This window comes from Rhineura floridana, chromosome 14, assembly GCF_030035675.1.
Source record: "Rhineura floridana isolate rRhiFlo1 chromosome 14, rRhiFlo1.hap2, whole genome shotgun sequence".
NCBI lineage: Eukaryota > Metazoa > Chordata > Lepidosauria > Squamata > Rhineuridae > Rhineura > Rhineura floridana.
This window is the reverse complement of record NC_084493.1, coordinates 12,380,489-12,515,913: the sequence shown is the minus strand read 5'-3', so window position 1 is coordinate 12,515,913 and position 135,425 is coordinate 12,380,489. Positions and strand designations below refer to the sequence as shown.

The 135,425-nt window shown below is 41.8% G+C and overlaps 1 protein-coding gene and 2 pseudogenes across 2 annotated transcripts; all 3 read left to right on the top strand.

The window, feature by feature from the left end:
* Nucleotides 1-26,426: 26,426 nt before the first annotated feature.
* LOC133370072 (5S ribosomal RNA) lies at nucleotides 26,427-26,546 on the top strand (annotated as a pseudogene).
* A 2,111-nt stretch (nucleotides 26,547-28,657) lies between these two features.
* LOC133370141 (5S ribosomal RNA) lies at nucleotides 28,658-28,776 on the top strand (annotated as a pseudogene).
* An 8,232-nt stretch (nucleotides 28,777-37,008) lies between these two features.
* ATP8B4 (ATPase phospholipid transporting 8B4 (putative)) lies at nucleotides 37,009-122,937 on the top strand. 2 transcript variants are annotated; one of them, XM_061595024.1, is made up of 22 exons: nucleotides 37,009-37,064; nucleotides 43,962-44,034; nucleotides 46,312-46,382; nucleotides 48,425-48,507; nucleotides 63,876-64,034; nucleotides 64,797-64,885; nucleotides 67,972-68,168; nucleotides 69,820-70,028; nucleotides 71,815-71,858; nucleotides 73,991-74,156; nucleotides 83,706-83,894; nucleotides 86,904-87,019; nucleotides 89,947-90,111; nucleotides 92,800-92,911; nucleotides 97,191-97,296; nucleotides 98,807-98,913; nucleotides 106,514-106,737; nucleotides 110,638-110,721; nucleotides 113,086-113,331; nucleotides 116,630-116,768; nucleotides 121,286-121,416; nucleotides 122,653-122,937. In XM_061595024.1, the coding sequence occupies exons 1-22, from the start codon at nucleotides 37,054-37,056 to the stop codon at nucleotides 122,932-122,934; spliced, it is 3,003 nt and encodes a 1,000-aa protein (XP_061451008.1). In that variant the 5' UTR covers nucleotides 37,009-37,053; the 3' UTR covers nucleotides 122,935-122,937. The 2 variants fall into 2 exon arrangements, with proteins under 2 accessions (XP_061451008.1, XP_061451009.1); XM_061595025.1 differs by lacking the exons at nucleotides 37,009-37,064; nucleotides 43,962-44,034; nucleotides 46,312-46,382; nucleotides 48,425-48,507 and adding exons at nucleotides 56,897-57,027; nucleotides 102,314-102,497 and having other exon boundaries at nucleotides 98,807-98,948.
* The last annotated feature ends 12,488 nt before the right edge of the window (nucleotides 122,938-135,425 follow it).

Sequence of the window (135,425 nt, the reverse complement as noted above, 5' to 3'; positions counted from 1 at the left end):
GGGATGATGGGAGTTGCAGTCCAAAACATCTTGGAGGTGCCACATTGTCTACCCCTGCTTTAGCACTATGTAAGAAAATTGCATGACTGGATATCTCCCGCATGTGTGGAACGCTAGCATGAAAGTTTCCTTTAGGGAAGGGCTGTGGCTCAGTAGCAGAGCCCCTGCTTTGCATGCAGGAGCTCCCAGATTCAATTCCTGGCATCTCCAGGAAGGGCTGGGAGAGATGTCCGCCTGAAACTCTGGAGAGGCGCTGCCAGTGAGTGTACACAATACTGAGCTAGATGGACCAATGGTCTGACTCAGGCAGCTTCCTAGGTTCCTACTATAGACTTGAATCTCTACTGCAAAACACTGACATTCTGGAGACATCTTTCCAGACCAATCCTATACTTGCATTTTAAAGACAACAGAGATATACCATTGCTGTGCCAGCAGAATGTACCCAATGGATGCATAGCCTGGAAGGGGAAGGGAAAAACTCACAAGCAGAAAATACCAAAGCAATATAAAAATGGCAGATGTGCCTATAGCATCCCTGGGAAGTCTGGCACATGCTGTCCACACAGAGATGATGGGAGCATGCCCTCAGCACAACGTCCTGCTTCTCAGTACATGCAGTGATACCATACCACTGTGCGCCCATAGAATCACAGAATCGTAGAGTCGGAAGGGGCCTATAAGGCCATCGAGTCCAACCCCCTGCTCAATGCAGGAGTCCAACTTAAAGCATACCTGAGAGGTGGCTGTCCAGCTGCCTCTAGAAGGCCTCCAGTGCTGGACAGCCCAACACCTCCTAGGTAACTGGTATCATTGTTGTACTGCTCTTAACAGTTAGGAAGTTTTTTCTGATGTTCCCTCGAAATCTGGCTTCTTACAACCTGAGCCCGTTATTCTGTGTCCTGCACTGTGGGACGATCGAGAAGAGATCCTGGCCCTCCTCTGTGTGACAAACTTTCATGTACTTGGAGAGTGCTATCATATCTCCTCTCACTCTTCTCAAGACTGAACATATCCAGTTCTTTCAGTCTCTCCTCACAGGGCTTTGTTTCCAGTCCCCTGATCATCCATGTTGCCCTCCTCTGAACCTGTTCCAGTTTGTCTGCATCCTTCTTAAAGTGCGGTGTCCAGAACTGGACGCAGTACTCAAGATGTGACCTAACCATTGCTGAAAGAGGGGAACTAATACTTCATGCGATTTGGAAACTATACGTTTCTTAATGCAGCCTAAAACAGCATTTGTCTTTTTTGCAGCCACATCGCATTGATGGCTCATATTCAGCTTGTGATCAACAACAATCCCAAGATCCTTCTTGCATATAGTATTGCTGAGTCAAACATCCCCCATCTTATAACTGTGCATTTTTCCTAAGTGTAGAACTTTGCACTTATCCCTAAAATAAATTTCATTCTGTTGTTTTCAGTGCAGTGCTCCAGCCTATCAAGATCCCTTTGAATGTTGTTTCTGTCTTCCAAGGTATTGCTGAATGGGTGGTGGTGCTTTTGAATGGGAGCTTAGCTCACCTCACATTCATGATGGCCACCTGTGATCTTAAGTTACCCAAAATACAATTATTTGGTGCATAGAGCTATAAAATAAAGACATTTCATAGATCTATGGACTGGGTATTGCATTTTGAATAATTTACAATCGTGGCAGCCATCACAGATAGGTGCTCACATTGAGTGCCACCATCTGTTGCTAAATAGTATCTGGGGGCAGGGGAGGGTGCTGAGTGGTTGTATGGCTAAACCTGGTTGGCTGCTGGCACCAGGCCTGGCAAATTATATGACACACACCGCGTGGCTCTTTCCCACCGGCTACAGACTTCATTTTTCACTTGTTGACTGCCATGCAGTTTTGCCAGGAAAAGGGGTGGCAGTCTTAGCAATCACTGCTTTTTTTGCAATTTATTACACTGAGTGCCAGACACATGGTTCCCATAAGCACTACTGTGAAAACAGAGGGGGTGGTCCTATTTACTTAAACTCCAAGCCTGAGCATGCATGGTTAGCTTCATAATAATCACGACAATGTGAAAAAAAATCCAGACTGGATGATCTTCTTGTTTGAACTGAGGTATTGTGCTTGTGTGAGTAGGGCTGTGTGCGTGCGTATTGGGGGGAAGTGTGCTTTCCTTGGTCTGTAGAAATTGTCCTCTTATGGACAGAAACGAATACCCCGATTTCGGGAATTGGGAGGCATTTACAGGTGGGATCCTCTCACTATGCAGAATTAAGCAAAGAAGGAAATCAAGAAATGATATTGTGGAAGCAAGGAAAACGGGCTTAGTCTGCAATCTAGTACACACTTACCTCCATTGAACCCAACGGGCCTTACTTCTGAGTAGGCATGCATTGGATTGCAGCCTTAGTGTGTTTCCTCCTGAATTATTGGGATGCTAGCAAAAATGTTGATCCTTGCAATGGGTGGAGTGTGATATGAGAGAGAGTGAATAATGCAGATAATCTCCACCTGGATCAACATTTTCACCAAACTATCCATCCCAACCTCAAGATCCTGTTTCATTACAGTAAGTGGGGCACCAACCTCAGCCTGCCCTCACCCAGCTGCCATCTGTCTGCCTTCTTACTTACAGCCAGTCCAGGGAGCGGCACCACTAACGGAGAGCTTATTCTTCCTTAGTCTCATGGTTGCCCCTTGTAGAACTCAGCAGGGAAGAGGGCGGGGACAAAAGTACAATGACTTGGCTCTGTCTCTGATTGGCTTGGGCTCTGCCTACTGTTTGGGCTCCCTGCATTCCGCCCCACCAGTCTCAGTGGGTACCACTCACCACTGCTTGCTTTCCTGTTTGGTCACCACCAATTCAGACCGGACTGAACTGCATTTGCCATTTTAAAGCCCATTGGAGAGATCCTTTTGGAACTCCTTGCTTTTCCTTTTCCTTTTCACCATCTGGAACAACTGGCACAGTCAGCACACTTGGGGACCTCACTGCTCACCCCAGCTAGAGGTAATTTACGAACAAGTTAAAAAGCACCAATCACAATACAGATCCTTGGGAAACTGCACTTCTTCTATCCCTGCATCGTGAGAACTGTCCATGCATTCCTACTCTCTGCCTCCTGATTGTTAAACAGTCTATAAAGATCTATACCAGATCTATAAAGTGACCTCTCCTCTTATTCCATGACTGCTAAGCTTACTCAGGAGCCTTTAGTTGAGAGCCTTTATCAAAAGCTTTTTGAAAGCCTAAATACACCATTTCTACCAGATCACCCTTATCCACATGCTTATTAACACTCTCAAAGAAGTCTAGTTAGATGCCATCCCTAGCCCTTCCTGTAGAGTTTGTACACAGAGATAACGTGTCCCACTGTTACTCTGTATTTCACCAGGATTCTGTTATGCCCACTATCTATGCTCCCCTTTAAAACCAACAACTGTCCAGCACCAGAACGTTTTTTCAGCAGGCAGACAGTTGTACATGTGACGTGTGCTATACAGTGGACAGCCCCCCCACACGTGCCGACATCCACCTGCATACATATTATTTATTATTTATTTACTATTAGCTTCTCTTTTAGTACAAAACAGCTGGTATAGCACAGTGGGGAGGACAGCCTGGCTGGGAGGCAAGAGTCTGTGAGTTCAAATCCCTGCTTGTGTCTCCTGGGTGTGAAGGGCCAGCTAAAGGTCACCCCCACAGTGAGTGGCTTAGGGGTTACGTGCCCTGTCACCTGGGCAGCCGTGGGCAAGCTGTATAGTCCCAAGGAGCCCAGTTGCCCCCCAGCTGGCAGTTGCGGACAAGGAAGGGGCTGGCTTGTGCAGCTGTGGCAAGCTGAGCAGGCCCTAGCCAGCTGGGGAGGACTAGCCTCAGAGGGAGGCAATGGTAAACCCCCTCTGAACACCGCTTACCATAAACACCCTATTCATAGGGTCGCCATAAGTTGGGATCGACTTGAAGGCAATCCATTTTCATTTTTAGTATAAAACATGAGAAAGGAAAAACGCCTGAAGATGTAGGTTGGTTATCATGCAATACCCTCAACTGAACTGAACTATTATCTGTTGAGTTTGTTTCCAAGGGAACTTCGGATTTTAGGTCAAAAAAGTGAGAAGAAGAGTAGTCTGCCCTGATCTCCTCATCCTGCTGCTGAACTTGCGCAGCTGCCGAACTCACTTGTTGTCTTGATGCTTTGTCACTGCTCTTGCTTGTAGGTCTGGCTCCCTTGTTAGCCTTGGCTAGCTCCTTGCAGCTACTGCAGCCAATGAAATAAGCAACCTTCCATTTAGAACAGGGCAATCTTGGTATGTAAAAGGGAGTGGTGCATCCAGTTTTGATGTAGCTGTGCTTTTACTGAAATTTGGGGAAAGGTATCCCAGATTCAGAGAGCTTCTGCTGGGGTTTCTTCGTCTTTGCTGCTCTGTCTCAGTGGTGCCTTTGTAATATACATGTTTGGAACACAGAAACAAGAGGGAAATATTTATTCATCTATACAGCTCAGCTTCTTTCCAAAAGTGCGAGAAGCAGAACTTCTTCCAGTTTACTTTTGATTTGCACCAAATTCCATAAACGTTATTCAAAAGCAGAAGAGTTTTGAAGCCAACATTCTTTTCTTTTTCGTCTTTTAATTGTCTCCCCTCTTAAAAACAATAACAGCCCTCTGCTCTTAGCTGTATCACTTCTCCCTTCAACACTTCTTGCGTCTCCACCCTGATCGATGCTCAGCCAAAATACACATTTTAGCAGATTGGATTCCCTTTGGCTAATAGATCATTTCTTTTCACCACAAAAGCCGTAGCTCTTTTCTGAACGGGCTCCAGTTTTTCCATCCCTGATACTGAACGCAATGCAGGATTCTGAGCATAAAACTCTTGCCAAAAACTAATTTCTTACAGCAAAAGCAGCCACCTCCCAGATTTGCGCCGTGATTTGTTTGCGTGCACAAAGACCCAGACTACATTAACCTGTACTGCTCTAAATAAATATAATTTTGGGAATGGCTTGCTAATTTGCAGTCTACTATTAACCTCAAGCAATTCTGGGCACTGTATTTTTATTTTTATTTTTATTATCATCATCATCATCATCATCAACATCATCAACAACAACAATAATAATTTTCCAGGTAACAATGACAAAAACTATAACAACAGTGAATAACCTTGCTTCCTATTCTCCCATCTTAGATCAGATTTAATATTTATAGGCAAAGCAGCTTACAATGTGAAACAAAAATACAATACAGGTTACTGAATACAACATAAAACACTATATAAAATAATAACATTACATATAGAATACAATAATATCAAGTATATTCTAGCTGCTGTTCCACTTGCTATCCTCAACGGAACAAAGACTCTAGGACTTCTTTCCCCCAAGATCACCCCAAAATGCTGTCTCCCCCTCGGTGTTCTCCCAAAGGCGCCCCCCAATGCACTAGCCATTCATATCCATTATCTCCCATGGACAGCTTTGGCTGTCAATCTGTGTCCCCCTCCAGAGGCACAGGGGCACTCCTCATGCAGGAACGGTTGCAGCATTTGGGGCTTTTTAGTTTAGAGAAAAGGTGAGTAAGTGGTGACATGATAGAAGTCTATAAAATTATGCATGGCAGAAAGTGGACGGGGAAAAGTTTTTCTTCCTCATAACATTAGAACTCGTGGACATTCAGTGAAGCAGAATGTTTGGAGATTCAGGACAGACAAAAGAAAGGACTTCTTAACTCAGTGCATAGTTAAACTATGGAATTCCCTCCCACAAGAGGCAGTGATGGCCACCAACTTGGATGGCTTTAAAAGAGGATTGGGCAAAATAATGGAGGATAAGGCTAATGGAGGATAAGGCTACTAGCCATGATGGCTATGCTCTGCCTCCATAGTCGGAGGAGGTATGCTTCTGAACACCAGTTGCCGGAATCCGCAAAAGGGGAGAAAGCTCTTGCCCCCAGGGCCTGCTTGCGGGCTTCCCATGGCCACCTGGTTGGCCACTGTGAGGACAGGATGTTGGACTAGATAGGCCACTGGCCGGATCCAGCAGGTTCTTCTTAATATTGTCATGGCATACTGCTGCCGACAGTGGCGGTTGGGTCAGCCTATTTCTGATCTAAGTCAACTTTGCACGTGCTCATTCAACAGCCCCTTCTGTTCCGTTTCTGCATCAATATGCGATTAAACAAACATAGCCGCCCTACAAGACAATTCACTTGCAAAGCATACCGTACGAAATCCTTGAACATCCCTTGTGTTCGTGTGTGCTTTCTCGTGTCACATCTTGGATTCCGTCCTTTTTAAAAACAAACCAACGTATACTTCTGGTTCACATTAGACAGTTCACATTCACCCATTTCGTACATATAGCGATATTGCTCTTCGGTAGGGCCTTTGTTCTACAGAAACCGGGACCTTACATGCAATTGCTGCCAGATGTAAATACTCAGATTATTAAGTCATCCTACTGGCGTAGGCAAAACCTCATTCCTTGTGCGGTCAATAAAAGTTGCGTTGGAATATTACCGTTATGAAATCTTCATAATAGGAATTGTCAGAAAGTATTTACAAAAGCTGTTCAGATTGTCTCTGTCTTTTTCATTCAGTTTTTGATGAAAGGGGAAGGACAGTGGCTCAGTCAGTGGTAGAGCAACTGATTTGCATGCAATAGGTCCCCGGTTCAATCCCCAGCATCTCCAGCTAGGGCTGGCAGAGGCTCCCTGCCTGAAATCCTGGAGAGCTGCTGCCAGTCAGTGTAGACAACAGTGAGCTCGTTGGACCAACAATCTGACTCCACATAAGGCAGCTTCCTATGCTACTTACATGGGTCACATCTGCACCATACATTTAAAGCACTGTGATACCACTTTGGACAGCTGGTATAGCACAGTGGGCAGGAGAGCCTGGCTGGGAGTCCACAGTCTGTGAGTTCAAATCCCTGCTTGTGTCTCCTGGGTGTCAAGGGTCAGCTAAATATCACCCCCACAGGGAGTGGCTCAGGGGTTACGTGCCCTGCCACCTGTGCAGCTGTGGGCAAGCTGCATAGTCCCAAGGAGCCCGGTTGCCCCCCAGCTGGCAGTTGCGGACAAGGAAGGGGCTGGCTTGTGCAGCTGTGGCAAGCTGAGCAGGCCCTAGCCAGCTGGGGAGGACTAGCCTCAGAGGGAGGCAATGGGAAACCCCCTCTGAATACCGCTTACCATGAACCCTTATTCATAGGGTTGCCATAAGTCGGGATCGACTTGAAGGCAGTCCATTTCCATTTTCATATACCACTTTAAATGGTCATGGCTTCCCCCAAAGAATCCTGGGAACTGTAGTTTGTTAAGGGTGATGAGAGTTGTTGGGAGACCTCTATTCCCCTCACAGAGTGACAGTTCCCAGAGTTCCCTGGGAAGAGGGATTGATTGTTAAGCCACTCTGGGAATTGTAGCTCTGTGAGGAGAATAGGGGTCTCCTAACAATTCTTAGCACCTTTTACAAACTTCAGTTCCTAGGATTCTTTGGGGGAAGCCACGGCTGTTTAAAGTGATCTAATAGTGCTTTAAGTGTCTGGTAGTGCTGATGGGTGAAGAAATGCAGTCCCATTTAGTTCATTGAGACTTACTCCCAAGTAAGTGTTCCTTAGGTTGCAATACTATACAAGTGCCATTCAGCTCATTGGGACTTACTTCTGAGAAGAAATGCATAAGATTGCACACTTTTAAACGAAATCCTGGGAAACAAATATGAAAACCTGCTTCTTTGTTGGTTTCAGTTGCTGAGGAAAGTGCTCAGTGCGAAGGGAGGGTCAGCATTGGATATGGATTGTTTTGCTGATCTTGATGCAACTGAAGTCTGTGGTTTTATGTTCATCCAGAAATATCATTAACAAGCATGTTGTGACATTGGAAAAGTTACTTTTTTGAACTACAACTCCCATCAGCCCAATCCAGTGGCCATGCTGGTTTTAAAAAGTAACGTTTCCAAGCTCTGGGCATTCTGCATGGAATTCCATGAATTCATAGAATCATAGTATAGTAGAGTTTGCTATAAGGCCATCAAGTCCAACTCCCTGCTCAATGCAAGAATCCTAGTTAATGCATACCCAACAGGTGGCTGTTAGCTCCCTCTTGAATGCCTCCAGTGCTGCAGTGCCCACCACCTCCCTGGATCATTGGTTCCATTGTCATTCTGCTCCAACAGAGGACGTTTTTCCTGATGTTCAGCTGAAATCTGGCTCCCTGTAACTTGAGCCCATTATTCCATGTCCTGCGCTCTGGGATGATCAGGAAGAGATCCTGGCCCTCCTCTGTGTGACTACTGTTGAAGGACTTTTACTTCATGCAGTCCCTGGTCGCCTGTGACTACCAGGTGAGTGGTTAAGTCCATGGCTCGTTTATCTCACCATGTGGAAGATGTGTGAGCTTCTGATTTGCATATTGCGCAGGAAATGTAGAAAAAGGAATCCCAAGTGATTTATGTTTCCTCTGTCGCTGCCAGCCTCACTTTGTGGATACTTACTGAGCTTTTTAGGAAACAGAAGGATAGACCATTTTAAAGGATGACAGCAAGGAAGTTCAGTTTCCATCGTACGGTCATAAGAACTCCTTTACTGTCCGTGGTGTATAAATCCTTATCACAAGCTGTCAGATTTTGAAAAGTAGAAAATTATTTTACATACGGTACTTAACTACTTTCAGCCTTGATGGAATTAGGTCACGTCCAGACTGTCAATATTTTGCAGGAGGGATTCAAAGGCATCCCTGGAAATTTAGGTCTGTGCAATTAAAGTGATTAAAGTGCTGTCACCCTGGCACAATAAACCCACTTTAAAAAAGAAATGGGTTCTTTGCAGTTAGGAAAGTGGCAGGGAAATGCACTGAACAGTGTGGGATGAACAAATGATTGATGGGGAGATGCATAACCACCGTGCGAGTAAATCAGGATGAGTTCAGGATGAATGCTCATTGATGTAGAACCTCCCTGCAAACAAACCAGAATGAACGCTTACTAAAGACTGAACACAGTCTAACGTCTGGATAAGCTTTGTGAAAGCAAATAAGGAAAAACAGGTCATCTGGAAGCAGTACTGTAGTAGCAAATTCAGAAGTGCAGGGTCTCTTCATGATAGTCACAGCCATGTCCCTTCCGCACTTTTTGCTGCTAGGCTGACAATGAGATCCTTGTTAATGCCTTCTCCCACAACAACAGATGTCCCTAGGAGCCAATCAGCATGAAAGGGGAGAGTGTTCGCTACTGAAAAGAGTCTTCTCAGCAGCTGACTCCTTTCACTCTGATTGGCTCCAATCAGCAGGAAAGGACAAGGAAGCATGTTAAATTACTCGTCTCAGTGGCCAACCCACTCCCCTTTCATGCAGATTGGCTGATAGGATGCTGGAGACATAGGGACCCTGATGGGATCCTACTCCTTAAAATGCAAAGGGTCTAAGATCCCCCCAAGACCCTGGATAACTGCACCCCTGTCTGGAAGAGCCGACTGGAAATCAGAAGAAGCTGGAAATCAGAAGTCAGACCATTGGTCCATCTAGCTCAATATTGTTTACACTGACTGGTAGCGGCTCTCCAGGGTTTCACACAGGAGTCTTTCCCAGTCTTGCCTGGAGATGCCAAGGACTGGACCTGGGACCTTCTACATGCAAAGCAGATAGTCTATCACTGAGCCACACCCTTTCATCTAAGTCTAGGACTTTTAGCAGTTAATAAGCCAGGCAGGGGTTTGTGGTGGGCACAGCTGGGTAGCTCTTCAGCACTTACAAAGCAGGCAGCAATTTCTTAATGCTTCCTTGAACAATCTCTTATTGACTGGCTTTCAACAGAATAAACAGGACTGATAACTCCAGGTCAGAGAAAAGGGCTGACAACAGTCCCTTCCAGTGCCAGAAAAAAGGATGAATGCTTCTTTCTGTGAGAGCTGGCATAATTCAATTAATTTGTTGCACATCATTATTGTAATTGCTCCTGCTTGTAATTTTTCCAGGCCCATTTTCTCTGGTAAACATTGTTTGGGGGCAGGAAGTGGCATGCTCTTCAGCAAATGTTAGAAGCAGGTTGTCACACAAACGTCCGACTGCAGAGTAGGCCTCCTTCTCCAACCGCAGAAAGGGAGTTCTGCGGCATCCTCATACTTAGCCATCCTCTTAGACAGTATAGGATTGCTTCCTAATTTTTGAAAAGGAAAAAAAAGAGAGGTAAATTTGGAACGACCTTACACACCTTACGCATTTGCACTTGGGCCTTATTTTCTTTTGAGTGTTTAGAACCCTTGCATCTTTCTTTCATTTCTCTGCGGTCTGTGCAAGCTGTGTTGAAGATGATACACTGAGTGCTTGGAGCGGGAACAAAAGGAACTCCCCGGGCAGACTTCCTGAAACACTCTGTGGGCTGTTCGCAGCAGGTGTGGCAGCGAAAGCGAGAGCCAAGTGCCAACCGCAGCTGTATCACAAACGGCAGCCGTTCCAGGCTCCGGCACATCTGCCTTTCTTACCTCACATCCAGCCTTGCACTTTGCTGTTGTGTGCCCTCGTGCAATTGAATCCATTTGTCTGTTGATAAGTGATGATGATTCTCTCAGTTACCTTTCCAGTGGTAAGTGGCAAAAATGTATGTATGATGACCTGGATCTTCTTATAACAATTATTTTAAAGTTTATGCCTTCCAGACCTAGGCTTTGTGTGTATGTGTCTGTTTTTTTGTGTGCCTTTTTTTTTACTTTGAGCAACTTTGATGTGCCTTTTATATGCTTTAGAAATGACTCACGTCCCTCTTGACAGCAGCACCCCCACATTAAGGCTGCATACACACCATACATTTAAAACACCCCCCTAACAATCCTGGGAACTGTAGTTTACTCCTCACAGAGTTGTGATTCCCCACACCCTGAACAAACTACAGTTCCCAGGATTCTGTAGGAGAGGGGAAATGTGTTCTAAATGTGCTTTAAATGTATGGTGTGTACACAGCCAAGCTGTGTAGGAAGCTATTTCAGATTAGATTTGCCCTTCTAGCCTAGCCTACTGTTCTCTGATTGGCAGCAGCTCTCCAAGAGTGTCTGGCAGAGGGTCTTTCTCACAACTTGCAATGTGATCATTGAACTGGAGATGCCAAGGATTTTCCTGGATGCCAGGGACCAGGAGAAGCCAGGGATGTGGGATCTTCTGCGTGCCCTGTGGTTATACATACACCACTGAGCACAGCTTGGAAAAGTTACTTTTTTGAATGACAACTCCCATCAGCCTCAGCTAGCATGGCCACTGGATTGGGCTGATGGGAGTTGTAGTTCAAAAAAGTAACTTTTCCAAGCTCTGCCACTGAGCAACGATTCCCCCAATTTCCTCTTATCTAGTTTAGGATATTAAGTTTGGGGATGAATAGCTACACACTTGCCCCCCAACTCCCTCTTGGGTTTGATTAGAACTTAAGGGGAATGTCTGTAGCTCTGTGACAGAGCAACTGCTTGGCATGGAGAAGGTCCAGGTTCAATCCTTGGTATCCCCAGGTAGGGCTGGGAGATAGCCCTGTCTAAAAAACCCAGAGAGCCGCTGCCAGCCAGTGTAGACAACATTGAGCTAGATGGGCTGAAGGTCTGACTCAGTGTGTGAGGCAGTTTCCTATGTGTTCCCAAGCCATTATCAGTCCTGGTTTTCATGACAATGATGACTGAGGGACAGGGGAAACGCATGTGTATGCTACAGTCAACGATGCCTCTGTTTCCTTCTTTCAACTCTTCTAGAAATGATGTTCTGTAGGTATATCCACCTCACAGGCACAAATTGTTTAATAGTCATCCCCTCAGGGAATCCTGTGACCTGTAGTGGTTGGAAGGTCTACTCATGGAAAACTCTTGGTGCGCTTGCTCAACCACAGTTCCTAAGATTCTTTGAGGAAGGAAGTTAAAGCGGTTTAAAGGAGAAAATTTTCTAAGTGTAGATGGTCACATCCACACCATACATTTAAAGAACAGCAGTTAGAGTGTTAGACTAGGATCTGAGAGACCAGGGTTGAAATCCCTACTCAGCCATGAAATTCACTAGGTGACTTTGGGCCAGTCACTGTCTGTTTGCCTAGCCTACCGCACAGGGTTGTTGTGAGGACAAAATGGGGGAAGGGGAAGAACCATACATGCCACCTAGAGCTTCTTGGAGGATAGGTGAGATTATTATTACTTATTTCATTTATGAACTGCTTCCCATTGAGGCGATTTACAGTATAATAAAAACATACACAAAAGATTTGCAGATATTAAAAACATTACACACACACACAATTTAAAAACAACACATATAGAATAAATTCAAATCCAATGCAGATACCAACTGGGATAAGTGATAATATGATATCATCATTATTCCTCATTAGGAAAGCCTGCTACTGATGTTCAGGGTTTTATCTGGCAAAAGCAGCATGAAGCTCCGAAAAGTAGCAAAAAGTCACAATGGGCCTCTCTGATAACTAGCAGCAGGCAGGCTTCAGACTTGGCACGTCTGAGAGAAAAATAAAAGCAAACTGAAATTATCGTATACCATCATGCAGAGCTTGGAAAAGTTACTTTTTTGAACTACAACTCCCATGCTGGCTGGGGCTGATGGGAGCTGTAGTTCAAAAAAGTAACTTTTCCAAGCTCTGCCATCATGTATGACGACGTTATTCTAGAAGGTAATTTAGGAAGATTTCTGGGTTTGGTAGGCCCCCCAGATCATGTGGGACCATGAGCTCTGCGCACTCTATATGGCCGCCTATTGAGTGGTATATTCATGCTTTTAATAAAGCAGGCAAACAAACATTATTCAGGAGCAGCTGTAGGCCTGGCTATTACGAGGTGTGAAGAAAAGTAATCACAATACAGGCTCTGAAAATACTCTGATTTTGGGGGGAGGGAGGTGGATGTAATTTAATCTCAGCTATGTACAGGAGCAGGACTTGATCCTTGCTGTGGATTTTCTCCCCCCCTTCCTGAAATCTCTTTGCTACCCCCTCCCGAAACCCCAAACCCTGAAATGAAACCTCTGTGTCTAACACACCTGCGGCCTTGTATCAATTCAAGTTAATTGCTCTGCTTCCAATCCCCATAGCTGCTCCTTCTCATCTGTAATTACTTGGGAGGGGTGGTTGTATTTACCCAGGACTGAGTCCTCTGGCTTGGTTTGATGAGTTTTCTGTGAGTTTTAATTCTAATGGGTTGTGTTTGCTGGCTCAGGCTACAATCCTAACCCTACTTGCTCGGGAGTGGGGACAGGGGAGAAATCTGATTCAGTTCACATTTAAAGGTGAACCTACCAAATCCGCACGTTCCAAAACAATACACGACCTGAAAACTCCGTGATCTTTTAAAATCCACACTTCTCTAAATTTTGCAGTGCAGTTCTCCAGCCAGGTAATGTGTACAAAACTGTATATACTTGGATAAAGTGTGAATAAAAATGCGTACAGTAGAACAGTGAAAATGGCATAAAAATGAGTTACGTTACAGAAAGCTGGTTTGCAAAAAAGTGCATATTAGGCAAAAAAAATTCATACAAAAATGGGCATGTTAGGAGAACTTTGGAGTAAGTTGCTGATGATTTTTAATAAATGAAAACTGATGTGGAAATGTGCAGAACTGAATTTAAGAATGGGAAAATGAGAAATGGAAATTGACAGATTTACATATCCCTGCCTGGGAGTAAGCCCTAATGTATGCAGTAGGATTTCTGAGCAGACAGTAGGATTACGCTCTTAGTCATCAGCTGAAAACCTAAAAAAGAAACCATTTAAAATACATATATGACAAAAACTGCAGAAAACTGTATTCCCCTCCTTCAGTAAATCAGAGAAACTGCCAATTCCTCCCAACTCTTGCTGGTCAGAAGTAGCTTGTTGCTTTCTCTTGCCACAATGGATGGGTGTCTTCCAATTTCCCTTGCATTGATTGCAGTGTGTGTCTGTGTGAAATTCACTACGGCAGCTCCAGGGCTGGTATAGTTGTTCAGTCATTGGAGGGTGGGTGCTGGGCGGATGGGGAAGGGCTTTGGATTCTACACACCCAGGCCCTTCTCTGATCCACCTCAACATGCCCCTTTGCAGCACTTCATGGTGGAGCACCAAGGACGGAGTAGTAATTGTGACTTGCTGCCGCAGCAAGGAAACATCTGACTGCAGAGTAGGCCTCCTTCTCCAACCGCAGAAAGGGAGTTCTGCGGCATCCTCATACTTAGCCATCCTCTTAGACAGTATAGGATTGCTTCCTAATTTTTGAAAAGGAAAAAAAAGAGAGGTAAATTTGGAACGACACCTACAAACTTTGGCACGCCCAGGGGTCAAAGTAAAATTAACAAAGATATTTCGGTTCCATCCAAGATGGTATTGTCACTGGAAGCGATACGGTCAATCTTCTTTACACTAGTGGCCAGGGCTATTCCTTGGCCTTGACCAAGGGGCACCCTGGGCAAAGAGCATCCTTAGTGCCACCTCCATTTGTTTAGCTTCAGAGTATCTTATGTGGACTATAATCCTGGTCTGCCTTGAAGGATTGTAGTGGGGATTATTGAGCTAATGTATGTGATGAAGTCTCTTAAACACCAAAAAGGTGTTATATACATGATAAGGTGTGTCTGTTGTGCGAGGCCTACATTTTTGTGCCCGTTGTAGAATGACAAATGAGAAATGCGTTCTCTATCTTGGGACAGGATACAGTATATGGAATCACCTGTAGTAGCACTTTTCAGTTCTAATATTGCAAAATTGTAAGAACTGGAAGGATGGCTTTCTCCTAACAGATACTATTTTTCTTTTCCTCTCCTTGCTAAGGGTAGACCTGGAAACTAGATGATCTCTGAAAAATAAACGATGTTGTCTTCACGGCATGGTATCGGGCAGCTGTCTCTGTGGAGCCATCTAGATTGCTTTGGTAAGCTGTTTACTGGAATCGAAGAGTTGTGCTTAAATCCAGAGAGTGCATGTTGCAAATGAGTTTTCTCATATGGATTATAAGAATGTAAGTAAAGCCCTGCTTGATCAGACCAGTAGCAGCCAGATGCCTATCTAGTTAGATAATAATTGGAGTGATCTATATGTATTCATTTATATTTAATTTTCTTTGCCATCCTGAAGGAGTAATAGTATGCCTCACTCCCCAGAATCCTTGGAATTGTAATTTACCCTCCCCCGAACTATCATTCCCAGCACCCGGAAAAACTGCAGTTCCCAGGATTCTTTGTGGGAGGAAATATGCTTTAAATGTATGGTGGATTAACTTGGCCTGGTTTGTTTCTAATGCTAAGCACTTTGCAGTGAGTGAACTTATTATCTGAGAAGAGGTTTGAGTACAGAAGAGGCTAACTTTGATCTCTCAGCCAGAGAACTATATTAAAGATTTCTCCTAAGAAGTCAACTTATTACATACTAGCTATCCATTATTACACTCCTGAAGGTCAAAGGTAAAAAACAACAACCCTCTATCTCAACAAGAACTGTTTAAAAATGTTTCAAAGAGAAGGCAAGCTTAATTGTAAAGACCTGAAGAGATTCCCCTAAAAGCCTGTGTTGAAGAGACATTACAGTTTCTTCACCACACTTCTTCATATCCTCTGATGGAATGGTCTATCTTGAAAACACATCAAGACTTGGCTTTCTCTATTAAAAGGATCTTGATACGCATGTACCAAACTGTTTTTGTCATATCTGATTCTTTCCCCCCCCTTTTTTAAAGCACATCGGGGTGGGGAACTGTTTTCAGCCTGAGGGCCATATTCCCTTCTGGGCGAGCTTCTTGGGGGCCACATGGCAGTGATGGGTGGGGCCAGACAAAAAAGTGGGTGGAGCAATTAATGCAGATTTTACCTTTGTAGAGTAGGCTAGTTTCTACACACACACTCACATAACCCTCTCTGTCCTCAATCCTAACATGCAAGAGGCATTAGTAGAGTTCAAGGGTGCATTTTAGGAAGGCCAAAACACTCAAAAAGGCTGCAAAACAAGGCTAGTAGGGGGTATGGCCTGGGAAGAGTCCCAAGGGCGAGATAGAGAAATGTGGAGGGCCACATTCCAACCGCTGCAGCACATGAATGTTTTAATGTTATTTATAATTAACTGATGTCCAAATACTAAAATGTTTCTGTAAGTTAAACATCTCTGGGCATTAATAAAAAACACACCCCAAGTTGCAATTAAAAGGAGTTAGCTCCATATATTTTATAACTACACTCTATGAGTTTGGCACCCTGAGTGGTACCCCCTAGCCAAAGAGGGTATATGGATTTGTGCCAATAAGATTTAACCACTGGCCAATTTGCATAGTGGAGCACGGGGCTTCTCCTCACCCCCTATTAGAATGGCTAGTTGCTGCTGCTGAGGGCTCCGTATGAAAGCCTTTTAAAACTGTATTTTTACTGAGTGTATTTCATAAGTAGAAAGTGTGAATAAAGGGAAATGATGAACAATTGTGTGTAATAATTGCAATCCATTTATATATGTAAAACACAAGGAGAAGCCAGAACATTCCACTTATATCTTACTCTTCCTCCAAAGCGCTGTACAAGGAAACGTACAAAGTTCTCCCTATCTCCTTTTTATATTTACAACAACCCTGTGAAGCAGGTTAGGTTGACAGAGAGGGACAGAGAGACCTGTCGAAGGTCAACCAACCTTTTACAGATGGGCAAATATGTCCATTTCGGCTCCTCACCGTTTCTTATTTTTCAGCCTTAAGTTCAGTTCCCCACATTTCCGCAGCAGTTTGTATTAATTTATTAAATGTATATCCCACCTTTCCTCCCAGAAGGAGCCCAGGTCACCAAGCAAAACAAAACACTCTAAAACATATTAAAAGCAGACTTTAAAATATATTAACACAAAACATCTTCAAAAACATATCAAAACAAAACATGTTTAAAAACAACTTTTTAAAAAACCTTTTAATGTAAAGTTTTGCATTTTAGTGTAAATTTCTCCCAATGGTCACATTTTTGTATGCAATTTTGCCTACTCTACACATTTTTGCAAAGCAATGTCCCCTGATACAATGCATTTTTGTACCATATCTTACTTTCACAAATATATGCATTTTTATGCGTACTTTACCCTAGTACATGCATTTTCGTATACCTTACTTGGCTGGACAATTGCTTTGCAAAATTTGAAGAAACGCACATTTTGAAAGATGGTTGTATCTCGGTTCACATGTTGATTTCAGAAAAGTGTGAATTTGATAAGTTCACCTTTAAATGTGAACTGAATTTAATTTCTCCCCCATCTCTCTAACCACTGTACCACACTGGCATTCAGGCAGGTTGTCCCTTGCTACCTATTCATTGCTTGTAGGATTTGCCCATCTCAAGCTATATATTGATGCCAAGAAACCTCTGAAAGGTCCAGCAGTTATTTGAAGTCTGTCATGATAACAGTTCTGAACGGGTAAAAGCTGATGATGGCTTTGAAATCCAAGTTAAGCATGCACATTTCAGAAAGAAGGCAAAATTCAGAGTTACTTAGCTGCTATTTTTCTGTTTTCTCCAGGGCAGGTACTGGGATCCTGTGAAAAATAAGCTGGTGTTATAATGCTCTGTAGAAAGAGGAAATCAGTAGGTATGTAATCTGTCCATTGTGTGCATATAGTATATGATGCTGCATAGTTATAAGCAGAAGAAACAGGAGTCTTAAACGTGATGTTTAAAGTGGTGACTTTGTGGGGAGTGGTCAACATCAAGCAGTCTTTATCGCATAGAGGAGGGATGGGGACCCTGTGTTATTATCTCTCTTCTTAGTTGAAGTTTTGCCCTAACTATAAATGCTGCTGGATTTATTGTTTTAATTCAGGGGTAGCCAAAGTGGTGCCTTCCAGATACTGTGGGCTACAACTCCCACTGTGCCCAGCCAGCATGACCAACAGCCAGGGGTTATGGGAGTGGTAGAGCATCTACTTTGTATGCCGAAGCCCACAAGAACAGTCCCTGGCATCTCCAGGTAGGGCTGGGAGAGACCCCTGCCGAAACCCTGGAGAGCTGCTGCCAGTCGGTGTAGACAATACTGAGCTAGATGGACAAATGGTCTGACTCGCTATATGTTTCTACCCCTGTTTTAATGCACTTGGAATTATTTGATTGTTGTGAACTGTCTTGAGATGGCTTAATGAAAGGCGGTATAAAAATATTCTCGCCAATTTCTCTTGTATGATGCCGCAGGGGCTGTGAGTTTCCTTTTACCTTTTCCCATGTTCAAGATGCTGTGGCCTCAACACACTTTGGGGGCCTGGAGCCCAGCATTAGCTTTGGGCTCTGCTAGGACTCTATGGTTCTGGAAGCTGCTCAAGGATGCAATGTGGGCGGCACCAAACCTGGGCGGTGTTTCTCCATTTGTGGCTTCGCTCGCCACTCCTGCCTCCCAACGTTGCAAAGAGTGCAAAGTCACAGGGATGGACCCATGGCCCTCCAGATGTTGTTGGACTCCGATTGCCATCAGCCCCAGTCAGCAATGGCCAATGGTCAGGGCTGGTGGGAACTCTAGTCCAACAACATCTGAAGGGCTGCAGATTCCTCACCCAGGGTTAAAAGCATTTATTTTGTTTATAGAATTAAATATTTATTTAAATAGCTAGTACAGTGAAACCCTTTCTAAAGGATACGGCTACCGCTCTTTATAGTTTGCCTGCTCCGAAAATTATCCCCTGTCTCTTTCAGACCTCTCAGCGCAAAGTTTCTCATTGCAAGTTTGGCGGAAGGTGTGCTTTTTCTTTTCATAGACCCAGGTTTCATTTCTTTACATTTCCCTTTGTAGTTTCTGCTCCAGATCTATCTATCTATCTATCTATCTATCTATCTATCTATCTATCTATCTATCTATCTATCTATCTATCTATCTATCTATCTATCTATCTATCTATCTATCTATCTATCTATCTATCTATCTATCTATCTATCTATCTATCTATCTATCTATCTATTTTTATTTTATTTATTATTTGATTTATATCCCGCCCTTCCTCCCAGCAGGAGCCCAGGGTGGCAAACAAAAGCACTAAAAACACTTTAAAACATCATAAAAGCAGGCCTTAAAATACATTAAAACAAAACAACTTTAAAAACATTTTTTAAAGCTTTAAAAACATGTTTTAAAAAAGGGTTAAAAACATTTTGTTATGGAATGAAAACTGAAATTCTATTTTTGGGGGGCCAGTCTTCAGCTTTTAAATCAGCCTTCACCAGATTGGTGTCCTTTGGTCATATTGGACTACAACTCCCATCAGCCCCAGCCAGCATGCTGAGCAAAGCTGCAGGCGGGGAGAGTGTTAAAAAACCCTCCTGTATGCCCCTTTGGCTCTACAAATAGGGAACTCATCCTATTCACTGTGATTAATACATTATTGGGGGCAAATCTGGATTTCGACAAATGGGTTTGTTGCTGTTTGTAGCTTAGTCTTTAATATTGGCTTGGTTTGGTTTGGACATTACACCAAACTGTATATGAACAAGCCTAGAATGAGGTCCTGTACCCTCATGCAACTTTATAGCTGAACTAGCAAGCTATGGTTTGCACCTGCCTGCCAACTGTGATTGCATACCAGGGTTTCCTTTCATGGTTTGGCTTTATATCTGAACATCCATTGGCTATCCATCATAGCCTATGCTTTAAAATAAGAGACATCTGACAGATTAGACACCTTCACCCCCTTTCAGACTGGATCTTTTTTTTTAAAAAAACCCTTTCTTTAAAATAGACCAAGAAACAGCAATCAAGACTGGTCTTTACATATATCGATGTTTGCTTCTGTAGCCTGATTTGCTTTCTTATGCCTTCCTATATTTTAATTTTTCAGAGGAGAAGCGGACGGTGAAAGCCAATAATTGTGAATATAACGAAAAATTTCAATATGCGGTGAGTACAATTTTTTTTGACAGTGGAAACCTCCGTAGCAGTGGCTGCATTTTTGCTGGGTTCTGTGGCTGTGTTGGTCAGACATTTTAAGAGTGAAGACATTTTTGACACGCCTTCTAATGCAGTGGTTCCCAAATAAATTTCTTCACGGACCACCTGAAAATTGCTGAGGGCTTTGGCAGACCACATAATGATTTTTCTGCCTGTTGTAGCAGTTGTAATGTACTGTGCTAAATGCTGCATGGATTTTTAATAGTAGTTTTATTGCTTCTCTTATCTCTTATATTGTATTTTATTGCATTTACAATTTGAATTCCATGTGTTTTCCCTTGTTTGCTGCCCTGGGCTCCTTCTGGGAGGAAGGGCGAAATAGAAATTTGATTAATCATCATCATCATCATTGTAGAAGCAATACAAATACAATTATGAATCAATGTGAATATTTAATGTGATGAATGTGCTGTTTCAACCAGAAATCCACAGATACTCTGTGGGCTATTGGACCAAAATTTGTTTGCCTCACACAGTGTTGAGACAAGACTGGAAAAGAACAAAACCTAACGATACAGAAAAAAATGACAGAATTACTCAAAACTAGGCTATGAGGCTTTTAGGGGAAGAAAAAACACAGTTTATTCTTAGGAAACCATACATCAACCAAACCAGAGTGGAAATTTAGTAAAGTGTTCCCAATACTTCAAGGAAAAACCACAATCTCTAACTGTCCCTCAGAGGTTATTTAATCTAGACATTCATGTTCAAGTTCTGAAATACGGGTCAATGAAAGAGAACATGTCAGGACATTTATGTTCACAAAGTGTTTATTTGAGAATTCTTAAAAAATAATGTATTTACAGTCAGGATTTTTTCCTTAAATTTTCTCTTTCAAAATCATGTTTATAAGAATATTCACTTCCTGTATAATGCAGATTTTGCCCTGTGTGCCATATTAACAGTAGTGCACAGTCCTAAGTCAGTTAAGCACCCATTTGTTCCATTAAAATCAATGAGATAATTTTCCTTCACTTTTTCTGAATGGTACTTAGCAGGGTTAAATGATAAAAAGTCTTTTAGAGTATCAAGAACAGGAAGTAGACCTGGCAGAAAAGAAGTCCTCCAAGCAGTAATAGAAGTGTCGGAAAATCAGGACGATCATACTGATCAAACTAATCCATTACAGGAGGGCTAGCAATGGACAATCAAACAAATGTTTGGAAAGTTGGCTAGCATTTATTTTGTTTTGGAATGATGAATGTCAGGCTAACATACAGCCATACAATATACAGCATTTATACTATTATAATTAAGTATTCTTTTTATTTTAGATTATTTACCTTTGTTTTCTTTTTCTTGTCTTTGATGTTTTTGTTTATTGTCTTTATTTTGTACAAATCATCAAGATTTCCTTCTTTTTGTTTGCATCAATTGTGTGTGTTATGTGCCTTCAAGTCAATTACAACTTACGGTGACCCTATGAATCGGTGACCTCCAATTGCATCTGTTATAAACCACCCTGTTCAGATCTTGTAAGTTCAGGTCTATGGCTTCCTTTATGGAATCAATCCAACTCTTATTCGGTCTTCCTCATTTTCTACTCCCTTCTATTTTCCCCAGCATTATTGTCTTTTCTAGTGAATCCTGTCTTTTCATTATGTGTCCAAAGTATGATAACCTCAGTTTCATCATTTTAACTTCTAGTGATAGTTCTGGTTTAGTTCTAACACCCGATTATGCTTTTTCGCAGCCCATGGTATCTGCAAAGCTCTCCTCCAGCGACATCACATGATTGACAGGCAGGCAGGACCATCCACATGTCAAAGTCCCTTGTGCTTTGCTTTTAAGTCTCTGAGATCGGCGACTTTAAGACAGTTATGGATGTGATGCTCTTATTCATTGCATTTGCATCTTCCGCTTCCTTCAAGGAGCTTTCAGTAATCCAATATCCAGTGCCCCCCCCTTTATGAGATAGTTTTGGGCTGAGTAGGAATTAAAGATCTATTAATTTTGATTCTCTCAGTGTCTCATTTTGCCAATCTCAAATTCAGTTCACCTCATTTCTATAGGAATTTGTGGTTTCTTTTAAAAATCCTCATGAGAATTCTTCAGCACGTTTGTGTGAATTTATCCTAATAAACACATTTTTGTTTGCAGTTTTGACAAATATACACATTTTTACAGACAATTTCTCCTAATATAATGCGTTTTGCATGTTATTGTCACTAATATATTTAATTTTATGCACATTTCCCCTAATATATGCATTTTGTAAACATTGGCTGGTTGGAGAACTGTCCTGCAAAATTCAGATGTGTGACTTTTGTGTTTGGGTTCTCCTATTGATTCAGGTTTAAATGTGAACTGAATTAAATTTCTCCCCCCATACCTAAGGCTGAGGGACAGTAATGTGCCCAGTAAGCCTTGTTGCTGAGCAGAAACCTGAACTCGGGTCTCTTGTTCTAAGTCCAGAAGTCTACTATGCCATGCTGGAGATGGTAAAACTGTTCAAGCAACATCGCTTTATTCCCATTAGAAGACCAGATGTCCTCAAGGAAATTAAATTACTGTGCTCATCCTGAGCACGTATAACATGTACAGATTTCTTTCTACTACTGCTTGAGCCAACATGAGATCTTAGTGTTTGTTCCTGACAAATCCCAAAGTAAGTCTGTAACACCAATTATCTGTGTGCTTTGCTGGGTCTAGACATTTACTTTAGCTGCAGAAGCTTTGTGCTACCATAGGTCTGACCGTTTATCATTTATGTGGTCTTTTTAATTTGCGAAGAGTGCTTTTGATGTGAAACAGCATCAAGATAGTCATGTCTGAAACTAGGGGATTTATTGTGAGCTACAGTGGGAGGGGAATGGTGGATGACATAGATGTGGTTTTGCAACGTATTTTCCAGGTAAAATCTGTTATTGATTACATTTATATCCCACTCACTGTTGAACATAAACAGTCTCGGGCTGCTTTTGTATGCTGGTGCAGACCAGGTGGAGTTCTGTTTAGGTTCAAACTACATTTTATTAAAGACCTACACCAGTGATAGGGACTTGTTTTCGGTTCGAGGGCCATATTCCTTTTGGACAACTATCTTGGGGGCCACATCCCAGTGGTGGGCGGGCCAGAGGCAAAAGTGGGCAGGGCAATGAATGTAAATACCTTTGAACAGTCGGCTTGCTTCTAAAAACGCACACGTCCATCTCTATCCTCCATCCAGGCAACCTAGAAGCATTATCAGAATTCAAGGCCACCTCCCAGCCAGGCAGCAACACCCAAGGAAAATGCAAAGCAGAGCTGATAGGGATGTGGCATGGTGATAGTGTATGGCCTAGGGAGAGTCCCAAGGGCCAGATAGAAAGGCTTGGAGGGCCACATTTGCCCCTGGCCCTGAGTTTCCCCACCCCTACCTACACCAAGGCTGGCGTCCTGGTGCTGCATGTTACTCCTAGCAATGAATGCTCCCTTTATTTAAGTAAATGAACTGTGCCAAAGTATAGGAGAGCATTTTTCCTGGCTAGGATCAATGTCATGCCTTCTATGATGACAGAAGGGCGCTTTCATGGTTTACCCTGCCACCAGATGTTTTGTCCATGTGGCTCAAGTGCTGTTGAGGCTATAGCACATATGCTTTTATACTGTCATTTTTATAAGGGTGCGAGGGCTAGATGGTTGCACCCCATTCTGGAATGGTTTTCCTGGGAGATCTGATGCAGCTCTTTTGGGAGTGCTGTACGTTTAAATGGTAATAGGCCTTCTGTTATTTTAAATGTTGCCAAATTTTTAAATATTGTTATTGACACGGAAATGTTCAAAGATCAACAAATTATGGAGCATTTGGTTTTATAATGCTTGTTTGATTATTTGGGATGGTCGCTGGATCAATAAACATTTCAAACAGAACAGCATTCTTTCCTTGTTCTCTTGAAGTGTCTATTTTTCTTGGCTGTGATGCAGTGGCGGTCTTGCGTTTCTCTGCCTCTTGCCAGGGGCAGCCAATGTGGAGTGAGGGTGATGTATGATTTATGATGCATAAAATGTATGATGTTACAGGACACGTGAAGCCACTTACTATGGAGGGAGAGTAAAGCATGGAATAGGTCAACTAGGTCATTTTAGTCCGGGAATCAATAGTATTCAGTGGTGGCTGGCGCCCATTGGGACTGTTGGGGCGGAAGGCAGGGAGGTGAACAGCAGATGGAGCCAGAGCAAATGATAAACAGAGCCAGAGCCAATGACAGGAGGAGCCAGCTAGTTCCAGTTTTATCCCCATCCTCCTGCAAAGTTCTTCAAGGGCAAAACTGAAACTAAGGAAGAGGAAGCTGACGGTCAGGGCCACCCCCTGGTCTGGCTGGATGTAAGGAAGTAGGCAGGTAAGAGTTGGCTGAGGGCAGATTGAGGTTGGTGGGGCATTGCCCCTTTGGCCCTTGTGCACTGGTCTTCAACCTTGTGTCTCCAGATGTTGATGGACTACAAGTAAATCATCCCTGACCATGCTGTCTGGGGATGATGGGAGTTATAGTTCTATAACATCTGGGGACCAAAGTTTGAAGAACAGCGCCCTAATAGACCAGACTCCACTGATGGTCTTATTTCCCAACCCCTTAGATGACCATGTGTGTTATTTTAGTTATGAAGCATAAGCAACATTTGTCTCTTTTCCCCACTATTGCCATTCCATGCTTTACAGGTACTTCCACATTCTTGGTATGTTAGAGCAAAAAACCAAGCAAGCAAAAAACAAACAGTTTGCCAAAAAAAGAAATACTCTGAGCATGGACAGATTCACATTGTAAAGTCATTTAAGATCATAGCACCACAATGACCACAGGAAGCCAATAATTTGCTTCTACTGTCCTGATGTTAAACCGGTTTTTAAAGGGAAAACAATAGCATGAGCATCTGTAACCAGGTCTGTGCCTAGCTTCTCACCCTGACAATATTGAGAAGGTGGGCCCTGGCATGGCTGTGCCAGGCCTATTTGCTGCTTTAATGGGATATAGGGATGCCATTCTGTGTAGTTTGGTACTCAGCTTCAGCAATGACTAGATTTATGTGACCTCATCCAATCCTCTGGGATTCCCAATATTCCCACATGCAAGAGGCAGTGTGGGACAACTGTAAGAGTTTTGGGCTACAACGGAAGAGGCCTGGGTACAAATCATCCCTCAAGTGGGTGACCTTGGCCCACTTGTGATCTCTCAGCAGAACATACCTCAAAAGGTTCTTGTGAAGATAAAATGGGGTTGGGGTGGAGTAAGTGAATCATGTATGGTGCCCTTGAGTTCCTTGGTGGAAACGGGGGATATAAATGGAATAAAAGAATTAATCAAGGACTCCCATCCTTGGTGTTGAGGTGAGCAATATGTTTAGGGGGTGTATGTTTATTGGTGCTTGCTTGTGTGCCAGTATTTATCTAGATTTGGAGATGTGAGTGGGTTGTTGACTGAGGATGCAAAATTATGTCCGTGCTTACAGAGTGTGGAGAGGATGATTTGAAGGTGTCAAAGAATAGTAAGTTTGAGTATATTGATTTAGAGTATTGATGTGTTTGATGTGAGTATGTTGATCATGTAAAGGTGCGCTGGAGTGAAGTGAATGATATGCATTTTCAGTTGTAGTTATGTTAAGTTGTGTTTATTGTTATAAAGGGGGCTGGGAATTTAATTGTATTAGTTATTTAATGGTATGATTGACTGATGGGGCTTTGGTAGTGAGTTGATTTTCTTTGCCTAATTGCCTATCATGTTATTGGAAAGGGCTGAATTTATACTTTTTACTGGATTGTTATTCGACATTTTACTTCCTGATGTCTAGGGGATAGTTTGCTTAGTTGCTTACTATGTTTATCATGAATTCTTCTTGTATTTTTGCAGCTGATTTTTATGTGTAATGTAACGTTAATTTTGATACTAAAGAGGACGCTGTATTTAGTTGTTAATTGTGTTTTATAGACTGTAGAAATTCCCTGGGTTTGTTTGCTTGTTTTTTTATTTGCTTTTATTTAAGATGTTTTAATATAAGTGGTAGATAAATTGTCAAGCTAAATAAATAACTAAAGGCATATGAGATAGAGAAAGTATCAGGTTATGCTGTCTTATTTCCTGCTTATTCTAAACAGCAACACCAGATGCTGTCTAATATTAATAAGACTACATCAGTTCTAAAAAATAAATAAATTAAGAAATACGCTTCTAGCATGTCACTGGCTTTATTTACACTGAGATCTCTGAAATCTGTGGATTGTATCCAACTAAGAGTACTCAGACCCATTGAAATTAATAGACCTAAGATACTCATGTCAGTTCAATTTAATGGGCCTGCTCAGAATAAGACTCATGTTGTATACAACCCTATATTTAAAATGTACAGAGAGACAGACCATTTCCCACTCATTTTCTAATTATTTGTGAAGAACAAAGGTGTCTTCCAAGGACAGCCTGGAAATTCCTTTGTACATAGCATGCTGTTTGAAAGGGAAAAAACGTAATAAATTAGTCTCAGAGGGATCATAATGATTGCCCCTTAACAGAGCTTTGTTAAATTCATTTTCTAGAAAGCAGGAACAATGATGGAAGGTAGAATAGATTAGAATGGTTTTATTAAAGAAGAGTAATTTTTGGAGGCCTACGGCCATACTACTGTGGATATGCCCGATCTCGTCTGATCTTGGAAGCTAAGCAGGGTTCAGACCTGGTTAGTACTTGGATGGGAGACTGACTGGGAATACCGGGTGCCATAGGCTTAGAGGAAGGCAATGGCAAACCTCCTCTGAATACCTCTTACCATGAATATATCAAAAAAAAATTCATAGAGTTGCCATAAGTCATAATCGACTTGAAGGCATGTAACAACAAATTTTTGGAGAAACTGATTTTTAAAATATTCATACATTCTGTTTCATGTGGGCTATTACGGGTTGTGATGAAAAGTCCCATGGTTCTGTTCAGATAATAGGGTCACCATGAGTCATAATTGACTTGAAGGCATATAACAACAACAAATATTTGGAGAAACTGATTTTAAAAATATTCTGTTTCATGTGGGCTATTACGGGTTGTGATGAAAAGACTCCCATGGTTCTGTTTAGAAGTGACTCACTGTGGGTTAGGGATGGAGGAGAGGCTTGATTTTGTTTGCATTTTAATGAGAAACTACCTAATTTGCACTTCTTAAACCGATACATGAACCGACACAACTATCCTTCAAGATTTGCACTTCTCTAACAAAACAATATGTATAAAAATGCATTTATTAAGGCAGAATGTGCATAAAGATGCATATTGTAGTGAAAATAACATACAAAAATGCATTATACTAGGGAACATGCTTGCAAAATGTATATATTAGTCGAAACATGTTTATTAGGAGAAATTTGCACTAAAATGCCCTGAAAACAGGACAAATACATCTGTGAAAAAAAAGATGTTTAAATCTGATTCGGAACAATAAAACTAGCATAAACGTTTGCAAAAGGGGGCACCTCCAGACTATTGTTGGAGGGATTCAAATGCATACCAACTAGAGTGGATTAAAGCATTCTGTCGCACTAGCGCAACAAATCCACTTAAAAAAAGAAATTGACATTTCGTGGTTAGGAACTTGGCAGGGAAATTAATCTGAATGTGTGGAATGAATGAAAGATTAACAGGAAGATGTATAAACTACCCACAAGCAAATCAGGATGAAAGCTCATTGTCTCCTAATCTCCCCCAAAACAAATCATAATGAATGCTCAATAAAGACCAGATGCAATTTAACCTCTGTATAAGCTTTGTGCAAGCAAATCAGGATGAATACTCAATAAATAGCTCATCTGGAGGGCCTCCAAGAGAATTGACTCCAATAGAGAAGATATTTACTAACTAAACAAGAGGCTACTTGGTCAGGGTCTCGAAGTAATGTAATTCATTGCAACTAGTTAAGAGTTTCATGAGAGTTACTGAGTTAACAATAAGAGAGAACAATAAGAGAGTTAAAGAACTTGTGCACGTGTACACATGACTACAAAACAACTGAGTTTGGACACAAGGTCTGTGGGAATGTTGACTTTGCATGCACAGAATCACATTTCACTTTCCAAGGTTGGGAAAAAATTCTGGGGGAAATAGTGCAGGATTTATAATACAGCTAGATGTTACAAACAGGGCAAATTTAATGTTTGAATGTTCATGTTTGTTTTTTAAATTCTGTCAAGATAACGTAAGAGCAGCCCTGCTGGATCACACCAAAAGCCTATGTAGTTCAGCATCCTGTTTGTCACAGGGGCTAACCGGGTATCTTTGGGAAGGAAAAAGGGAAGCAAGAGATCTTTCCTGCTGTTCTTCCCCAATGGGTGGTGCTCAGAGTCTTGCTGCTTCTGATCCTGGAGGTGCCATATAGCCACTACGGCTCATAGCCATCGATAGCCTTATATTTCATATAAATCTGCCTAATACCCTTTTAAAGCCGTCCAAGTTAGCGATGAGTGCTGTCGCCACATTTTGTGGAAGCAAATTCCATAGTTTATCTATGGCTGTGTACACATTTAAAACACATTTCCCCCACCCAAAGATTCCTGGGAACTGTAGTTCACCCATCGCAGAGCTACAATTCCCAGCACCCTTAACAAATTACAGTGGCTAGGATTCTTTGGGAGAGGGGAAATGTGCTTTAAATTTGGCATGCAGGCAGCCAATCTCCTACCAGTCAACATCATTAGATGATCCCAGGTTTGTGTTATGAGGGTGGGGGGGAATCCTTTCTGTCAACTTTCTCTCCTCCATGCATAATATGCTAAATCTCTGATGTCAGCCGGTTTGGGGATCTCAAACTATACAAGAGACAAAAAGGCTATATATGCATATAAATACATTAAACTATGGCTGTACTACCCTGAACACACCCAATCTTGTCTGATCTTGGAAGCTAAGCAGGGTCAGGCCTGGTTAGTACTTGAATGGGAGACCGCCTGGGAATTCCGGGTGCTATAGGCTTAGAGGAAGGCAATGGTAAACCACCTCTGAATACCTCTTACCATGAATATATATATATAAAAAATCATAGGGTCGCCGTAAGTCGTAATCGACTTGAACGCATATAACAACAACATACATTAAACTATATATAGCGTATAGAGTAATTATGAACTTCGGTGCCATTGGCAGTGATGCAGTGGATTGAAATTAGACTCCTGAGACAGGAACAGCAATGCTCTCCGTAGATTTAAACAACTGGAAATGACTCTCCTGGCTGATTTAATTGATGTATATTAATACAGAGAGTTTATTTTCAATATTAATAACCTTAGTAGAGCTGATCACAATCTATAAATGAGAAACAATGACTTTAGTACTTAAAGCAGCCTTTCCCAACTAGTGGGCCACCTGATGTTGTTGGACCACAACTCCCATCAGCCTCAGCCAGCATTGCCAATGGTCAGGAAATATGGGAATTGTGGTCCAACATCTGGTGGCCCACTAGTTGGGAAAGGCTGACTTAAAGGAAATGTGGGAACACTTGATGCCCCCTTGTTTCTTTGATCATGTGATTCAGTTAATCTCTTTCACATTGTCAGGGTTTATTCTAACGTGCAGCTGGACAAATTTGCTGTGTCAAAAAATTGTGCAGTGTGAAATAAGTTTTTGTGCAGTTGAGCATATGGGATTTAAGAAGGAGCTTGGTCATTTCTAAAAAAGAAATAGATAAGAAAAGATGAAGTAGAAAATGAAGATAAATACTGGTTCCTTTGAATCTTCATAACCTTATACTAATAGCACTTTTTTGGTTAAAAAAAAGAGAGAGGTGCCAGTACTCATAGCTTGATAAAAGTACTGTGGCTGTCAGGGAGGGATGGAAAGTTCTGTCAATTTCGCTTCTCTCAGATTCTCATTTTTCCAATCTTAAGTTTAGTTCTCTACATTTCTGCAACAATTCACATTTTTTTAAAATAAATTCTCATGAAAATTCTCCAGCATTTTAGTGCGAATTTATCCTAATAAACACACTTTTGTAGGCAGTTTTGACAAACATACACATTTTTGCAAGCCATTACTTGTAATCTAATGCATTTTGCGTGTTATTTTTATTCATATATTCACCTTCACGCACCCTTTCACCTAATATATGCATATTTGTAAATATTGTTTAGTTGGCGAACTGCATCTAATAAATTCGAATTTCTAGGGATGGCTGTATTTCGGTTTGCATATTGATTCAGAAGGTGCAGATTTGATAAATTCTGCTTGAAATGTGAACTGAATAGAAATTGTTGCCTATCTCTAGTGCCAGCACAAAATGGCTGGCATGGGCAGCAAAAAAAGGGAGGTCCCAGTCCTCTGTGCTGGTGACTACTGTCAAAAAAAGCCCTGCTAATAGATCCACAAGAGCTAGGAGCAGGGCCGGCCCCAGGCATGCCGGGGCCCTTGGGCATCAGCTTTCCCTGGGCCCTTGTGTGTGTGTGTGTGTGTGCGCACGTGTGTGGCCCCCCACGCCCCCCACCTACCTGTCGCCTGTCTTTTAGCATTGCCATTAACCAAGATGGCGGCCACGGTTTCCCTAAGGGGATGAAGCTTCTGCCGCCATCTTGGTTGATGGCACGCATGTGTGCTATGCATGTGCATCTCTGCCATCAACCAAGATGGCGGCAGGGGCTTCAGCGCCTTAGGGAAACCTCAGCCGCCATCTTCATTAAGGGCAGTGCTAAAAGGCAGGAGACAGGTAGGTGGGGCGAGGGAATGGCGGGCAGGTGGAAGCTCCTGTCCTGTGATCTGCAGCTGCTGCTGTAGATCACGGAAGGTGAGCGGAGGGGCCCCTCAGGGGTCCCGGTAGCTCCAGGGGCCCTCAGGCCAGTGCCCCACCTGGCCGCCCTTTAGAACCGGTCCTGGCTAGGAGGGCCAAGGGAAACATTCCCAGATCCCCAGCTTTCCTTCTTTCTTTTTTTTTAAACAGTAAGTTTCTAGCATTTGTAGAACCTGAGATATGAGGCAAAATGTACAGGTGTTATTCACCTCAGTTTTTGGTGAGAAATTAGCCTCCTCATCTCTTTCTGTGTTATACTCCCCCCCCAAAAAATTCCTGTAGTCGCCCATGATCATTGATTCCAGCTTTGCTAGTTACACAGGCGGGGCAAGGACACCAAAGCTCCGCCCTAACTTAAAATCTGACTCAGTCACCTCTCTAGCTGAAATAGTTCATCAAGCATTGCTTGCTCCCTTTCAAGTACATCTTCTAAATCAGTGGTTCTCAAACTTTTTTGGTTCACGGCGCACTGTAAAACATATAAAGAAATTTCTGGTGCACTTTGTATACAAAATTAAAAATATATTAATATATTTTAAACTATGACTAGAAATAAACTATAGAAAACTATTACTTACCCTATACAAATGGGTTTCTTCTCATTTTTAAAATATACTTTCATAATATTTGAGGCACACCTAGCCACCTTTTAGGGCGCACCAGTGTGCCTGGGTGCACCGTTTGAGAATCACTGCTCTAAATGAAGGACAAGGAATCTGTGTCCCTCTAGGTGTCGGGCTACAACTCCCATCATCTTTGATGCTGACTGTGCTGGCTGGGGCTGATGGGACTTGTAATATCTGGAAGGCCTCTGGTTCTGCACCTTTGTTCTAATAGAAGGTTGTTTTTAAAAAAAGGTCCTAGCTACACTTAACACTAATTAAATGACTTGCAACCACATCATCATTTTCTCTTTGTTTAATTACAGTTGCAGGGGACTATTTTTATCAGAATCACAGAGCATAGAGGGAGGGGAGATTTAACCCTTCCCTACCTCGTTGCACTCTTGACACCACCACCCCACGCTGCATTTAGGAAAAAACTCTTGACCTTTGATTATGATTTCTGCTTAGCTGTTAAGGTATCTTATAGATTTGTTGTTGTTATTGTTGTTATTAAACAATAATAATTTTTAATTTTTATATTGTGCAGTGCGTTCGCTTTTTATACATAAAATACTATATAAATTAAACAAGAATTGCATTATTTCTGTTGTTATGTTAATCAGTAAGATATAGCAGTTGGTCAATTGTCACATTTTGGCATGCAGGTCTATTTTCTGGCTTTTCTATTTAATATAGACATTTTTATTCCCTCATGCTAACTTGTTCTAAATCTCCCCCACCCCTGCTTATTTTTCAGAACAATCGCATCCGAACATCCAAGTACAACGTTATGACCTTTTTGCCTATTAACTTGTTTGAGCAATTTAAGCGGGTTGCAAATGCCTACTTCGTGTTCCTCCTAATTTTACAGGTTATCTTCCATATTTTTTAAAAAAAGTTTAAACACACATTAAATTAGAATTGTTACAAAAGAGACAACAGTGCATATGATTCAATGCATCTCTGTTAGGGTCGGAAGAAATTTAATTCAGTTTGCATTTAAAGGCAGACTTCCCTAATCCACACTGTTTGAAACAGTACACAAATCGAAATACACCCATCTTTGGGATGATGGGAGTTGGTTACCTCTACAGTAGGGGACTGCAAAAAATCATGGCTAGGCTGGCCAGATGCAAAAAAAGGACAGGCCTCTTGCACCTTTAAAAGTTGTGTAAAAGAGGGACTTTCAGCATGTAGTTGCCATACAAGCCAGACCTACTGCTGCAATTCTCCCTATAGGCAAAGTCCTCCATTTGCTGTGGGTGATACTCAATGCTATTCCTACTTAGAATAGACTCATTGAAGCTAGTGGACATGACAAACTTAAGTTCTTTAATTTCAAGTAGTCTGCTCTGAGTAGGATTTAGTTGAATACAACCCCATGAAACTGTAGGAGGCTTTCTTAATGGTACTTCTCCACAAAACTTGCCCTTTGATCTTTCTCTTCCAGTTGATTCCAGATGTGTCCTCATTATCGTGGTTTACTACAATTGTGCCTTTAGTGCTGGTTTTAAGCATTACGGCTGCCAAGGATGCCAGAGATGACTATGTAAGTCTTTGCTATAATTGATGCACAATATTTATTGCACAGCATGCAGTGTCGCAAGATGGCTGTCTTAATACATATAGCACCTCCATATTGGTATGCTAACCGCTGCATATCTGTTTGGGAAGGAGGATTCACAGGGCAATTTTAGATTGCAATATTATGCAGTATTATGCCGGAGAGATGATTCTTTTTAAAAAAGAGTAAAATCTCAAAGGGTGGTATCTTGGTATCAGGGATAAACTGAATTCAGTTAGCATGTAAAGCGAAATTTATTAGATTCACACTTTCCAAAACAAGATGAGAACTGAAAACCAGCCATCCTTCAAAATTCACACTTATCCGAATTTCCAACCAACCAAAAGTGTGCACAAAAATGAATATATGAGTGAAAATAACATACAAAAATGCATTATTACCCATCTTGGGACCTCTGGGTGAAGGGCAGGTAATAAATTGTAACAACAACAATAATATGAGAAATTGCTTGCAGAAATGTGTATATTAGTCAAAACTGCCTACAAAAATGTGTTTATTAGGAGAAATTTGCATTAAAATGCTGAAAAAGTTTGATGAGGATTTTAAAAAAACAACACACAAATTGCTGCTAGCAGTATCCAGTGAAGTTGTTAGTGCAAGGATTTATGCGTGCACACACAACTTTCCTCCCTCCTGTCCCCTCCATGTCCTCCGTGCCATCCTCAAATGGGAGAATGTTCCATTGTGCACGGGTAAATCTTTGTCCTAACGGAATGTGTTAGTGCTACATTGCATAGAAGCTAAAAGCTTTCTGCTTTCTCACACAAAAAAGACGCTGATGAAAAAACAGTTATGATGTGGCACAGAGCAAGGGCCTCTCCAGACATCCTTTTTACTGAGCATTCATGTTGATTTGTGCTCATGATGGTATCGGGGTGGTCATATGCAATCCTGCTTTCAATCCTGCTTGCGCCTGAAAAAGTTTTGGAGCTGTCATACTGCTTCATTTCCAGTCAGTGCATATCCTGTAACTTTCTGCTGAAATACTGAAACTTTTTATGGCACAAATGTTGTTCCGTTTTTGTTGCACTATAGTCCCTCTGGACAGCAATAAAGTGCCAGCACTGGGGGAAGCACCGCAGGACAACTAAATCCGAATACAGTCACCCCCTAATGTGCCTCTCCAGACTCAAGTTTTAATGTGGATATATTTTGCATATATTTGTAGGATCATAGAACAGTCGAGTTGGAGGGGGCCTATAAGGCCATTGAGTCCAACTCCCTGATCAATGCAGGAATCCAAGTTAAAGCACAGGAGAGCCAAAGGTCCCCTGCACCTCATATAGAGGGTGTTTAAGCGGAGGTGAAACATGGAGAACAGCACAAACCAAAAAGTGGAAGAAAGTGGACTAAAGTAAAAAAAGAAGAGGTTTTTAAAACACACACAGCAAATGGATGCAGCTGCACAAGTGGCTGACAGTATAAGACCATGGGTTGTATCCAACATAGCAATGAGTCATGGACTCGTCAGCGTACGGATTTCCTCTTGACATAATATTAGTGCATTAGTGGTCTTAAAGACTAACACATTTATTCTGACATGAGTTGAATCCGTTATTTGTGGATTCAAGTCCCCTCTGTCAGACGCAAGAGGAATCTTAGGCAGTATTCAATGAAATAATTGCACAAGCGGAATGACTTCCACTTGTGCGGTGGCACTTTACCCCCTCTCCTGCCCCTGTGCTCCTCAGTCTGTTTTGGGTTCCCCCCAACCCTTCAGAGCAGATTTGGGTACATCGCAGGACATGCAGAGAGGAGACGGGGGAAAGTCCCATTGCACAAGTGGAAGTTGTGTGGCTGCTCAATTATTTTGTTGAATACCACCTTTAGTTGGCAAGTAAGAAAATTATAAAGTGGGAGCAGAATGGCAATGAGAAGCAAAATTAGAGCCAGTGAAAATTTGAGCTTACATTTGTTAAATAGGCACACCTTAAACCTTTTACGGTAGCAGATTGGTGATAATTGCAGAGATTATATACCAGCTGATTATGTACCAAATAAACTATCTCCCCCCTGCGCTTCCTCCACCTACTGCAATAGCTGGGAACAACTCACAGGGAATCAGCTCCCTGTATACTGAAGGGCCATGGCTCAGCAGCGGTAGCACAGATGCTCTGCGTGCCAGAAGAGGTCCCAAGTTCAGTTGCTGGCATCCCAAGGCAGGGCTGGAAAAAACTCGTGTCTGAAACCCTGGAGAGCCATGGTCCATACAGATTAGAGATGTGCTAGAATTCCACCCAATTTGGATTTGGTACCCAGTTTTCCATGAATTTGCTTATTCTCTACCATTGTAGATTGGATTTTTATGTGATGATTTCCTAGTACTAATTTTGAAAATGGATTTTGGAGACATAAAATCTACCACTAAAATCAATCAATATTAAGAAGGATAATTTTATCAATGTTTCTGTCCCTCTTTGGAGGGATACATAAGCCGGCTGGCTGGGGTGGCCTGGGTGTTTGTTTGTTTTTTGTTTGTTTTTTGTGTGCTGCTTTTTTGTGTGTGTGTGGGATTAAGGAGGATTAATTTTATGATGTTTTAATTGGAAATTGGTTTTAAATTGTTTAGGACTGTGGTTTGTTTTTGTATATGTATATTATGTATAGCTTTTTGTTATTGTAAGTCGCCTAGAGTGTCCGCTAACCTGGACAGATAGGCGACCAATAAATAAAATATTATTATTCTTTCATTTATCTATATTTCCTTTCAAAATATCAATATTAATATCAATATTTTTTGTGAGGGGGAAAAAACTGATAGGTAAAAGCGGTGCCTAGTGGACAAAGAACAAACTTTATATCGGCCTCTTGGGCCAATAGAATGCTTTTGAACGGTCACCGGCCAACGGATCCCATCCCTAATATAGACCATATTAAGCTTAAATGGACCAGTGGTCTGAATCAGTATAAGGTACCTTACTATGTTCCCCAACCTATCAATCACAGCTTCTAGTTTACACTTGGGGAGGGGGCTTGCGCTACTTTTTATACAACTTGAGTGCAGTTCAGCTTAAACCATGGAAGCACAAACTCTGGTTTGTTGTGTTTTTTTTCTTTTTTGGACTGGGGTGGGAGTTCTGCAAAAATAAGCATTTCTCTGTGAGTTCTCAGAACTTGTGCACTGGTTCACTGGGAGATGCAGCAACTTGAATTCCTTAGTGAATCCTCCCATGGGCTTCGAGGATCTCATCATAAACATACAGGAAATTGAAATGAGTTAGAGGAAACAATTAAAAGTAAAAATAAATTTGTGGGATGGGACCACCCTCTGGCCTTATCCTCTGCCAGGGCATTTCCAGACAAGAGTGGGTGGGGAAGAAATCCAGGTTTGGGTTGGGTTTTATGGAAATACTTACAGATCTTGCTTTTAAGAAGAATTTGCAACATACTCTGTTCGTATTTAGGAAGGTTGTAGGGCAGATGAGCAGTGTGGAGCAGAACACACTAAAAACAGCTCAGTAATATCTGAGCATGCTCAGTAGCCATGAAATCCTGAAATCTTCCAACACTGGAAATCCTTGCTCTGTGCCACATCATAACTGTTTTTTCTTCAGTATCTTTTTTATGTGTGAAGCAACACTGGAGGCATTCAAGAGGCAGCTGGACAGCCGCCTGTTGGATATGCTTTAATTTGGATTCCTCCATTGAGGATGGGGTTGGACTGGATGGCCTAATAGGCCCCAACTCTACAATTCTATGCTTCTATGAAATGCTGAGTGTCGGTTAGACAATGAAATCAGAATACGTACCTTGGAGAATGGCAATGGCATGGCTGACTCACGTGCTGAGCAGCAGGGCTGGGAAACAGGTAGCCTCCAGATATAGTTGAACTGCAACTCCCATCATCCTTGACTATTGGTCATGCTGATTGGAATTGATGGGAGTTGGAGTCTGGCAACATCTGTAGAGCTGCCTTTTCTTCCAGCCCTGTTGAACAGGAACACCCTTGTTAGGACATGAGGATACATACAAGGCTACATGACTTAGGCCCCAAATATCGGAAAGTCTGTCTCCATCCTTACTAAACTTCTCAGCCATTAAGATCTGCAGAGGAGGCTCTCTAGGTAGTTCTGCCACCCTCAGATGTACGGGGAATGGTGCCTCACTCCACGTTGCTACACTCCACTTTGAGTCAACTTTATTTTAAAAATTCTTGTTTGGTTGGGATGTCATTGCAGAATATTGTGCATCGAACATACCTCTTTGTATATGTTTTTTTTTACTACTTGCAGTTTCGTCATAAGAGTGACAACCAGGTGAACAACCGGCAGGCTGAAGTACTCATGGATGGCAAGTAAGAAGCATATCTTTATCATTTCTCCATGCAATGCTTCTAGCCAAAATCCAGTTACAGTAAATACTATACATTTTTCAAACTGAAGAATCTGTGTACCAACTGCTGGGCTTCCTGCCTTCTGCTCTACCAGTGCCAGTGGGCAGCAGCAACTATCACTGGGTTTAACCCTTTGTCCCCACCCCCTCTGTGGTCTCAGTCTAGATCAGGGTCCCCACACTGTGTGGGGAAATCCTGCACTTAAGGGCAAACCACGTGATTAATTTAATGTGTACTTTGTCCCTGATATATGGCTCTTTACATTGTAGCAATAATCTATAACAGAAAATGTGTTAACTGACCCCGTACTATGTTTGCTCAACAATTTCATGTAGATTGAATTACCATGGGACAGCATACTTAGTGGATGGCTGCATGTCGGCACCAGGGCAAGTTCACACATGCTCAGTTGTCATTTGGTGCAATCATCCAACATCAAAGAGAGGCTTGCATGTACGAAGCAGATTAAACACGATGTCAAAACATGCAAATTGCCTGACATCACCTTCAGCCAGTAGCGTCATTGTCAGTGGGACAGTGGAATCCGCTTGGGTTTTAGTCTGAACTTTCAAGGAACTGTCCAAGGTGCTATTGATTTCTGCCTGTATCTGCTGACGGAGCAGGGAACAGGCAGGGTCGTGCAGCCCATAGACTTCAAATAGTGGAGACTGGTGCCTTCAGTGTCAGTGGGGTAGTGGAATCCACTCCAGGCTTTAGTCAGAACACCCAAGGAGCTGTCCAAGGTGCAAGGATGGATCCTTGAAAGTTCAGACTAAAACTTGGAGCGGGTCCAACCGCCCCACTAACGTGGAGCCACTAACTGCCACTGCCTTCATCTCTGTATCTTTCAGTGGTGGCATATTCTCACATTCAGATGAATGTAGCAATATAGCACTGAGTATTGAAAGCATGAGTGATATACAGTAGGACCCTGCTCATACGGCAGGTTCTGTTCTGGACCGCCGCTGTAAAGCAAAATCTGCCATAAAGCAGTACGCATTGACTAACCTTGTCTAAAATGGTGCCCGACACCCGAAAAACACCGTAAAAGTGGAACAAGCGCCGTAGGAGCGGGGCCTTTCTGCAGTTGACAACCGCTGTATCGGTGGAACACTGCAAAGCGGAGCACTGCAAAGCAGGGCCCTACTGTACATAAAATGTTAATCAGCCTAAAGAATATCAACACCAAACTTGTAGGTAAATGACAAACAGAATTGCAGCCAAAGATTCCCTTTCAGAACTCAGCTCAAGAACGCCTTGGCATCACAGCAAACATCATGATGTTTTTATTAGTGACACATGTAAGTCACACATGGAGCAATAATGAAAAGCAGTCCATTTGTAACTGTTTCATGTTTTTTCATAATTGCAATTATATCTTATGTCTAATACAAGTGAAATTTGAATAAATAGGATCCATGCTGGGAAGATCATTATGAACAATCTTCATTCTTGTACTTTTCCTTTCTTCTTTGGGAGCAGATGGTTGTTCTACAAACATCTGTCCCAGTAAGCTTGACGAACTAGCTCAATGTGCAACTTTTTCATGAGCAACAGGCGATGTTAAACAGTCTGAAAAACCAGAGAACACTAAGTGACTGGCCGCACTGCCCTTACGTAGTAAACTGTGCAGATTATTTCCTAATCAGTCTAGTCATTTTGTCTCCTTGTTGCTTCTGCACAACTACAGCAGGGGTGAGGAACCTTTGGCCTTCCAGACGTTGCTCAGCTATACCTCCTGTCATCCCTGGCTATTGGCCATGCTTGCTGGGGCTGAGTAGCAGTTCAGCAACATCCGGGGGGCCAACGTTTCCCCACACCTTACCTACAGGCATATAAGAACATAAGAAGAACCTGCTGGATCAGGTCATTTGCCCATCCAGTCTAGCCTCCTGTTCTCACAGTGGCTAACCAGACATCTATGGGAAGTCCACAAGCAGGATCTGAGTACAAGAGCAAGGTTATTCATTGTTACAGTCTTTGTCGTCGTTGCCTCACAAAGCAACTGATATTCAGAAGCATGCTGTCTTCACGGGGACAGAGTGTAGCCATCCTGGCTAGTAGCTACTGATAGCCTTATTCTCCATGGATTTGTCTAATCCTCTTTTAAAACCATCCATGTTACTGTCCATTACTACATTTTGTGGAAGAGAATCCCACAGTTTTAACTATGTGCTGTGTGAAGAAGTGCTTTCTTTTGTCTGTGCTGAATTTTCCAACATTCAGCTTCATATATGGTTGGGTGGGTTCATATATGCAAAGGAGCCTCCTTTGCAGTGTGCCTGCTTGTAGATGATGACACCGCAACTTCTACAGATGATTTCTGCTCCTTTGTGCTTTGAGAAGATGACATGGAAGTGAGGACTGATGTTCCCAGCTTTGAATATGGGGAGGATGATCTTTCTTTAAACTGAACACTAAGCTTCTATTTTAGGTTGTTTTGAGTAGAATGTTTAGCAGTAAAAGGACCCATCCTTTTCCGAGATTTCATTTGTTTGAGATAGGATTTAAGATTGTAAATACAGCATTAACACACTGCAGCTGTAACCAACACGGACTTTAAAAAAAATCTATAAATGGCTGTGGTGTCCCACTGTCCATCATTGCATAATATCTAATATGCTTTCTGGCACAGAGTTTTTTTCAAACAGAGTGTGTGCAAATTCATACATGATTTTTTTGAAGGCGTGCAACTAATTTTATGTTGAGTGTACATTTAAAGATGTCATGTGTGAATAGCCCTGTTTTCTTGATCGTTTTTGACACAGCAAGGTAAATGAGAGAACGATTGACTCATTGGCTTGGTTCAGACATTTATTTTGTTTTACTTATTTATTATGATACCAACCTTCAGCGATATTCCCAAGGTGGTTTACAAAAAGAATGATTAAAACAAAAAATAATGAAACAAAATCTTTAGTAAAAATAAGTGCAAAGCCACAGAATTGTGAAAGAAGCATAAAACCAACATAACAATCTTGCTCTTTTAAATTATGAATTATTAGACCAAGAAGGAGCATTGTAACAGTGTGCTCCTTCTGTATCTGTTGCCATTATGCTAAACCACAGCTCCCTGCTATATCAGGACTGGGAAACCATGGTTTAATCTCTGACTACAAACCATCTGATCTTGGTTTCATATTCTCGGTTGTAGTTAGGAGTTTATTAGACAGAGATCATTATGTCTGTACTGGACTATTGTAGTGGGATGAAGTCTTTTGTGATGAAAATAGCAGCATGCCATAATAAAAATAATAATAAACAACATCTAAGTAATAATGGCACAGGAATCATTAGAAAACAAGATTCCTGTTTCACCAGTTTATCGAGATGTGTCTACAAGAATTCAGTACTTCAAAAACAGCAGTACAGAACAATATTTCTCCCTACGGAAGGGAATACTCTGACTAGCCCTAGTACCAAAGCACCAAGGCTACATCAGATTAGCCTTCAGAAGCCCCAAGTGAGCCTTTTATGCAATCAGCCTGGGCTATAGAAGGTCAAGAGAGAGCAGCATGTTTGCTGAATCTTTTTTTTAAAAAAAAACACGACTGCAGCACACAACATCATGTTGCATGTGACTATGAAACACACCCAGAGAGGAACGGTAGTGTTCCTCAAGAGGGATGGTTTGGTGTAGTGGAGAGTGCTAAACTTCATTAGAACTTTTCTTTTTCAAAGTACTTACAATTTGTTATTAAATTTATGTCCTTCCTCATAAAAGGAGCAAGCAACAAATAAAACATTAAAAACGTCTTAAAAACCATTCCTGTACAGGTGCAGACTGGGATAAAAATACATAGTATTCATCCAAAGTTTCTGGGAGTTCGTTTTTGATGTTTGGAGTCGATTGCTGTCCTCTAGCTCTGTGCCTTGAATATTTCCCAACCCCCCCCATTCATTCCCCCAGACAATTTTCAACCCTCCGCTCACCCCCAGGCACTTTCCACCCCATTTGTCACCTTCTTTCATTGGAGCCCTGCATTGGGCGCTAACAGGCCTCCCTCCTGCTTGACCTTGGGGGAGATCTGGGCTCACTTGCCTGGCTCCATCATCTCGCTGCCCCTGCCTCTTGCCAGGCCCAGCGCCAGCCCCTGGGGCTGGGAGGGTGGAGCTCCACTCCGCAATCCTCACCAGCATCGCATCCGGATGGTGGTGGGGATTACAGTTTGAGAGCTTCACTGTCCCAGGAAACATCGGATAGCTGGCACAGCCTACCTACATTTGGTCGCACCTCACAGTTGTGTCAGAGTGTGATGCCTTTCATCACCCAAGATGGCGGCTGAGGATTCAACACGTGCTGCCGCAAGAGATGGTGTGACCGGATGTAGGTATGCTGGAGTGACGGGGTACAGAGCTTGGAAAAGTTACTTTTTTGAACTACAACTCCCATCAGCCCAATCCAGTGGCCATGCTGGCTGGAGCTGATGGGAGTTGTTCAAAAAAGTAACTTTTCCAAGCTCTGACTGGGTGTAGCATTGCCAGGTCTCTGGGCCGCCAAGCAAGTCATCCCATACAACTGGAGATTGGGGGGTATTGGGGTGACTCAGTTGGAGACCCAGAGAAGACCACCCAAAAATGGAGTCTCTGGGTAAAAACTGGAGACCTGACAATGCTAGTCTCCCCAATTCTGCCTTATGAACTACTAGCAGCCTCATACCATGTGTTGGTCAGGAATTCTAAGAAATAATAATAATAAAAATAGTGCAGTTTTGAAAGGTTTGCTTTGCCATCTTGATTCATAATGGCATCCAATTGCATCTAAACCAGATGAAAACCTGCTCCTTGATCTCAGGAACCATCAAGCAAAATGGTATCTAAATGCATTGCACACACACAGCTTTCCAAAATATATAGTAGATACAGTCAAACTATACTGGAGACTTGTTTCCTTAAAACAGTTTCCTTCAGATTAAACAGGAACTAGGCTTTGCGTTTGCTGCAGCTAATACAGTTTTCTCCTCCAAGCAAGATAAAATGCAGAAAGAATAGGCATGGAAGTCGAGGGGTATTCTGGCTCTGGATGAAAATGCTGCTTCTGAAACCTGTCCAGGACAACATGTACTTGGATTGATATTAAAGAGAAAGTGCTCAAATGTGTAAGCCAAGTGACCTGGCCAGATGATGGCATTTCTCATGGTTTTTTAAATATGTAAGCTGGTTTGCCAGCCTGTAAAACAAGTAGATTAAAAAGATTAAGCTGAAAATAAATCAGTTTGCCTAGCTTTTTATAGAATGACAACTCCTTGACATTTATTGTAGTTACTTCACAATGCACAATTCACTATATTACCAGGAAACGTGCTATTTGATGCTTCATCTTTGTAATTAGAAACAAAATTTTATAGGATGATGATGCAGGTAGTTAATTTTTTTAAAATATCTGAGACACCAATTATTTCTTTAGTACTTTTATAGTCTGTCTTTCTTCCATCACAGGAATGTAGGAAGCTGCCTTCTACTGAGTCAGACCATTGGCCTACCTCGTTCAGTATTTTCTGCTCAGCACTGACTGGCAGCTCTCCAGGATTTCAGACTGGGGACTTTTCCAGTCCTACCTAGAGATGCCGCGGATTGAGCCTGGGACCTTCTGCATGCAAAGCAGGTGTTCTGGCATTATGCTTCTGCACTCAAGGCAATGTACATTGGGTCCCAGGTTGTCTCTCATCCAGGAATTGACCAGACTCAACTTTGTTTGGCTTAGCAAAGTAATTTCATCATTTGCCCTCAGACCATGCTGTTCAGTCTGTCTTTCTATGCCAGTCTACAGCTTTTGAGACATCTCTCAAAAATGTCGATAGGATCCTGCTATAGTTTCAGATCCACTTATGGCTGTGTCTTTTGGTTTCTTGAAGGTCGTGATGGCATGGGCTATAGCCACGAGAAGGAAGGGAGGCAAGCAAACAAAAAAGCTAAACCAGCACATCCTCCTTGTTAACCTCACTGTTGTCACCAGATTTATATCTTCTCTGGCTCTCTCCACTAAACAACCCTTTAACCTTCTGGATTTTAACTGGCCTAACCTATTCCCAATACTAGGTAGAGTAATATGGCTCATAGAAGTGGAGTAAACAATAAGGCCTCAGAGCAAGTACCTTCCAAACAAAATATGATTTTACTTAAGGTTTTAGTAAGGCAACAAGTTAAGACGTTTGAGAAAATTAGGGGAAAAACCCACACTGATTTTACAGTTTGAGCGGTTTACCCATAGGAACAAATAAAAACACCAGCAATAAGCATATCTAACTATTCTGGATGTTTTCCTTTAATTATTTATTCATGATTAATCAATTAATAAAAAGCATGTATAAACCAGTTAATATTTAAAACATCTCCAACCATTTCACAACATAAAAACAACAGACGATATCATTAAAAGAAAAATACAACGTAAAATCAGCAACACAGTAAAAGCATATAAAAACCAGTCCAGGGAATTCAGACAAATGAAGACAGGATCCAATCTAGTGGGTCAAGGAAACGTAACAAAAAGAGATGTACTTATGAGACAGCTGCAGAAACAGATGGTGCCCATTGTGATTGGTAGGGTAGAAGGCAGACTTGTCATGTCCCAAATATTTATTCTTTGGTTTAAGTCTCTATTTCTCAGCAGATTTAATTGTTTCCCACCAAATCTGAAGTTACAAACTACTACTCATGCTATAAAACAATTCGATGGGTTTTTTCTTTTCCTATTTCTATTTTCCCTTAATTTCTCTGTTAATTAGTCTACGTCACCACTACTTATAGATAAGACATTATGTTTCACCAAGGAATTATGAGAGTCCAATTTTTGCTAATGTCAACATCAGTGGCATCAATATTAAAATGTATAATGTGTATTCTCCTCCGCTATAGACTGCAGAATGAGAAATGGATGAATGTGAGAGCTGGAGACATCATTAAATTGGAAAATAACCAGTTTGTGGTTGTAAGTAATCCTAATTTTACTTCTTTTAAATGTACATCACAGAGAAAAATACCTTTGGTTTTCAATGCAAACTGAATTGAATTTCTCTCCCATTCCCAGTGTGATGGGAAATATAGCTCCGTGAGAGGTCTCCCAACAGCTCTCAGCACTGTTAACAAACTGCAGTTCCCAGGATTCTTTGGGGAAGCCATGACTGTTAAAGTGGTATGACAGTGTTATAAATGTGTGATGTAGGTGTGACCACAGTGATGGTCACCAACTTAGATAGTTTTAAAAGGGGATTGGATACATTCATAGACAATAAGGCTGCTAGTCATGATTGCTATATGCTGTCTCCAGGATCAGAGGCAGCATATCTTTCTGAATACCAGTTACTGGGGAACAACGGTGAAAGAGGGCTGTTGCCTTCCTTATGTTCTGTTTGGCAGTTTTCCATAAGCATCAGGCTGGCCACTGCAGGAAACCGGATGCTGATCTAGCTAGGCCTTTGGTCTGACACAGCGGGGCTGTTCTTGATGCTAACAAGGGAGGGAAGGGGGACAAATTAATTCAGGAGAAGGAATGGGGAGGGGGCATGCAATCCTGCAGCTGGGGAGAGAGGAATCTGTCTGTTTCAGTTTGTTCCAGTTTCTCATTTTTCCATTTCTTAAATTCGGTTCTCCACGTTTCTGCAGCCATTTGCAAAGACTAAAAAAAAGAAAAATCCTCCTGAAACTTCATCAGCATTTTAGTGTGAATTTCTCCTAATAAATGGATTTTGCATGCAGTGCAATATACTCATTCTTGTAAGCTGTTGTCCCTAACAGAATGCATTTTTGAATGTTATGTTCACGAACATACACGTTTTCATTTCGTTATTTATTTTATTTCATCTAATTAAATTTATATCGCGCCCTTCCTCCCAAGGGAGCCCAGGGCGGCAAACACATCTGTGGTAAAAATACAAACATAAAAACACATTTAAAATATCTAAAAATGGTTAAAAACATTTAAAAATAATGTAATACAATAAAACACATCTCCCTAATGTGCACAGTTTTGTACCCATGGTTTGGTTGCAGAACTCCAGTGCAACATTTGGAGAAGTATGAATTTCAAACAGTAGCTGTGTTTCGGTTCGCAAATTGGTCTAAGAACAAACAATATTGTGAATTTCTCTCTCCCATCCCTACCTACACGCTGGGCCACCCCTTATCTCATAATCCTCAGTGTATGCTAGCATTTGGTCTGCACTGGGCCAAGGTGCACACATATTTTAAAGGTGATAAAAGGTAAAGCTGTCCCCGCACTTGTAGTGTGAGTCATTTCCGACTCTTAGGGTGACGTCTTGCGACGTTTACTAGGCAGACCGTATATATGGGGTGGGATTGCCAGTTCCTTCCCCGGCCTTTCTTTACCCCCCAGCGTATGCCGGGTACTCATTTTACCGACCACGGATGGATGGAAGGCTGAGTGGACCTCGACCCCTTTTACCGGAGATTCGACTTCCTCCTTCCGTTGGAATCGAACTCCGGCCGTGAGCAGAGCTTTGGCTGCATTACCGCCGCTTGCCACTCTGCGCCACGGAGGATCTTTTTAAAGGTGATAGGAATATTCAAATCAGAAACAGAGTTAGGTTCAGGGCATTTTTAAAGGAATTGTTACATGGTGTCCATTTTATCCTTCAGATGGCTTGCACGTGGAAGCCTCCCTACCGTGTAGAAACCCTAACGTTTGGATTGAGGCAGAAGTGGTTCAAACTAAAAACAAACAACAAAGAAAACAGAGTGAATACAGCCTTGCAAATGCATTTGCACGAGTTACTAACCTAGCAAAATTCGTACTAGCCTGCCCACCCACCTGTAAATACATGAATTAAAAGTAAAATTAAAATCTGCTGCTTATGATCCACACCCTACAGTGGCCCAGTTCTTATGAGAAAAAGAACAAAGGTTCTGAGGACCAGACATCACAGTGTACCGGGAGAGTTTTTTTGTTAGGACCTTTTTCAGAAAGACCTGGTAGCTTGTAAGAATTACTGTGTAATGTGCCCCTACGTTCTACTCTTTCTACTCAATTTCCTTACAATTTCGTAACTCCAGTAGGTGTTTTAGTGGCTTCCAATCTGAATTTTGTGTTCTTGGATCATTGATTAAATTTTATGTGTCCATTTGTGACCACTGGGTGCCCAAAAGCTAGGACTGTGTGTTCATTTGGACACACAACTATTACCTAAAAATGATTTGATTAGGTTGTGCAGTCATTGTAACTGTGCTGCTCGCTTTTCTTCCTTTGTAGGCTGACCTCTTACTGCTTTCTAGCAGTGAGCCACATGGGCTATGTTACATTGAAACTGCAGAGCTTGATGGGTATGTAAGTTTTCAACGTATCTTGCCTTTAGCATAGCAAGGGCTGCTAAATGATGGGGATGGGGATCCTTCTGGCAGCAATAACATATGTGGCTCCTCTTGTAGTCCTGGTTCAAATATCTTCTATAGCAGAGACAGATAGGAACATAGGAAGCTGCATTACACTGAGTTACACCATTAGGTCACCTAACTCAGTATTGTCTGCACCAGAGCTTGGAAAAGTTACTTTTTTTAAACTACAACTCCCATCAGCCCTAGCCAGCATGGCCACTGGAGTGGACTGATGGGAGTTGTAGTCCAAAAAAGTAACTTTTCCACGCTCTGCGACTGGCAACAGCTGGCCAGGGTTTCAGGGAAGGATCTTTCCTAGCCTTATATGGAGATGCCAGGGATTGAACCTGGGACCTTCTGCATGCAAGGCAGATGCTCTGCCAGTGAGCTAGTCTCTTCCCCTAAGATTGTATCTCTACCCTTCTTTGTGTGCATCATGCCAAGCAACGTGTGACATGGGCATTCCATGCAGAGACTCGTGTAAGTGGTGGCCCTTGCTGTGGGATGCTTTAAAGTACTTGTAGTAAATGATAATTGTTAATTAATAACTATAATAGCAATAACAATAAAGCATGTTGAATCTAAAATTGCTACATAAATGACCTATTGGTAAAAACCCAGTTCACAATAGTCCAGCTCCCTTTACATGTCACCTCCAGCCATTACGTGGAGCCCCCTTCATGTGGATAAATACAGAAATCAGAACAAAGCAACATAGACAAAGGGGAAAAGCTTTGCAAATAGTAACAGGCTAGAATCTTAGTGGATGGGGGTTACACCAAGAGCGAAAGGACAGGTTTAGACCTTGCCCCAACCCATAGGATGGCACAAAATGTCTCTGTGTGCAGTACCTGTGTGCTTCTCCTTGCCACCCTGGGCTCCTGCTGGGAGGAAGGGCGGGATATAAATCTATTATTATTATTATGTTCCTAAAATGAACACTCTGGGATTAACCCTGGGTAACTGACAGGGAAACTCATGCTTAAAGAACACCTTCCCCCTTATACCTTACACAGTGCTGTTAGCAGAGTAAGATGGGGCAATCTAATAAGAAGTGCTTGATGTGATATCATTGCACTGCACGTCTATCAAGTGTAAGTTGCAAGTGGAAAACATGCAATGAAATGACATCACATCTTGTTTTTCCTGAATGCTGTCTGGGAGAGAGAAAGAGATGAAGCTACACTAAGGATGGAAATTCTCTCGGTTTCTCATTTTTCCACTCTTAAATTTGGTACTCCATATTTCTGCAGCAATTTGTGATTTAAAAAAAATCTCATGAAAATTGTATGCAGTTTTGACTAATGTACACAATGTATGTTATTTTCATCAATATATTCATGGTTATGCACACTTTCCCCTCATATATGTATTTTTCTAAACAATGCTTGGTTGGAGAACTGCATCACAAAATTCAGACGTGCGAATTTCAAAGGATGGCTGTGTTTCACTTCTCATATTGTTAGGAATGTACACATTTGATGAATTCAGCTTTAAATGCAAACTGGTCAAATTTCTCTCCCATTCCCTAAGCTACATGTGGCCATTATGTGTCTACCTCAGGGATAGTCAACTTAGTCTCCTCCAGATGTTATAGACTACAACTCCCATCAGTTCCAGCCAGCATGGCCAATAGTAGAGGATGATGGGACTTATAGTCCAAAACATCTGAAAAGCACCACATTGGCTAACCCTGGCCTAGTTCAAACCTGAGCCATAGAAACTTGGTAAAGCCCATAATTTTTAAGGGAAGTAAAGATGGTAAGATGGAGCCATAATGTGCACACTAATTTCTTTTGCTCTACTATTGCTTTTTCTCTACCATTGCAAAAAACTTTTTACCAGGGGTTAAAATGGGGTAGGGGGGGAAATGAATGTGGGCCTCTTTCATCTGTCTGAGGGAGGGCCTATTGGCTATTGTCAACCAATATGCAAGATCATAGGATTAAGTTCCAGAGATTTATGTAAACAGAATATTATGAATTTTACAGTGAAACCAACCTAAAGGTACAGCAGGCTTTACCCACCACCTCGGAACTTGGAGCTGATATTAGCAGGCTTGCAGAATTTGATGGTAAGTAACTGGAACAAGAGCAAAAGTTAATTTTTGGAAACAGATCAGTTTTCTGTTTGTTTTTACTGTGTAAAAAAATTCCTGGTGGACATTCCTGTGAATGAAAACAGGAACAACCTTGCGGCCAAGCTGTGTGATCCATGTTTTCATTCATTACTAGACAGGTGTGCTGGGCTAGAACACAGAACAGCTGCTCCCATGCTGCAAGGATGACATATACACTAGACCTTTATTAAATGCCTCATAAGGATGTCATTTGATGAATAGGATCCAGACAAAGTTAGTTGTGCTTTAATCCCATTGAAATGAAGGCTTTGACATTCAGAAAGGCCTTTTTTGATTAGTTTGAAAAAATCTGTGTAATCCTGCTTCTATAAATCTTTTTAGCTGAGCAGTTTTTATTATTCAGTAAGGCCCCACTTTACGGCGCTTCGCTTCTTTGAATTGTGTCCATGTCCCATATGTTTGGTGCTTGTTCCATTTTTGCGGCGATTTTGCGGCATGGTGTGAATTGATGGTGCCTGATGCCCTGAGCGCATCATCGGAGCTTGGAAACATTCTTTTTTTAAACTACAGTTGGGCTGATGGGAGTTGTAGTTGAAACAAGGAACGTTTCCAAGCTCTGACAATGCAGCTGCGTCTCAGAAGGGCGTCTGGCACCATTTTATTGTCAAGGGAGGTGGCGGAGGACGAGCGAGCGTGCGAGTGAACAGGCAGGGGGGAGAGCGAGCGGGCAAGGGTGGAAAAGCGAGGGAGGCAGCAGAGAGTGTGCGAGCGAACAGGCAGGCGGGAGGGCAAGTGGGCAAGGGGGGATGAGCGAGGGAGGTGGCGGAGGGTGAGCGAGCAGGTGCAGGTGGGCAGCTCCCTCCCTGTGATCTACTCCCCCACCATAATGAGGGCGAGTGAGCGGGGTGGGGAGAGGGCGATGCACGAAAAATTGGAACTCGACCAGCTGTTGCAGGGGGAGTTTCAGAAGCCAAACGCTGTCAGCTGGAGCTCCCCGCACTACAGCTGATAGATGTTCTGCTTTTCGGCGATTTTTGCTTTACGGCGGGGGTCTGGTCCTTACCTGCCATATAAGTGGGGCCCTACTGTATGTATTGTACAATTGTTTTTGTTGTTATATTGACAACATATTGATAACGTAACATATATTGGTAAGCCTTGTAAGAAGACTTTCTAAATGGCAAGGTGTTTTCTAAAAGATAAAGTAAACTGTCCCCAGAGTTTCCTGGGAAGAGGGATTGACTGTTAAACCACTCTGACAATTGTAACTCTGAGAGGCGAATAGGGGTCTGCTAACAACTTTCAGCACCTTTAACAAACTACAATTCCCAGGATTCTTTGGGGAAAAACAATGGGTGCTTAAAGTGATATAATGCTGCTTTAAATATATAGTGCAGATGGGGCTTATGTTTATGCTTAGATTCTGGAATATTCCATACAAGCCAATTTGCAATTTTTTGTTGTTCATCAGTTTATGTGTTCTAGATCTAGTTTCCTTTATCTTTGTATTAATACTTTTGGTAACTTTTTGTTATGGAAATACTTAATACAGATAGCGTTCATGTTCAGAAATCAAATTCTTCCAGATTGAGAAGGATTTAGATTGTTTAGGCCAGAGAAATAGCCAGGAAACTTTAAATGGTTGGGCCAAGTGATATTTTGGTTTGGCTGCAACAAATGACATTTTTTCCACACAATTTAGTTTTTTTTATATATATATATAAAGCACATAAATTATCGTTTGTAAGTAAATAGTATATGAAGCCAGCAAATGTTTGTTTAAAATAAAGACTGGAATATTTATAGAGCCAATGTTCCACATGGAATGGAACGGAATGATGAGTACGCATCAAAGGATTTTGATGTTATTTGCAGTTCACTCTGGCATTTGGAAATACTCTGCACATCTTTCTGCACCAGCATATCCTTTGTTTTAAAAATCAGAAGACAATATTTTGAGGTGATAACATAACTTTAGCTAGTTAACTGTTCAATGCAATGGCAAAGGGCATGGTCTTCTGATGCGGCACCCTTGCTGAAAGTAAGCAGGGCTGGGTCTGGTCAGTGTCTGAACAGGAAACTGTATTGGAATCCTATGTATGCAGCCTTGGGCCTTATGATGAAATGAAAGAGAGAGATAAATGCTTTAAGACCAGCAGACGAGGCCCTCTTGGGAATGTAGGATGAGGTACATGGTGTGAGGCTAAGGAAGGGCCTTTTCAGTGGTGGCTCCTCCCATGAGGAACTTCCTCTCAATTGAGGTGTGTCTGGCCCCTTCTCTTTAGGTCAAGGGGTGAGGAAGGGGTGAGGAACCATGGGGGCACTCACGGCCCATCTGGGGACTCAGTTTGGCCCATGGGGCCATTTTCTCAAAGCAGTGCCCACCTGTCAATCAGTTGACATCACTGGGTGATGTCAGCTGATAGGCGGGGTGGCAGGGTTCATTTCTGCTGGGCACTGCTTCATCAGTGTGTTCCCTGCTGGGGAATGAATGGCAAAGCAGACATCTACTGAGAACAGGATTGAAGCCTCTGCTCATCAGTTGTTGAGTGAAGAGTTCAATCCGTCACCCCACCCCATATCAGAAGATTGTCAGACAGTTGCCCTGCCCACCTGTCAAAATTGGTTTGGGGGATGTGGGGAGATTAAGATCTGGCCTGCTGGGCCAAAAAGGTTCTCCACCACTGTTTTAGGTGGTTGGCTAAGACATACTTTCTTTGGCAGCCATTTGAAGGGAAGATCTGATCAGACAAATGGATTAGCTGCTTCTGCTAGTAACTGCTATGCAGTGAGTGATTTGTTATGAGCTGTTGTGTTCTTATGTTAAGGACTGTGCTATTTTATGGAGTTCTTTTATCTTATTTGATGTTTCTTAAAACTGCCCTGTGGCTTGTGCAAAGGGCAGTTTATAAATCACTTAAATAAATAAATAAACAAACAAACATTCAGGGCTTTCTTTTTGTGACAGGTACAGAGTACTGGAGCCTGTTTTTTTTTGCTGTCCATAGCAACCGTTTTTTGCGGACAACCACGGCACTTTTATCAAGGCATGAGTACCGGCACTGTAACAAGCACTGTAAATAATACTCTACAAAGACAGAATGTCCTGGAAAAAGCCATGAAACAGTTCTCTTAATTTCAAGGGCTGTTTCATCCCAGTCTGGTGTAAAGATAAAAAACCCTAAGAAGGCAATGTAGGGGCCTTGAAGTTGCCCATCAATAGGTGGCAGCACTTGGACAACAGACTGAGTAGGCCCACAGGTCACAGTCTTGTCCATTGTGGTGAGATGGATTGCATTTCCATATACTTTATAGTAATTATTGCAAACTGTGGTTAAATATACAAGTTAGCATATGCAGTTGTTATGCAAATCTGTGTCCTTTATTTGTGTGATCTGTAAGTGGTCACCCTAGGCCTGTACATTCTTTCTGATAATAGCTCCAAACAGGAAGAAATGCAATATAGTGGATAGAACTTTCTTCTTTGATCCGGTCACTACCTTTCAGCTGAACCTACTACAAAGGATTGTTTCTAAGAAAGGGTAATATTTATTATAATATTTATTAGTCACTTGATACCCGAAGGTCCCCAAGCAACTTACACAATGTTAAAGGAAAAAAGAAATAAAACACACTATAAAAACATAACAATAGCAATGGCACCCCCATGCAGCCACAGGAAGGTTTGGAAGCATATTAAAACAAAACATCATCTCAGTCTATCAAATGCCTGGGAGAAAAGGTATATTTTTACCTGGCTCTGAAAAGATGACAGTGAGGGGCACAGGCAGACCTCACTGGGGAGCATATTCCACAGATGGGGAGCCACAACTGAAAAGTCCCTCTCCCTTGTCACCACCCTCCAAGCCTCCCTTAACTTGTTAGCTGCCTTGAGTGCTATGTTTTTATTGGAAAGTCAGGATAAAAATTATCTTAATAAATAAATAAGTAAATAAATATATAATGTGAAGAAATATCTAGCATTAGCTACGCTAAAAATAAAAATTCCTGTTAGGCAAGGGATTTAGTTTTTAGTATGTTTGGATTTGGACACAACAATAGAATCCAGTCTTTTCTATTATTACTAAGGAGTGCACCTATTTTGTAGGTTCCTCTATAATTATTTTTCAAGGACACCACATGGGACACTTCCTCCACTAATCTTGGTTTTGTAAGATTAAGTGGACTTTTCTGAGGGCATGTTCCATTTACGTATCTGCAGAAGCAGCCTTTGGTAGGTGAGTTCTCCAGCAGGTGCTGGAGAACCACTAAGGGGTACCATCCTGGGATGCAAAGACAATAAAGATCATAGGAAAATAGGCAGAGTTTAATGAACAGACCTAGTAGGTTTCATGTTAGTTGCAGTTGATTCAATGTTGTCAGTTTTCTCTATTTGTGTTATGAGATTATATTTTTAAGCTTGGCCAGATGGCGAACTAGCACTCTGTGGGAGAGGTTGTGATGACAGTCCATTGGAGTCTTAACTCTTTCTTGCCTCAAGCACTAGCAGAGGAAGACAGTACCCACTTGGCAGTGTCCTGGTGCCCCCAGAAAATCACCTTTCTGGTGAGCAAAATGGTTCATTTCCTATTGATTTGCTTTTTTTTTGTCCTTGTGAATCAGGTTTTTTTCTAGCGGTTTTCTGTGGCTGAAGTGGATTTTTTTTACAAAATTGCCTCAAAAATATTGATATTGATATCAATATTTTCTTCAAAATATTGATAGTTATATAAAATATCAATATTAATATTGATATTTTGAGGAAAATATCAATATTTTAAAAAAACTATGAGAAATGATATTTTAAAAAATATCAAGATTAATATCAATATTTTTGCAGAAAAAAACTCAAATCGGTATTTACTGCAAATAGTGAACATTGATCCATTATGAAGTGGTACTGGAAGGAAGTTCGACTGAGCGAAAATCAAACCGGCACCAAGAACTGGATCCCAACCCTAGTTCATACTCTCCTTCTTAGCTCGTGCAATGCAGTGGCAGCTGGCGCTCACTGAGACTGGTGGGGCAAAATGCAGATAGCCCAAACGGTAAGCAGAGCCCAAGCCAATCAGAGGCAGAGCCAACTTATTCCAGTTTTGTCCCCACCCTCTTCCCTGTTGAGTTCTACAAGGGGCAACACTGAGATTAAGGAAGAGTAAGCTCTCAGTTAGTGCTGTCGCTGCTGGACTGGTTGTAAGTAAGAAGGCAGACAGATGGGGGCCGGGTGAGCGCAGACTGAGGTTGGTAGGGTAGTGCCCCACTTGTTGTAAAGGACCAGCCTCCACTGATGCAATGACTTGCTCAAGGTAATGAAGGTGACCTTGTTACACATCTGGTTGTATCTGATTTGTCTCAAAACAAAGTCACTATTGGTCTCTCCTCTGTGTTTAAGTGAAATATCTTGGAATCAGATGCCTGCTGGCGGTGTATAATTAAGGGAGCGGCTTTAACACAGATGTTTGATGTTACCTTGGGGTAGTGCCATTTTGGATTAACGTTTCTCAGTATAACAACCTAAGTTCTTAATATACCTTTTAGGTTTCCTCCTGCTATTTTGGGTAATACACCAGGTCTCTGTACAGTATTAACATAAAGCAGTCCTTCAAGGTATAGCTTATTTTCCCAGTAGATTCTCTGCTCAGTCCAGAAGGTTTTTGGTTTGAATCTTGCAGATCCTGACACCTTGTGGACCAGGCCCATCAGTCCCTCTCTCCTTTAGCTGTGTGCAGCAGCAGTGGAAGAGATGGGAAGTGGAGCCCATTCAAGCAGCTCTGCTGAAAAAAATAACACCAGTTCCATAGGCCTCTTCCCGTCCTTAAACTGTTTCTTTTCTGGCCTGTCATTATGAGAACTACTATTTAACTTTTAAGAATTGGTGCCTGAGGTTGCTTGCCTCCCCTTTCTCCTCCTCCTCCTCTCTTTTTCCTTTTGTGCCATGCTTTGAATATTATAAGCCTGAGGGCAGAGATTGTCTTGTTTTATTTAATGGATTTTATGTGAGCAGCTCCAGGAACCTTTTGGACCAAAGCGTGGAGTCAAAAATGTTCTAAATAACTAAACAGATAAACCTTCCCTTTCTCCTTTGTTGCTTAGTGCTGAATCAAGCATTGGGAAAGCTGTTATGTGACCTTTTAGTGCAGCCTTTCCCAACCAGTGTGCCTCCAGCTGTTGTTGGACCACAACTCCCATCAGCCTCAGCCAGCATTGCCAATGGTCAGGAAAGATGGGAATTGTGGTCCAACAATATCTGGAGGCACACTGGTTGGGAAAGGCTGTGTGTAGTGCAAATATTCATATGATTACCCTGAATGTTGTTATTGTTGTCATGGACGTGAAAAAAGAGTATAAGGTTTTGTGTTATGTCAGGGTGTATGTGAGAAACTAATCTGCTGCTTGGTGGTATTGGTGGGAATAATATACTATTATTATAATGTTCCTGTCCCATAGTTTGACACAATCTGGGAGGCTTTTTAGGAAAATATTACATTTTTTCCTGAAGGCTTGAAAATGATTTCTTTGGACTTTATTTAGAAACGGAGAAAACGGTTCAATTGTCAAAATGTTCTGTTAATCTCTCAGTGTTCTTAAACCATTTTAGTCTTATTAAATATATTTTTTGCAACTCATAAAATCATAAAAACATAAAAAATGGTGGGAGTTTTGCCATGGACTTCAATGGGTTATGGAATGTATCCACAAACTATAATAGGCTATGTAGAAAAACTTAATATGGCAGTGATGCACTTAATAGTTTTCAGCAACAATCAAAATGTCAATTGATTTAAAGATCTCAGTCTTCGGTCTTCAAGAAACTGCTGATCTTCTTGCAGAGGTTGAAATTTTCTGTAAGAATTGCTAGCATTCCTGAACTCTTGTAAATCTAAAATTACAATCTATGTTTAGATTTAGTTTGCCGTAATTTTAAATTTGTTATTTAACATTTTATAGACATTAATTTTTTTTCCAGAGGGGATCAAAAATATAAATCAGCCAGGCAACTCAATCAGCTGCAATTCCAATTATAGTTGATGAAAAAAATTACAGTGTATTTTTCATATTTAATACTAGGCTGTTTTTTTTGTTTGTTCTATCTTCAGATTTTGACTGTTGTGGTGGTCTGGTTTTTGCTACTTCTGACAAGTTTACATATTTTGCATGACTGTTAAGCCTCAGGGTGGCACAGCGTTTAGTAAAAGGAGTCCTTATAGGAAACATCCAGTATCTTGTGGTCATCCTGACAGCACATCATGCAACCGAAAAGCAGAAATAGAAGACATGATTGGTTAGCAAATGGTGGGGCAAAGGGCTACTTCACTGTGTATTTATTTTATGCCTTCCAATAACAGTGCTGTGTTACATTTTGTAACCCCAAATATATATTTAATTTCTTCATGTCAAATGTTTTGCAGAAGTTAAAAAACTAAACATAAATCTTATGGGGCTTTTTTGAGTAAAGGCTGAAAATATCAAATAGGTAAAGGTCCTAAGTTAGTATTTTTAACTCTACAGAAATGAAAGGAAGAGCGTAATATACATTCAGCAGTAGTTAACTACAAGCAGGCACTGTAAGACCTAGGGATGGCTAAAGAGTCAGTAAGCTGGGAATCCACTGGAGCAAAAACCTCAACATGCCAGGGTAAAACAAAAAGAACACAGTCAGTAAGTTGGCCAGTCCAATAAATTGTTTATGGACCTTGGCTTGGCTATAGACTTGATGGATGGACTTGGTTAAGTCATGACCAGTCTGGTGGTGTGGAGGTGAGCAGGTGGAGGCCATCTTGGTTTGTGTCTGAGAGTTAAGATGCTCAGATGGAAGAGCCAGGCCAGAGTTAGCAAGTATATAGGATGAGATGGATCCCTGTTGGCTCATTGTGTCCCTGCTGAGTTGATAGCTGTAATATCATTTTAGGGCTTTTTGTGGTGGTGGAGCTGCAGAGCAGCTCTGTCTCTTGGTACGCCACCCATGATCCTGGAGTCCAGCAGTGACCAGGCCATTGTGTGAGAGGGTACAGTATCACCAGCTAAGGAGCTAGACCAGGTTCCTTGCTCAGAGCCTGATGCTGGTGATCAGGAGACCCCTGAACCAAAGGCTAGCAAGCAGGAGTCCACTGAACCAGAGCACCAGGGACTCTAGAACTAGAGACAGGGCCCTCATGGGCACCTTCTCCTAGGCTTGGGGAACCATGTTACTTTCACACTACTTCACCAGGCCTGAGGTGCAGGGAGTGTACTAGGCCATGGAAGTAATTGCCCATCTTCAGGCCAGAAAGTTGGCCCTTTAAGAGATTCTAGTTCTCCAAAACTGGGTGGAGCCTAGGAGAGGTAGACTGTAGGCAGCATCTCAAAAGGCCTCAATTAACTTCCAACTCCTGTTTGGAGCATGTCACTCACCAGGAGCTCTGGACGCTGCTACAACAGCCAACCTGCCTTACTGTTTTCCTTGCTTTTTGTGGGACCAGAGCCATGACATCAGGTGGCACAGAGAACTAAGTAGCTTAGGTTTTGAGAACCTATGTATGTATTTACAATATTTGTAGCTGCTCTTCACTTTTATGACACCCTTTTACATGTTATTTTTACTGATACATACATTTTGTACTGCAGTGTATGCATTTTTGTACATATTACTTGGGTGGAGAATTGCATTGCAAAAATGCAGAAAAGTTTGAATTTCCAAGATGGCTGTGTTTTGGTTCTTGTTTTGGAAAGTGCGAATTAGGGATGTTCACCTTGAGCTCCTTGAAGAAAAGGTGAGATCCAAATATAGTTCAGTAGTAGCAATCCAGAAGAAATTCAATTCATTTGGCATTTAAAGTGCTCTCCAGGTGTTTTGGACTACAACCCCCATCATCCCCTACCATTGGCCATGCTGGCTGGGGCGGATGGGAATTGTAGTCCAAAACAGCTGGGGAGCATCACATTGGCTACCCCTGAACTAGACACATAACAGCCTATGTGGATGGGGAGAAATTAGTTCAGTTTGGATTTAAAGTTGAATTTATCAAATTTGAACTTTTCAAAACAAAATCTGTACTTACCAAATTTTGCAGTACAGTTCCCCAGCCAAACAGTGTTTACAAAATTGCATAGATTAGGGGAAAGTATGCATAAAATGAACATATTAGTGAAAATGTGTTTATTAGGAGAAATTTGCACTAAAATGTTGAGGAATTTCCATGAGAATTTTTAAAAAAAAGAAAATCTACACATTGCTGCAGAAATGCAGAGAACTGAATTTAAGATTGGAAAAGTGAGAAACTGAGACCACTGAAATTAACAGATCCATCCATCCCTAATGAGTAGTGCCATGACTCCTACTGCTAACAAGACTTTAGGCTGAGTACACACCATAATTTAAACCACATGGCTTTTCCTAAAGAATTCTGGGAACTGTAGTTTACCCCTCACAGAGTTACAATTTCCAGCATCCTTAAAAAAATGACAGTTCCCATGTGCTTTGAATGTATGGTGTGTACGCAGCCTTACTTTCTTCTTCCAGATGCTGATTCCTTGCTATGATGTCAGGCATTGTTTTATTGCCAAATTCTAAAGCTTAGAAAATGGGGGGAAATTAGGTAACGTTGACACAGTTATTGGACCAAGAAAGATTTTTTAAAAATCACAGAGCAAAAGATGAGTGCTGACAAGGTTGGAGGAAAAACAGGGCCATGGAGAAATGAGGGGGAGGTAGCGGCATGTTTGGGGAAAGCCCAAAGCTTGTAGGAGCACGCTTGTGTGTGTGCACGCACATGCACACACACACAACTTTTAAAAAAATCCTAAGGTGGCAACGAAACAAAGCTAACATCCCGAAAGGGCTGAGAATGCTCAATAGCTGTGGAATGTTGAGCGTCGGTTGGAAAAGGAAGATGAACAGTGGGTCGGGGGGTGAGTGTCTTGTAGAAAGGCAGAACTGGCCGGCTGGGCCCTGCACAGGAGCAGTGCTACTAGGCAATGAGGATATGCTGCAACATTTTTTTGCAGGTCCCAGTCGTAATGCCCGTTTTTCAGTGCGTAAATAAGGTGGCGAAAAAGACACACTTCTGTTCGTTGAGAAGGGTTTTTAAAATTTTGTTTTAAGTAATACAAGCAATTGTGAAGGAAAAACATGGGAATGAAATGGTTGTGCACTCTATAACTGTGTTTTTTAGAAAGCTAAATGCACGTAATTTAAATATGTGTACACACACGCGTGCGCGCACACACAAACATTTCAGGAAGTTAGTACTGCTTTATGTGTTAGCCTATCTAAATTTTAGCCATCTTAACATTGTCCTGTGCAGTTCAGCTTCTGCAGCTCCTGCTTAGCCAAGCCTTCAGCCCTGAGGGCACTCAGATTAAGGACAGATGGACTACAAATTTAAAAGACATGACCAAAACCAGGGGCGCGTGCACAACTTTCAAATATATGTGGCCTCTTCTGCATCCCTTTGGTGTCTGCGGCTGTGGGATGCTGTTCCTGTTTTCAATCCAAACACACTGATCTCAGTTGGCTGCAGTGTTGACTTGTTTTCCTTTATCCTGATGTATGAGATGCCATTAATAGAGATCACATGTCCAGTGTTGCGCACCATGTATTCAATGCTGTTGTTAGGCACACACATGCATCCTTTAGACTGATGTGTTTTCTAAGCAGGGCCTTGGTACTGATCTAAACTAAACAGAAATGAATAAAGCACGGGGAAGCTGAAGATGGCCTGAAGATCTGTTGGACTTGACGTTGGGAGACGTTGAATAGGACAGACAATTGTACCTTAAGCCAGGGATGGGGAACTTGGGACCCTCTAGATGTTGTTGGACTCTTGGCTCTCATCAGCTCCAGCCAGCATGGTCAGTGGCCAGGGATAATGGGAGTTGTAGTCCCACAAAATGTGGAGGCCCACAGGTTCCCCGGGCCTGCCTTAAAACCTAATATATTTCAGCTGAGGAAGGAGGAGGGCAGAAGAAAAAGAAAAAGGAACAGTTGTTGGCTAAAGCTCTGTGTTGACTTGTGAGCATAGACTTAACGCCAATCTTCGAAGCCAATCACAGCCCACCAGCCATATTAAGCAGGCCACCAAAGAAAAACTTCCATTTTTTTCCTTGCCTGCCTGACAGCTCAAAAACATGTGGGTTGTCAAACCTCCATAAGACCATAAAACGTGGCTGGTGGACTTCATTTGGCTCGGTTAGCTAACCAGTCAAGTTCCATTTTCACTTGTTGGAAGTATATCGTATCTGTGATGGCACTGAACCAATTCACACTTAATATGTAGCAACATCAGAGCTAACTTTGCTGTGGTGCACCTCACACCACTCAGGTCCTGCTTGCGGGCATCCTACGAGCATCTGGTTGGCCACTGTGTGAACAGGATGTTGGAGAAGATGGGCCTCTGGCTTGATCCAGCAGCCTCCTCTTATGTTCTTAACATGTGTGTGAAAGAACGATTTGATCAGGGCCATCAACATGGCTCTCTTCCACAACAAAGATCACCTGGCTTGGACAGAGTACATTTTTGCGAGTTCCTTCATATACACACACACATTCCCAAAATGGCGTGGGACTGCACCGTGTTACTGTGGATAAATGTCATCCCCCGAAAGGAGAATTATTTTTTTACTGATTGACAAGATTTGAGTTAAGAAAGCCCCAGAAACAAATTACTAAACACACTTCTACTTACTGAAATACATCCAGTACTGGATCCAACATCCCCGCGCACCTTAAAATCTACTCCAAAGGATTGGGGGCAAGGGAGGAGAGGAAGAAGAAGTCCAATTGTGCAAGTGGAACCATGTCCGCAGCTTTGGATACACTCTATTTGGTTGAGAATAACCAATTTCAATTGATGTTTGTATGCCTCTGAAGTCCCAAACCACCCTTTTTTGGGTGGGGGAGAAAGACGGATAAAACTGTCAGTGCCAATTTGGTGCATTTAAGTGAAATAGGTCTCATGTGGAAAACACGGATGTCATCCTGTCAGGAAAAAAAAGTCAGCTGTCCATGGTTTTCTCTGACATGGGAACTTTGAGTTTTTCAGATTGAATCAATTTCATGTCACCACCACTCCTGAAAGTGACACCAGCCTGGTTTACATATCATGTTAAACCATAGTTTAAAACAAATTATGGTTTAATGTGAACAAATGGTATACTAGTGCATGTTGCTCAAAAGTTCCCACAGAACTTCTCCCTCTAGTCCTGCTGCTGCTGCACCAGACTTCAGAGTCTGTCTGATTGTGCCATCTGATCTGTCTCATGGCTTGTTTCCTCCAAACAAGCCACAAATAGGTAACCAAGGTTTGTTTTTGGCTTACAGCTCCAGGTTTGTTTGGAGGAAACATGACAATCCATGTGTTGTGTTCCTGGTATGGCAGGTGCAGGGGAGAGGTTCTGCCAGAATTTTTGAGCAGTATGCACCAGCAGCCTGCTCATTCATATTAAACCACAATTTAACATTTAAACCACATTTTAATGGGATGGGTCCTGGGAGTGGTCAATGCCTCACTATGGGAGGAAGTTATGCATACCACCTTGAAAGAGGTGATGATGCAACCTCTCTTGAAGAGGTCCTCCCTGGAACCAGAAGTTTTAGAAAATGACTTTCCAGTCTCTAATATGCCTTTCCTGGTTATTGAGAGGGTGGTGGCTGGCCAGCTGCAGGCATATCTGGAGGAAGCAGATTATCTAGATCCACCCAGGGCTCTTACTGGGAGGAAGGGTGGAATATAAATCTAATAAATAAATAAAAATAAAATAAATAGATCCATTCCAGTCTGGCTTCCGGACCAGTTTTGGCACAGAGATGGCCTTGGTGGTCCTGATTTATGACCTTTATTGGGAGAGAGACGGGGGCAATGCAATTGTGTTGGTTCTCCTTGATCTCTCAGTGGCCTTTAACACCACTGGTGTCCTCCTGGAGTGACTGAAGTAGATGGGAGTTGGAGGTATTGTGTTGCAGTGGTTCCATTCCTACCTGCAGGACAGCTACCAGAAAGTAGTACTAGGAGATTGTTGTTGGCTCCGTGGCTTTTGGGCTGTGGGATCCCACAAGGGACTATTCTGACTCTTATGCTATTTAACATATATATTAAACTGTTGGGAGCTGTCATCCGGGGATTTGGAGTACGGTGCCATCAGTATGCTGATGACACACAGCTCTGTATCTCCATTCTATCTGAATCAGGAGAGGCTTTGAAGGTGTTGGATAGGTGTCTAGAGGTAGTAATGGGCTAGATGGGGGCCAACCAACCGAGGCTGAATAAGACAGAAGTACGGTGGGTGGGCGGTTTCCATGTCTAGGAATTATGTGTATGATCTGTTCTGGAAGGAATTGTACTTCCCCTGAAGGAACAGGCTTGTAGTTTGGGAGTACTCCTGGATTCCAACTTGTTACTAGAGTCCCCGGTGGCTTCTATGGCTAAGACTGCTTATGCCCAGCTGAGGCTGATTTGCCAACTGTAGCCATTCCTGAGCCAGGATAGCATGACCTCAGTTGTCTGTGCTCTGGTGACTTTCCATCTGAACTACTGTAATGTCCTTTATGTGGGGCTGCCATTGAAGATAGTACGGAGGGTGCAGGTAGTGTAGAATGCAGCTACCAGGCTGGCAATTGGCTAGCTCAATGAAACCATGTACCACCAGTCCTGAAAGCACTGCACTGGCTGCCAGTGAGGTACCAGGGCCAATTCAAGGTGTTAGTACTAGCATATAAAGCCCTGAATGGCTTGGGACCCAAGTATCTGAAAGAGTGCCTTCCCCAGTATCAAGCATCTCAAACCCTACAATTGACAGGTGGGGCCTTGCTGGTGGTGCCACCACTGAGTGTGGCCTGATTGGCACTGGCACATGACAGGGTCTTTTCAGTGGCTCCTCATTTGTGGAATGCCCTTCCCAGTGAGGTGCATCTATCTCCATCATTATTAACTTTCAGGACGAATTTGAAAACATTCCTGCTTAGCCATGCATTTCATGAATGAAGATGACTGTTCCCAGCAACCTGAAGATCACTGATGAAATACTGTTTTCATGCTGTGCTTTAGAATATTTTAAATTGTGTTTTACTATATTTTAACTGTATTTTAGAATATTTTTAATTGTAAATTATGTTTTTGGAATGTTTTAACTGTTTTTAGTATGTTTTTTCTTCTTCTTTTGGTTAAATTGTTTTCTGTTTGCTGTCCTGGCCACTTTTGGAAGGAAGAGTGGGATATTAAATCAATCAGTAAAAAACCCAAACAAACTATGAGCTTATTCACATGGGAGCATACCTTCGTACTAAAGACACTGCTTTTACCGTTGTGATAGATTTATTTATTTATTTATTATTTGATTTATATCCCTCCCTTCCTCCCAGTAGGAGCCCAGTGTGGCAAGGTCTGCAATTCATTCCATTCACATTAGTAGGCATTCCTCTGGGGAGGATTAGTGATGCTGTTTCCTTGTAGCCCCACCCTCTAATTTTTCATGTTTACTCTCTCCGGTTCAAGGCTGAAGCCAGGAGAGTGCCTTGGTGTGAAATTGACAAGAAAAAATGAAACTGACTAGACCCCCCCTTTCTCCATTGTCCCAGCCTGAGTGAAAGGTGGACTGGGGGGAAGGTGGATGAAAAGACAAAGTAGACAGCGGCAGCCTTTGTGAGCGGCAGACAGAGAGGGAGCTAGTGATGCAGCACTAAAAGAGAGCCCACCCACTAAAAAAAATCAAAGCTAAGTGCCCACAAAGAGGAGTGCAGCGCAGCTGAGTCTGTTTTTCCTTTCCTTTTAGCATTATCAGAGGATTGGGTTATTATTGATTTAAAGGAGAAAACTGTGTGATAGCTTCTGCTTGCCTGCAATGTCATGTGAACCATGCAAATTACCAGGGGATGCAAGTAGCACCAGATACACCCAAAGTCACCATGTGGATGAGCCTTATGTTTTAATTTGAATGAGAGACTGTTGGTAATTCTGGTCAGATTAAACCATAGTTTGTTTTATACTATGGTTTATCGTTACATGAGAACTGGGCTGAGCACCACAGTAATATTTTATCACATCAGATTAAAACAGCAACCCATACCCATGTGAATTCAGCCTTCAAATAGGATCTATAGTGGCTCTAATGCGGTAAGCAATCTTCAGGCTTACACTGTTGTCTGTGTTAAAAATATGGTGGTTGTAATGACACAGTTCCACATTAAACTGAATTGCTTGCTATATCATTAATGTATGCAGACGCTAAATGTTGTTTGTTCATGTGTACCGTGATGCATTCATCCATCACGGCCACATTTTTTCTAACATAAGGAAGAAATTCCATCTTGTTAAAATGTGGATCATATGAAATGATTCCATGTAAAATCTAAAATGCAGTAAGCAACCTGTTTGATTTTCATTTTATAGGAGAAGTTGAGTGTGAAGCTCCTAATGGCAAGCTGAATAGATTTGCTGGAGTTCTTTCCTGGAATGATAACAAACACTGCCTTAATAATGAAAAGATGCTGCTACGAGGTTGTGTACTGAGAAACACTGAGTGGTGCTTTGGAATGGTTATTTTTGCAGGTAAAGATGAACGTAACTCAGGGACATAGCTCAGTGGTAGAGCCCCTGGCTTGCATGCAGAAGGTCCCAGGTTCAATCTCCAGCATCTCCAGGCAGGGATGGGAGAGACTCCTGTCTGAAATCCTGGAGCCAGTCTTTGTAGACAATACTGACCAGTGGTCTGACTCAGTAGAAGATAGTTTCCTATGTTCCCTGTTTATAAGCCTGCCAACAAAAACAGTTGCCCAAAGCCTTATATGCAATATTGAATATTGATAGTACATAAAACCAACTAATAATAGAGGATACTAATAACCAAAACATCTAATCTACTGTATATTTTGAAAGTTGCTTATTTGCTATGCATTTGGACACCTATTAAAATATCATAACCAAATTTTGCATGATGGATTCCAAGATCAAGGAACAGGTTTTCATCTTTGTTTGGATACAGTTGGACACCAGTTTGAATCAAGATGGTGGACTGAACCTTTCAAAACTGCACTGATCTTAATGACTGATTTCAAAACTGCGCTGGTTTTTTAAATTAGAATTCCCGAGCAAAGCCAGACACAAGGCTGCAAGTAATAAATATACTGCCTAAAAGATGATAATAACAGAAGAACTGAGTTAGAAAAAAAACAGTTAAAGATCTTTAATGAAAAACCTTTGATGAGTGAAATATATGGCATTCTCTGCATGAGCTACTTCTACTAATGATAAAGTAATCCACTTTGTTAATGTGCTAGAAGTTTAAAAAGAAAATTGTTACTGTTGTTATAGGCCCTGACACCAAACTGATGCAGAACAGTGGCAAAACAGAATTTAAACGAACAAGCATTGATCGGCTAATGAATACTTTAGTATTGTGGGTAAGTGTCTACAATGGAATCTTCAACTAGTGTTGAACTGACCTCTTAAAAACAATGGATGGTATTCAATTAACTTTTTGTGCTAGCGGAATGGGGTTTCCCTCCCTCTCCTGTCCCTGCATGTGCCTTCCCTAGATCTGATTGGGAGGGAGTAGGGAAAAAGCAAATTCAGGGACAACTTCTAATGGCCAGCTGGAGTGGAAACGTTCAAGAAAAGAAAGTACCCCAAGCTGCTGGTCTTTCAGCCTTGCTGATGGATGGAGCGACTCTGCATCCCTTCTCTTCCCTCCTCAACTACAGCCTGATGTATGAATGGGGGAAAAATTTGATTCAGTTTACATTTAAAGGTAAACCTACCTAATTCACACTCTCCAAAACAATGTGTAGACATAAACATAGACACTCTTCAGAACCCGCACATCTCTGAATTTTGCAGTGGTGTTCTCCAGCCACATGACTCATATGCAGATGCATGTACTAGGACACAGTGTGCATAAAAATGTCTCTATTAGTAAAAAATAATAATGACGTACCAGTGCATTATACCAGGGGAAACCGCTTTACCAAAATGATTATCTTAGGCAAAATTGCAAACAAAAATGTATATATTAGGAGAAAGTCACACTAAAATGCTGAAACATTTTCATGAAGACTTTCATTGCAAACTGAAGGCTGAACTCAAAGGGGGGGAAATGAGAAAGTGAAAGAAACTGAAATTGACAGGCTTGCCCCTCCTTAATCTGATGTAACGGTTGTTGCCAGGTGATAGTTGAGGGAGGGAGAGAGGGAGGAGCCTGATAGCTGTACTGGGAATGAGAAATCTGCTTCCCTGTCCTCACTTATTGATGATGTGGCTGTTATGAAGGCATGTTCAAAGCACTGTACATTTGATCATTGAAGAAGCTGTGGAATGTTGCAAGCTATCACGTGAATTGAGAAATAAGACTTAGAATGAAACGAGAAGTCTGAATGAGAGAAAAAGCAAACTATGTCCTGGTTGGGGAAAAAATCCCACTTGCATTTTCAGAACTATTTGCAAACTTTCCAAACGCATCATTAATTTATTCAGCAAAGTTAGAAAAATACAACTTGAACCAAGCTTTTATAAGAATCTTTGTAATAAGTACTCTTGGTGGTTTTTTGTTAGCTACTAAAACAATAGAAAGTTGGGTGGTGGTTTTTTTTGGTCAGCTTTTCACATGTTTGCTTAATATAGGATTACACTGATGTTGGGCCAAATTCTGAAATCCGTGCCGTGAACTAGGATCTGCAGCAGGGCCGCTGCCTGTAGTAGATGGCTATAGGGAGTTGCGTCACCCCAGAGGGAATTTAAGGAGACAGTTTGTCTTAGGAATGTTCCCCAGAACATTCTGGCAAGCACAGAGAACGTGTAGTGCCAATCCCAATTAAGGGACCAGTACAGAAAGATGGGGAAGCTTCTCTTCTGAACAAAGAGCTCAGCGACTTGAACTCTCCTGCTTTGCCTTTAAACACTATAAAAATGGTACAGGGAGCCTCCTTGTTTATTCCCCAGAGCATTTTGGGATTGTTTAATATGTGCATGCAGTTGCACCGGACCTATTCTGTCTAGAGCAGAGGTGGTTGTTAGATTTATTGGTTGCTTGATACTCAAAGGTCTCCAAGTGACTTACAGCAATGTTAAAAACAAAAACAAAAATGTACTATAAAAACAAAACAATAAAACAACAACATCCCCATGCAGCCACAGGGAGCTTTCGCAGCACACAAATAACTGGCAATATAATCTTATCTCAGTCTACCAAGTGCCTGGGGGAAAAGGTAAGTCTTTACCTGGTGCCAAAAAGATGTCAATGAAGGTGCCAGGCAGACCTCACTGGGGAGCATATTCCACAGATGGGGAGCCACAACTGAAAAGGCCCTCTCCCTTGTCACCACCCTCCAAGCCTCCCTTAGAGGGGGGGGGACCTGGAGAAGGACCTCAGAAGAAGATCTGAGAGTCTGGGTAGGTTCATATTGGGAAAGGCGTTCCAGAAGATTCCCAAACTGGTCCACAGACCACTGGTGGTGTGCAGCATGTCTGTAAAAATACAATTAAAAATCATACAGCATCTAGCACAGCACAGTACCATTAGGCAGAAAAATCATTAAGAACCTCAGAACTTTACAAGCAGTCTGTGAGGGACGACTGCTCAGGAGGGAAGTACGTATACCACAAAATCCTTTAACAGTCATTTCCTCACCTCAGGGTATGATTAAGGCTGAACTACAGGTTCTGTGAGGCGTCTTGAGACTGCTAACAGAATTCTCAGCACCCTCACAAAACTATGGTCGCTTGCAAACAACCTGTTTAATGAGCATTCAGTCTAATTTGTTTGGGAAGAGATTAGATGATGTCTGCTATTCAGTGAACATTCATCCTGATCTGTTTATAGGGAGATTAGATGACATTGCCCCAAGCATTATCCCACAGTTTCCAGTGCATTTCCCCATTACTTTACGTATCGCAAAAAGTCTGGTCTTTTAGGGAAGTGGGTTTGTTGCACAAGAGCTTTAAATCTACTCTAATTGTGCAGCTGGGATGTCATTGAATCTCACTCTAAAATAGTAACAGTCTGAAAGTGTCCTATGGCTCCCAGGATCCTTTGGGGGAAGGGAAACCATGACAATTAAACTGGCAAAAAACTGATTTTAGTTTGTAAAGTTTGTATATGTCCTTTCCGTGACAATACTTAAGAGAGAATTTAGCCTTACTGAGGTTTTGTTTAAACACAGTGAATAAGAAATGAGTATGTAGCCTTGTATGGCCCCATCTGCCCTATGCATTTAAAGCAGACTTGTACCACTTTAAAAAGTCATGGCTTCTCTCCAAAGAATCCTGGAAACTGTGGTTTAAGGGTGCTGAGAGTTGTTGAGACCCCTATAGCCTTCACAGAGCTACAATTCCCAGAGTTCCCTGGGAAGAGGGATTGATTGTTAAACCACTCTGGGAACTGTAACTCTGTGAGGGGAATAGGGGTCTCTTAACAACTCTCAGCACCCTTAATAAAATTGTAATTTTAAGTGGTAGGTGGGAAATCGTCTAACTACTTTTACTCTAATTTCAGATCTTTGGACTTTTAGTATTCATGGGAATCATTCTGGCAATAGGAAATTCCATTTGGGAGCATCAGACTGGAATCCAATTCAGAATTTACTTGTCTTGGAGTGAAGTGGTGAACAGTTCTATATTTTCAGGATTTCTAACATTTTGGTCATACATTATCATACTCAATTCAGTTGTGCCCATTTCTTTATACGTAAGGTAAGTTGCTAGATTGTGTTGTACAGTGTACATCAATTGCTAAGTGAGTGGGAGAAGTTTCATAGAGTGTGATTGCATACCCTCCAACATTTCACAGATGATAATAAGAATGTGGTTGAAATATTATGATTCTCATACCAAGAATCACTTTTTGAATTCCTCTTGCTCTGCTGTTATGCACTGACTGCATTTGGACCATGGTTTAATGTTACAAGAATGAGCCACAGTGAACCCCGGACTCATATGCTTCCTCATCCCATCTGTTCCTCTGGCATGGCTGCAAGGAGGAGATCAGAAGCTTCCATCTTAGATTACTCAAAGTTTAGTGTGTCATCCAAAACCTAAACCATGATTAATCTTAACTATGGTTAGGCGAAACAAGCAAGTTTTATAAAGCAGGGCTTGAAGTTCACTTGTTTCAGCTAACGAGAGTTAAGATGAACCACAGTTTGTTCGGGTTTGGACTATACAACAAGCTATGATTCATCTAAAACAAATGGGAAGGCTTCTAAACTCCTCCATGCAGCTGTACAGGAGAGTGTGTGAGCCCAAGGCTTGCAGTGGCTCATTCTTGCAACACTAAACTCTGATATAGTGTTATGTCTGAACCAGACCAATGTTGAACTCTTCACTGCACACAATTTGCTGTATTCACTTACTCTACAATAGTAGTCCTCCACTGATCTATAGGCCAAAAGGACATTTGTTCTTTTCATTAAAGTTACACTTGAAAAACATAGTTTTACTGCAGTGTTACAAACTGATCAAAATTGACCTCAGCTGCTGCTGTGTTAAAATGGCAGGCTGTGCATTCTATGGTGTCTTAGTGTTCATAAGGTTTACACATAAGGATGAGAGAAGATGCTCCTATTGCTGACCTGGGTGCCTACTGGCAGGAAGGGTGGGATATAAATATAAGAAATAAATAAAATAAATATTCCCCAGACAGAGATCTCAAGGAAGGAAATGAATCCCGAAGGACACCTCTAGCAACCCATACTAACAAAAACTTCACAATGCATCCTCAGAAGATACAGACTGGTATATTGAAATACCAGAGATACCTACCAGAAAATAAGGATGGTTCCTATGTCATTGGAACATATGATCCATCTGGTAGGACCAAAAAAAAAGCCTTCCAAAACATTATTTGTACAGCCATTGGCGGCTGGTGCCCACTTGGGCTGGTGGGGCAGAAGGCAAGGAACCCAACCGTAGGTGGAGCCAGAGCCAATGATAGGCAGAACCAACTCATTCTCGTTTTGTCCCCATCCTCCTCCCTGCTGAGTTCTATAAGGGCAACACTGAGAGTAAGGAGGAGGAAGCTGGACAGACAGTGCCATCCCTGGACTGGTTGTATATAGGAAGGCCAGCAGATGGGGGTTGGCTGGGGGCAAACAGAGGTTGGTGGGGAAGTGCCCCGTTTACCCTAATAGACAAGCCTCCACTGTGTGCAGCCAATAGCAAAGGAGCTCGATGGACAGGGAGTTCCACAGGTTGGGTGCAGCCACTGAGAAGAACTTTTCTGTCTTCCTACCAAAAGCACCTCAGCTATTGGTAGGATAATAGAAATCAACTGCTTGCTTATCTTTTTTATTTGTAAGTTTTACAGCATTCTGAACAGCCTTTACTGTCTGCATTGCTTTCAAAGTGTGGAAGTGATTCGCCTTGGACATAGCTACTTTGTCAACTGGGACAATAAAATGTATTATTCCAAAGAAAACACACCTGCTGAGGTTCGGACAACAACTCTCAGTGAAGAACTGGGGCAAATTGAATACATTTTTTCAGACAAAACCGGGACACTCACTCAAAACATAATGACTTTTAATAAGTGCTCTATCAACGGAAAAGTGTATGGTAAGTTGGTGTTTCTTGATTCTACCACTGTTAGGCTTGAAGAACTTTTTTTTTTAAAATGGCAGTTTCTTCTTATTCAAGATCTTTTGGGATTTATAATTAATGCTACATGGAGTTAAATCTAAAGACCACAAATGGAAGGAAAAATAGTCGCTAGTGCTGTTTTCACAAACACTTGTGCAAGAGTTCATATGGTGTGAAAATAGCTAGCAATAACAATTTATAGATAAAAATATATAAACTTTTAATAGATAAAACATCCTTCCTTTCTGCAGCTCCTTAAGGAAAAAAATGGGAAAAGATCATTGGTACGTCTCCTGCTCGTGGGAAGGGTCATTCGGCGGCAGCAGATTATCTGCATCTTGGCCTAATATCCACTTGAGTTTCTTTGGGGGATAAATTAGTTCACAATAGGGGGATTTTTTTCAGCCACCAAAATGGAGTTTAATTACCAGTACATTCAAAGTATTGGCAAGTGCCACTAAGAAAGGAGGAGAAATTAGATGCAGTTCACTTTTTCAGGTGAATTTACCTAATTTGCACTTTCTGAAACAAAAGTGGGAACCAATACACAGCCATCCTCTGAAATTCACACTTATCTGAATTTTGCAATGCAGTTCTGCAAGCAAACAGTGTTTACAGAAGTGCATACATTAGGGGAAAGTGTGCATTACAATGGATACATATATGAAAATAACATTCAAAATGATAGGGACTGTTGGGGAAATTGCTTGCCAAAATGTGTACATTAGTCAAAACTTCATGCAAACGTGTTTATTAGGATTAATTTGCGAACACATTTTTATGAGGATTTTTTTAAAAAAAATAGCAAATCACTGCAGGCATATGGAGAACAGAATTTAAGACTGGAAAAATGAGAAATGGAGAGAACCGAAATTGATAGATTGGCCCATCCCTAGGTGTCACTAATGGCCACTGGTGTGTTTCAGATTAATAGGGATGTACTGGTAATCAAGTGCTAGTCTGAGAATAATTTTTTTTGGTGTGTTACTTTAATCTTGAAATTCTGTGTGTGATGAGAAGCTCTTGAATAGGGGTGGGGGAGAAGCTGAATCTATACAATTCACACTTTCTGAAGCAATATGAGAACTGAAACACAGTCATCTTATGAAATTCATGCTTATCTGAATTTTGCAATGCAGTTCTCCAACCAAACAATGCTTACAAAAATGCATGTATTAGGGAAGTGTGCGTAAAATGAATGTATTAGTGAAAATAACATATAAAAATGCATTATATTAGGATAAATTGCTTGAAAAATGTGTTCATCAGTTAAAATTGCATATAAAATGTGTTTATTAGGAGAAATTTGCACCAAAATGCTGAAACATTTTCATCAGGATTTTTTTAAAAATCACAAATTGCTGCAGAACTGAATTTAAGATTGGAAAAAAGAGAAACAGAAAAAACTGAAATTGACAGATCTTTCAATTTCTACTCTTGTGGTAACCTTTTTGAACCCCCTCTTGCAAGGAAAGCTATTGACAGTGCAATTCTGTACATGTCTACTCAGAAGTAAGCCCATTTAGCTTAAAGGGCATAACCCCCAAATCAATAGGCTGCAATCCTAACCCTGTTTACCTACGACGATAATCTGAAACCCATTTACCTGGGTGTAAGCAATCCTAATCCCACTTACCTGAGAATAAGCCACATTAAATTAATTAAGACTTCTGAGTAGACGTGTTTGGGGTTGCGCTGTAAATCGGACAAACTGAACTTAAGCTGAATGTCTTCTGACTTTTCCTAATTTTTTTTCTTCCAGGCGATGTGTATGATGACCTGGGCCGCAAAACAATAATCAATGAGGTAAAGTGGTAAAATGCTTTGTTTTGTGTCTGGAATTTTATTGGTTTATGGAAACACCAGAGAAAATATTATGTTGCAAGTTATTTAAACGTCTAGAAAACTTAACTTGCTGTTCTGTCTGAGCAAAACTGGAAAACAGTTGCCCTAATCCAGATATATGGAAAGGCTTTATACTTTTGGCTCCTAAACACCAGCTCCAATTCCCCTCTCCGTGGTCCCTGCTGCATCCCAATATGATTTTAAAATTCCCTGTAAAAGTTGCACCGTGGCATAAATACAGTACAAGTGCAATCCTTTGCATGCTTCCTCAGAAGGAAACCTCACTCATATCGTTCATTTTCATTTATTTAAATTCCTTAGCCACTCTTCATTGCAAATGCAATTCCAAAGTGGCTTACAAATTAAAGCACATATTTGTTTGTATCTGGGGAACAGAATTGAACTAGTCAGCAGTTGATAGGCAGAAGGGGAACAAACAGTAACTCCATCCAGATACATGTTACATGTTGCAATATTGAGAGCAGTCTGAACTTCAAAGGACAATTGTGTTTTGGTTTGCATATTGTTGAGGAAGTGTGAATTAGTTAGGTTCACTAGAGAGGAGTAAAGCCCACTTACTCCTCCACCTTAACTCTCTGAAGTCCACAGCCTCCGCTGTTTGAAGCTGTTTTTCTATGTCTCTGTTCACTTCAAAGGAACATTATGGAGGACAATAACCAGAATTTCTGTAGCAGTTACACTTCTCTGGTGAAAACTGCTGTAAAAGTTATACTCCCAATACACTTTTTTCTTCACATCCAGGGGCAAAATGGTCAAGTGAAAGCAGGCTGGTATACTTCTAGAGCTAATGGAAGAAGTTGTCACTGGTGATGCAATTTGTGCAAGCTTTTTGGGCTAAATGTTAAAAGGCAGAACAATAACAAACTCTTGATCCCTTTTGTCAAGCAAAGTGTCGTGACATACATGCCAAGACTCTGAAGCCAGGACATCGCTGATTATTAGTTTTCCTGAACTTGTAGACATGCAGAAAAGAAATATTTCCAGTTCCTATTTGCCTCTTGCAAAAGAAAATGACTGCAAATGTTCAGTCTCTTCCTCAGTAATTCCCAGACTGTGTTCTGGGAAAGAACTGCTAGTGTGCACAGAGCCCTGACTATCCAGCCACAACACATAATAGGCTTTCTGTTGCATCTCTGTATGAGTTACTGCTCTGAAATTCCCTTCTTCTAGGCAACCTCTGTCAGGGCAGGTTATTCTCCAGCACAGGTCCAGTAGCAACAACCACCTTTCTCAGACAGTTGCTAGGGATCCAGCTCCCTTGCATGTTCCATCAGTGACATTTGCCAAAATATGGCTAGCTCAGAACAGACCTGCTGTCATTTTGTGTGGAACCAGGCCAGTCATCTTCTGCTGATTGAAGCCTCTAGCTGTGGGTCCTTGGCAGCAGGAGTGCTTCTCCAAGTCTAGGAGATCCTGCAATGGTGTCCCCTGCAATCTTTGCTGGCATGTCTGGTGTTACAAGATGTAGTTACATGTCAATGCTCACACATTTGATCTTAGTCCAAATGCCAAGAAGTTATTTCAACAGTTTTAAACAAGATTTCTAGCTGTTGTGGCAGCACACATGCTCTCCTGCATACTTCACCCAGAATCCCGTGCTCTGAGGAAGACTCCCATTGCGCCTTCCTCCGAGACAGGCAGGGAAGAGGTGCAGGGGGCAGTGGAGAAATGGCCAGTGCTGCTGTGGCTAATTCAGGCAAACGAAAAGCAGGAAAAAATAAGTGACGGGGAGAGGAGGAGGAATGGTGGGACAGTAGTTGCAGGGGGAAGAGGCAGACGGTGGTGGCAGGAAGAGGAGGAGCAGTGGTGGTGGCAGGGACGCCACTCTCTTGCACCAGCCCTGTCTCTAGTAAGCAATAACATCCTTAAGGGGAAGGGCCGTATCTCAGTGGTAGAGCATCTGCTTTGAATGCAGAAGGTCCCACGTTCTATCCTTAACATCTCCAGGCAGGGCTGGGAGAGACTCCGTGCCGGAAACCCTGTAATGCTGAAGTATTCGTTTTTCGTGCAAAATAAATTCCTGATCGTGCTTTCTTCTTAGCATTTGTGTGTGTGTACGCTTTCTTTCACAGAAAACAATGGCTGTGGATTTCTCATTCAATCCATTCGCGGACAGCAAATTCTGCTTTTACGACCACAGTTTAGTCGAATCCATTTCACTGGGAGACCCGGAAGTACACGAATTCTTTAGGCTGCTTTCTCTCTGCCATACAGTCATGTCTGAAGAGAAAACCTCAGGTACTGTAACGTAGAGCAAGATGTACATAGGAATGTTAGAAAAGCCTTGCTGGGTCAGGCCAAAGGCCCATCTGGTCCAACATCCTGTTATCATCAGGGCCGTCCAGATGCCCATAGGAAGCCTGCATTCAGGACCTGAGCACAAGAGCACTCTGCCCCCTGTGGTTTCCAGCAACTGGTATTCAGTGGAGGCAGAACATAGCCATTGTGCCTAGTAGTCACTCATAGCCTTACTCTCCAAGACTCATGGAGAGAAGTGAACGAGGGAAAGCCTGTGCTTGAATGAACACAATATTCCCTGAACTTGCTAGAAAGCAGGGTTCTGCTGCCACGTTCAGGGAACTTATGAGCTCAAATGAATACAGTAATACCCCAGTTAACAAATCCTCCAGGAAAGAAGCTCCTTTTAACAAAGCCTTTTTTGGGGGGGGGGCAAGAGTGGGGCGCACATTCAGACATAGTCAGAATGTGGCTCCTTGTCTACTGGATTACGGCTGCTGCAGGCAGCTCTCTCATGCATGGTTGGAATGATGCTCCTTCCCAGGTGCCCTGGAAGCACTGTTTACAGCAGATGCATCTGCTCGAGTGTAGGGGAGGATGGCAGAGAGAGAGAGAGACACCAAGCATAGGGTGGTGGTGGTGATGGCTGCCCATTGCTTGCCTGCCTGCTTGAGTGTATGGAGAGAACTGTGCTCAAACCTTTAGATTGCTATAGCAACATGCCACATAGTAAAGGAAAAAAAGGCAAAGCAGGCATCCCTGGTATGCAAGGCTTATCTGACCTGGTCGTTTCATTTCAGACATGCATATTGTTAGTTTTGAATAAAATATTTGCTGAAATATGTTGAACTGCTCCTCTTTTTTTGTGGTGTAGGAACCTATCCCTATTCTTTCTATGTTATTCATACCTCTGGTAGCAAAGTTTCTGTTAAAGAAGTAATGTCCAGGAACACATGTACTCCATTAACTGAGGTATTACTACGCAAGAAAGGAGTTGAGGAGGCAGAATAAAAAACTCAAATCCTGCTCTTAACCTTACCCCTGGGTACAGTTTGAGGGGGGAGCAGGGGGAGATTTGGGGCGATTCCAGACTGTTGCTATTCTTAGGTGGGATTCAGTCACATACTGGCCAATTCAGGTTGTGATTTGATGCTTTTGCACAATACACCTGCTCCCCCCCCACAAAAAAAACAGATTTTTTGAGAGAAGGAAAGTGATGGGAAAATGCACTGGTGAGTGTGGGATAACAATCGCTCGATGAGCTTCTCATAGCCTTCTTGCAAACAGAATGAATGATCAATAAACAGCCAAGGTTGTCCAACCTCCCTGCAAACGTTGCACAAACAAGTCAGGATGAATGCTCAATAAGCAGGTCAAGAGATCATACCTATAGTTCCAGTCATTTTTCTCAAAATCCTCTGGCTGGAAGCAATTAGTTTTCTGATAAGGAGTGTCCACATGTTACATTCAATGAGTGCAGAATTTGGGTAAACAAATAGTTGAGCTGTCTACTCATAGAGTAATTCACACATAATATTCAATGAGCGTACAGTGTATCTGTGTACCATAGAATCATAGAATAGTAGGAAAGATCCTATAAGGCCATCGAGCCCAACCCTCTGCTCAATGCAGGAATCCAGGTTAAAGCGTACCTGACAGATGGCTGCGCCCAATGGTTGAGCTGTACAAATGAACAAGTGTACACTCTTTCACGCAAACATGTGTAGACGCAGCTTGTACCGGCGTTCAGTCTAATGTGTGAACATCCCTATAGTGAAATGACCTCCAAGCATTTGTAACGTATGTACGCCAGAAAGGCAGACTGTAGCTGACTGAGTCGGCAGGCATTGGTTGTTACCTTTGCAGGCCAACATTCATTCTTGATTCTTTGTTGCATGGCCTGTTAAGCACGGCCATCGTCTTGAAGCTTCCAGACAGGTCTCAGGCTGCCGATGTCACAACGATGCTGTTTGTTCTCTGAAGCTGTGATATTTTCCTATGTACTTCCTCATATTGGCAAAGAGACATTTTGGAGGAGGGGGGAATTCTTTCCTGGTGAAAACTTGTACGTTCCCCAACATAGCCTATTAATCCCCCCCTCAGTTTTCTGTCAGTACCTCATGCCTCTAAAGTGATTCAGAAGGAGGGGGGAGAGAGGGAGAGAGAGAGAGAGACTGACAGAAGAGTGGGATATTATCATATAAAATGGTTATAGATGTTCCATGTTTGTATTGTATTTGGAAACCTCGTAGTGTCTTTATGATTGAAAATATAATGCTTAAACACAAACCCTAATACAATACGGTGGTCTGAATACGACTGATATTTTTTTGTGCCGGAGGGCTGTTGTTGGTGATGGTGATTCAAGCCTGCCTACAAAGGAGTATTTTGCTTTAACTAGATCATGTTGTGTAGTCTGCTGCTGTGGCAGATTTGAGAAGAAAGAAATGCACCGTGCTGTAGTGATTAACTCAGATGTAACACATCTCGGTTTGTGCTTGTGCGTATCTGTTTTGAGACGTGATCTCATAATGTATAATTGTCTTGCTTTGGTTTATATGTATGCAGATCGTTCAGCTTCAAACAGTGCAAAATCTTCAATTTATGGTTAAAAGCCTTCTTGGTGATTTGATGTTGATTGAAGTTGATGAATATGTTTAACTACAAAAAAATAAGTCAGGGACCGTGTTAGAAAAAAAAGAGCCATTATAAATGAACTGCATTTGCTAGTAGTATTTTGGGGGTATAACTATGTAGTCCTTAAGGATCAGGCTTCTAAAGAGTCACCAGTTTTGCCCATGGAAGGTTGGTGAAATTTCCCCACTACGTTTACTTTTCATAGGCACAGAGCATTTTATTCTAGAATCAATGGCACCTGTGTACTTGTTTTTTCTATGTAGCCCACACACAATCTAAATCTACTGCCACACACTAGATGGCAATTTTTTACCATCTGAAAAGTGTGTTTGTTGTTTGTTCATTCTGGAAAAAAAAGCTCATTGCAAATTGATTCTGCGTCACCCTGTGGTGTGTCCATTTGAAAATAGATGTAGGTAGTCCCTGCAGTGTGTGTGTGGGGAGTGTATCCATACCTGTACAATGACATTGTGGGTGGCTGTATAGCAAGATGTCAGTCACCATGTCATTCTTCATTCACCTGGGGCATGTGCAGGGAGGAAAAGGCATGGATAACCTAATCGAGGAGAGGATTTCCAAATGCAGATCAAATAACCACACCCACCCTTATGGGCGACAGGATCTAAAATCGATCTAGATTGAAAGCAACATGTTGAGGATGAGCATGAACAATTCTGGATTGAGAAAAACTATGTTTCTGTGCTACAAATGGGTTAGTATGTACGCAGCCATAGTATAGTATATGCAGCATAGTGTGTATGGTGTGGGACTTAAACCAAGAAAGTCTGGATTCAGGTTTCTATTCATTCAAGATGCTCAAAATGAGACAGTAATCTGTAAGCAATCTTGAGCATCTTGGAGCAAAGGCAAGATATAAATGTAACAATATAATGGTAATAAAGTAATGGGGCACACAGGGAACAAAAATGAATTGAGCCTCCATGTCAATTCAGTTTTTGGCTGTGAGGACCATGCTTAGAATCCTGAAACAAATGTAATCAAGTTATCCAGCAGTTTTGTATGAATGATTGTTTTCTGCAAAAACATGTCACACACACGTGTGCGCGCACATGTAATATTCCATATAACAACACTGCTTGGAGTTTCATTTAAATATAAGCAGTATATAAATTGTCTAAATGAATAAACACTGTACATTAGACCAACATTACTATTATAAGAGATGGCCACCTATTAAGATCATGACTGGTTGGAGAACATCATTGCAAAATTCGGGTAAGTGCTAATTTTGAAGGATGGCTGGATTTCAGCTCTCTTATTCTTTTGGATTTGTGTGAGTTTGATCAAATTGACTTTAAATGTGAACCAAAACACACTTCTCCCCCATCCCTACCCCTCACAGAGCTACAATTCCCAGTACTCTTAATAAACTACAGTTCCCAGGATTATTTAGGGGAAATAATGTGCTTGTATGGTGTATTTGCAGCCTTGAACTAGGAACTTTCCAGTTCATATCTATTAAATTTGTTCCCTGCCCTTTATCCAAGGAGCTCAGCTCAGCCTATATTAAGGTTGGCCTATTTCCTTTCTATAACACCTGTGAGGTAGGTTAGATAGAAAGCTGGTGACTCCCCAGAGTTATGCAGTACGATAGCATGGCTGAACAGACATTTGATCCCTGGTAGGAATCTAGGAAGCTGCCTTATACTAGCCATGATGGCTGTGCTGTGCCACCCTAGTCAGAGGCAGCATGCTTCTGAAAACCAGTTGCCGGAAGCCTCAGGAGGGGAGAGTGTTCTTGCACTCGGGTCCTGCTTGCGGGCTTCCCCCAGGCACCTGGTGGCTGTGAGAACAGGATGCTGGACTAGATGGGCCACTGGCCTGATCCAGCAGGCTCTTCTTATGTTCTTATGAGTCAGACCATTGGTCCATCTAGCTCAGGATTGCCTACAATGACTGGCAGCAACTGTCCAGGATTTCAGACGGGGGGGGGGTTCTCTCAACCCTACCTGGACCTGGGATTGTCTGCATGCAAAGCCGATGGTCTACTACTGAGCTATGGCCTGATTTCCCTGGCTGAAGTCTAATAGACTAAATCTTTCCACTGCACCACACACTGACTGTCGCAATGTTGCTCTTCAGCTTTATTCTCCACCAGCTCTCTCAATGCTTCTCCAGCTCCTCTTCCTTATTTTATAGGGCTGCCCTATTTAATTGATTAGAATCCTTCCAGTTGTTCTAGATTGCCCAAGGCTAAAGATTTTTGCATCATTTTATTTATTTATTTATTTGATTTATATCCCGCCCTTCCTTGCAGCAGGAGCCCAATTTTCCCAAACAGTACTATTTTGAGCGTGTGGTTTTGAGTATCCATACTAGGCCAAACACGGGATATCTTTGTTTAGGCCCTCCGACTTAATTTTTAAAAAAAATAAAAATAAATTCAAAGCACTTTTCTGTGGTTGCTAATTTAATTATTTTTTATTTATTTCATTTATATGCTGCCTTTCTTTTCATGATAGAAACCCAAGGTGGCTTACATATGGTTCCCAGACGGTCCCCCATCCAGACACCGACCAGACTTGACTCTGCTTAGCTTCAGCAGGGTGCTGGCCTCATGTGCCTTCAGACCATAGCCTGGGACTATTGATTAATTGGGGTATGGATGGGGGAGGAATGTGTTTTGACCATTGATTAATTGGGGATGTGGTACTGAGGTGGGGCATTCAACTGTTCTGGCCCATGCAGGTTTTTTTTTATCTAAATCCCCTTCAAAGTTGTTATTCACCCCTTCGGAAGAAAAAGACAGGTACATCATCCTGATCACGGATCTCCCTAATTAAATCCAGGTGTGTAGAACCTTCCTTCCCTCCCAGATGTCACTGAACTACATCTCCCATCAGCCCCAGTCAGCATGGCCAATGGCCAGGGATGATGGGTGCTGTAGTTCAGCAACATCCGGAAGGTAAAAGATTCCCCACACCCTCATCAAACCCTCAGTATTGGCTATATTTAGAACTCTGGGTCTAATCTTCACATTTCTGGGCTCATCCACACAGCAATTTAGTGTGTGTCTGGTGCTACTTGCATCCCCTTGTAATTTGCATGGTTCACATGCCATTGCAGGCAAGCAGAAGCTATCACACAGTTTCCCCCTTGAAATCCGTAATAACCCAGTCAGCTGGTAATGCGAAAAGGAATGGAAAAACTGTCTCAGTTGTGCTGCGCTCCTCCTTGTAGGCACTTTGCATTGATTTATTTTTAGTGGGCAGGCTCTCTTACGTCCCTATCGCCTGCTCCCTCTCTCTCTGCCACCCGCAAAAGCTGCTGCACCCACTGCCTACTTTGCCTTTCACTCATTCCCCCCCATCTGCCTTTCACTCAGGATTGGACAATGGATAAGGGGAGAGGGGGTCTAGTCAGTTTCATTTTTTCTTGTCAGTTGTACACCGAGGCGCTCTCCCGGCTGCAGCCTTGAACCGGAGGGAGTAAACATGTAAATTCAGAGGGCGGGGCCACAAGGAAACAGCGACACTAATCCTTCCCAGAGGAACCCCTACTAGTGTGAATGGAAAATGGTGGATTTGAAGCTACCATTGAGAACCAAGTGTGGACCTTGCAAATCTATCATGATGGTAAAAGCAGCATCTTTAGTATGAAAGTATGCCCTGTGTGGATAAGCCCTCTGTGTTACTTCCCTTCTCAAAATGACTGACTCAGTGAGTGCTGATTTAAAAACAGGGAGTGTATAAAGAACAAGCACTGATTAAGAGTTGGCTTCTCTAGTTGGGAAAATGGCTTGCCTAGCTCGAATGAGCTGGAATGATCCGGATGGCGATGATGATGTTTATAGTCCTCAACCTGTACGATATGTATGACTGTTTTACTTTTTATTTAAAGCAGCAGGAAGATATTTTTTCTTTAGCAGGAGACATAGGGCACTTTCAGACATCCTGTTTATTGAGCATTCATCTAATTTGTATACAGGGAGATTAGATTATGTTGGCTATTTAGTGAGCATTCATTTTTATTTTTGCAGGGAGATCAGATGATGTTGTGTCAAAGCAAGTGTTATACCACACTTTCTCTGCATTTTTCCATCCCTTTCCTTATTGCAAAAAGTCCCATCTTTTGGGGAAGTGGGTTTGTTGCTCAAGAGCTCCCAGTCGACGATAACTGTGCAACCTGAATTTGCTGATACGTGATAGAATCCTGCCTGAAAATAGTGACAATCTAGAAGAGTGCATAGCCTTCCCAGTAACTGTTCAGGAGGCAGTTGTCCTTCCATCCCCTGCTCTGTTCCCCTGCATTTCTCATGCTCCTCCCCCTCCTGTAGCCCTTTGAGGCTCGGAAAGGAACAGAGATCCAGTTGTGCAAACATGTTTCAGACCTACCTTCCACCATGCATCACTAATACAAATGCATGTGCACCTGAGCTTCCTTCTCTTTCTCTTCTAGCTGAGGGAGGAAGAGTGTAGGTGCAGTTTGCCATATGAGTGCTGTCCTGGACAATATGCTCTTCTCACCCCAGGCGAGCTGCAGATTGTACCAAATCAAACTCATTTATATTTCATTTGACATGTACTGAAGTTAAATTAAGCCCTGGCAACAGAAGCAGTTCCAGAGCTGAGCCCTGGCTCGAATTAATCCCGATTACTGAGCCTGTCACATGAATGTGCTTTAGAAGGACATTTTTTATTACTATGACTAAACTTTGATACTGAGGAAATTACTCATTTTTATCTGTTTATTGGCTAGATCTCACACAAAATCTCCTGACCTTTCTGCAGAGGCAGTTTTTCAGCCATAAAAGGATATCTTTTTATGCTTATTTACTGAATCACTTGGTTAGAGTGCTTGGTTTCCAAAATCTTGCTCTGTGTCTTGGAGCAACACACGCCTGACTTTGACCAAACTGAGGCACCCATATGTAGGATTTGGATCTATTCTAGTACCTGCAACATGCATTTCAAGCAGAGAATCTTTTAATGCTTTGTACTACTTTTATGCACAATTAGAATTCAGCAGCTGCCATTAATTAAAGTGTAGCTTGATTGGCGGGGGGGGGGATCCCCCAGTGAAAGAGTACCAGTTCAAAATATCCACAACCCCCCATGCCATAAGGGCCTGCTGAAAATGTTTCACCTCTGTCAAATATTCCTGTTGTTTCATTTTTATGTGTCCCTTCATTCAAACAACTCTCAGATGCTTGCATGCCTCCTCTTTACCCTCAACAACCCTGTGAGGAAGACTAGGCTGCAAAAAAGTGACAGGCTGAAGGAGATTTGGACAGGTCTTTCTGCTTGAAATCCAACACTGCGTAGGTGCAACCGCATATTGGCCCTCCATTAGGCAAAGAGGTATGCAGCCTCTCCTCCCATAACCCCTCCTGTTCCCTGAAGTGTTGGCTTGTCCAGGATTCCCAGACAGGTTGCAGGTGGGGGCTTGCTTTTGGAGCAGATCAAAATGGAAATGGACTGCCTTCTAGTCAATCCCAACTTATGGCGATCCTATGAATAGGATGTTCATGGTAAGCGGTATTCAGAGGGGGTTTATCATTGTCTCCCTCTGAGACTAGTCCTCCCCAGCTGGCTAGGGCCTGCTCAGCTTGCCACAGCTGCACAAGCCAGCCCCTTCCTTGTCTGCAACTGCCAGCTGGGGGGCAACTGGGCTCCTTGGGACTATGCAGCTTGCCCATGGCTGCACAGGTGGCAGGGCACGTAACCCCTGAGCCACTCACTGTGGGGGTGATCTTTAGCTGGCCCTTGACACCCAGGAGACACGAGCGGGATTTGAACTCACAGACTCTGGACACCCAGCCAGGCGCTCCTCCCCACTGTGCTATACCGGCTGTTTGAGCAGACCAACAAGAAGCAAAAAGAGCCAGAGACTGATCACATGGTTGAAGCCCGGGTGGGAGTCAGGTTCTGGAGCAGCCCGGCGACACCATCTGCATGGCTACTTGATGAAAAGAATTGCTCAAACCAAGGAGCTGATTAACCATATGAAGGCTGTATAAGGCCTGTTTCCAGACCGCAGAGTCCGGCAGTGATCAAGACAGAAGAGTCAAAGGCTGCAGGGTGACCAGTTAAGGGACTAGACCAGGACTCTCAGGTTCGGGGCTCGCAGCTTGATGCTGCAGATCAGGATACCACTGAGGCTGGAAAACAGGAGCCCATATAACAACCTCCCCTAGCTCCAGGGCCTATAGAGCCAGGACCCTCATAGGTGCCTTCTCCCGAGCTTGAGGAACCAAGTGCCTCCCACAGCCCCCCACTGGTCCAGGACTGCAGAGAGCTCACCAAGCTGGGAGATGTGAGGGGGCAGGGACAGGAAGAGGTGATCTGGGGCAGAGGCTTAAACAGTCTCCTTTTGCTTTTGACCTTTGTTGGAACATGTGGCTTCTGTGGAGCCCTCTGTGGTTCTGCAACTCCTGGCCTGCCACCTTGCCCCATGGGCTCCTGCACAAGACAGGACAGCCGGGTGTGCCTCAGCTGATTTGTGCATACAGCTGAGAGTATTCAGACGGTGGGATTAGGTGATTGTATTCCAGTTGAAATCAGTCTCCTTGGTTTGCTGAGGGCTCCGTGAGCTGGTAGGGCAAGAAGGAAGGGGCTGGAGAGTGGCTGCTGCAGGCTTTTCTCAGAGACCCGCCCACCTCGGTGCCTTGCATACAATTCAAGAACAGCTTTAGCACGTTATTCTGCTGTTTGCATTAGGGGAACAATTTTGCCTGGCATCAATGGTAGGTGAATAGGTTTTGAATGGGACCTTGCTAGTTAGCATTGCAATTAGTTATCATGAACAATTTGTACTGGTTTTTGGTGGCTTTTCATGTTTTATTGTTTACTTATTGTTGTACACCACCCTGATATTTCATGAGAGGACGGTGTGTAAATACTTTTATAAAATATTTGCATTCTTTAACAGTGTCTGGGGTTTTCTTTTCAGACGAATTGATTTACCAAGCACAATCGCCAGATGAAGGTGCTCTTGTTACCGCTGCCAGGAACTTTGGGTTTGTCTTTAAGTCTCGAACTCCTGAGACCATCACAGTAGTAGAAATGGGCAAAGTTGTGACTTACCAGCTGTTGGCAATCTTGGATTTCAATAACACCCGGAAAAGAATGTCTGTGATAGGTTTGTATTGGTTGGGAATGAGGCTACCATTATTGGAGTGGCATTGCTTGGCAGCAGATGCAGACACAGGACAGGGCAATAATCTTCATCATCATAGGCCACTGTTCAACGAGAGTTCTCAGGGCAGTGAACATTTGACAGTTAAATACAAAATACAGAATCAGCAATTAAAGCCATGTATGGAGCAGTAGCCTGGAGTGTGGGTAGCCAATTGCCATGCATCCTCTATTTTAAATATTTTAAAGAATAATAATGTAAGCCACAATTGGCCCTGAGGATGCCTTGAAGTGCAAGGGTGGCTCCCTAGTTTTTACTTTTTCTTTATTTTATTTTTTAAATTTTGCTATAGTCCCCACTAGGAATGGAAGGATCTGTCAATTTTGGTTCTCTCAGTTCCTTGTTTTTCCAATCTTAAGTTCAGTTCTCCACATTTCTGCAGCAATTTGAGATTTCTTTAAAAATAAAATTCTTCAGCATTTTAGTGCAATTTCTCCAAACAAAATACATTTATGTATCCAGTGTTGTCTAATGTACATATTTTTGCAAGACGTTTCTCACAATTTAATGCGCACTTCCCCCCAATACATGCATTTTTGTAAACATTATTTGGTTAGAGAACTGCACCACAAAATCCAGATACTATTGAAGGATGACTGTGTTTCACTTCTCATATTGTTTTAGAAAGTGTGACTTGGATAGATTTGGCTTTAAATGCAACCTGAATCAAATTTCTCTCCCATCCCTGGCCCCACACCACATCCCATGCTATTCCAGGCAAAGAATCCACATCTCTGATACAATTAAAACATGATACATTTAAAATGGTAAAATATAGAGGAGTCACAAATGTAAAGCGAGAAGGTAAATGAAAGCAAGTTCTGCTTGGAATAAACCCAGTGAAATTCAGGAACCTACATAAGTCATGTCCATCAGTTTTATTGGGTCTACTCTGAGTAGGTCTAACATTGGCTACCACCCAAAGTTTAGTTTTTAAAATATAAAAATAGGGGAACTGGAAACAAAGCAGGTGTAATCCAGTCAGGAGAGGAGATAGTAAGAATACTGGAGAAATTGTTTTAAAACACCGAGATTTAAAGTGGTATTCAATGCTAGTCCTACGCAGGGTAGACCCATTGAAGTTAATGGACCTGTCTAACTGGTTCATCAGTTTCAGTGGGGTCTACTCTGAGCAAGGGCTCTTGTGTTAGTGGATGGGCAAGGTTTAGTGTTGTGCAGCAGAGGAATCCAGTGCAATAGTTGCACAACAGATTGCACAGTCTGCCGCACAAAAAAGTTGCCGGCAGCAACCTGCTTATGCATTCTCTTGCGCAACACCATTCCACTGGCGCAAAAATTTTTGCCAGCAGAACAAGTATACTGTTAAGTGACTTAGTGTTACTCCGGATGCAACCCAATGACTTTTGGCTATGAACAAGATTGGTGATGCTTCAGATGTTTCTTATCACATTGTTGCGGTCATTGAAACACACCGGGAAGCCTTTACATTTCAGCTGGGCAAGCATCATTCAAACACTAGTTCCCACTGGATTGAAAGGATAATAAGATGCGTTATTTTCTATAGCAATGCTTTGGAAGCTTTGCTTTGCTTTCCAAATTGTGATAGCAGAGAAGTGACAGACATCCCTTAAGGGTGATAAATAAATAATAAAACCCCTCACAGTTTTGTTTTTTTTGAAAAATGAATAAAGTTTGGACAATTATCCTACAGGTATAAACTATACAAGGGAAATGTCACGGCTGAAAAATCTACCTCTCAAATTGATGGCTGATTGTGTTTAAAGAACAAAGTGTAAAAATAGCCTATGGAGTGAAACCTGTAATATTGAGCCAGGCAGTGACTCTTCTGTGTAAACTAACTACTGCTTTGTTTATCCTGACAATGGGAGAAGCATCTTTTTGCACTGGCTGTGCTCCAATACACTCCACCCTTGTTAATCGGACTGGTTTTCATGTCCTCTCTTTGCCTGACATTGACAAAGTTCAGTTAACAATAGTAAAGGAGCAGCACATATTGCCATAATGCTGCACTGTAATCAATCTGCCATGGTGCAGTTGGATAATTTTAGACTTGGGACTTAATGGTCTTCGGGGAGGGTTCACCCCTTTACAGTGCTATAATTCCCAGGGTTCTCTGAGAAGGGAGATTAATTGTTAAACTACTTGGGGAACTGTAGTTTTGTGAGGGGAATAAGGGTCTCCTAACAACTCTTGGCACCCTTAACTAACTACAGTACCCAGGTTTCTTTGAGGGAAGCCATAACTGTTTAAAGTGGTATGATACTATTTTAAATGCATAGTGTAGATGTGGCCCTGGAGTCCATAAAGCTATACTCCTTTTTTAAAAATATGGAAAACTCCTCAGATAGCAATCTTTCCTATTTGTATTACTAAAAGTTATAGAATTGCAAGGACTGGGTACCCAGATATAAGATATTCTGATCTTATTTCATGTCTACATACATGTGTAGTCATTCTCAAGCAGCTGTTGGGAACTTAGATATAGGATTTTTAACAATAAGGCACACTGAGAGAGCAAAGCTTTTATGTTCACAAATTTCTGAGCAGATTTGGCTGTATAAAAAAGATCATTGTAGAGCTCCCTATTTGGTTAAGCATACTTTTCCTAAGCTCAGACCAGATTTTCCAGGTAATTGTTTTCAGACATGATTGATGATCAATATCATCAGATCTCTCTGGCCCACTGTAGATGTCTTTATAGAACCAGTGAGATAGAAGATCTTCCACATTACATTTTATTTTTTCCTTTGTACTTGGAACCCCATTTTAGGTTTCAAGATACTATTTTATTGGGATTATACTCAAAAACCACCCAGAAAAAAATGTTGTCAGATAATGACTTTTTTGTGACTTGCAGGATGTTGCTTTTTGCCATCTTTATGAACTGATCAATGCAACATCTTCTATTTTCCCCACATCCTGGTAATAATGTTCAGATTTTTAGCTTTCTCCCCGCTCTTTGTTTTCTAGTTCAAAACCCCGATGGACAGATAAGACTTTACTCAAAGGGGGCAGACACTATTTTATTTGAAAGGCTTCATCCATCTAGTAAGACCCTCATGTCTTTAACATCAGAACATCTTGCGGTACGTGCATATTGTTTAAAATCTGATACAAGGGATTTATTAAGCATAAGTGAAACAAGCTTTGGCATGCAAACTGACCATATGGTAAAACTATTATTGGATCATACCACTTCTGACTGAGGTGGGGAAGGCACATGATTGTGAATGTTCCCCCTCTCTTCAATCTGCCTTGCGCATTAAACCTAGCATAATGAGAAGGCTAACTTTGAATCCTCCTTTTAGAGAACCTTTCTATCTGCAGAATTTTTTTGTGGGGAAATATTAAATCCTGCAGTTCTCTATCTGCAGCTTAAAATGGAATAGTCGAGACATAATTTTTTTACCACATGCTCAGGTGATTGTATAGAGCTGGTGTTGGGGAACCCTTGGACCCTCCAGATGTTTATTTATTTATTTATTTAATTTATTAGATTTATATCCTACCCTTCCTCCCAATAGGAGCCCAGGGTGGCAATATTACACTTTTTGCTTTCTTGTTCTTAAGCAAATAACTTAGAAGGGATCAGCTTTCAGTAAGGATGTCAACACCCAGTTCAACCCACACCAAATCTGGACCCAAATGGAATTGATTCAAGGCCTCCAGCTTTGCTCCTTCCAGAGACAGTTTTTGGTGTGGGAATCTTCAGGTGGTCGACGGGAGAGGGAGCCAAGCTGCTGATTTTCGGCCAGGGTGGGTGGTTGGCTGTTCACCCAGGTAACAGTTCCTGCTTGTCCATCCCAACTGCCTCTTCTCGGGGCACTACAACTTGTATCATCTCTGGCCATTGGCCAAGCTTACTGGGCTTGATCGAGTTGTAGTTCAGGAAGATCGGGGGGGCAAAGTTTCCCTATACCTGGTATAGAGTAAGCCTTATGTGCAATTTTGAATGGTTTCTGCAACAGGATTTTTTTCACTCCTTTTAATAATACTCTTCAAAACACCTTTTGTATAGTTCATCTTACCTAATATGACATTTTAGGGGAAACCACATAGTTCTTATTAAAAAAGGGGAAAGGATTCTTTTTTTTATGTGTCCATATTTAACATGAACCATTCCACAATTCTATAACCAAAATAAGCCTTTGATATTCAGTATACATTATGATGGTTTAGTAATATTGGTTACAAACAGAACTATTTTTTCCCTTTGTAATGGAGCTTTTTCTGCTTTATTTTAATCTTTTCCAGAAGGTTTTTTTTAAAATGAAGGCTAAAATCACAAGCATTTGAACTTTGCATTTAAAATATAGAGACTTTGAATTTTCTTTATGCTGGTCCGGTAAAGTTAAGGGAATATACATAATGTGAAAATAGAACAACTCTTCCAGCCATCTCATTTTTTCTTAGTCAGCTGAATTGATTCTGTGGCCTTTTTCTTTGTATTTTTCAAGTCCATTAAATTTTAGCTAGTTCTGATTCTTCTTTCTTTGTTAACATAATAATTTTGAATACTAGAAGAAATGCTCAGAATGTTCATTTGTGGCTGAAAACGGTGCTGTTAGCTGAGTGTTACAAACCGTTCACATTTTCTGCTGGGCTCGGCAAGGTCAAAATCAAATGTGTTTGCAATTTTCATAGTAAAAGCCAAATTTGCTGGATTTTTAAAGAAATTCATACTGTTTATATATATATATAGGCCAAAATATATTTTGGATAATAAAACAAAACAACATGCTATTTGCAGTTCATAAGATGGCTCCAACTGAAATTACTGTTGTCAGAACAATAAACTTCACCATTCAAGATATAAGAAATGGGAGTTTATGGGAATTCATGATTCTACAATAGAAGATCCTGACACTGCAGGAAGGTCTAAATTAACTGGCATGGATCTTTGAGCATTTAGCACACCAGATGTTCTGACTTCGACATTTGCATGCATAACTTTGCTTTGAGTGCTTTTTGTTTTTGCTTTTATTTAGCTTTCATATAATATTTCTTCTTATGTTTGGGAAATAATTATAATTAGATAGTGTTTGCATAGCTTTACAATAAGCAGAGCACTTCACATACATTATCTTACTGTAGTCTTTGCAGTAGGTCTACTCTGAGTAGGACTACCATTGGATACAACCAACTAGCTCTTTTTCTCCATTCATCAATAAGGATGGGATCTGTTGGCTGTTGTCACTTCAAAAACATTCTGTTGACCTAACAGGCAATTTTGATTCTAGTTCATTCTTTGTCTGCTGTTCATTGCTTTTACTTTATTAATATTGATATTTTAAAGGAAACTATCAATATTTTGACTGGAATTATATTTTGAAAGAAGCTATTGATATATTGAAAGGAATTATAGATATTTAGAAAGGAAAGCAGCTTTGCGTCCTCTGCTATTATAGGCTTGGCTTGCTTTCTTCTGACTTGGAGCTTGGATTATTCAAGTGGAATGACGGTGGCAGAGAGAGTGTGTGTGTGAGAGAGCGAGCAGTAATGCTGTGTTGCGCTGTGAGTAAAATCAATAAAAGAACAGTATATTTGAGGTGGAAAATCTGGTGTCGGATGAAAGCTGCTGAAGTTCAGAGCAAACAGAATCTCTCCAAAGAGATTGAAAAATCTGGTGCTAAGTCCAAATTCTCACCCATCCCTATTCACCAGTCAAATTAATTGGGACTTTAGGTTTCCCAGATTGCTGCTGGCATATGGAGTCAAGCACAAATCATGACACTGGGACCCAAATCAGAAGCCACCACATTTTGTTGTGAGTGCATTCATTGACATAAAATCAGCACTAATGAAGTTGCACCTTAAAACAGCTGCAGCTATAGGAGGAGGAAAGTGTTCATGCTTTCACATCAACATAAATGACAACAGGATATGACCTGAAAATTTAGCATCTTTTGTGACTTCACAACTTAAAAGCGAGGGGGTGAGGGTGGGATAAAAAGCTGTTTCAAGGAGCACGCATCTTACAAAGTGTTTGTATTTTTTGATGCACCTATAATAGGAGTTTGCTGGAGAAGGTCTCCGAACATTAGCTCTTGCATACAAAAATGTGAATGAAGAGCAATTTCAGGAGTGGTTTGAAGTTTATCAGAAAGCCAGCAGCTCACGAGATAATCGGGATGAACAGCTTGCTTCAGCGTATGAAGACATTGAAAAAGACCTGAAGGTATGCAAGTCAGCTTGCAGAGGAAAATATTTTGTATATTTGCCTTTTTAAAAAGTGATCAAGGTGTTATCTTTAATAAAATACAACAAAGTGCATAAAAATTAAACAACAAACATTAAAAGCAGTGAGACATCACTTTAAAGTCTAGAATGGGTGAGACCTGTTAAGATTACCTGGAATGGAAAAGTTTAGAAAATAAAAAGGACTTCAGATTTACGGATGACATCACATCAAGGATATTTCCATGATAGGTTAAGAAGAACCTGTTGGATGAGGCCAAAGGCCCATCTAGTCCTGCATCCTGTTATCCGAACCAGATGCCTATTGGATGCCCATAGTAGGACCTGAGCGCAACCATACTCTCCCCCACTTGTATTTCCCAGCAACTGGTATTCAGAGGGTTGCCTCAAATACAGGCACACCCCGCTTAACGTCGCTTCACTTAACGTCACCTCGCTATAACGTACATGCTCCATACGCCACCACACCCCGCTTAACGTACGGGTGCTTCGCAATTACGGACACTTAATGGCATGACGCCGCTGCCATCTAGTGGCGATTGCAGTGCAGTACATGCATAGATAATTGCTTCACTTTAAGTACATTTTCACTTTACATACACGCTCCGGTCCCATTGCGTATGTGAAAGCGGGGTATGCCTGTATTATCATAGGTACAACCATTTGGTTTGAAAGAGGAGCAGGTACTCTGCACAGTGCTCCATAGCTGAGGCTGCTCCCTCATTAATACTCCTAAACATGTCTGGAATGAATGCTACATCTGCCTTAACTGCATGGAGCTGAGCTCTTCAACCCAACCAAAGAGCACTGTAGGATTTTAAAACATGAGGAGTACAGTCTGCCACCTTCTAGTTTGTTGTTGTTGTTATGTGCCTTCAAGTCGATTTACGACTTATGGCGACCCTATGAATCAGCGACCTCCAAGAGCATCTGTTATAAACCACCCTGTTCAGATCTTGTAAGTTCAGGTCTATGGCTTCCTTTATGGAATCAATCCATCACTTGTTTGGCCTTCCTCTTTTTCTACTCCCTTCTGTTTTCCCCAGCATTATTGTCTTTTCTAATGAATCATGTCTTCTCATTATGTGTCCAAAGTATGATAACCTCAGTTTCAACATTTTAGCTTCAAGTGATAGTTCTGGTTTAATTTGATCTAACACCCAATCATTTGTCTTTTTCACAGTCCATGGTATGCGCAAAGCACCTTCTAGTAGGGATGCGGAAATCTAGTTTTGGTTTCTCTCTGTTTCCTGTTGTTCCAATCTACAGTTCAGTTATCTACCTTTCAACACCAGTTTGCAATCTATTTTTTTTTAAAAAAATAGGTCCTCATGAAAATTCATCAGTATTTTAGTGTGAATTTCTTCTAATATACACCAGCTTGTATGCAATGTTGCCTGATGTGCACATTTTTGCAAAGCAGTTTCCCTGAATATAATGCTGTTGTCACTAATTTATGCATTTTTATGCAAGCTTTACCTCAGTACGTGCATTTTTGTACACATTACTTGCCTGGAGAACTGTGTTACAAAACTCAGCGAAGTGTGCATTTCAAAGGATGGCTGTGTTTTGGTTCTTGTGTTGTTTCAGAAAGCGTGAATTTGTTAAGGTCATCTTTAAATGCTCACTGAATCAAATTTCTCTCCCACTAACACCATTGCGTTCCATTATCATCCCCAGCCTGAGGCTGGTTGACCAAATCAGGAAGATGAAACCTTGCAACACAATGTCCATGTCCTATATGGTCCAGTATTCTTATTCCAGCATGCCATGTTTCACTCTTGTGGTACTGGAAGCGGATGTCCAAGGCCAGCCTTGTCATGAAGCAGCAGATTCCAGAGAGGGCACCATTGTCCTTTCTCCAGTGACTCTGTTCATCTTAAGTTAGTCGAGACAGGGCTTCATTTTCACCGTTCTTCCCAGGCAGGCTTGGGAAGCAGCAACCGTGACTCCTGGATACAATGGAAGCTGCCTTATACTGAGTCGAACCATTTGATCCATCTCGCTTAGTATTATCTACACTAGGGAACCCCAAGCTTTTTAGGCCCATGGGTGCAGTTGGATGTTTGAACAAATGCCATAGATGCACCCCCTCTGGCCACTTCTCTCTCCCTCACCCAGATCACTTCTCCACATACACACACACATCCGCACAGAAAGAGAGAATGCAAGCTCATATAATTTGCTTTTCTGAGGGATCTGGATAAAAGTTTGATCTGGTAGAATTAATCTGAGCCTCGGAAAGCTCATAGAGCTGAAAGAAAAAAGTAGGAAAGAGCGCCACTTTTCCAACTTCCTCCTTCAACTCTATATTTTTTCAAGGGAGAGTCTGTCACCATCTCATTACCAGGGGAGCAGTAGCTGGATGCTCAGAGGCTTTGTTGGTGTGGAGGGAAGGCCTCAGGGGCATCATTGCACACACAGGTGGCAGTGGTTCTCCAGGGTTTCAGATGAGCCTTACCTGGAGTTACTAGGGATTGCCCCTGGGTCTTTTACATGCAAAGAATGTGCTTCAAGATTCAAGATATTGTTACTAAAGCTGCCATTATGCTGAGAAGTTTCCAGTTTATATCAAGAATCCCAAGTTATGTTGTCCAGAGCTCATGCTTGTTAACAATTGTATAGTTAATGGGTCTTTCAGACTGATCTGTTCTGCTTCCTTCCAAAGTTACTGGGTGCCACTGCTATAGAAGACAAACTGCAAGAAGGAGTTTCAGAAACCATTGCAAGCTTATCACTAGCCAACATTAAGATCTGGGTACTAACAGGAGACAAGCAAGGTAGGTTTTCTGTTTTGTGTATCAGTTGGTTCTCTGTGGAGGGATATCAGACTGGCCTCTGTCCAGTCAACCTGGTGCAATTTCCAGTGTGGTGTAATGGTTAGAGTATCAGACTAGGACCAAGGAGGTTCAAATCCCCATTCAACCGTAATACTCACTGGAAGACCTTGGGCCAGTCATTATCTTTCAGCCTAAATCACCTCACAAGGTTTTTGCCAGCCTAAAATGAGGGGAGGGCCCCCCACGTACATCACCCTGAGCTCCTTAGGAGAAGAGGTGGGATACAAATGCAATATATGAAAAGAATTGCAATGGAAAAACAAGGCAAAAAGTCTGAGCAACCGGATCTATTTGTCTGTAGGTATATCTACGCTACAGACTTACACTGTTTAAATAATCTTTCCATCTCTCTATGATATAGCTTTGAGTATACTCCTCAAAGACCAATATGCAAGGCTTGTAAAAAAATCAATATAAATGTGTAATGTAAGTAACGTTCTGTAGCTATTTATGACAGCTGAATTTGAGATCTTTGAACCCAGTGCATATGTGAATCAGCTCTTCAACCAATTATTTCGGCACTCATGGGTATGTTTTATTAGGGTCTACTGACTTAGAGTGGTTTGATATAGTTATGTATTTTTGATACTCTTTCCCTCTCTTGACTTTTGCTCCACTTTCCCTCCCTAGTCTCGTTCTGCTGATCATCGCAGCAGGAAGGGAGAGAGGCTGGCTGTTGGGATTTTCCTTTGCAACCATCTCTCAGGTGTTTTGTTGTATTATTTATGGATTGGTGTATAGAGGCACACCATGTAAAGGGTCCCGTTTGGCAGCCTCTTGGTTTACACATCCTTTGGGATTTGCACTCTCCATCAGTTCACAAAAGGAGGGAGATTAACACATAGAGCCGCTATAATTATTCTTGCTGTTCAGCAGTCATAAAACTAAAAAGAAAAATGGTCTTGCTTATGCCTTGTATATTATTAGCCTGCAAATCATCACTCTTCTGGTTGCCTAGAGTGAATAAGAATGTCCTCCAGGCAACCAGACAAGATTGTTTTGCGGAAGCTTCTCTCACCCTTTCCTGTCCTCTCCTGTTAGGCTACAACATAGTTATGCGAGCTAGTAACTTTCAACAGCCTTATCTGCAAGGCTGTCAAAAGGTCTCTGGGCTTGTCACTTCTATGCATTCTGCACAGCAGCCATGTTGTTGATGCTATTTTTTTAAAAAAAACACCAAGTTTTAGCTATAAGACTCAACTGAGCACCATTGCTAGCATTCTTCTTGATGCCTTGATTGCTCTGTTGGATGCAGCACATAGAGAGCTGGTCCATCTAGCTCAGTATTGTCTACACTGACTGGCAGCACCTCTCCAGGGTTTCAGACAGGAGTCTCTTCCAGCACTACCTGGAGACGCCAGGGATTGAACCTGGGATCTTTTACACGCAAAGCAGATGCTGTACCACTGAGCTACATCAGAGATGAACTGTGTGATGGACATTATTGCCCCTAAACATCCTCTGGCTAGAGCATATTCAGCTTCTTCATTTATGCAGGTGATGTGGGCAACAAAGACATTGGGACAGTGACTGGGGCAGCAGTGGCAGAAAACATTTGATTAATGCAACAAAATGAGGCAAGGGCTCATTTTGGAGCCTGCTCAGCATTGATGATGATGAAGAAGAAGCAATACTTCTCAGCCACCACTGCAACCTGTCAGTGTCATCCAGTGTCATTGATATAAATCAGATAAATAAATCCAGTGAAACTTTCCTGAGTGACTGGTGGCCTTCTTCAGCTTTTCCAAGTATCCCTTGGTAGCCCACTGTGACTTAATTGCTAAAACATATTGACGCTGAAATCATTTGCATCAACAGTTGCTGTATGTTGAACGAATTGAAGTTTCCGAGGTGACTAATCTTCAAAGGCAGACTTGTTCTGTTAATCATCGCAGCGCGTAAAACACATCTTGTATTTCAGACAAGATGTCACAAGTGTGCAGATAACAGTGGGCAGACTATGCCTATTTAACTTGTGCACCAACCATAGCTAGTAAAAGCACTTCCAAGGCCACATTTCAAAAAGACAAAAACAAAAAACGACCCAAGGGTGATCAGACCCAGGACTTTCAGAACCTTGGACAGAGCACAGAGGGCAGACAACTTGATCAACAAGGGCTTGGCTGTGACGGAGCCTTTATATACTCCCTGGGACAGGTTACCTCTCCTAGGCTTCACCAGACTGCTTGCTAAGCAGTGGAGAGCTGGAAAAGGGACAGTGTTCTGTCCTGAATCCTGTCATTCCGTCATTTCTCTGCTATTTCTCATCGGGCATATTGCCTATATTGGTGAGTGGGCTCTGTTGAGGGTGAGGCCTGAGGGGGACAGAATGCTAGTGCCCCAGTAGAATCTTCCTCGGGGAGCTTGCAGGCTCAGGAGGGTCCTGGTGGTTGGTTCAGGCTTGGTGCCAGGGTCCATGTCTAGAGCCACAACTGTCTGCACAACTGGCCTTCCTTAGCAAGGCCCTTGCCCTCTGCAACCATATCCAGATCACTGCTTGTAGTCGGGATCACGATGGCCACTAAATTAAATTCAGTTCAAGCAAATGATTTCAGGTCATTTTCTGAGACTCATTCAAAGTGCTGGTTTCTAGTTTTAAAGCCCTAACAGAATTGGTACCAGGATGTCTCAGTGGCTATCTCTTTCTGCTTGAACTTGCCTTGAGCATTGATATCTGCCTTGCAGGGCCTTTTCTGAGTTCCTGCATCTTTGGAAATGAGGTAGGTGATGGTTGGGGTAGGGCCTTCTCCATTGTGGCACCCTGACCCTGGAATGCTCTCCTCATAGAAGTGGTCTTGGTTCTGCCTGATGACTTATTTGCACCAGACGAAGACCTTTTCACTTATCTAGGCTCTTTCTAGCTGTTGTCTTTTAAAGCATTTTTTAAAACTTCTAAGTTTTCCTTTTTTATAATTTTATGAACTACGTTGTTTGTTGTCGCAAATTGCTTAGTTCCTCTGGAGGCTTTGGGACCAAAAAGTGGGATATTATCTTCTTCTCTTTTCAAAAATCATATTTTAGAATGAAGGCTAATTTTATGTTCTGTTTTTAGTCTGAGGTAGTGGATGAAATAGAATAGACTGCTTAGGACCAGCTTAGAAGATAAATTATTATCTTCTTATGTTCCTGGATTTTTCGGGTCTTGTACTGAACATTGCTATTTTCTGATTTTCATTGTTTTTATCTGTTGTATTTTATCTTGTTAAGCCACTCTGAGACTTTTTAAAAATAAAACAACTAAATAATAATAATAATAATAATAAATACAGTAGAGTCCACATGAGGCAGAGATACAGAGTTGTATCCAGTGTTAGTCCTACTCAGAGTAGACCCACTGAAATGAACGAATCTAAGGATGTTATGTTAATTTGCTTCAACTGATCTCCTTGGAGAAGGACTAGCAGTGGATTACAACCCTTAGAACAGACCTCCCCAAACTTGGGTCCCCAGATGTTGCTGAAGTGCTACTCCCATCAGCCCAGCCACATGGGCAATGGTCTGGAATGATAGGAATTGTAGTCCAGCAACATCTGGGGACCCAAAGGTTGGGAAAGGCCATCTTTGAGATGTCAACTAATGGGCAGGGTGGTGGGGTTCAATTCTGCAGGCCAGTTGCAGGGAACTGGCACAGGCTGGCAATACAGCAGGATTTAACCCCCACTCATCAGCTTCACCCACCTGTCAAATTTCGCCCATGAGGTTAATCCTGTTAAGGATCTGGCCCACAGAAGCAAAGAGGTACCCACCTCTGCTCTGGATGAACCAGAAAATGATATATTAATATAAATATGTGTATGTGAATATGTGCATGGTATTCTAGTCTTACATGTGCAAGACCACATGTTTCATATCCATTTTTTAATAAAGCTTAACATAGATGCTAGATTACAAGAACATCATGTGAATGTGATGCCCTAATTTTAATGTTAGGATTGACAAAATCACAGTTGCTTTAAGTTGCACCACTTATTAACTTACCTCTGTTACTGAAAGTGTTGCAAAGTTCTTTTTTATCACAATGCAAATTAGGGAAAAAATGCTGCCAGTCCTCTGACCATCAGACTACTTAATCTGTATTTATTTGGTTTGCAATAATTACCAGTAGTTGTGTTCTATATGTATTTTAAGTTTTAATGGTTTTTAAATTTTTGTGGCTTTTTAAACCAATTTTAATCTTCTGGTCTGTGACCGTAATAAAAGATTCATTCATTATTTTTAGAAACTGCCATGAACATTGGTTACTCCTGCCACATGCTCACTGACGCCATGGATGAGATTTTCATAGTAGATGGTCACACACAAAAAGAAGTATGTGAAGAACTTAGGTAAAAACCTTTTAAAGCAATTATTTGCTTGTCGTCAACTATCTTCATTGTTTCTTCTCCTTTGCTTGGCTGTAAAATCCATAAAGTTCTAGGAGGTGTTAAATGTTGCAACACTTCCATTTGAAAAGGGAACTTGCTGTATCCTTTGTGGGAGATGCAGGTCCCAGATGTATGAGGAACCTACACTTTTCTCCATGTGCAAGATGCCCACATCTGTTTGTGTACAATGACGTTGATGGAAACTGGACATGAGAATCCATTTGCATATTTGATTTTTGCCACATGCTGTAATGTCTGAAACTATTCTCTCCTTGTGCCAGCTGTTTGCTGACCTGCTGATCTCAAGAAAACAAACCAGGGTTTTAAGTGGCTCTTGGTTGGGTCTGCAAGCTAGGAAAAGGATGGTGATTGTTTTTTACATTGACATACATGGTGTTAAGTTTCAATAGCTTAATGGTGGTTTTTTCAAACTAATTCCATGTTGTTTGATAAAGTTGGCTGTTGCTGTGGCTATAGCCAATTAGAACTTGTTCACACCATACCTTTCTTGGTGTATGCCTTGAGGGGGGAAAAGTCTGGTGGAGAATCTTGGAAAGGGTAGTTTGTGAAAGATGCTGAGAGTTGTTAGGAGACCCCCTATTCTCCCCACAGAGCTACAGTTCTGAGTCAATCCCTCTTCCCAGAGAACTCTGGAAATTGTAGCTCTACGAGGAGAATAGGGCTCTCCTAACAACTCTCTGCACCCCTTCGGAAATTACAACTCTCAGCACCCCTTCGAAAATTACACTTCCCAGGATTCTTTGAGGGAAGCCATGACTATTTAAAGTGGAATAATAATGGAATAAATGTATGGTGTGAATGTGGTCACTATACGAAACAGTGAATCTCCTCATGATTAGACAAATTCATGGAGGAGAAGGCTTTCAATAATGGCTACTAGCCATGATGGCTATGCTCTGCCCCCTCAGTCAGAGGCAGTATGCTTTTGAATGCCAGTGTCTGGAAATTGCAGGAGGAGAAAGTGCTCTTGCACTCAGGTCCTGCTTACGGGTTTCCCGTTGGCATTTGGTTGGCCACCAGAAGAACAGCATGCTGGACTAGATGGGCATTGGCCTATGCCAGCAGTCTTTTCTTATGTTCTGTGGTGTAATCTATGGAATATATTGTGGACTGTTTGCTCGTGAGCAGATTCACTGGCAGGTAGGACCCCCACCTGCCACTGGAAACAGTAGATCTGCACATGTGGTTGGAGTGTTTACTTACATGGGCTCCTTTACTCTTTAGGGCTTGACAGGTTTGGCCTTGACCAGGATCCCAAAAAAGAATATGTGAATGTGGGAGAAAACAGAGACAAACCACTTTTTAAATTGATCAAAGAGTTGCTTCTTCCATGGTGGGAACCGCTGTGACAAAAACCACGCTCTGGCTGTCTTAAAGTTATCACTTGCAACTGAATGTCTGTTCGTTGGATCCCAGCCTGTATCTCATAGATGCATTTTATTTTTTTTAGGAAAACAAAAGATCTTATGTTTGGACTAAGCAAAGATCTTTCTGATGGACATGCTTGTGATGAAAAACTCCAAAAATCAATGCAAAACTTGGAAGAGACTGTCACTGGTGATTATGCCTTAGTAATAAATGGTCATAGCCTTGTAAGTGAATAGTTTCTGGATTTTCCTCTTTCTTCCCCACTCTTAATGTCTCTTTGGTGTTCTAACTATGACAGATCCCTCTCCAAACTCCAAAACTATTTCACAAGAAAGCTAAATACAAAGGCTGATCGAGCTGTAAAGACCAATTAGAAATGACATCTTAACTTTTGGATGGCTTTGGAATGGAAATCAAATTAGTAACTTGGTGCAGCTTTTTTTTTTAATGGTCTTAACATTAGAAATTGACCACTGGTATTGTTTAAGTACTTGTGTGAGGGGAATATCACAAGTCATTGCCAATTACTTAAAAAAGCAACAAGGCAGAGGCAAGAAGGCTTGAGGCTGAATATATTCCTGATGTCAGCTATTTAAGAGCGCAGACTGACCTGAAAGTCATTACTGTTCCAAATTAATGTCATTAAGATACCTCAAGTGGTTTCTCTAAATATCAGCTTTTACAGGGATATCAAAACACTTGGCTTTGATTAAGAAACCTGGTTCTTGTCATAACAGAAGAAAAGCTTACTTTTATAGCTGTTTCTTGTACGCTGGTAAGCCTCCAAATCTCAGAACAAGTATCTGAAATGCTCTTCTGAATTGCTAAGGCCATGAAAAGCTCTGGTTGAACTTTGAACACAACTTGTTGTATGGGCTACAAGCACTTTGATCTTTTGGGTGTTTTCCCCCATCCCTTCCCCTTTTATATTTATACAAGAAACAGCTCTCGAAGCACTTTTGGATAACAGGGTATAAGAAGGAGGACACAAGAAGCACAAAAGAGAAGGAAGTAATTACAAAGGTGTAGCCCGTGTGGCGGGGGGGGGGACACAAGACCCAATGAAAGTCGTATTTGTGAAATAACCAGCGTGCACATGTTTTGAGCAGAGCTCTTTTTCAGGGAAGCTCTCTTTGTCGCCATAGGCAAAGACAAATTGTTCTCCCAGTTGAGTGGATTATAGGCTCCATCCATACCTTATATTTAGAACACTCTTATACTACTTCAGGAGTAGAGAGCCTCTGGCACAGCCTGTCCCAACCTTTGCATCCCCAGATGTTGCTGGACTACAACTCTCATCAGCACCAGCCAGCATAGCCAATGGTCAGGAATTATGGGAACCGTAGTCCAGCAACATTGACAGATCCAAAGATTGGGAAAGAATGCTCCAGGGCAATCAGGGCCACCAGGGGGTCCAATTTGGCCTGCAACCTGATGGACGGGAGGACAGGGTTTAATCCTGCTTCAGTGGCACACAAGGTTGGTTGAACTGGGGCACATTTCTTTCTTTCATTATTTATTAAACCCAAAGCAAATCTGCATAAGGTGCAGGATCCAACTAATAGCCGAGTAGGGAGACCTTCCTGCTCCACACCCTCCTGGGGCCCCACAACTCCAGACGGGTGTTACAGGTTGGCCCCAAAGATGCTCCCTAATTATGCCAGCGAGTCTCACAGCCCTGGAAGGGAGGTCTCAGGAGCACACCTTTCCTTTTAAAGTGCCTAAGGGTGCTCACCGAGCCCTCACTACCTATAACTATTTAAGTCTGATGAATGAAGAGGCCAGGAGAGGGGCGGGGCAAACTTAAATATCCCTTGCATTGGCTACACCCACTGCCCAGGGCCCATGCAATGTGCTTCTGCATGCTGAAGCCACTTGCCAGGCTTTTCCATTGCCTGAGTGGGCGCTGCAACCACTTGCTACCACAGCCACTTTGGGTGCAGGACTGCTACAAATATAACTTCCCTGAAGAAGAACATTGGTTTGAAATGTGTGTAGGCTGGCTCTTTTATCAATGGTGTAGAGTTGTTGTTCTTCCTTCCTTTTTTGTGCTCTTTTTTTAAAAAACAGTTTTCTTCGTTGTCATCTTTTCAGTGGATATGCTCAGTATCTAGCACAGCCTTTCCCAACCAGTGTGCCTCCAGATGTTGTTGGACCACAACTCCCATCAGCCTCAGTCAGCATTGCCAATGGTCAGGAAAGATGGGAATTGTGGTCCAACAACATCTGGAGGCACACTGGTTGGGAAAGGCTGATCTAGCATTATCCACAAATAAGACAGAATTATTCTTATTCAGAAATGCTCACCTTTTTGTGTGTCATATTCAGGGCTGTGGAGTCGGTACACCAAACCTTTGACTCCGACTCCTCTATTTTTCTACTGTCTGACTCCGACTCCACCCAAAATTGCTTCCAACTCCACAGCCGTGGAAAGGGCTGTAAATGTCTTTTTAAATTGGAAGCTCTCATAGGAGCATTTTTATTGCTGCCTGAACATGCGCTGATCTTGGCATCACAGCATTTGTCTTCATCTGGGTCCTGTGTCATACACTGACACACAAAATGTTTTCCATCTTGAGTTATGGTGAAATGCTCAACTACAGCTGACTTCATGGGAAGCTTCTTTGACACTTTGAATGTATAGTTTTAAAAAAATTGTCAATCAAAATTTATTTTGAAGTTGGAGTTGGTATGTTTCTACCGACTCCGACTCCACCCAAAATTGCTTCCGACTCCACGACTCCGACTCCACAGCCCTGGTCATATTACAAAAATGAACATGTCCTACGCTAAACGTCCTCAGTTCTGAAATGTCTTTCTTGGATTTTACTTGGGCTTGACAGAATTCACAATTATAGGAGATACATGCCTGGCACAGCGAATAACATGAGATAGAGATATGGCATCATGCCCATCTAGGATCCAGAAGGATCTGTCAATTTTGGTTCTCCCAGTTTCTCATTCTTCCAGTATTAAATTCAGTTCACCACATTTTTGTGATTTTTAAAAATAAAAATCCTCATGAAAATTCTTCAGCACTTTTGTGCGAATTTCTCCTAATAAACATATTTTTGTAGGCGGTTTTGACTAGCGTACCCGTTTCTGCAAGCAATTTCTCTTTGTGTATGCTATATATTCATTTTGATGCACACTTTCCCCTAATATATGCACTTTTGTCAACATTGCTTGGTTGGAGAACTAAATCATAAAATTCAGTTAAGTGCGAATGTTGAAGGATATCTTAGATTGTTTCAGAAGGTGTGAATTTGAGAGATTTGGCTTTAAATGCCTACTGAATCAAATTTCTCCCCCATTCCTACATTGATAGATGTTAACAGGGTAATATGTGGAGGACATGCAGGTCAGTGACACACAATTACGATGATGATTAATGGTGTGGCAGTATTCATTAGGCCCTTGAAATTATTTTATTATTTATTTATTTTATTAAATTTATATCCCACCCTCCCTCCCAGAAGGAGCCCAGGGGGGCAAACAAAAACACTAAAAGCACTTTAAAACATCTTAAAAACAAAAGACTGTTTAAAACAGTTTGCAGCTGTTTGATGGGCAAACTTTCTATCTGAAGGCTCATGCACTTGAGGCTGATCTGGAAAATGAATTCGTGGAAGCTGCTTGCTCTTGTAAAGCTGTGATCTGCTGCAGAGTCACTCCCTTGCAGAAAGCACAGGTTGTGGAGCTGGTCAAAAAGCACCGGAAAGCTATCACCTTGGCCATTGGAGATGGAGCCAATGATATTGGCATGATCAAAAGTAAGTGGAGGTTCTGTATGCTGACTATTTGAAAGGAATGTTGAGAAAGTCCAACTATATATCATGGCAAACTTTTCAAGAATCCCTTCATGTGACGAAGAGCAAAATTCTGGGTGGGAGGTGGGGAATCCCTTCTGCTTTACTTTCTGAGGGATGATCATAAGCACAGCAGGCCTGGGCATCCATCAATGTGCATCTGTCAGTCCCTAGGAGTTGGTTCCTAGGAAATGCATTTGGGGTTAGGATGCCAGGTGTTAGAGAGGGGATACGGCAGCCTGAGATGCATCTTCTATGGTGAATGAAGAAAGCAGTGGTGCATTTTTGTAGTTGCTAGAGTTGTCCCTGAAATTTTATCTAAAGTGGATTTTGAAGTGCATTTTGGTGGGATTTCTCCATCTGAAAAAGTTTGATGGAAGCTAAAAATGTTTAGGTAAGAATAGCAAAATTTCTTGCGCATTGACACGTCAGCCATTTTGTGCAAATATAGGTACCAAACAGCTAGTCACAGGGCTGATTCATAGGACACCCTCAGGTTTGTTTTCTGTCCATTATCACATTTTTGGTTGGATGTATAAGACTGAGATTCAGAAAGGAAAAATAAAAAAAATGTGGAAAAGCCTTCCTGGGTTTGTGCCACTTCAGAATGGTCCTCCATGTCAAATGAGTCCTGTATGTGGTACGTTAGGACAAGGCTACGCTATAAACCTTGGATTGTATTCAAGTAAGTCCTACTTAGAGTAGGCCCACTGAAATGGATGAACCTAAGCTAGGCATGTCAGTTAACTTTATTGGGTCTACTCTAAGTAGGACTAGCATTTACTACCACCTCATACCTCTGAAATCCCAATTTCAGGGTGAATTTGAGTAGAGAGGTTGCACTTTGGCAAGGACTAAAAACTTTTGTAGGAATGTCAATGAACTGTGGGCGTCCAAACATTGCAAAAATGACACAGCCTCTTGAGTATCCTCTAATTGTACACAGGCAATGCAAATTAAACAGGATTAAATATCCCTAAATATTAAATATTAGACAGGCACCATCTCTGTTATCTTTCTGGCGCCTATTGAAGACCTTTCTCTTTCAACAAGCCTTTTAAGTAGCGACCTTATCCCAGTCTGAGTCTGTGTTGGAATTGCTTTTTAATATATTTTAAACCTTTTTTAATGTTTTTAAATCTTTTTAAAAAATATTTTAAAGATGTTTTGTTTTAATATGTGTTTAATGGTTGTTGTGTTTTAATATATTTTAAAGTCTGTTTTTATGAAGTTTTAAAGTGTTTTTAGTGCTTTTGTTTGCCGCCCTGGGCTTCTACTGAGAGAAAGAGCAGGATATAAATCAAATAAATAAATAAATAATAATAAATAAATAATGTTTCAATTGGTGCAGTATACCTAAGTATAATGAGGTATGATGGGCAATATCTTGGTTAACACAATCCCTAATATGCAAGCAATTTCTCTTGTTTAACGCATTTGTGTATGTTATATGTTCATTTCGATGCACACTTTCCCCTAATATATACACTTTTGTCAACATTGGTTGGTTGGAGAACCGAATCGCAGTTTTGTTCTCTTGCTAAAGAAATGGGTGGGTAGATGCTGATTACATTATAACACTTTTGGGGTTAATTCCATACATGAATACACCTCCAAAATGTCTTCCAACTGGTTCAGTACCAACTGAATTTATTGTACTAACTGAACAGCTGTGGTTGCAACCCTGAAAAGTTCTGGAGGGCAGGATACTTCATTTTTTTATTGAATTTATTTCATACATAGCTTGCCTCGTCCTGAAGTCCTGGGGCTATTTATATCAGATTACAAAACAAATACAAGTCCAGTAAAAATAGCTTAGACACACTAAAAAGACTCTTCTTGCCTTCACCACTTGATTTGGTCACTTGTGGGAAAATGGATTAGCCTCAGCAAGCCCTGCGTTTACTTTATGCAGCTCTCTCGGAGTCATCAGCCCTATCTGAAATTGCTGCTAGCTAAAGCCCTCCCTATTCCTCAGCCTACTCTACAAACAGGCCTTGTATGTACCTGAAAGGATTGCCCGTCTCCATATGAACCTGCCCAAACAAGCTAATAGCGGGATGGCATGGTGGGCCACTGTTTCCCTGGCCTGCGGCCAGTTGCATCGCTGGTGCTTACCAGGATGTCGTGAGGCGACTGTGAGGTGGGAATGATGCAAATGAACTGGCTGGAAATGCAATGGATTGGCTCCGCTGGTGCATTCGCACTCTGCCAACCTTGCTGCCACCTCCCCCTTTACCTTTCAGTAAGCAGCAACAATGTAACAGACCGGAGGTCAGGTGTATGGTAATGTCCTACCACCCCATTTGCTACTGCATAGATCTTTTGAGGAGGTCTCCTCCAGGTGTCATTGCTTTCTGAGATGAGTCGGTGGCAACTGTGGAGAAGGCCTTCTCAGTTGTGGCACCCCATTCACGGAATACTCTACCCAGGCAGGCTTGCTTGGTGGGTCCTTTTATTTATCCTTTTGGCGTCAGCCAGCAACCATTTTATTTCTCCTTTTTATACTGGGGATTATATGGTGTTCAGTTTTTATCTGCTGTTTTTATTTTAGCGGAATCTTTCCTATTGTTTATACGTGTTAATTTTTTGTTTTTAGTATTATTAACAGCCATGGGAATACGATGTATTGAAGGATGGTATATAAAATGGTGCAATAAATGAATGAGATGAAGACTTTTCCTTTGGTCATGTGTTACGACCCTGTGTGTAGGAGTAATTTTCCGGTAATTACCGGTAATTATGTAACTGACAGGGCAATCTTTATATATGTCTACTTATTTATTTATTTTATTTATTTGTTAAATTTTTATACCGCCCCACTAGCATAGCTCTCTGGGCGGTGTACAACAAAGAAATACAAATATATACAATAAAATCCCATAAACTTGGTAGTAAATCCTACTAAGTTCAATGGAGCTTATTCCAAAGTAAGTGGGTATAGAGATGGGCGAATCTGTCAACTTTGGCTTCTCATTTTTCCAATATTGAGTTCAGTTCTTTACATTTCCATGTCAATTTGTGATTTAAAAAAAAATGAAAATTTATCAGCAATTTAGTATGCAATTTTGCCCAATATACACGCTTTTGCAAAGCAATTTCCCCTAATATAATGCATTTTGTATGTTATTTTCCCTAAAACGTTCATTTTCATGCACATGGTATACAGTATGCATCTTTGTACATATAGTATGACTTGGTTGGAGATTTACATTGTGTAATTCAGAAAAGTTTCTCCATTTTGAAAGAGAATTTTGAAGTGCAAACTAGCCCTTTTGGTAGTTCCACCAACCTCAGAAGCTTGGGGTGATTGGGTACGAGAGGCCATTCTCTGTGGCAGCCCCTAAGTTGTGGAACTCCCGCCCCGCCAAGGTGCATCTGGCAACTTCACTGTACAGTTTTAGGCGAATGCTGAAGACGCATCTCTTTACCCTGGCCTTTGACACCTGAAATGTGTATTTTTAGGACTCACCCTAGTTTGTTATTTTAGGTTGTTTTTAATTATTTTTAATGCCGTATATTAAAATTGTTGTAACGTGCCCTGGGACCTCTGGATGAAGATGAAGAAGACGATGATGACGACGACGACGATGATGATAATAATAATAATAGTAGGTTCATCTTTAATTGTGAACTGATCAAATTCCTTCTCCATTCCAAACTAGGTGTGGGATTGCAGGCTGAATTGCGATATTCCGCATTGCTGGTGGTGCATGAAGCTGCCTTACACCTACTCGGACCGCAAGCAAAGTACTGGTTACTATACTAAACTGATTACTATACTGCCTGGCAGCTGTTCTCCATGATTTCACATAGGAGGTCTTCTTGCTCAGTTCTTCCTGGAGAATTGAACCTGGGACCTTCTGCAGGAAAAGCAGATGCTCTGCCAAAGAGCTATGAGTAGTGGTACCCATTTGATTTGTCATGTATTTCCTGTCCCCTTTCAAATATTCATTTCCCTTTTGTTCATTTGCTTGCAGGTGCCCACATAGGGGTTGGCATCAGTGGCCAGGAAGGCACCCAGGCCATTTTGAACAGTGATTATTCTTTTGCCCAATTCCGATACCTCCAGAGGCTCTTGCTTGTCCACGGCAGGTGGTCATACTTCCGGATGTGCAAGTTCTTGTGTTACTTCTTCTATAAAAATGTTGCCTTCACTCTGGTACACTTCTGGTTTGGTTTCTTCTGTGGTTTTTCAGCCCAGGTAGGATGTTGTCATTTAGTTATACAAACTATAAAATAGGGATGGAAGGAGTTGTCAAATCTGGTTATCTCATTTTCTCATTTTCCTAATCTTAAATTCAGTTCTCCACATTTCCACAGCAATTTGCGATTTTTAAAAATAAAAATCCTCATGGAAATTGTTCAACATTATAGTGCAAAATTCTCCTAGTAAGCATTTTTTGTATGCAGTTTTAAGTAATGTACACCTTTTGGAAAGCAATTTTCCTAATATAATGCATCTTTATATATTATCTTCACTAATACATTCACTTCTATACACACTTTTACCTAATATATGCCTATTTGTAAGCGTTCTTTGGTTGGAGAACTGCATTACAAAATTCAGATAAGTGCACATTTCAAAGGATTGCTGTGTTTCGGTTTTCATATTTTTTGGAAAGTCTGAATTTGATAGATTAAGCTTTAAATTGGAACTGAATTTAATCTCGCCCCCCATTGCTACCAGAAAACAAATGGTGCCTTCTGTGTATTTAAAAAGATTAGTTTCTTAAGCCTGCTTGTTTTTTTAGTAGATGATAGAAAACAAAAGCGCTTAAGTGAAATTCACAAAACATTGCTTCAATAATGGTCGGATAAATATTTCTGTACTACACTTAGTGCTTTCCCCCCTAATTGTATCCAAAACAGAGGTTGTTTCATCTACTGAAAAGTGAATTTTACATAGAGTTTGTGGAGAAATCTTCAACTGTTTGTTGAAAAATAAATAAAAATCAAAATAAATTGGGGTATAAGTTTCTGACAGTTGACCCTCACACTTTCTCCGCTTAATTGCAGGGATCCCAAACTTAGGAGGGGGCTTTGGGAATACATGGGGAGCTGCCCCATCTAGAAGTTTAAATATGGGGGGAGAGTAGGGATGGTGAGAATTCTGCTGAGTTCAGATTTAGCACTGGATTTTTCAGTGTTCTGCATTTTCTCCATCTTTGCAGAGTAATCCTGTTTGCTCCGAACTTTAGTGGCTTTCCTCCAACACTGGGTTTCCCCCCCTCAAATATTCCCTCAAATATATTGTTCTTGTATTGTTTTTACTCACAGCACAGCATTGCAGCTCTCTCTCTCTCTCTCTCCTGGGGGGGGGAGAGAGAGTCCTGAGTGAGTGAGGAGAGGTAGAAGGAGCAGCTCAAGCCCATGCAAGATTCTTTCAGGTAATAGTAAGGAGATGAGTCTGCTTGTTGCTCAGACTAGAAACATAGGGACATGCCTTATTCTGAGTCAGACCATTGGCCTGTCTAGCTCAGTATTGCCTACACTGGCTAGCAGCAGTACTGTAGAGTTGCAGACAAGGGTTTCTCCCAGACCTATCTAGGTATGCTGAGGACTGAATCGGGGACCTTCTGCATGCAAAGGATGTGCTCTACGGCTAAAAGTAAGGTTGCTATCAAAAACTGAGCTGGTCGTCAAATAAAGGCCATACTAAATGGTAGATTAGCTCTCTGTCTGTGCCCTTAAGCGCAAGCCACCCAAAGTACCCTCCCCCGTGCTAGGATCCCCCCATGCTAGGACCTCAATCAGGACACACAGGGCCGGCTCCAGGCATGCAGGGGCCCTTGGGCATCAGCTTGCCCTGGCCGCCCAGTGTGTGTGTGTGTGCGCGTCCGTGTGCCCCCACCCCCCCACAACTCCCCTACCTGTCTAGTCTTTACCATTGCCCTTAATGAAGATGGCGGCCACGGTTTCCCTAAGGGGAATGAAGCCTCTGCCGCCATCTTTGTTGATGGCACACGTGCATGCTATGCGTGCACATCTCTGCCATCAACTAAGATGGCGGCAGTGGCTTCAGTACCTTAGGGAAGCTGCGGCCGCCATCTTCGTTAAGGGCAATGCTAAAAAGCTGGCTGACAGGTAAGTGGGGGGTGTGGGGGCATGCGGATTGTGGAAGGGGAGTGAGGGCCCCTCAGGGGCTCCTGTAGCTCCGGGGCCCTCAGGCCAGTGCCCATCCTGGCCACCCTTTAGAACTGGCCCTGAGGACACACACACACACAATTTGTATTAAAATAACCTGCACTTGAGGTTTAGTTTGGCCCTCAGATCTCACGCCCTAACAAATGGTTCTGTAAGATATTAACTCCTTTGCCAACAAGTTCAAATAGGACATGTTTAGGTTAGAACTCTCCCCCTAGTACACTGGTCTTCAACCTTAGGTCCCCAGATGTTGTTGAACTACAGCTCTCATCATCCCTAGACAGCATAGTCAATGGTTAGAGATGATGGGAGTTGTAGTCCATCAACACCTGGGGGCCCTAGGTTGAAGACCAGTGCCCGAGTGACCTGGATTTGTGTGCATGGCGCTTGCAACCTCTATTAGAGGCAGAGCACACTTGTCAAACTACAATTCCCTGGTTCTTTGGGGGAAGCCGTGACAAATTAAACTGGTCTAAAACTAAGATATATTTGTAGTGTGGATAACACTCCCCAGCCCCCTCTGATGTTCAAAAGCTTAGCAGGCATGTTATCATATTTGTTCACATACATTTGCCTATGTCTTCAGAAAGTAATATTTCAAGCCAGTTACAATTATTTTTGGCTATTTATCTTATTTATGACAATATCCTATTGTCAAAAAGGGCTTCAAAGAAACGCTTTCTTAATAAAATGTGCAAACAATTATCCTGTGCATGATTATATATATATTTTATTTTTTGGCATTCATGCCAAAGTGTATAAAAAATAGTGAAAAGCTTTTTCTTTTTTAAATGACACGTGAGCGATTATCTGTTCCCAAACTTTTGTGATAACCATGTAGATTTTGATTATCTGTGAAGCAGTCATCTAACCCATTCCAGGGTTATCCCCCCAAATCATTGGCTAATGCAGTGGGTGGCTAATGTTTCAGAAGGAATACTTGCTGTTCAGTTCTGTTAATTTTTCCAGTGCATTTTTGCTAATTGTCTAAATGAGAAACAGATGAGGGAGGGCACCTCGCATTTATACTACACTGCTGTTTCTTAAGGCAGTGTGTTCATAAATCCCATTTCAAAGTTAGGAGTGTCAAGATATAAGTAACTGTGACTTTTACATGCCTCATTCCTAGGAGATCTGCCTCCCAGAATGGAATGTTGTTGTTATTTATTTATTTATTATTTGATTTATATCCTGCTCTTCCTCCCAGCAGGAGCCCATGTTTAAGAAGAGAATATCACAAATCGATATTTGTATAACTTTATCAACTCCCTGCTTACCAAGACACTACGAAGAATTAAGCATAAATCTGCATTGATCTTTGTGGAAGAACTCAAGCCATATGAGTTTGACCTTTTTTTATAAGGATAAATTGTAACAGGGCTAGTACCACTTATTTATTTGAAATGTGACATCTCTGACAACACTTTGCCCCAGCAAGAAATTAAGGTTTAAAATTGAGTGGATAGAACAAGTTGCTTGTGTGCTTAGGCTAGCCCCAGCTGTGCTGAGAGCTGTGCTGAGTAGGAGATATAGAGATTTCAAATTCATGTGGAACAGCCAGGGCTAGTGAAACTCTGTTGTTTAGAAACATAAGTGGGACTGTGTACAATCTGAGAGGGTTGCCAGGGGCAACCTACAGTGCCACTGAGTATGCTGGGGGCATCTCTTCGACGAGGTGTGGGACACCTTTAGGCCTCTGGATATTGCTAAACTACAAGTCCCATCAGCCCTAGCAAATATGGCCAGGGATGGTGGGATTTGTAGTTCAGCAACATCTGGAGGGCCAAAGGTTCCCCACACCTGTTCATTACTGTTCACAATCTTAGTATTGTCCTTGGCATCTGCTGTAGTGCTGCAGCAAGGTCTGGGTTATGCTATGCTGTTAAACAAAATGCAGAAGTTGTGAGAGCAAGCAATTAGTAGGATTTTTAACTCACTATGTATGTTCTCTTTGCAGACTGTTTATGACCAGTGGTTTATCACCCTCTTCAACATTGTGTACACTTCTCTGCCTGTACTAGCTATGGGCTTGTTCGATCAGGTATGCATTTGGCATCTTCTCGATTAACTTTCTTTAACGTGGGTCTGTCCAGCAGCTTTCCTGCCCAGGATTCTGTAACAATCCCCGTGGGATGGAAAAGAAGCCAGATTTGACTTGAATCAGGTATCAACACTCAAATGTTATGATTCCAGATTATGCAGAACCTTCATGGCTGAAAATATTAACCAAGCCAAACATTTGTAGCTGAGGAAGGCTTCAGCTATTAAGGATACAGCATGTAGCCAATTTGTTAAAGCTATATTAAAGACATCTCTGGTTCAGAGGAACAGAAGGTTCTTGGCACACAGCAATTGGAAGCCTAATTGCAAGAACTCTTGCCTCCTGAGATCTGCATGGCTCAGCCCCCTTTTCCTTTCACTTGGATATTTTAGCGTCTCATTTGTATCCCTGGGCACCTTTGTCCTTGAAATCAGGCCGCTACTGGTACTGTCAGGGCCCAGCAAGGTCGGAATGGGGTCAGTTCTCAGCTTTGGTAGACAAGGATCAAAGAGGCCACAGGCAGATGATGGGGCTGAAGGCAGGCTGATGGTCAGGTACAGGATTGGTATGGCAAAGCAACCTATGCTATTCTCAGTCTGAGTTACACACACTCCAGTTCGTACACTGGTTGTTCAAGTAACCTGGTTCTGGCTGAACTTACGAGCTGCAATTCCAGCTTCAGCCACCATATGGGTAGTGTTGCAGCGTAGCAGAGATTGGGATAGTGGTTCCCTTCGTTTTCGAGTTTTTCCAGTGGCACAGGGAGTTAGGTGCGTGGTTCAAGACTCTGGACCCTTTGCTTCTCCCGATGTCATAGGACCCATGAGATTCAATTACAGCGTGTTGCGCTACTCCATTTCGTAGAATGTGCTCCATTGTTATCTCATTTGCTTAGCTACTTTGCATCTGCCTTCCTTTCTAATCTTATCCAAGATGTCTGTGTTAGTTTTATTTTTTTCTTGTTAGCTTCATCCAATGAAGCCAAAAGTTGGAAGATTCAGTACAGAAAAGTAAAATAGTTCTTCACACAGTGCGTATTTCATTCATGGAATCTGCTCCCCCAAGATGTCATGATGGCCACCAGTTTGGATTCCTATAAAAGGGGATTAGACAAATTCATGCAGGATAGGGCTATCAGTGACTACTTGGCACAATGGCTATATTCTACCTCTACTGTCAGAACTGGCATGCCTCTGAATGTCAGTTGCTGGGAGTCACAAATGGGAGTGTGCTGTTGCACTCAAGTCCTGCTTGTGGGCTTCCCTTAGGCGTCTGGTTGGCTACTATGAGAACAGGATGTTGGACTAGATGAGCTTTTGGCGTGATCCAGCAGGGCTATTCTTATGTTCTTATATAGGGAAATCAGCTGAGACTTCAGGTCCCATGGTATGGTTAGGATTTTAGACTCTGAAATTAATTGTCTAATGTGTGTGTCCCAGGGTTGCTCTTTAGATCAGCCTTTCCCAACCAGTGTGCCTCCAGATGTTGTTGGACCACAACTCCCATCTTTCCTGACCATTGGCAATGCTGGCTGAGGCTGATGGGAGTTGTGGTCCAACAACATCTGGAGGCACACTGGTTGGGAAAGGCTGCTTTAGATGGTAAAGTGTATTACTTCACTTACTTCAAGGGGCCCTCCTGTTTTTCTGCGGAGTAGGGTCCTGGACCTCTGCCCCAAAGTCCTACCCTGACGACACCACATCAGGGTCCATTCCTCACTGTAGGTGTTTCTCCTTCCTTAGCAGTCTTGGGATCTGATCACCAAGCCCTCCAACCACACATTTAGTGTAATATCTAGTTTAGTCCTTGAACATAAGAGCCCTGCTAGATCAGGCCAGCGGCCCATCTAGTCCAGCATCACAGTGTCTAACCAGTTAGCCTGCAAGCAGGACCTGAGAGCAAGAGCATTCTCCCCTTCTGCAGTTTCTAGCAACTGATGTTTGGGAGCATGCCACCTCCGACTATGGAGGCAGAGCACAGCCGTTTGATAGCCTTATCTTTCAATATTCAGCTTCATTAGATGTCCCGAGCTCTTTTCTCTATCCACTTTCTCCATGCCCTACATAACTTTATATGCTTCCATCATGTCACTTGTCACTCGCCTTTTCTCTAAACTAAAAAGCCCTAAATGCTGCAATGTTTCCTCGTAGGGAAGTCGCTTGGATGCACATTGATATTAAAAAGAGTAAATAAAAGGTTTTGGGATTTGTTTCTGCAGTCCTGCCTAATATGAAAGTCTTTTGCCTGTCAGATATGTCCATCCTTTTAAAGACTGAATTTAACAATACATTGGGGGTCATGTACTTTGGAAATAAACACAGATGTCATTACTGTTAAAAATTCAAGTGAATGCATATTTTGCAGGATGTGGATGAGCAGAACTGCCTCAATTTTCCAAAGCTCTACGAACCTGGGCAATTAAATCTCCTGTTCAACAAGCGCAGATTTTTCATCTGCATAGCACATGGAATCTATACCTCAGTGGTTCTTTTCTTCATCCCTTATGGTGCGTTTTATGATGCAGTTGGAGAAGATGGGAACCATATTGCTGACTACCAGTCTTTTGCAGTCACCATTGCAACATCTTTGATCATCGTAGTCAGTGTTCAGGTAACAACAACAACAATTGCTAAAGATATTAATACTATGTGGTCCTAATCTAATTTTTAAAGTATCATTGTTCTCAACGTAGCTGATTTTGATCTAAGCATTGAGACATTTCCCCCTCTAAATCTGTATGCAGTAATGGGACAATGTTAAGAACAGAATGTGCGATTCATATCTTCTAACGTATTGTCTTGTTGGTTTCTTTCAGCTTCTCATTTTTCTAATCTTAAGTTCAGCACTCCACATTTCCACATCAGTGTGCAGGTTTTTTTTAACAGAAAAGTCCTCATAAAAATGCATCAGGATTTTAGCGTAAAGGACTCTCAATATACATATTTTTGTATGTAGCTTTGCCTGATATACACATTTTTGCAAAGCAATTTTCCCTGACACAATGCATTTTTGTATGTTATTTTCATTAAAATATGAATTTGTATGCATATATTAATTTTGTACACATTACTTGGCCGGAGAGCTGCATTGCAAAATTCAGAGAAGTGTGAATTTTGAAGGAAGGCTGTATTTTGGTTTATGTGTTGTTTTGGGAAGTGTGAATTCAGTAAGTTTGCCTTCACATGTGAACTGGATTGAATTTCTTCCTCATCCTTAGTCACAGATATGGAAACCTGACTAAATGCCTATTATTATGACAGCTAAAGTATATATGGAGGACAAGCAAGGACCCCTGGAGTATGCAGTGCATCACTAATCTTGCAAGAACCCAGTTGTCATTGTAGTGCACGCACAGATACTTATATCCCCCATGTAGTTCTTGTTAGTAGGGCCCAAGTGAACTCAAGCTGAAAAGCAAACTGGGCTGCATCCAGGTTTGATGGGGCCCTTGGCAAAATACCCCCTCCAGTGGTGGTGGGCTTGTGGCTGGTGATGGTGACAGCAGCAAGTAGTTACGTTAATTTTCCTCAATGCCTCACTACGTCTGGGGGATTGTGGGAATTAAAATGGCAGCCCATGGGCCCACTTACGCAGTGTAGAGAGAGGGCAGAATAGCTCTCATTGCTAATGGGACCTACCGTGATACCTGCCCATGAGCGTCCAGTGCTTATGCCTGGCCTCAAGACAAATCTGTCTACATTTTCTTATGATTATATTTTCAATATTCATGGTAGCTTATGTTAACTTCCATGGCAGAGCGCACAGATAATAGTTATGCCAGCAAGTTTGAAAATTCATGGCCTAAAATTTAATATATGATAATTCACTGTTAAGAACAAAGGGCTTAGATCAAGGGTTCATCTAGTCCAGATCCTGTTCCCTATTCCCGCAGTGATCAGACAAATGCCTTCAGAAGTATGTGAGGATGCATTTGTCCTCTCCTGCTGTGGTTCTCACACCTGGTACTTATTGGCGTACAGCCTCTGAACGTGGAAATTTAACTATCATGGCTAACAGCTGCTGATAAACATCTCCTGCATCCATCCATTTATCTAATCCCTTTTCACAGACATCTGAGCCAGTGGCTGCACCACCTTTTGGCAGTAAATTCCATAAGCTAGTTATCTTATTCATTGTTTTTAATTATAAGCTATTTTATTTATTTTTAATTTTATATGCAACTTTTTTTGCCCCAAAGACCCCCTGAACAGCATTCATTTATTGATAAAACAAAACAATTAAAAGTGACAGCTTCCTAAAAAGAGCAGTACAAAAAGACCGCCGCCACCACCAGCAGCCAAATACACCCAAGCATATTGTGTGTGTGTGTGTGTGTGTGTGTGTGTGTGTGTAATACATAATCCAAATCAAAGCCAGTATGGTCAAAGGTGTAGCCTCCCATCCATGTGCTGCCTTGCATGGCTCTTCAAAGCAATTTGTCAGATCTCATCTGTCACCTTTCCATTTGAAATTATTTTTAGGATGAAACATTTGACTCCACAAGTCAGTTAAATTCACTCCATTGTTGTTGTTGTTATATTTATATTTATATCCCACCCTTCATACCAGAAGAAGCCCAGAGTGGCAAACAAATGACAAAACACTAAAAACATCTATAAAACTCCCTAAAAACAAAACATCTTTAAAAACATAATAAAAACAAAACATCTTTAAAATGAAACATCTTTAAAAACAATTCCGACACAGATGTGGACTGGGATGAGGTCTCTTCTTAAAAGGCTTGTAGGAAGAGGAAGGTCTTCAGCAGGTGCCAAAAAGACAACAGTGCCTGTTTAATATTTAAGGGGAGGGAATTCCAACAGGTAGGTACCACGACACTAAAGGTCCAGTTCCTGTGTTGTGTGGAACGGACCTCCTGATGAGATGGTATCTGAAGGAGGTCCTCACCTGCAGAGCACAGTGATCAACTGGGTATGTAAGGGGTAAGACAATCTTTTAGATGTCCTGGTCTCAAACTGTATAGGGCTTTCTACACCAAAACCTATACCTTGAATTAAGCCCGGTAACTAACAGACCAGCTAGCTACAATTTAGCTACTTTGGATTAACTGGCATGTGAATCTGGGATGTACATTTATAAAAATGTGTGTGAATTCAGGGACTAGCTGTTGAAATTGTTGCTTGTAGCGTGTTTTACAATGTAATTCATATTTTTAATTGTAACCATTAGCCTTATTTCAGTTTCAGCATCCTAGAACAATGCCAAACACACACACACTGGCTACATCTACACCAGATATTTATTTCACTTTAAACAGGCATTCCCTCAAAGAATTCTGGGAAGGATAGCTTGTGAAGGGTGCTGAGAGTTGTTAAGAGACTGTTACTTCTATCACAGAGCTCGGAGCTGACTGTTAAATCACTCTGGCCGTTGGAGCTCGGGAAGGGGAATAGGAGTCTCCTCATAACACTCAGCACCCTTCACAAACTATACTTCCCAAGATTCTTTGGGGGAAGCCATGACTGTTTAAAGTGGAATAAAGTGGATGTTGCCACTCTCTCTCTTGTCTCATTTGGAAGATTCTACTTTTAATATGCTAGCAAAACGTTTGTGTGATATGTCTTTAGAAACTCTAAAAGTTCTTGGTGTAATATGATTTCATTCTCTAATGTTTCTTTTCAGACTGCGGGTAGGGGTTCCCATGATTTAATGCTTCTCCATCCTTAAAATAAGAATCCTTATACATAGAAAACTTGCGTATTGGGGGAGGGGGGAACTAGGCTAGAACTCTTACTCTGCATGTAATTCTTTGTATGGAGGAGTTTTCAGTCATTTGGAGGAGCTTTTAATCACACAAGCCCACCTGCAGTCTGTGTAGCCCAGAGGCCTATTTACCTCCTCAGTAACAGTTACCACCTTGTCAAAATACATATTATTTCTTTTACAGATTGCCTTGGACACCAGTTACTGGACAGGCATCAACCATTTCTTCATCTGGGGTAGCATCGCTGTGTATTTTGCAATCTTATTTGTGATGCATACTGATGGCATTTTTTATTTATTTCCAAACCACTTCCCTTTTGTAGGTGAGTCCTTTACTGACTAAAGAATTGCTCATGTGGATAATCGTATACTAACTGTTCAGTCATATCCTTGGATGTTGAACACTAGTTTAAATAAAAACATCTACGGGCTTGGATTTTGGCATGCCCCCAAGAGAAGAGAAATGTTTCCAACACTGAAGGGCAGCCCCCAAGGAGGCTTCTCTGCAGGCCTTGTTATACTGCGCTCTGTGTGGTCAGGACAGGATACTATTGGAGAATGTCATTTACCCAAAAGCATTATTGCAAAAGGCACTGCCGGAAATTGCTAATCCCCAGATGCTGATGTTAGAGGATGACTCTGTTGTTTCACAAAGTACCTTTGGTAGTCAAAAGTAAGCAAGCAACAGGAAGTAAAGATGCTTTACTTAAAAAGAGGTTGCCTGGAGGCTTTTCGTACCATTTTAAGAAGCTGCCTGGAAGCTTCTCATTCCGTTTGAAGCCTTGAGATAAACAAGTGTATATCACTAAAAACAGCTGGGGACTGCTGGAAATCCTCCAAAACAGTGATACCTGTCATTATCTAAATCTTGGATGAGGCTTCCTTAAACAACTCCCAGTCCTTCTTTGCTTATGTGTTCTGCAGTTCTCCTTAAGACTTTGATCAGTGGAAGGCTAGAAAGTGTGTATCCACCGCATCCCAAGACAAATAGAAATAGTTTGATAGGTCCAAACATTTGTCCAAACAGCTTTATTTTCATTGTGTGCATGATCAAGCAAGGTCACTGCTGAATCGCAAACCCAGTTCAAACGGAAAAGGTGGTTGGAAAGGCCAAAGTGAGGGAGGGCAGGAGAGAGAGGGGAAAATGAGGGGACAGCAGAGGCAAAGGCATACACCAAAGGCTTATCCACACGGGAACCTAACTTTGTACTAAAGAAGCTGCTTTTACCATCGCAATAATTTTTCAAGGTCCACACTTCTTGCTCAATGGTAGCTTCAAATCCGCTGTTTTCAATTCACACAAGTAGGCGTTCCTCTGGAAAGGTTTAGTGTCACTGTTTCCTTGTGGCCCCACCCCCAATTTTACATGTTTACTCTCTCCGGAGTATCGATGTTGCTAATGGAGAAGGGGAGGGTTTATTTATCAGTTACATTGTTTCTTGTCAATTGCATGCCTTTCCCAGCTGAAGCAGGGAGAGCATGGAAATGCAATTGACAGGAAACCATATGAAACTGACTAGAGGGGGGAGTAAGTGAAAGGCAAAGTAGGTAGCAGCTGCGGCAGCTTTTGCGGGCAGCAGAGAGAGGTGCAGTGAGCAATGGGGCATAAGAGAGCCCACCCACTAAAAAAATCAAAGCAAAGCTCCTACACGGAGGAGTGCAGTGCAGCTGAGACTTTTTTTGCATTATCAGCTGATTGGATTAATATGGATTTAAAAGGGAAAACTACGTAATAGTTTCTTCTTGCCTGTAACGTCATGTGAACCATGCGAATTACAAGGGAATGCAAGTAGCACTAGACACACACTAAATTGCTGTTTGGATGAGCCTCAAGTGTGGAGACCTTTGGCCCTTCTGGTATTGCTGAGCTATGAGTCTTGTTGTCATCCTTAGCCATTGGCCAAGCTTGCTGGGGCTGACAGGAGAGTAATACTGAACTGGAAGCTTCTTTTACTAGTCAGGGAATCCCACTGTAGGAATGGAGGAGCCAGACTTGAGTGGTAGAGCACATGCTTTACATGCAGAAAGTCCTGGGTTCAATCTCCAGCATCTTTAGTTAGAAAGGTCAGGTAGTAGAGGATGGGAAAGACCTCTGCCTGAGATCCCACAGAGCTTGCATTCACAGTCGATAATACTGGACTACATGGACAAAATAGTCTGTCCACTCCTGGTATATGGTAGTTTCACATTCTGCAGAGTATTTGGTTTTTGGCTGACTTCGTTGCTGCTCTCGCTTTTGGCCAGAGCTAGGTTGTGGTGCACAGGCAGTGGGCTCTACCCAATACTAGTCTGACTCAGTAGACCCACTGAAGTTATTAGAAATGTCTAATATAAATTCATTAATTTCAATGGGTCTACTCTGAGTAGGACTAGTATTGGATACAACCCTGAATCTCCACCAGATGTGTCTGAGATTGCAAGTTCAGAATCTGCTATGGGCACAAGTCCTGCAATTTCTGGTACACCATTCTATTGATGCAAACAGTTCAGCCTATAAAATAAATCCAGCAAACTATTGGGTTGAAATCCAAGACTTGGGGGGTCTCAAAATTGAACTGTGTTTAGTTCATGCACACATCTTTTATTTAGGTTTCCTTCCAGCCTTCTGTATGACCTCTGGGAACTGAAAGTGGGGAGAGTGCTGTTGCAGTCAGGTCCTGTTTCCAGGCCTCTCAAAGGCATCTGGTTGGCTACTATGAGAACAGAATGATGGGCTAGATATCTGATGCTAGTGAGGAAGATCTCCACTGGAGAGGTGGAAACTGACCACGAGGAAGCAAATGGGGCCAGAAAAACGAACATACAGTCTCAGTAGTGGTCACCTGACCTCCCATCACTCATGTTGCTGCTGCTTACCAGGAGGTAAAAGGGGAAGGGGTGAGGCAGCAGCGAAGTCAGCACAATACAAACATACCTGCAGAGCCAATCTGGTGCTCCCATAGGTGCATTTGCAACATGCCCATCTCATCCCTCTACCGCCTGGTAAGCAGCAACAATGCAGGCAATGGGATGCCTCGTCCTGGGTTCTGCTGCCCTGCCAACTGCTACTGTATTGGCTGCTGTTTTATATAGCTTGGCTCACAAATGTGAGGCATCTGGAGCAACTGTTACACAGACATCTTAATGCCATACATGATTTCTCTGTTGCAAAACAAACAAGTCTGGAGGATTGAATCCAGGACATTGTTGGCCTAGGCAGCCTTTGAGACCCTTCAACTTTGGGCTTCTACTAGTTTTGAGACAGATATACAGTACAAACTAACTAGCAGCCTTGTCCCTGGCATTGGTCATGCATTTTAAGAAACTAAAAAAATAAAATCAGGGCAGTTTTGAAATCAGTAGTTGCAATGAGTGCTGTTTTGAAAGGTTCCATGCGCCATCTTGATTCAAAATGGCATCCACCTGTATCCAAAAATGGATGCAAACCTGCTCCTTCATCTCAGGAAACATCATACAAAAATTTAGTTTAAATCATTGCTGTTTTGAAAGGTTCATTCCACCATCTTGATTCAAAAATGCCATCCAACTGTATACAAACACAGACAAGAAGACTGATTCCTGATCTCAGGAGCCATCATGCAAAATGTGCTTATGATATCTTTAGAGGTGGCCAGGGGTGTAGTCATCCAGGGTTGCAGGGGATCGTGGACCTGTTACTTTTTTGGGAGCAGCATCTCAGCCAGGTCCCTATGTGCGAGCCAATCAGCATGCCAGGGGAGCATGCTAGCCACAGAGAAGAATTCTTGTCCTTTTGTGTTGAGTGGAGCCGCCAGAGTGAAAGGAGATGGGTCAGGCACTGAGACAACTCTTTATAGTAGCTAACACAAGCCTCCCCTTTCATGTTGATTGGCTCTTAGGGACCTCTGTTGTAATGGAGTGTGGACATGCGAGTTGACATGGAGAGCAAGGGAGATGAGGAAAAGTGGGAAGGGTGTGTGACTGTGAGGGGGTGTGGTGTAACTATTATGAAGGGACCCTGCAGTTCTGAATTTGCCGCTACTCTGTTGGAGGTGTCCAGATACATAGTGAACAAAAAAAATGGACTGCCTTTAAGTCGATTCTCACTTACGGCGACCCTATGAATATGGTTTTCATGGTAAGCGGTATTCAGAGGGGGTTTACCATTGCCTCCCTCTGGGGCTGAGAGGCAGTGACTGGCCCAAGGTCACCCAGTGCGCTTCATGGCTGTGCAGGGATTCGAACCCTTGTCTCCCAGGTCGTAGTCCAATACCTTAACCACTATGCCACACTGCCTCTCAGATAGGGAACAAACAACTTTCCAAAATATATAGTAGATGCTAACTTATACTTTAATAGCTGTCCCCGTACCCTGGGAACTTTTGAAGGAAACCATGAAGGTTAAACGGGCACAAAACCCCAATATAAATGTGTAGTGTATATATGCCCTCTTCTGTGATTCTTTTCAAGTTTTAAGAAACATACAGAGAGAAAAATCTGGCTGTTTCTACAGAACCAGAGCTGACTGTGAGTAATTGTGAGCAATCTGATGGGGAAATGAGCACAGAATGCACTTCATTTCCCCCGTCCTGGGTCTTTCTCAATGCCAACTCTAAATCTGTGTTATCCCCAGGAATGTGTTTGGTATTTTGTATGATGTCATATTTTTAGATGTTGCCAAAGAACGTTGTCCTTTTATTTCATGCATTTGTTTTCTTAAATAAGCATTTCTGTGTGGCTAGAGAAACCCAAGCGCTTTTCAACTAGAAACATATGTTGACCCAAAGAATGAAAAATAACTTAGCATGCCCCACAACGGAAAACGATCATCACCCACCTGGTATTCCTACCAAAAATGTTTTGTTCTCCTGTGCTGATATAGGAAATGCTTGGAACTCCCTGGGCCAGATCGATGTTTGGCTTGTCATTCTGTTGACTACTGTGGTTTCGGTCACGCCTGTGATCATGTTTCGTTTTATGAAGGTGGATTTAAACCCAGCATTGAGTGATCAGGTATGCCTAAGTCTTGAAATGCAAGTATATATGAAGGAATTCTGATCCCTTTTACATACACCTTCTGGGTTCGGGCTGGCATATATTGGGCTCAAGTTGGTAGATGTTGCATTAGGATACTCATCTTACATAGCAACATAGGAATCTGCCTTATACTGAGTCAGGCCCACTGATCTACCTGTCTCAATATTGTCTGCACAGACTAGCAGTGGCTCTCCAGGATTTCAGGCAGAAATCTCTCCAGGCCTACCTGGAGATGGCGGGATTGAGCCAGAGACCTTCTGCACGCAAAGCAGATGCTCTGCCACTGAGCTATGGCCCATCCTTGGTAAACTATGTACCACTGGCTCATACAAAGCTCTTTAAACATGACTGCTTCTGCCTTGAACCTGGATTGCATTTCCTATTAGGGTCCTCCTCATGCGTCTGGTGAATGGTCTGCTTCCCCGACACCATTTATTTAAAATGTAGTTTGTACATTTATACATTTAAAGAATCATACCGCACTTGATTTTTTTTTTTAAAAAACAACCACCAAATTTTTTCACTTCTACGCTGAAAATCTATGCTTCTTATGGTGTCATAGATGATGTCATAGGTGCCCAGCCCTTTTTGCTTCAGACTGGCAGAATTTGTTCACCCTGGAGCGAACATAATGACAGAACAGTCATGGTGGTCCAAAACGGTGCACAGAATGACAAAGTGGCTCCCCATGCATGTCTCCCTTTAACGCAAGTCTGGGGATGTTCCTAAAATCATTTTGAGAACCCTAATTATATTGCAGCTTGGATTTTATGTCTGCAGCAGTCCCGCTGTTCCTTACTATTTTTTGACACAAGTTTGCATCAGAGCACTGAACAGACTGTAGAATATACGGCGACACCTTTAACAAAAAAATGTCCTTTCGCATTTCGGAAGTGTTATAATGGCAGTATTTTCTTTTAAAAAATGCTTGCAATAGTTCTGACGCTGTTTTAATTAAGGTATTGTGGCTTGTGAAAGGTGTGACTGAAATCAGAAGTTGTGCCCTTTTGCTTTTTAAGTCTTCGCACAGCACTCCCTAGGCTTTCCTTCAAACAACAAGGTGTAGTCTTTTCATTTGGAAACTCTCACCTGTGTCAGTGTTTCTTCTCCCAAGGATTTAGCAATATAATTCAGATCCAAAAACTAGCCAATGTTTTCAATATGCAAACAGTTTCCCATATCAGTGTAAACTAGTTTTCCCTTCTCCCTAAGGTAAAGATCTCGCACAAGGTTAAGGAGAAGCAGCGTCCATTGCGGATGCACATTCGTCAAAGGCACAGAACTAGCCCATGGAGATCTGCCTATGCTTTTGCCCATCAAGAAGGCTTTGGGGAGCTTATAACAACTGGAAAGAATATGCGTGTCAGTAATTTACATTCAGTGCTGGGGATAGGAAAAGCTATGCAGAACAGCTGGACTGAGAATTTGCGTAAGAGAACATTAGAATGTGAACAGCTTCAGCTGAGAAAGATCTCGAAGACTCTAAATCAATAAGTATATGTGGAACAAAAGAGTTTGTGGCTATTGCACAGAAGCCTTGCGCTCTTTGTCCCATTTTCCATTAAAAGCTTGATATGAAAAGGAAGCAGCTGTGGTGATCACTTTTGATTGTTGGGAACATAGGAAGCTGCCTCACACTGAGTCAGGCAACTAGTCCATCTTGCTCAATACTGTCTACTGACTGGCAGAGGCTGTTGAACAAGAGTCTCTCCCAGCCCAACCTGGAGATGCTGAGGACTGAACCTGGGACCTTCTGCATACAAAGCAGGTGCTTTGTTACTGATCTGTGGCTGGACAGATGGTAACTTTTTTCGGAGAGTTAAATGCACTATGAGAGAGGCATCATTATCTGTGGGGTGTATGCGCATATTACCATGGCTTCTGATTAACAGATTTTGTAAGTTTTCATTATGCTTGAAAATCCTCCCTACCTATTTGAACGTGGCATGCACATACATTTTCTATGGGTTGTATTCAATGCTAATCCTACTCAGAGTAGACCCATCGAAGTTAATGAACATAGCTTATTACCTGAAAGATCGTCTTACCCCTTATATACCCAGTAGTCACTGTGTTCTGCAGGTGAGGCCTCCTGCACACGCCATCTTATCAGGAAGTCTGTTCTGCACAATACAGGAAGCGGACCTTTAGTACTGTGGCATCGACACTTTGGAATTCCCTTCCTTTAAATATTAGAAAGGCACCGTCTCTGTTATCTTTTCAGTGCCTACTGAAGACCTGCCTCTTTCAACAAGCCTTTTAAGTAGAGACCTTATCCCAGTAGGTGTCTGTGTTGGAACTGCTTTTTAAGATTTTTTAAAGCTGTTCTTTTAAATAAGTTTTTAAGATATTTTGTTTTAATATTTTTTAAAAGGCGTTTTGTTCAATGTGTTTTAAAGTCTTTTGTTTTTAAGATGTTTTAGAGTGCTTTTTAGTGTTTTTGTTTGCCACCATGGGTTCCTTCTGGGAGAAGAGCGGGATATAAATTTAATTAACAGTGGGTCTACTTTGAGCAGCTGGATACAACCCTTTGTGTCCCCCCCCCAATCATCACTGGTCACTCATACTACCCTGCTTAAAAACAATCCTTGGTCTCCAATCCTTTGCTGCAATCTACAAACCAGCCACACCACAGTTTGAACCTGGTTTGGCTTTGCTGAAATAGGTGGGACTGTCAACATTGGAAGCTACCTTATACCTAGTCAGGCAATATCTTTCCATCTAGCCTTGTTAAGTCTATTTTGACTTGCATCAGCTGTCCAAGGTCTCAGGCAGAGGAAGTCCTTGCCTTTTGACAAGGCATCTGAAGCAACTGTTTCTACATGCATCTTAATGACTCTCTGTCGCAGCACAAAACAGTCTGGAGGACTGAGTGAGGGCGTCGAGTCCCTTCAACTTTGTGCTTCTACTATTCTTGGGACAGATCTAAAGTTTAACCTTACTCAACGTTGGCCGGGCATTCTAAGAAACTAAAAAAATAGTGCAGTTTTGAAAGCAATGGTTAAAATCAGTGCAGTTTTGAAAGGTTCAGTGCACCATCTTGATTCAAAATGGTGTTCAATTGTGTCTAAACATAGATGAAGATCTGCACCTTGATCTCAGGAATCCTGCTATCTGGCACTTTTATCTGGAAACCTATGGGATTGCGCATGGGCCCTTCTACATGGAAAGCATGTACCCTACCAATTGAGTTAACTGACTTAAATTAGTCAGGTTGTGAGTCTCTTTATTACATAATATGTTCCAGATTTGTGTGTGTGTGTGTGTGTGATGATAGAATATTTAAAAAGATTTTTCCTCAAATGTATTTTTTGGGGGTGGGGGAAAGGACAGCACATTCATCCACAGAGTGCAGAATGTGCTACATAGAAATACCTCCAAGTTACTATATTTTAAATTCTAGAAAAGTAGCAGAGAATCTTGTGAAACTAAAGGCTGTGGGCTAGTTTAGATGCTTACCTTAAGTAGAAGATCCAACACCCATGCTAGACAAGTATAAGCCAATCTAACAAGCCCACAGTATGAAATGTAATTCAGTGCAGAATGCCAAAATGCAAGATTTCCCCCATTTTCTTTGTGAGGAAGGGAGATTTGGGCCTCTGCAGATGTGGCTGTTAACAGGGGGAGGGCACACTGCATGAGAACATAAGAAGAGCCTGCTGGATCAGGCCAGTGGCCCATCTAGTGCAGCATCCCGTTCTCACAGTGACCATCCAGATGCCAATAGGAAGCCCACAAGCAATACTTGAGCACTCTCCCCTCCCATGGTTTCCAGTAATTGGTATTCAGAAGCATACTGCCTCTGACAGTTAAGTTATGAGTTCAGTGAACGGGATCATCCACCACAAGAACAGGTTCTTCACCACAGCATCTGGAGTAGGCCTAACTGCTTGCTGTGGCATAAGCTTTCATGGTCAAGAACCTTATATGGCACGGCAATCGTATGCCAAATTTGGATGTAAGTTCTCATGAAATTACTGGGGCTTACTTCCTAATAAACACAGGGCTGCACATGGATCTCAAACAAATGCAGAGCCTTTGTACATTTTGGATAATTTATTTTCGCTCATGTCATTGCATATCCTGAGGTAAGAAATAAATAATCTTGGAATATTCTTTTTATTAGCAGACAATTACATATTAAAGCTTTACAAAAATGGATTCTGGCATTTAAAAGTGTTGTTGTCCCCCCAATATGCTTTTGAGTGGCCTTTTAAAAAAATCAAATCCATAATACAAAGGGAAAACAAAACAAGGCTTCCTTTTACTTTTCAATATAGTTGGCTAGGGACCAGAGCTTGGAAGTAATTCGTTACAAGTAACTACTTGTAATTCATTACTTTTTTGAGGAATGAGTGGGTAATTCCTTTACATTTTGATTGTAATAAAACTAGGAGTAATTTTGTTACTTTTGTGGAGTAACTGTAATGTTTCCAGCATAACTTTTGGGCATTACGTGGGGCGGGCGGATGCAGGGGAAGTCTTCTGCTCCTCTGATCTGTGGATGAAAATCATGTGCCTCAAACTGGGCTTCTGTGCAGTGTTGCTCTTCCCTCATGCTCTATGGGTGGGTAGGAGGTGATGAGGGAGGAGGTGGAGAGTGAGATGGGGCGGAGTGGAGAAAACAATTATGTAAAAAAATGGATGGTGGTGGTGAAGAATGAAGGAAAAAGGAGCCGGAGGGCAAGAACATGGATAAAGGAGGAGAAGGAGGCAGGAGCAGAATGGAGATAACTGTGGAGGTGAAAGATAATGTGTTTGCACTTGGCACACAAAGTGGCCTCCACCACCCTCTCTGGATACTATGCTGCATTTGCAGTATTTTAACTTTTTTGCATCTCAGGGGAAAATGTTTGCTTGGGTGAGTGTCCCTTAGTTGGGGGCAGGGCAGGGTCTGGGAGGTGGTTAAGTGAGAGAGATTATGCTTGCTGGCTGAGTGGGGGGGTTACACTTGGTTTGACGTGCAAAGATCTGAGTAGTGGCCTCTGCCTCCCTCCTCACCTCCCTTACCAGCGGAGAGACCACCATTGCTATCTTATGGATAAACAGAATTATTCTACTACCTCTGTATGTGTGTGTTTATTTTTAATGTTGTTTTAGGCTACTTAGATTTGCAGCAGCCAAGTACAGCACCTTGTAGGCGTTTTTTTAAAAAAAGTAACTGAAATGTAATTGTAGCGACTACTTTTGAGAAAAAGTAAAGTAATCATTTACTTTCAGAGTAATTGTAATTGTAACAGTAATTACTACTTTTTTGGGCCATGAAATTGTAACTGTAATTTATTACTTTTTAAAAGTAATCTTCCAAGCTCTGCTAGGGACATTGCTGGGTAAATGATTTGCAATGCCGCATTTAGGAAGCTCCTATAATCACAGAAGACAATTATCTGTGATTAGAGCTACCATGGCCTTTTCTTCCTCCCCCTGATATTGTGGATTTAACAGCCACCTGGTTATACAGCGATTTAACAGGTAAAGCTCCTCATGGCAGAGATTCAATTTCTATGTATAAAAATGGTGACAGCTATAAGTGTAATGAGTTAGGGAGATACTAAGAGGAAAAAGCTGGAAGATTAGGTGCCTGCATGATGAGGCAAACGTATTCTGTTGCATAGTTGCAACTGCATAGATTTCATTAAATTTATTTACAGACATGCTCTGACTATTGTGGTTGGTGAATGTATACATGAGTATTTGATGTGTGTGCGTTGTTGCGTGAAACAGCATACATTACGTTGGAGTTAAGTTGCTCAAGAAACTTCTCAGATGCATTAGATCAGGTTAAGAGTCTTTTATTAAGACATTATGGCTTAAGGCTTTAAGATCCCCCCCTCTAGGAGAGAAGTTCTCAGTTCAAAGACATTACACAGAAGACTCAGCTCAACACAGATAACTGCTAGAACATGACAACGGCCTTGGCTATCCATTCCCAGACTGGGCAAAGACATAACTTCTCTTAGCTACAAATTTCCACACTTTCAGACTTGATGGAAAAACACTCAGTGACAGTGTGGTTCAAAGGTCAACAGAGTATACCATGTCAGACATCGGATGTAGGTGTTGGTCACATCCACTTCATACATTTAAAGCACATGGCTTCCTTCAAAAAATCCTGGGAACTCTAGTTTACTCTCTCACAGAGCTACTGTTCCCAGCACCCTTAACAAGCTACAGTTACCAAGATTCTGTGACAAGGTTCAGCCATACAATGTGAAAAACCCCTCACATTGTACTCAAATGGTACCAAAATGAATCTTACAAACTTTTGATTATCAAATTCTGTTCATCTAGAAAGAATTGTATATATTGTATATACATTTGTATATATTGTTATATTCCTACTTTAGTCATGTATATACTCAACATTTTCTACAAATAAAGTATTTTAAATATATAAGCAACCTCTGGGTGCATCATTTGGGGGCACTTCTTAGTTTAGTAGTACTCTGTGTCCTAAAGACTTCTGGAGTTCCTTAGAAACTTACCAAAGGTTTCTTAGTAAGGAGATGATGAGTAACAATGAACAAGCTTGCTTACAGCTACTGATCTTCAGTAGTGTAGTGCCAAATTCAGAAGTGCAGGGTCCCTTCATGTTAGTCATGCCACAACCTCTCCCCCACTTTCCCTCATCTCCCTCGGTCTCCTTGTTGTCTCGCGAGTCTACACTCCACTACAACAGATCCATAGGAGCCAATCAGCATGAAAGGGGACCTGTGAGGTAACTACTGAGAAGTGTCTTCTCAGCGGCTGACACCTCCATTCACTCTGATTGGCTCCAATCAGCACAAAAGGACAAGGACTTAGGGGCTAACATGCTCCCATTTCATGGTGATCTGCTCATACATAGGGACCTGGCCGGGGTCCTCCTTCCAAAAAAGTAAAGGGTCTATGACCCTCCGTGACCCCGGATGACTACACCCCTGAGTGATCTTCCCCTGAATGTGCAGCCACAGGAGAGTGTTGGATGTCTTCTCAGGATGCAGGAATCTGCTTTATTCCAAGTCAGACCAATGGTCCATCTATATTAGTATTGTCTACACTGATTGGCAGTAGCTCTCCAAGGTTTCAGACAGGAGTCTTTGTCAGCCCTACCTAGCGATATTGGGATCAAACCCTAGTACTTAACCACTGAGATATGGCCCTTCCTCTGAGCATATTCTAGCCTACGCTCTTAGTTTATGCTGGGCTATGATACGGTCCAATAAGACAGGCCAGTTGGAGCCCAACAACATCTAGCAAACCACAGGTAAGGATGTAAGAAGGTATTGTTTTCCATTCCATTCTGTATATGTTGCATGCAGCACTGTTTCCATTCTGCTCCAGTTCATCTTCTGCCAAAAACTACATTATTCATTTTGATGTCCCCTGGGGCAAACCTCTATGTAATTAATTACATAAATTATGTAATTTACATTGTTGTCATTTTTTAAAAAAACTTTTCAAAAACAGCTGTGAAAAATCACTACATATGAATCCAATCCGCTGTGACAGATAATAAGCACACACACACAGTCTGACACCATGTTATGATGTCAGGAAGTGAGAACCAGACTAACCTCAGTGAATGATAGCCAGGACTTGGGTGAACATATGAAAAAGAGGGCCGAGCTCCTGCACCTTTGTCATGTAGAAGAAGGAATTCCAGAAGCTGTAGAGTGTATGGCCACCCTCACCAGGACTTTATTCCAATTGTACTACCCAAAGGGGCTGGCCTGACTGTCTCCCAAACTTGGTATAGCCACTGTCAAGCCTCTGTCGTAAGTGGGAACCTCATGTGACAAGCCTTTTTTTAAATATTCCAATTTTGTGATTTTTTTTTGAAGTTTACTAGTTAGCACTTAAAACAACACAATTGGCATTTTCACAAGATTATGTTTGTGTACGCATTTTTAACAAATATCCAGGTGTTACAGCTTCCTGGCAGCTTTCCCCCCGCCCCAAACTCCTTATGGGGATTTGTTTAGTCCTTTCCAAAATTTCTAAGATTAACAGGCAGCTAATAATCCCTCCATAGTTTGTCAGTCTGTACTGACCAGTGCTAGGCCCCTCTCTAAATTCAAGCTGAAAGTAAATGCTATTTATCTGCCAACTAAGGAGTCAAAATTACTGAAGCATTCATGTTCTTATCCCATGCAGATTATATTCAAAGATCCTCCTGGAACTTTGAAGTCTGGTTAAGGTTTATGCTCTAGCGCTTCTGTTTTCCATATTTGAAGACACAAATAATCTTGCCAGATAAATCATCCTTGTAAGAGAACAATTCAAACTCCCTGTGCTTACCTTGAAAGCCCTATATGGCTTGGGACTGGGGTACTTAAAGGATTGCTCCCATCCTTATCAGCCTGCATGTTAAGATCTTTGGAGACCCTCCACTAGGTGCTACTGCTGTATGAGATAAAATATGTGGCGACAGAGGACAGGGCCTTCTCAGTGGTGGTGACTCATTTGTGGAACACTCTCTCCAGAGTGCTTTATCTGGCACCTGCATTGTATTCTTTTCAGCACCAGGCAAGCCCCTTTTATTTTATCAGGACTTTTAATAGTCTTGTTCCATCTGAAATTGGATTTATGCTTCTTTTATATGCTGTTTCTGTTTATCGGATAGTTTTACTTATGTTTCTTCCCTCCCATTTTCCCAATAAATAAATAAATAACAGAAATCCCCTATACTTCAGTTAGAGGGGCAACTGGATTTGGTGGAAGTTACAGTACATCAGCAGAACACAAGATATGCTGCCACCATGACAGTCATGTCAGCAGAATACTCATCTGGCAATGATTTCAAAGTGCATATGACAATTAAAGACTATTTGGCATGCTCTTGTGTTTTTGAAAATGTGGTTTGCAGTAATACCTCCCCCCCCCCAGGCTTTCCTACTACTTGTAGCAGTAAAATGCTAGAGAAAAAGAGTGCAGAATATTTGTCCCATTGCCCCAGAGTGGTTGCTTATTTCAGAATTCTAAACAATGTCATGTGTGAATGAAGTTCAAAGTCCTTTTCACACTACGATTTTTTTTGGTGCATGCAAACAGCCCTGATCATCTTCAACCACGTGCTCCCAGAGGAAAAGTTAATGTATAAACAAAGCAACCACGGATGTAATCTGCAGAATTTCCTATGGTCCTGGTGGCCCCTTTTCCCAGCTTCCATGATTGCATGAACTGTTGCAGAGTATACTAGTAATTGCTTAGGCTCACCCATGATGTTTCTCCTTCTGATTTCATGACTGAGGTTGGTCAAACGCTTCCATGTGTGTGTGTGTGTGTGTGTGTGTGTGTGTATACCATCTGTGTGTTTCGGGTAACATTGTGAGTAATTTACAGTTTATTTAACAAGGTAAGGGAGGCATAGGAACTGCCTCATACCAAATCAGACCATTGGCTCATCTAGTTTTTATTGTCTGCAGTGACTTGGCAGCAACACTCTCTAGGGTTTCAGACCAGGATCTCTCTGAACTCTACCTGGAAATGCCGGGGGTTGGAGCTCAGGCCTTCTGCAAGCAAAGCAGATGTTCTACCACTGAGCTACAGCCCTTCTACTGGATTTCAGTATGGTTCTTCATATTCAAAAGCAAGTAACATTTGTGTTACTTTATGGACGAGATGGTGGGAAAGTGTTCAGCCGGGAACTGGGTGAGATTCATAAACAGCTCCTCCGTCAGCTCATCAAGGCGAGTTTAAAGGATTCAAGAGGCCAGGTCAAAACCTGTGGAGAACATTCTATGCAGGCTGGCAGCACAGCATGTTACTGCTTATTATGCAATTAAATTTCACAATGCAAGCAAAGCCAACCAATAATTGCATTGCTGAACATCCCAAAGACAAAATAACTACAACTTCAAGAACAGCACTGCAAATGTCATTTGTGCTTTAGCCTCTTGCCTGTGGCAGTTTGAATATACCTCTCTGAACAGCGACTGTAAATGTTTTATCATATTCAGATTAGGGGTGGGTGAGAAATTCGATTCAGTTCACATTTCATAACATAAGAACATAAGAAGAGCCTGCTGGATCAGGCCATTGGCCCATCTAGTCCAGCATCCTGTTCTCACAGTGGCCAACCAGGTGCCTGGGAGAAGCCCGCAAGCAGGACCCGAGTGCAAGAACACTCTCATAAGAACATAAGAACGTAAGAACATAAGAAGAGCCTGCTGGATCAGGCCAGTGGCCTATCTAGTCCAGCATCCTGTTCTCACAGTGGCCAACCAGGTGCCTGGGGGAAGCCCGCAAGCAGGACCCGAGTGCAAGAACACTCTCCCCTCCTGAGGCTTCCGGCAACTGGTTTTCAGAAGCATGCTGCCTCTGACTAGGGTGGCAGAGCACAGCCATCATGGCTACTAGCCATTGATACACTCTTCCCTCCTGAGGCTTCCGGCAACTGGTTTTCAGAAACATACTGCCTCTGACTAGGGTGGCAGAGCACAGCCATCATGGCTAGTAGCCATTGAAAGCCCTGTCCTCCATGAATTTGTCTAATCTTCTTTTAAAGCCGTCCAAGCTGGTGGCCATTACTGCATCTTGTGGGAGCAAATTCCATAGTTCAACTATGCGTTGAGTAAAGAAGTACTTCCTTTTGTCTGTCCTGAATCTTCCAACATTCAGCTTCTTTGAATGTCCACGAGTTCTGGTATTATGAGGGAGGGAGAAGAACTTTTCTCTATCCACTTTCTCAATGCCATGCATAATTTTATACACTTCTATCATGTCTCCTCTGACCTGCCTTTTCTCTAAACTAAAAAGCCCCAAATGCTGCAACCTTTCCTCATAAGGGAGTCGCACCATCCCCTTGATAATTCTTGATCATTTCAAGCTGAACCTATCAAGCTCATACTTTCCGAAACACAGCCATCGTTTGAAATTCACACTTATTTGAAATTTTCAATGCACTTCACCAACCAGCATTAACAAAAATGCATATATTAGGGGAAAGTAGCAAAAAAATGAATATATGAGTGAAAATAACATAAAAATACATTATTTGACAAGACTTTGCTTGCAAAATGGTGTACATTTTTGACTGCCTATAAAATGTGTTTTTTTGCACTAAAACGCTAGAGATTTTTTAAAAACAAACACCCAAATTGCTGCAGAAACATGGCAAACTTAATTTAAGATTGGAAAAATGAGAAACTGAGAGAACCGAAATTGACAGATCTTTGCATCCCTAATACCCTTAACTGTGTGCCCCACAACTGTTTTCCAGTTAAGTTTAAGTCCTGACAATTACCCTGTTGTGATCTCAATCATTTCTTTATATATTTTAGATATGAGGCCATTACTATCTGACAACTGTGTCAAAAATAGACTTTCAAAACTAGAGGAGGCTTGCATTTGAACATTCTAATCCAATGTTGGAGCCGATGTATCCACAACAGAGATGGAATGATCTGTCAATTTCAGTTCTCTCAGTTTCTCATTTTTCTAAACTTAAAGTCAGCTTTCCATAATCCTGCAGCAATTTGCAATTATTTTTAGAAAACAAATCCTCATGAAAATTCTTTATCATGGATTTATCCTAATAAATACATTTTGTATGCAATTTTTACTAATGTACATATTTTTGCAAGCACGTTATCCCAATACAATTCATTTGTGTATGTTATTTTCATTAATATATTTGTTTTTCTACACACTTTCCCCTAATAAATGCATTTTTGTAAACATTGCTTGGTTGCACTGCAAAATTCAGATAAGTGAGAGTTTCAAAGGATGGCTTCGTTTCAGTCGTCATGTTTCAGACAGTGTGAATTTGATAAATTCAGCTTTCAATGCAAACTGAATTGAATTTCTCCACCATCCCTAATCTACAGCCATCCCATATCCAGGTCCCCAGTATCCACTATGAACTGCCCCTGAGGGACTGGGTTGCTATTCTGATAAAAATTGCATAATTGAAAATAGCCTGTCTCCTCCCAGGGTAACACACATTTTTCCAAGGACACCTTGACAGTTGCAGGATGGTATACAAGAGGGATCAGAGGACAGTAGAGATGGGTGAGAAAATGGAAGATTCTTTGTTTTATTACTCTGTTAGCTTTTTATTATGTTACTTGTAATGCTAGCTAGCTCTTATTTCATTGTTTAGTTTTGTAAAATGTGTTGTTTTTGTATTATTTTATATGAGACATTGGAGAATGTTGTAGATATTGTTATAATTGCTCTGTTTTGTTTCATTTATTATGTTATTATGTTATGAGATTTATTGTTTACTTATGTTTACTTAAAATAATAATAATAAATAAATAAAATGTGGTATTGTTTTTCCTTTTTAACTGTATCAAAGCTGAATTGTATATTTTATATTGTAATTGATTTTTTATGTTGTAAACAGCCCAGAGAGCTTCGGCTATGGGGCGGTATAGAAATTTAATTAATAAATAAATAAAATTGATTCAGTTGACATTTAACGCTAAATCTATCAACATCACACTTTCCTAAACAATATGAGAACTGAAACACAGCAATCCTTTAAAATTTGCACTTATTTGAATTTCGCGATAGAGTTCTCTAAAACCAAAATGTTTACAAAAATGCATATAATAGGGGAAAGTGTACAGAAAAATAAACAGGTTTTGGAAATAACATACAAAAATGTGTTATACTGCGAGAAATAGCTTGCAAAATGTGTACGTTAGTAAAACCTGCCTACAGACGTGTTTACTGGGAGAAATTTGCACTAAAATGCTGAAGAATTTTTATGGGGATTTTTTAGAAATGCAAATTATTACAGAAATGTGGAGAACTGAATTTAAGATTGAAAAAATGAGAAATTGAGAGAACCAAAATTGGCACATGTTTCAATCTGTAGAGGACAGCCTGCATATCTGAAACACGCAGTTATTAAAGGAGTCTGAAGATATAGGCACATAGAAGGGCTGTATCCATAAAGGGAGTTTGCCTCCAAATTTATATGTTACTTTAGCTATAATGAAATAAAACTGGTGTAGCTGAAAAGCCTCACAGCAAAGAGCAATATACAGAAGTCTCCCTCCCCCTCCTTCTGGCTGCTTATATAAGATTTTTATGGCCAATCATTACAGGAAATACTTGATCTGAAGATTAATCACCACAAGAAAAAGTTTTATTAAGTGTGTCACAGATGTTCTTTTAATACACAAACAGTGTTGGCTTCATCCATCTATAATTTCAGAAGTTGACAGAAAGTTAATTAAATCGTAAAATTCCATGCTTAAACCACATAAACATAAAATAATATTTCTACCACAAGATTGTACAGTATTGTATTTAGTAAGTGGTTGCAGTAAATGGATTATTCATTTGTCCTTGGCAAAGCCTGCAAGCAAGCCTTCTGGCTGAATGTTATAAGAGATAATACAGATCTGGTGTTTGTCTTTGCCAGGTCTCAGCCGGGGGAGTCCTCATCAGAGGAGCACCAGAGGCTCTGGCCTTAGACCCACCCCTGGGTCAGGCTCCATCTGGGAGTGAGGAGCCAGGGTCCTTGGAGTCTGAGGAAGGGACACCCAGTGAGAGTCTGGCCTGTGACATCAAGGCTGAATGGGTCCCAAGTCCAAGAGAGAGGTGTTGCCTCAAACACCAGTGGGAGACCACCTGGCCCATCTGGAGCCATACCTTGACTACTCCTTGGGAGTCAAGGTCTGGCTGACTCCTGAAGGTAGTTGATAGGCATCAGCTGAAGACTGGGATCGGGGATGTGGTTCTAGCAGTTCCCACTGAAAACCCCCAGTGCTAGGCTGGCAGAGCTGCTGCAATAGCATCTACGTATCAGCATTGTACTGGGCCTGTTAGCTGATATTTTGCCTGACCTCGTGCCTGCCGTTGGACTTGCCCTGCTTTGACCCTAGACCTGGACCCTGACCTTGGACTGCTCTGTCATTGCCTTTTGCCTGGCCTTTCGTTGTGGACTCTGTTTGCTTGGACCCTGACTTTGGACTGGCCCTGGATACTGCTGTGGTTGTTGCCCATGTGGGTGGTTTTACTGACAAGTCTCTTGCTTCCTGAGGAAT

Bases quoted from the DNA above. Each gene is read 5' to 3' on its own strand.
- ATP8B4 (XM_061595024.1), top strand. The intron at 48,508-63,875 runs GTAAGTAACTGG...TTCATTTTATAG, and splicing joins CAGGCTTGCAGAATTTGATG to GAGAAGTTGAGTGTGAAGCT. The intron at 71,859-73,990 runs GTAAAGTGGTAA...TTTCTTTCACAG, and splicing joins GCAAAACAATAATCAATGAG to AAAACAATGGCTGTGGATTT.